Source organism: Acipenser ruthenus, chromosome 9 (genome assembly GCF_902713425.1).
Source record: "Acipenser ruthenus chromosome 9, fAciRut3.2 maternal haplotype, whole genome shotgun sequence".
NCBI classification, from domain to species: domain Eukaryota; kingdom Metazoa; phylum Chordata; class Actinopteri; order Acipenseriformes; family Acipenseridae; genus Acipenser; species Acipenser ruthenus.
In genome coordinates, this window is record NC_081197.1 from 112,527 (window position 1) to 225,000 (window position 112,474).

The 112,474-nt window shown below is 42.9% G+C and overlaps 5 protein-coding genes across 13 annotated transcripts; 2 read left to right on the forward strand and 3 right to left on the reverse strand.

Moving 5' to 3' along the window:
* Positions 1–7,384: 7,384 nt before the first annotated feature.
* Positions 7,385–13,410, forward strand: LOC117406119 (collagenase 3-like). Its single transcript, XM_059030586.1, has 10 exons — positions 7,385–7,520; positions 8,056–8,294; positions 9,475–9,623; positions 10,268–10,393; positions 10,585–10,740; positions 11,462–11,582; positions 11,746–11,879; positions 12,153–12,312; positions 12,398–12,501; positions 12,876–13,410. Exons 1-10 carry the CDS (start codon positions 7,413–7,415, stop codon positions 12,974–12,976), a joined length of 1,398 nt encoding a protein of 465 aa, XP_058886569.1. The 5' UTR covers positions 7,385–7,412; the 3' UTR covers positions 12,977–13,410.
* A 12,760-nt stretch (positions 13,411–26,170) lies between these two features.
* Positions 26,171–47,212, reverse strand: LOC117405699 (alkaline ceramidase 3). Of its 2 annotated transcripts, XM_059030587.1 has the most exons (11): positions 47,047–47,212; positions 43,544–43,654; positions 41,012–41,064; positions 36,050–36,102; positions 35,853–35,934; positions 35,070–35,105; positions 30,466–30,524; positions 30,158–30,259; positions 28,643–28,747; positions 27,849–27,894; positions 26,171–27,291 (listed from the first exon to the last, which is right to left on the reverse strand). In XM_059030587.1, the coding sequence occupies exons 1-11, from the start codon at positions 47,147–47,149 to the stop codon at positions 27,238–27,240; spliced, it is 804 nt and encodes a 267-aa protein (XP_058886570.1). In that variant the 5' UTR covers positions 47,150–47,212; the 3' UTR covers positions 26,171–27,237. The 2 variants fall into 2 exon arrangements, with proteins under 2 accessions (XP_058886570.1, XP_058886571.1); XM_059030588.1 differs by lacking the exon at positions 41,012–41,064 and having other exon boundaries at positions 47,047–47,178.
* Positions 47,213–56,610: 9,398 nt separating this feature from the next.
* On the reverse strand, positions 56,611–66,918 carry LOC117972911 (tsukushi-like). 2 transcript variants are annotated; one of them, XM_034923327.2, is made up of 2 exons: positions 66,098–66,918; positions 56,611–59,637 (listed from the first exon to the last, which is right to left on the reverse strand). In XM_034923327.2, exon 2 carries the CDS (start codon positions 59,630–59,632, stop codon positions 58,589–58,591), a length of 1,044 nt encoding a protein of 347 aa, XP_034779218.2. In that variant the 5' UTR covers positions 59,633–59,637; positions 66,098–66,918; the 3' UTR covers positions 56,611–58,588. The 2 variants fall into 2 exon arrangements, with proteins under 2 accessions (XP_034779218.2, XP_058886572.1); XM_059030589.1 differs by lacking the exon at positions 66,098–66,918 and adding an exon at positions 65,468–65,604.
* Positions 66,919–71,571: 4,653 nt separating this feature from the next.
* On the forward strand, positions 71,572–97,981 carry LOC117973032 (retinal guanylyl cyclase 2-like). 4 transcript variants are annotated; one of them, XM_059030592.1, is made up of 21 exons: positions 71,814–72,116; positions 73,307–73,533; positions 74,615–75,558; positions 80,204–80,505; positions 81,107–81,461; positions 81,872–81,956; positions 82,453–82,549; positions 83,385–83,519; positions 84,190–84,270; positions 85,336–85,512; positions 85,883–86,039; positions 86,761–86,910; positions 87,361–87,509; positions 88,548–88,711; positions 89,829–90,021; positions 90,803–90,977; positions 91,432–91,530; positions 92,529–92,623; positions 93,023–93,108; positions 94,407–94,497; positions 96,149–97,981. In XM_059030592.1, exons 3-20 carry the CDS (start codon positions 74,682–74,684, stop codon positions 94,477–94,479), a joined length of 3,450 nt encoding a protein of 1,149 aa, XP_058886575.1. In that variant the 5' UTR covers positions 71,814–72,116; positions 73,307–73,533; positions 74,615–74,681; the 3' UTR covers positions 94,480–94,497; positions 96,149–97,981. The 4 variants fall into 4 exon arrangements, with proteins under 4 accessions (XP_058886576.1, XP_058886574.1, XP_058886575.1 ...); XM_059030591.1 differs by lacking the exons at positions 71,814–72,116; positions 94,407–94,497 and adding an exon at positions 71,702–71,799; XM_059030590.1 differs by lacking the exon at positions 94,407–94,497 and having other exon boundaries at positions 71,815–72,116.
* Positions 97,982–100,287: 2,306 nt separating this feature from the next.
* On the reverse strand, positions 100,288–106,851 carry LOC117973047 (serpin H1-like). 4 transcript variants are annotated; one of them, XM_034923999.2, is made up of 6 exons: positions 106,703–106,851; positions 103,019–103,632; positions 102,617–102,715; positions 102,037–102,269; positions 101,245–101,581; positions 100,288–100,722 (listed from the first exon to the last, which is right to left on the reverse strand). In XM_034923999.2, the coding sequence occupies exons 2-5, from the start codon at positions 103,599–103,601 to the stop codon at positions 101,279–101,281; spliced, it is 1,218 nt and encodes a 405-aa protein (XP_034779890.2). In that variant the 5' UTR covers positions 103,602–103,632; positions 106,703–106,851; the 3' UTR covers positions 100,288–100,722; positions 101,245–101,278. The 4 variants fall into 4 exon arrangements, with proteins under 4 accessions (XP_034779890.2, XP_034779888.2, XP_034779887.2 ...); XM_034923997.2 differs by adding an exon at positions 105,532–105,575 and having other exon boundaries at positions 100,288–101,581; positions 106,703–106,840; XM_034923996.2 differs by having other exon boundaries at positions 100,288–101,581.
* Positions 106,852–112,474: the final 5,623 nt, after the last annotated feature.

Here is a 112,474-nt window from a genome sequence, read left to right on the forward strand (position 1 = left end):
GCAGAGCGCTGCACACGTTGCACGTTCATTATGATATTATCATAAGCAGAGCGCTGCACACGTTGCACGTTCATTATGATATTATCATAAGCAGAGCGCTGCACACGTTGCACGTTCATTATGATATTATTATAAGCAGAGCGCTGCACATGTTGCACGTTCATTATGATATTATCATAAGCAGAGCGCTGCACACGTTGCACATTCATTATGTTATTATCATAAGCAGAGCGCTGCACACGTTGCACGTTCATTATGATATTATCATAAGCAGAGCGCTGCACACGTTGCACATTCATTATGTTATTATCATAAGCAGAGCGCTGCACACGTTGCACGTTCATTATATTATTATAAGCAGAGCACTGACTTTAACATTCATACATGCATGCAAATAAGGAAAAATACACATTATTATTATTATTATTATTATTATTATTATAACTTATTTTGTTATCTCGATGTAAACTGACCTTAACCCTAAGCCTAACCCTAACCAAACCTAACCCCAACCAAACCTAACATAACCCCAACCAAACCTAACCATAACCAAACCTAACCTCAATCAAACCTAACCCTAACCCTAAACCTAACCCCAATCAAACCTAACCCCAACCCCAACCAAACCTAACCATAACCAAACCTAACCTCAATCAAACCTAACCCTAACCCCAACCAAACCTAACCCTAACCGTAAACCTAACCTCAATCAAACCTAACCCTAACCCCAACCAAACCTAACCCTAACCGTAAACCTAACCTTAACCAAAATATGGTATGAACCTGGTCAACCTGTGGGTCCTGCTAATGTAAACTAGCTGATTGAAATGAGTGTAAATATAGCGCTATTGAGACAGAGAGGAGTGAGTGTTACTATAGTGCTATTGAGAGAGGAGTGAGTGTTACTATAGTGCTATTGAGAGAGGAGTGAGTGTGTGTTACTATAGTGCTATTGAGAGAGGAGTGAGTGTTACTATAGCGCTATTGAGAGAGAGAGAGAGGAGTGAGTGTTACTATAGTGGTATTGAGAGAGGTGAGTGGTACTATAGCGCTATTGAGAGAGGAGTGAGTGAGTGTTACTTTAGTGCTATTGCTATAGTAGGGGCAGCAGTGTGGAGTAGTGGTTAGGACTCTTGACCGGAGAGTCGTGGGTTCAATCCCAAGTGGGGGACACTGCTGCTGTACCCTTGAGCAAGGTTCTTTACCTAGATTGCTCCAGTAAAAACCCAACTGTATAAATGGGTAATCGTATGTAAAAAATAATGTGATATCTGTATAATGTGAAATAAAGTATAATGTGATATCTTGTAACAATTGTAAGTCACCCTGGATAAGGGTGTCTGCTAAGAAATAAATAATAATAATAATAATATTGCTCTGATATGTCATGTGTATTCTGGGCACAGCCATGGCTCTATAAGAGTCTGTTTGGCTTCTACAGGTGAGCACAGAATTTACCTGGGAAATTAAAATATTTAAAAAAATAAATGTCTGAAGAAAGCAACATCTGGTATCTCTTCGGAATGAATTCTATAACAGCTTGAAGAAAACAGTTTAACTGTAAAATACATGCTGTAGTTTTTTCAAATAGGTGTTTAAGTAGAACATGGAGCAATTGTGTTTGTTTTTGTAATTGTGTTGCAGGAACTCTTCTCAGCTTGTGTCTCACGGTGAATTGTGCAATGCAGTTAACAGCTTGCACATCCAAACCCAGACTAAACTGCAACATATGTATTCAAGACTTCCTGTATAGTCTTTATTCTAATGATGCAACAGATGCTGCTGTTTTTAACCCATTGGCTGCTGTCTTTGGCCACTGTCTATACTGAAAACTACACTGCTCTTCTCACTGTGAAATTATATGTTATTATTCACCATTAACGATGCTGCACACGCACACTTTTAAGACATGAATGATTTTATTTGTATTTCAAAGTGTGTGGTAAGGAGATATGACACCGTAAATATAAGGTATTGCTAATATAGTGTGAGCACACTTCAACACAGCGGTGTTTGAGGTATATAATGTAATGGCATAATGTTTGAGCTATATAATGCAATGACTCATGTATGTTGGGATGCCGCAGAATGCACCACCCAGACATTCTGTGAACAATGGTATTGGTGGACCTGGTTACACGGTCACTGCATGTCACTGTCTGGTTCAGTGAAGAGGATACTGCATGACATATCACTGTCTGGCTCAGTGAAGAGGATACTGCATGACATGTCACTGTCTGGTTCAGTGAAGATGATACTGCATGACATATCACTGGTTCAGTGAAGATGATACTGCATGACATGTCACTGTCTGGTTCAGTGAAGAGGATACTGCATGACATATCACTGTCTGGTTCAGTCTCCTTTATGATCAGAGTGGAATGCTCTGGGATCTAAGGGGTTTGCAGTATAAGTATTGCCACTTGAGGAAGCATCACTGTCTGAATTCAGAAAGGAGAGACGACTACTTACACTAGTAAGAATAAAAGCATTAAAACTGACTGTTCAACAGAAATACTGCTCAGACAATGAGGCTGTGCATATGTATATTAACTGAAGATTAAGCCTTTTCTGTATTATATACAGCGTGGGGAACATATGACAAATATAAAAAAAGTCCCAGTCGATAACTTCCCTAAATTCTGCTGAATCAACATTATGTGATGAACTAATTTTAAATAAACATGTGTGCCTGCCATTGTAAACGCACCCTAACCCACTCCAATCTTCTTTTCTTGTTTCCCATCGTTTCCAATCCTATCATGACTCTGAAAGCAGGGAAGCATATACTAATGTATGTTGTGCGATTGCAACCTGGCTGCCTACATGACATTCATCACACATGGGTATTGTTCAGGATAGGTAGCTGCTTCCCGATTATCTACTCATCACTCCTCATCACTGTAACAAAAACATGATTTACTGCACACGTCGATTTCAATTTGTTAAACAAAAATCAGGGGCTGCTTGTTCAAATTTAGTGGAAGGTGACAATCAAATCATATAAAGTTATATAGCATTGCATGAAATAAAGCAAAATATTTAAATATGTGTAGCACCCTGGTTCTTACACAATGTATGCAGCAGGGACATGGTACAGGAGACACATTGCTAGGCAGTCTGGATTGACTGGGGGGCGTGCCCCGGGCAGACTGCGTGGAGCTGATCGGGAGGTCCGGATTGGCTGGGGGGGCGTGTCCCAGGCAGGCTGCGCTGAGTTGATTGGGAGGATTGGCTGGGGAGTGTGGCTGCGTGGAGATCAAAAGGCGTCTGCGCCACAGCTCGAGGCTACTGCACAGCCATAGCCATATAGACGGGCGCTAAGCGAAAGCTTGCTGTGTCTGATCATAAAGGAGGAGAGCGTCCACCCCATGGAGAGAACTGCTACACGAAACCCTTCCACTCCAAGATGGTGCTCGTGAAGGCATTGCCCAGCCGAGGCCGTCAGGAAGAGGCTGGAGTTACCAGGAGGATGCCGGGACTTCATTAAGTCAGTTTAGGGCAGGGGTCTCCAAACTTTTTACTATGAAGAGCTACTTCTGATTTCCAAAAAATCATTTGTGAGCCACTCCTCAAAGAACTCCAAGCTAAAAATAAAGAAAAATGTTATTCTTACCTAGATTTCAATGTGACACTTTATGTTGTCTACCAGCCCAGCAAAATCTGGCTTGTAATTAGAAAGCGCAACCCTGATGAAGCCATTCAGATGCTCGTCACTCAGGCGGGTTCTACATTTTGATTTGATAAAGTTCATGTCTGAAAAGGCAGAAGCATATAGATAAGAGGAACCAAATAAGGATGCCACTTTCATTGCTGCTGTGCAGAGATTTATGTGCTTGTCCTTGTCCACTAAAGTCCAGAAGTCAGACTGGGTATCTTGCTTTCAACTCAATATCATTTTGAAGATTAAGAATCTCCATTTCCAGTTCAACACAATCCAGATTAAACAATGACCCCACTTATTCAGAAATGTCACTTACATCCACACGAGAATACAACACAATACAGCAACAACAACGAACAGGGCTCTAAATGCATTACACATGAGAATGCAACACAATACAGCAACAATAACGAACAGGGCTCTAAATGCATTACACATGAGAATGCAACACAATACAGCAACGATAACGAACAGGGCTCTAAATGCATTACACATGAGAGTGCAACACAATACAGCAACGATAACGAACAGGGCTCTAAATGCATTACACATGAGAATGCAACACAATACAGCAACGATAACGAACAGGGCTCTAAATGCATTACACATGAGAGTGCAACACAATACAGCAACGATAACGAACAGGGCTCTAAATGCATCACACATGAGAGTGCAACACAATACAGCAACGATAACGAACAGGGCTCAAATGCATTACACATGAGAGTGCAACACAATACAGCAACGATAACGAACAGGGCTCTAAATGCATTACACATGTGAACAGAAGCTACAGGACAAGGGAGCACAACTCCAGTCCTCAAGGGAAAATCCACATCAGAGGTTATCAATTTAATAATGAACAGATAAATACCTGGACAGAGGTGTAACTGGGTCGATTGAGTAATTAAGGGTGTGTGTGTAACACAGCTCTGTGCTAGAATGGGCCTTGCTGTGCACCAGGGCTGTAGAAGTTACTGTACATGCTGGACTGTGTGAATCTGACAAAGCAGCTCTTTTACACTAAAGTATCCCACTGGATTGCATTCATTTGGGCTCTAGTGCTCTGTTAATGAATACAATAAAAAGCAAAGAGATGTTCATATTAGCATGCGGACATGCCTCATAACTGACTAACATTTTCTGGATGATGTGTGTCTGTGTGGAACAACAGGACTGGAATCATGTTTAATGGTTGATATAGTCACCAAATCAGCAGATACGGTGTCTCACAGCAAAGAAAGCTTGAGAAAATTAAAGGGGAACAACGTTAGTCATGCCAAAGTGCATAAAACATCTACAGAGGTGCTGGGTATCCAATCACAACCCAGTGCATGCTGTAAAACATCTACAGAGGTGCTGGGTATCCAATCACACATTATCAGTCCACGTTGATCCTGCATTATCAGCGTGCGTAGATCCTGCATTATCAGCCTACGTTGATCCTGCATTATCAGTGTGCGTTGATCCCACATTATCAGCCCACGTTGATCCTGCATTATCAGTGTGCATTGATCCCACATTATCAGTCCACGTTGATCCTGCATTATCAGCGTGCATGTATCCTGCATTATCTGCATGTGTTTATCCTGCATTATCAGTGTGTGTTGATCCCCCATTATCAGCCTACGTTGATCCTGCATTATCAGTGTGCATTGATCCCACATTATCAGCCCACGTTGATCCTGCATTATCAGTGTGCATTGATCCCACATTATCAGTCCACGTTGATCCTGCATTATCAGCGTGCATGTATCCTGCATTATCTGCATGTGTTTATCCTGCATTATCAGTGTGTGTTGATCCCCCATTATCAGCCTACGTTGATCCTGCATTATCAGTGTGTGTTGATCCCACATTATCAGCCCAGATTGATCCTGCTTTATCAGTGTGTGTTGATCCCACATTATCAGACCACGTTGATCCCACATTATCAGCGTGCATTGATCCTGCATTATCTGCATGTGTTGATCCTGCATTATCAGCGAGCGTTGATCCCCCATTATCAGCCCTCGTTGATCCTGTATTATCAGTGTGCGTTGATCCCCCATTATCAGCCCTCGTTGATCCTGTATTATCAGTGTGCGTTGATCCCACATTATCAGCCCACGTTGATCCTGCATTATCAGTGTGCGTTGATCCTGCATTATCAGCATGCGTTGATCCTGCATTATCTGCATGTGTTGATCCTGCATTATCAGCGAGCGTTGATCCCCCATTATCAGCCCTCATTGATCCTGTATTATCAGTGTGCGTTGATCCCACATTATCAGCCCACGTTGATCCTGCATTATCAGTGTGCGTTGATCCCACATTATCAGCCCACGTTGATCCTGCATTATCAGTGTCTGTTGATCCTGCATTATCAGCATGCATTGATCCTGCATTATCTGCATGTGTTGATCCTGCATTATCAGTGTGCGTTGATCCCACATTATCAGCCCATGTTGATCCTGCATTATCAGTGTGTGTTGATCCTGCATTATCAGCGTGCATTGATCCTGCATTATCTGCATGTGTTGATCCTGCATTATCAGCGTGCGTTGATCCCCCATTATCAGCCCTCGTTGATCCTGCATTATCAGCCCCCGTTGATCCCACATTATCAGCCCACGTTGATCCTGCATTATCAGTGTGCGTTGATACTGCATTATCAGCGTGCGTTGATCCTGCATTATCAGCGTGCGTTGATCCTGCATTATCAGCGTGTGTTGATCCCCCATTATCAGCGTGCATTGATCCTGCATTATCAGCGTGTGTTGATCCTGCATTATCAGCATGCGTTGATCCTGCATTATCAGCGTGCGTTGATCCTGCATTATCAGCATGCGTTGATCCCCCATTATTGTGCTTGTTGTGTATTACAGCAAATGAGTCCCTGTTTCCATTCTCAGGCTTAGGGAATCACCTACTATTTTAAATGTCATAAAAAGTGGTGCAAATGACACAGTGGATTTTAAGGTTACTTGTGATTCATGCAATATAGTTGGAGTGGATTTCAGTTTATTCTATGAGAGGTGGTTTGCTGGCTTCTTTTTATCCCCCTGGGCAGCATATATTTAGCAACACTATCGTGCATCAAGTGTCCGTTTGTACTGAAAAGCACAAGAAAGCTATTCAGTTTTTCCCATAGAGCCAGTACTAAAGCCAGGTTTCCTATCCTATTTCACATACAGTGCTACAGAAACAACTGTAGTTGAGCATCGTGCTACTATTTGATATGAAAGACACAGTGTTGCCATAACCCACTGTCTAGAATGGCATCAAAATGCTTCTGAAAACTGCATTTCTCCACTTCAAATCTACGTTACGATTTCTTCTTCCTGTTGTAGCATGTTCCTAAAAACTGCATAAATGACAGAAAATGTTGCCGTAGTGGAATCTGTAAGAAGTGTGTTTGTAGACATCTGCGCAGAGTGAATGCATGAAGTCATTCTGTGTATCAAGTTGCTTGTGTTTCTGAAAGGACACTTCAAAGTCTGAAAATCTCCCCATGGCTCATTCTCGACCACCTTCTTCCGAACCCACATAGAGAGGCCCTGTAACCCCCACACACTGTGCAGCAGACAGCCCCGTAAGCAGTTCTGCACTGCACTGGAGCAGGAAGTGGCATGGGGGGGTGAATCATGGGGATTGGGGGGTTGGGATGAAGGTGAATCATGTGGATCACTTGACAGCACTATAAAAAGCTCTTCCACAATGTACCTTACAGAAGTCAGTCTGGGCGTTGCTTAATTACTGAGGCAAGATGAGGTACAGTGGGCTTGTGGTTCTACTCAACATTGCATATTCTTATGCGTTCCCATTGTCCGCAGAGGACAGTGAAAAAGATGAAGACAACTGGCATTTTGCAGAGGTAGGTCCAACAGCTTGAACCTGTCTATTGCACAATCTCTCATTGACTTGATAGAATAAGTATTTCACTGAAATGTAATTCTCCATTTATTAAAGTTGAGTTACATCTTAATACTCAGCCAATAAATATTCAAAGGGGAAAAGTAACCATTTGAAAATGATAATATATAAGTCTTTGTCAGAACAGAATTTGCATTCAGATGTTACTCCTGTGAATGCTATAAAATCTATTGCAATTCTTATGAATTAGCAGCCATTATTTTAAAGGGTTAGTAAAAATAAAAAGAATATGACAAATAGTTCAATTTGACTGCCTTACATAGCTGTACTAAAAGGATGGCCAATGTTATAACATACAGTGTGTGTATTTTTCTCCACGATTAATATGATTTCTCTCTTGTATTTAACATATTCATAGGCTAAGCTTATAGGACACGGAGGCAGGTATCAGGCGAAACACATGTCAACGTATTTTCTACCCGACTCAGCATTTAGTGTTTGAAGTTGTTCATTGAATTGATATATTTTGTTCCCAGAAATATCTGAGGAAATTCTATGGCCTGGCCCCTGGACTTCAGGGACCACGGAAGTCCACTAGCCCCATGTCGCTGGTAATTAAAGAGATGCAGTCCTTCTTTGGCCTGGAAGTAACTGGGAATTTGGACCCTGCCACTCTAGAGATGATGCACGTGCCAAGGTGTGGCGTTCCTGATGTTGGAGAATATAATCTCTTCCCCAGGAATCTCAAATGGAAAACAACTAACGTGACATTCAGGTAAGTAACTGCAAATTCTCATATAATTACAAGAGTGTCTTGCTAAGAGGACATGTCATGTCAGTGCAGGCTCCCCAATGATTCTCACATCCCATCTATTCAAGCCATTAGGTGTGTGTTTCCAGTGTCTTGGGGAAATGCTTTGAATGCATGTGCGTGTGCTTTTTGTTCCCCCATTATTATGAAGTTACAAATCCTTTTTCTGTCCACCTAGTCCAAACATCCAAACAAGAAAACAATCACATTTCTATGCTGCTTCAAAAGCTCGGGCACAAAAATCATTTGAACTGAATGTTGTTGTTGAGAAGCAGCATTTTAAAATCCAGATTTACCAGCATTTACCTTGAAACCTCAAGCAGTGAGACATGAGCAGTGTGGAGTAGTGGTTAGGGGCTCTGGACTCTTGACTGGAGGGTTGTGGGTTCAATCCCCGGTGGGGACACTGCTGCTGTACCCTTGAGCAAGGTAGTTTACCTAGATTGCTCCAATAAAAAACCCAACTGTATAAATGGGTAATTGTATGTAAAAACTAATGTGGTATCTTGTAACAATTGTAAGTTGCCCTGGATAAGGGCGTCAGCTAAGAAATAAATAATAATAATGAGTCATGCTAACAGCAATGTGCTCCCTTATTTGAAGATTGTGAATTTACGTGATACCTCGCAAAGTGGGATATGATTCATGCTAACAGCAAGGTACTCCCTTATTTGAGGATTGTGAATTTACATGATACCTCGTACAGTGGTATATGATGCAAGGTACTCCCTTATTTTGAGGATTGTGAATTTACATGATACCTCGCACAGTGGGATATGATGCAAGGTACTCCCTTATTTTGAGGATTGTGAATTTACATGATACCTCGCACAGTGGGATATGATGCAAGGTACTCCCTTATTTTGAGGATTGTGAATTTACATGATACCTCGCACAGTGGGATATGATGCAAGGTACTCCCTTATTTTGAGGATTGTGAATTTACATGATACCTCGCACAGTGGGATATGATGCAAGGTCCTCCCTTATTTTGAGGATTGTGAATTTACATGATACCTCGCACAGTGGGATATGATTCATGCTAACAGCAATGTACCCCCTTATTTGAGGATTGTGAATTGACATGATACCTCGCACAGTGGGATATGATTCATGCTAACAGCAATGTACCCCCTTATTTGAGGATTGTGAATTACACCCCGGATGTGAAAGCCTCCGAGGTTGACCGAGCGATCCACAATGCCCTCAGAGTCTGGAGTGACGTGACGCCGCTGGTCTTCAGAAAGCTACACGAGGGCACTGCTGACATCATGATCGCCTTCGGGTCAAAAGGTCCTGTAATAAAACAACGGCAGTCACTGTAGTTGGTGCCGGCAGTTTATTTTATTATTACTATATTGCACTGGTACACAAGTGTAAAGTATAACATTCTCAGTGTATGAGTTCAGTTTGTGTCTCATCAGTTTCCAGTAGGGTCCAAAAGCACACCACCCACAGGCTTGCCACATATATTATGATTCAGTAAATGATATCCTGGTATTCAAACATTCGTATCCAGCAACAACAGTTTCAACAGTGTTTCAGACAGCTTGATTCTTTTTACTAGACAACAGCGAAGACATACTCCACTTTTTCAAAGGCAATATATAATATACCTGGGTTAAATTGGATAACACCTGTTGTCAGAATGAGGTGAATTGCTGTGAAATATACAATAATACTAGAACGCCCATCAATGTGTTTCCTTAGGAGTATCAGTGCAGGGCTTTCACCTGGGAATGCAGTGCATGCGCTCATGCATTAACTGACTTCATTTGCCAGCTGATTCCCAAGCTCTCATCACGTGTAGGAAAGCATAAGGTGTTCAGACCTTTTACTGCATTGTCTCACATGGCTGTGGAGTGGTGCACACTGTGATCCAATGCTCTTGTTATATTGTATGTGAATTTGAATCACTTGACCCATTGCCTTTGTAGAGCACGGAGACTTCAATCCATTTGATGGGCCCAATGGTCTGCTGGCCCATGCCTACCCACCTGGCAATGGACTTGGGGGGGACACGCACTTTGATGAAGATGAGACTTGGTCAACGGACTCCAGTGGTACCATATATATATATATATATATATATATATATATATATATATATATATATATATATATATATATATATATATATTGTGTTTTACAGATATACAGTTGTTTAGACAAAGTAACAGAACTTGACGCATCCACATACTTGAAGCATCCACAATGTGTATTAATGTGTATAAAATGAGGATGTGTTCTTTAGGTTACAACCTATTCATTGTTGCTGCTCATGAATTTGGCCATGCTTTGGGTCTCTCCCACTCCGAGGATCCCGGATCCCTGATGTACCCAGTGTACTCGTTCAGCAAAGGATTCCCCCTTTCAGAAGACGATGTCCATGGAATTCAGTCACTTTATGGTACCTTCACATTTCTGAGAGCATTTCTTAAGACTCCTAAATGACCTGCAATGGGTGCAGTATAAGAATTAGCTGTGAGCTCTGTAGATGGCATAGTACAGGGGTGGCCAAACCTGGTCCTGGAGAGCCACAACCCAGCAGGCTGTATAGGTAACCCTTAATCATTGGAACAACTACATTTTGACTAGTTAAGCAGTATTGTTTTCAATTTAAGCAGTCATTTGTTCAATGAAGTAATTTAGAGATCATTTGGAACAAAAACCTGAACTCCCTGCAGCTCTCCTGCACCAGAGCTGACCTCTCCTGATTTAAATGAACAATTTAACTTGCTAAATTGATCAACAACTTCCATTCTTCAGAAATTGATGATTTAAGGGTTACCTATAAAAGCTGCTGTGACTCCCCAGGAGCAGTGTCGGCCGCCCCTGGCATAGTAGATGATGAAGTTAAGGCTTGTATCTGACTTCCATACAGCATGGGCTTCATTTAACATAGGCATCATTGTATAAGCAGCTTAGCACTGCTTGATTCAGCAATATTTTGCCTTTTTGAGTTCTAAAGAACAGTGCATCACTGGCTGATTCAATTAAAGCAGGCTAATATATAGAAGCAAGCCCTAAGCAAATCATTTAATTGTGTGCTATATACACTCAAGGATTGTGCTTCATATTCTTGTTTCTGCTTAGAAATGGTTGCTTACCCCAGTCCATCTTACCCTCAGGTCCGAACCCAAATCCACCTAAAGTTAAACCGCATCCTGAAGCGCCAAAGAAGTGTGACCCACTCCTGTCTTTTGATGCCGTGACAAAACTCAGAGGAGAAACGATTATCTTCAAGGACAGGTAACGTTTGAGAAAGTAAACCTCTAATTGTACTGCCCCCCATTGAATTGAGCAATCCCAGTCTTCAGGAGAAGACGAACGCCCTTTGGGTTGCCTCTGTTGAAACTGATTGCTGTGCTGGTAAGCGAGACTAACCCAGTCCTGTTGGTTTGTTGTGTGTCAGGTTTTACTGGCGCCTGCACCCTCAGATGGTGGATGTGGAACAGTCGCTGATTAAAATGACCTGGCCGGTTCTCCCAAACAAAGTGGACGCTGCATATGAGTCTGCAGAAAAGGACCTTGTTTTTATTTTCAATGGTCAGTATTGCACTGTCTGTTGTTTTTATTTTCATTGGTCAGTACTGCACTGTCTGTTGTTTTTATTTTCAATGGTCAGTATTGCACTGTCTGTTGTTTTTATTTTCAATGGTCAGTATTGCACTGCCTGTTGTTTTTATTTTCATTGGTCAGTATTGCACTGTCTGTTGTTTTTAATTTCAGTGGTCAGTATTGTGCTGCCTGTTGTTTTTATTTTCAATGGTCAAATGATTTGGACCCTGATGATGCTGATCTGACTTTTACTTGTGACAGGAATCAGGATGTGGGCTCTGAACGGATATAACCTGGTGGAAGGGTACCCCAAATACATTCACAAGCTGGGTCTTCCTAAAACTGTTCGGAGGATCGATGCCGCTGTGCAGATCACAGGCACTGGAAAGACCCTGCTGTTTACAGACGAGGACTACTGGAGGTGAGGCAGCCTTTTAACGAAACAGCAGCTGTAAGACGCTTACAGCATGAACACACAAATCAAACAAACACATTCTATTTTCTAGTTACGATGAGTACAGTGGAACAATGGACAAAGGCTACCCCAGATCTATTGAAGATGATTTTCCAGGTGTTGGAGAAGAAATAGAAGCTGCTTTCTATGAATATGGTTTGTATTATTAATTGTCATTCAGCTTTTACAGCTCTCCTGCACCGCAGCACTTAGCAAATTGGGTTTTGCCATTATTAACATTGCCAGATAATTTTGCTATGCAACGATGACTTCTGTCTCCCATAAGTGAAGTTGAGCTGCGTGTTTATTAGAATATGAATGCTTTATGAATGCCATGAATGCCATCTGGCCGAAACGTTGCTCTGTTTTTAACTTTGTTCTTTTTAAATAATAAATAATAAAGAATGGAAATGTGATCTGCTATCTGTTATTATTTTGGTGTTGCACCTCTACTTGTATCAGTTTGTTTCCTTAACCCTAAAGAAGTGTGCAGTCTGAAGCTTTGAAGCCTTTCCTCTTTTTTTCCACAGGTCACCTTTACCTCTATCGGGGATCCATACAGTTTCAATACAGCTACACGTCCAAGCGAGTGGTTGGGATTTTAAGAGCAAACTCTTTGCTTAACTGTTAAATTATTAGAATTCAGAGAACAGACTTGTTTTGTTAACCATTTTTATATTTTGCATTAAGGTGTTTTTGTTTAGCTAAATTCTTAAAGTTTCATAATTGTCATTCTAATTTATTATTATTTTTTTTTCAAAATGAAAAATTACCCAAATAAAGTTCAACCAAATCAGAAAAAGCACACATATGTGATTTAGGGAGCTGTAAGCAGTCTGGGGTTGTTCTTTTTCTCATGAGTTGTTTTCCTTGTTAATAAGGACTATGGAGAGAACCTAGAGCCCCTCCCACCCCTACCTGGGGATTACTTCCTTATAATGGGGGCTCATATAAAGACAATGCACTGGATGATTACACCAGAGCAACATCAATCAACCTTTATTTTTATCTTACTTTAATACACTTTTGTAAAGAAAATATGAGTTATTTTAAGTGAATAAAATGCCTGCAGGTTTGTCATTGTGTTCTTTTCATTCTTAACCCAGACACCAAGCCTTCAGTGTGTCAGTGTTTATTGTGCTCTAATAACATGATGACTCAGCACCAGAGGGTTCAGTGTGTCAGTGTTTAATGTGCTCTAATAACATGACGACTCAGCACCGGGAGCGGTTTTCCAGCAGTCGTATCCAGTTATTACTCACTGTGATCTCAGGACCAAAGCAAACAGGCTGCACTGCGTCAGATCAGTTTATAGCAACAGAGATTACATTTCAACATGCAGTCTATAGCAACTGAGATTACATTTCAACATGTAGAATAACTATCATTTAAACATGCTTCAGACCTTCATATGTCTGCAATACCCTCCATTTTCATAACATTGTGTTTGAAAAACATTGTCATGATATACGTATGTAAAAGGTTACATTTTTTTTTTTTACAAAATATCATGAAACACACTGTGGAGTAAAAGCTTGAGATCCTCTTGATGGAATCCCAGTGCATTGCTCAAACACACTAAAGCCTGAGATCCTCTTGATGGAATCCCAGTGCATTGCTCAAACACACTAAAGCTTGAGATCCTCTTGATGGAATCCCAGTGCATTGCTCAAACACACTAAAGCCTGAGATCCTCTTGATGGAATCCCAGTGCATTGCTCAAACACACTAAAGCCTGAGATCCTCTTGATGGAATCCCAGTGCATTGCTCAAACACACTAAAGCTTGAGATCCTCTTGATGGAATCCCAGTGCATTGCTCAAACACACTAAAGCTTGAGATCCTCTTGATGGAATCCCAGTGCATTGCTCAAACACACTAAAGCTTGAGATCCTCTTGATGGAGCCCCAGTGCATTGCTCAAACACACTTGCCATGCCGTGTCCTCTAATGATTAGAAACCTCACAGCTTGTCTCAGCCAATCAGCTTCAGGGCATGTATGCTTGTAACAGCATTAATATGTAATGCACCGTGTCATTATGTGTTTATTGTTGTGTTGTGTGGTTTTGGCTGAGCACTTTGATTGAAATACAACTAAGAAACATGCTGTCTCCTCAATACTGTGTAATGAAAAGCAACATACCGTCCTCACTGGGTCTGAAGAGGTGCCAGTAAAGCAGCACATGGTTCCCATTGCTTTCCACAGATTGAATTTGGAGCAAGCTAGACACGTGGTTGGACTCAGATACTGCTGCTGGTCACCCTTTTTAATGGGAGAATGTTAAGGGCTTGTTAATGTAGCAGCGTTTTAGTTGTATTTTTTGGAGGGGGGTGCAAAATTGCATTCTAATGGTTACTGTACATTTCAGCAATGATGGACTAATTCCAGTGTGAGTTCTATTTCATAATATTTAGAATAGATGGATAAACAGAAACAAGGATGCTTCTGACAACCGCCTACTTTATCCAAACCTCTGTAAACACTCATGCACAGTCAGTATGTCTGTAAGCAGTAATGGAAAAGCACAGGCGCCTCATTATAGTGGTATTGGATTGTGTGATATTGATGCTGTGCTATTTACTCAACTACGGGAAACATTGTGTTATTTTTGTTCTTTCTATATATATATATATATATATATATATATATATATATATATATATATATATATATATATATATGTGTGTGTGTGTGTGTGTGTGTGTGTGTGTGTGTGTGTAAATCAGCAAGGACCCATCTCTTGACATTTTTATTATATAAAAAAAACTGTCTGCAGTGTGTTACACAGCATTAAGAAGACAGACAGCAGCAGCTCATTCAGGGACACTGATTTCAGCAGTTCAGCTCCTGTCTGCAGTGTGTTACACAGCATTAAGATGACAGACAGCAGCAGCTCATTCAGGGACACTGATTTCAGCAGTTCAGCTCCTGTCTGCAGTGTGTTACACAGCATTAAGATGACAGACAGCAGCAGCTCATTCAGGGACACTGATTTCAGCAGTTCAGCTCCTGTCTGCAGTGTGTTACACAGCATTAAGATGACAGACAGCAGCAGCTCATTCAGGGACACTGATTTCAGCAGTTCAGCTCCTGTCTGCAGTGTGTTACACAGCATTAAGATGACAGACAGCAGCAGCTCATTCAGGGACACTGATCTCAGCAGTTCAGCTCCTGTCTGCAGTGTGTTACACAGCATTAAGATGACAGACAGCAGCAGCTCATTCAGGGACACTGATCTCAGCAGTTCAGCTCCTGTCTGCAGTGTGTTACACAGCATTAAGATGACAGACAGCAGCAGCTCATTCAGGGACACTGATCTCAGCAGTTCAGCACCTGTCTGCAGTGTGTTACAGAGCATTAAGATGACAGACAGCAGCAGCTCATTCAGAGACACTGATTTCAGCAGTTCAGCTCCTGTCTGCAGTGTGTTACACAGCATTAAGATGACAGACAGCAGCAGCTCATTCAGAGACACTGATTTCAGCAGTTCAGCTCCTGTCTGCAGTGTGTTACACAGCATTAAGATGACAGACAGCAGCAGCTCATTCAGGGACACTGATTTCAGCAGTTCAGCTCCTGTCTGCAGTGTGTTACAGAGCATTAAGATGACAGACAGCAGCAGCTCATTCAGGGACACTGATTTCAGCAGTTCAGCTCCTGTCTGCAGTGTGTTACACAGCATTAAGATGACAGACAGCAGCAGCTCATTCAGGGACACTGATTTCAGCAGTTCAGCTCCTGTCTGCAGTGTGTTACAGAGCATTAAGATGACAGACAGCAGCAGCTCATTCAGGGACACTGATTTCAGCAGTTCAGCTCCTGTCTGCAGTGTGTTACACAGCATTAAGATGACAGACAGCAGCAGCTCATTCAGGGACACTGATTTCAGCAGTTCAGCTCCTGTCTGCAGTGTGTTACAGAGCATTAAGATGACAGACAGCAGCAGCTCATTCAGGGACACTGATTTCAGCAGTTCAGCTCCTGTCTGCAGTGTGTTACAGAGCATTAAGATGACAGACAGGAGGCACACTGACTGAGTGCTTAATAGCCTCTTATTAAATGTAGAGTGACTGGAATTTCCCTCAAGGGCACAGCAATAAAAACAGTTCTGCTTTCATGCTGTCAGATGATACTGAGCTATTTACTCATCACATCACATTGGTGTAGATTCCCCAAACTTGTTAAAATGCTCCATGTAAGGTTACTGAACCACCAGCAACACTCACACAAAGTTTGTCTTAATGTATTACTCTGTTTCATCAAAATGGATCATATACCATTCTGAACTGAAAACTCAGTACTTACAGAGTATTCTAAATAGCAATTTTACAAACAGCATTTTGTCAATATTCACCCAAGTGAGTTATTGAGAAACAATCCCCTGTAGTTTACCATGTTAGTGAGGGTTTTATCTGTCTAAAGTATTCAGAGAGCAACAAACTCCATTTATTATACAGTATTCAGAGAAAAACAACTCCATTTATTATACAGTATTCAGAGAACAAACTCCATTTATTATACAGTATTCAGAGAACAAACTCCATTTATTATACAGTATTCAGAGAACAACAAACTCCATTTATTATACAGTATTCAGAGAAAAACAACTCCATTTATTATACAGTATTCAGAGAAAAACAACTCCATTTATTATACAGTATTCAGAGAACAAACTCCATTTATTATACAGCATTCAGAGAACAACAAACTCCATTTATTATATAGTATTCAGAGAACAACAAACTCAATTTATTATACAGCATTCAGAGAACAACAAACTCCATTTATTATATAGTATTCAGAGAACAACAAACTCCATTTATTCTACATGGAAGATGGAAGATGTATTCTTAGCCCGATGACAGTTTAATATAAGGTTGAATAGTTTGAGGAACCCTAATGAAATCGCTGTACAGAGTGCTAATATCCCTTGTGGTTTGGGGTGTGTGTGTGCGTGGGCTGCTGTTGCCACTCCTCCTTGAACGTCTGCAGCAATATGAACCATTCTGGGAGCCTGGGGAAGTAAGGGGAGCTGTCTGGCACTGAGAGAACACATTATTTGTCATTAAAAATGTCTGTCCTAGGCATTTGTTACCTGTGGAAAATCCCATGCTTTAGTCAACATCCTTTGCTAAGTCTGTAAGCAGTCAGATGAGCCAGCAGTTTGTCAACCTGTGCTGCATCTGTGCTGAATCTACAGTAAACAGTGAGCTTAGTAAAGCTGCTGAGCTGTGATTCCAATAACCTGCCACCCCAGTCATACAAAACAAACAATGCAGGACCCCCAGCACGTGGGACAGGAGCCTCTCATCTGTGTCCCTGTCACATTGCTGAAGTCACCATGAGAATCTCCTTTTCTCTTCATTCAAATCCAATATATATTAGTCTCCATGGAAATTTCCTAAAATCTGCAATGAGAAAATTCTGCGGCAATGACTTTTTAATGAAAAGTGTTAATGAGTACAAATAAATAAGAAAAATAAAGACACAGTTAGTTAATATTTTTTTATTATTAAATCACATTATTAAAATCTGAAAAAAAAACAGAACATGTTTTTGCAAGAAATTGAAAATTCTGTGAGAGAGAGCAAATTCTGCGATTTTTTCTGTGATCGCGGAATCCTGGAGCGACTGTGATGGTTTTCCTGAACAACTATTGGGGAAGCAAAACGAGAAACAAATAAAAAACATGGGGGTCAAATGTAATGATCTAAATAGTGGTGAATCTTAATTTCACCAGCAAACAGTGTATAAACCTGATTTTTTGTGGATCTCATTTAAATGTATTTTTTAGCTCATGTTTCTAATTTTCTTTCTCCATTAGTGGTTTATAAGCCTCATGTCTGAAGGCTTAGTGAGTAGGGCCCTATAAATACAGAATACAACAAAATGCACCTACGATAATTAACCTGTATACATGTTATCAATTACTGATATTCTACAGTAGACAAGCTTGAAGTCTCTGATCGGCTATCTGCCTAATATTCCTCAAATTAGCACATGCTGATCAAGAGTGCTGTTTATTCTATTTCCAGGGCTTGCTATGTAATGAACTTGCTAATACAGCCTACAGGTTTAGACTGGGCTTGTAATATGAACCCTGTAAGCATTTGATTAGATAGTGGGAGGGATTGCATGATTACTGTGCTACTCACCACCCTCGAGAGACAAGCTTTCGTCATTCAGCTTTTGTAATATTCACAGAGGAACGACCAAAACAGATCTATATCGGGATAGACAGCCAGGCTGTAGTGTGTATTTACAGCACAATCATCGGCATGACTCAAGCAGGTTAGTGTTTGTTCCTCCTCTCCCACCTGCACACTGTTGGTTTGTGATAAGCCGCTGGAGAACAATGCCTCCTCTGTGTTGGACATGGCTGACCAGGTGCGGCAGCGCGTATTGTTGGTAAAGATGGGCTTTGCTGTTTCATTCGATAATATTAAAATAATCTGTTGTTTCTGAGCAGCTTGTCTTAAGTGTAGCTGGGCAGAGACAGACAGAAAGCACACAGCAGTCGGTCAGGTCTATCACCCGTCTGGCTGGACTTCCAGTGAATCAAAAAGACACGGGAAGCCTCCTGGGTGCTGAAGTTATTAACAACACAGGAACACAAGAAAGGTTACAGATGAGAGGAGGCCATTCCGCCCATCTTGCTCGTTTGGTTGTTAGTAGCTTATTGATCCCAGAATCTCATCAAGCAGCTTCTTGAAGGATCCCAGGGTGTCAGCTTCAACATTACTGGGGAGTTGGTTCCATACCCCCACAATTCTCTGTGTAAAAAAGTGCCTCCTATTTTCTGTTCTGAATGCCCCTTTACCTAATCTCCATTTGTGACCCCTGGTCCTTGTTTCTTTTTTCAGGTCAAAAAAGTCCCCTGGATTTTGAATGCTTGAATCAGATCACCGCGTAGTCTTCTTTGTTCAAGACTTGAATAGATTCAGTTCTTTTAGCCTGTCTGCATACAACATGCCTTTTAAACCCAGGATAATTCTGGTTGCTCTTCTTTGCACTCTTTCTAAAGCAGCAATATCCTTTTTGTAACGAGGTGACCAGAACTGAACACAATATTCTAGGTGAGGTCTTACTAATGCATTGTAAAGTTTTAACATTACTTCCCTTGATTTAAATTCAACACTTCTCACAATATATCCGAGCATCTTGTTGGCCTTTTTTATAGCTTCCCCACATTGTCTAGATGAAGACATTTCTGAGTCAACATAAACTCCTATGTCTTTTTCATAGATCCCTTCTTCAATTTCAGTATCTCCCATATGATATTTATAATGCACATTTTTATTGCCTGCGTGCAATACTTTACACTTTTCTCTATTAAATGTCATTTGCCATGTGTCTGCCCAGTTCTGAATGTTGTCTAGATCATTTTAAATGAACTTTGCTGCTGCAACAGTTTGCCACTCCTCCTATTTTTGTGTTGTCTGCAAATTTAACAAGTTTGCTTACCATACCAGAATCTGTTCTGAATGCCCCTTTATCTAATCTCTATTTGTGACCCCTGGTCCTTGTTTCTTTTTTCAGGTCAAAAAAGCCTCCTGGGTCGACATTGTCAATACCGTTTAGAATTCTGAATGCTTTACTAAAGTTCTGGACTTTTTTTAGATTCTATATGAAGGATTACATTGTTTAAATAATTACATAATAACAACATGAAATGGTTACATTTGAAAGTTGATAGCTGTGTTTTTCGTCCAATGTATAGGCTTTTGTGTTGTGTACCCGGATATACCTGCTCATTATTGCATTAAGTTGCGAGACTATTGAGAGTTTTCACAACGTTTCAATGAAACCCCAGTGTCACCTCAAAACAAAACACCTCACTTCAGAAATATATAAATGGTATTTGGTAATACAGAATTAATAATTTATGTGATAAGGCTTTCTGCGACAGAGCTTTTGCGCCAGCTGTTTTCCCTTTAAGATGATTAAAAGTGGTTTCTGAATCTTTTTTAAACTGTATTCCCTGTTGTCCAGTGTCAAAAATATACTCTCCCAGTATATTTTGAGGAAGCCAATATCCTCTCTACTGAGAACCACTTTTCCAGGAATTCCTAAAGCAGATGCTTTTTTACATGTTGCTCACGGAAAAAACGCAATATGAGATGAGTCTTTTTTTCCAGTTCTTGCAACTAATAAGCTGCAGCTTGTAGTTCTCAGTGATAATGCTTAGCGCAAGTCTGTGCACAAAGAAGAATGTTAAGTGCAATGTTCTGCATAGTTGTGGGGACATTATCTTCAAGTCTGCTGTTGCTTCCCTGACCTACTTTGGAATTTCCATTTCCATTTATAATTTCCAGTACTTCACAAAGGGACAGAGTGGCAAGAATAATCCAGAAGGCAAAGAGTGAGCTTGTGAAACAGGGGAGAGGCTGGGCATCAACCGGCGACCCCACCTTCACCGCTGTACAGAACAGCCTCACTCATCTGCTTTCCCAGAGGTCTCCCCTGGTAAAGGCATGGTTTATTTAGATTTCCAGAAAACTTTTGACAAAGTCCTGCATAAAAGATTAATTCTCAAACTGAACGCAGTAAGGATTCAAGGAAGTGCATACATAAGGATTTGGGCGTGGTTAACATGTATAAAACAAAAAGTACTGAGGAGAAACCTCAAATTGGAGCGACGTAACCAGTGGTGTACCACAGGGATCAATATTAGGTCCTCTGCTATTCTTAATCTACATTATTATTTTGTTTATTTAGCAGATGCCTTTATCCAAGGCAACTTACCTGAAGAGTCACTTACAACTACGTCTCACCCGAAAGACAGAGCACAAAGAGGTTAAACGACTTGCTCAGGGTCACATAATGAGTCAGTGGCTGAGGTGGGATTTGAACCGGGAACCTCCTGGTTACAAGCCCTTTTCTTTAACCACTGGACCACACAGCATCCTTAATTTAGATTCTGGTATGGTAAGAAAACTTGTTAAATTTGCAGACAACACAAAAATAGGAGGAGTGGCAAACTGTTGCAGCAGCAAAGGTCATTTAAAATGATCTAGACAACATTCAGAACTGGGCAGACACATGGCAAATTACATTTAATAGAGAAAAGTGTAAAGTATTGCACGCAGGCAATAAAAATGTGCATTATAAATATCATATGGGAGATACTGAAATTGAAGAAGGGATCTATGAAAAAGACATAGGAGTTTATGTTGACTCAGAAATGTCTTCATCTAGACAATGTGGGGAAGCTATAAAAAAGGCCAACAAGATGCTCGGATATATTGTGAGAAGTGTTGAATTTAAATCAAGAGAAGTAATGTTAAAACTTTACAATGCATTAGTAAGACCTCACCTAGAATATTGTGTTCAGTTCTGGTCACCTCGTTACAAAAAGGATATTGCTGCTCTAGAAAGAGTGCAAAGAAGAGCAATCAGAATTATCCTGGGTTTAAAAGGCATGTTGTATGCAGACAGGCTAAAAGAACTGAATCTATTCAAGTCTTGAACAAAGAAGACTATGCGGTGATCTGATTCAAGCATTCAAAATCCAGGGGACTTTTTTGACCTGAAAAAAGAAACAAGGACCAGGGGTCACAAATGGAGATTAGGTAAAGGGGCATTCAGAACAGAAAATAGGAGGCACTTTTTTACACAGAGAATTGTGGGGGTATGGAACCAACTCCCCAGTAATGTTGAAGCTGACACCCTGGGATCCTTCAAGAAGCTGCTTGATGAGATTCTGGGATCAATAAGCTACTCCACTACTCCGCTCGCTCCACTGGCTCCCGATCACCGCTCGCATCCAGTTCAAGACTCTTGTACTAGCCTACAGATGCCTTGATCAGACTGCACCCAGCTACCTCCAGACCCTCATCTCTCCCTACACCCCCACTCGACCTCTCCGCTCCGCCTGCACTAGAAGACTGGCTCTACCTCCGCTACGCTCCCCTGCCTCCCGAGCCCGCTCCTTCTCCACCCTTGCTCCGCAGTGGTGGAACGACCTTCCTACAGATGTCAGGACTGCCCAGTCCCTGACCACATTCCGGCGCCTCCTTAAGACTCACCTCTTCAAACAGCACCTGTAGAACTCCTCTGTTGTATCCTGGGACACTATCACCCTTCATTTAAATATGCTTTATTTTGCTCTTATCTGCCCCCTATTTTACTGCATTTAATCCTGTACCTCAGAATATTGTAATCTCCCAAGTGTTTAATCTGTTGCATTTTGTACTTAATCATATCCTGATGTAACTATCACTACTTAATCATATCCTGATGTAACTTTCACTATTATCTGCTGTATTATTGAATTGTGGTTTGTCACACTTGAGAATTATTGTATTTCTTGTTCTTATTGTATGACTTATATTGTAACACTTGAATGTATTTGTATTTGCTTGCGATTGTAAGTCGCCCTGGATAAGGGCGTCTGCTAAGAAATAAATAATAATAATAATAATAATACTAACAACTAAACAAGCAAGATGGGCTGAATGGCCTCCTCTTGTTTGTAAACTTTCTTATGTTCTTAATTCTTCAATCAGAACCTCTTCAACCACAGTGTAGGGTTCTGAACCTCTTCAAACACAGTGTAGGGTTCTGAACCTATTCAAACACAGTGTAGGGTTCTGAACCTGTTCAAACACAATGTAGGGTTCTGAACCTCTTCAATCACAGTGTAACATTCTGAACCTCTTCAAACAGTGTAGGGTTCTGAACCTCTTCAATCACAGTGTAGGGTTCTGAACCTCTTCAATCACAGTGTAACATTCTGAACCTCTTCAAACACAGTGTAGGGTTCTGAACCTCTTCTATCACGGTGTAGGGTTCTGAACCTGTTCAAACACAGTGTAGGGTTCTGAACCTATTCAAACACAGTGTAGGGTTCTGAACCTCTTCAATCACAGTGTAACATTCTGAACCTCTTCAAACACAGTGTAGGGTTCTGAACCTCTTCAATCACAGTGTAACATTCTGAACCTCTTCAAACAGAGTGTAGGGTTCTGAACCTGTTCAAACACAGTGTAGGGTTCTGAACCTATTCAAACACAATGTAGGGTTCTGAACCTCTTCAAACACAGTGTAGGGTTCTGAACCTCTTCAATCACAGTGTAGGATTCTGAACAAGAGTCTGTATAAGAATCTGGTGAATGAAGTGCCCTGAGATAAGCCTTCAGTGCAGCTCCTGCTCATGTGACAGGACAGTGAATATGTTTCTGTTACGTTATATTCCTGGGAAGCGATGCAGCCACAGACCAGCCTACAGAAACATTTGGTTTTAAATACGACCACAATGACCAGCAGATTGTGATTCTCAGGAACAACGTGTGAATGTCATTGCCTCTTACAAGCATACGGTTTTGTGGTGTGTCCACACCCTTACAAAACTTTATCACAGTATTTCTGCACTGTTCCAGTGCTTTTTCCCACAGTTATACCATGCTTTCACTGTGCTTTATTTCACTTTGCTTTGCTTTTACTGTGAGAACTTGTTATAAGGGAAGTAACTGCACTTCATACAGTAGACAGAGGAGATTGACTGGCTAACATATAATAACACCTTTTAAAACACACTTAAATCTTTCTGTCTGGAAATCTCCATGGGGTATAAAGGTGCTGTAGATGTCTCTAGGGAGTGGGTATAACAGCGTTGTAGATGTCTCTAGGGACTGGGTATAACGGTGTTGTAGATGTCTCTAGGGAGTGGGTATAACGGTGTTGGAGATGTCTCTAGGGAGTGGGTATAACGGTGTTGTAGATGTCTCTAGGGACTGGGTATAACGGTGTTGTAGATGTCTCTAGGGACTGCGTATAACGGTGTTGTAGATGTCTCTAGGGACTGGGTATAACAGTGTTGTAGATGTCTCTAGGGACTGGGTATAACGGTGTTGTAGATGTCTCTAGGGAGTGGGTATAACGGTGTTGTAGATGTCTCTAGGGCGTGGGTATAACAGTGTTGGAGATGTCTCTAGGGAGTGGGTATAACGGTGTTGTAGATGTCTCTAGGGACTGGGTATAAAGGTGTTGTAGATGTCTCTAGGGACTGGGTATAACGGTGTTGTAGATGTCTCCAGGGAGTGGGTATAACGGTGTTGGAGATGTCTCCAGGGAGTGGGTATAACAGTGTTGTAGATGTCTAGGGACTGGGTATAAAGATGTTGTAGATGTCCCTAAGGTAATGTTGCCCTCTGGTGGACAAAGCCAAAGCATTGTGTGAGTTTCAATTAACTCCCTTTTATCAAATTCAAACCTCGATGACGAAAGGCTGTCAGTTTAAGTGTCGACCCCTGTGGCTGACATTCTCTCGGAGAACGTCACATTCAGACACTGAGCTTTTGTATGTCACGCCATGGATTAGTGATGCTAAAGTTATGCAAAGATCCTAAACACTGGAACTTGTTCAGGGACAGGCCTACCCTAGTATCTCATACCATCGCAATATATACAACAGGCGTACAGTTCAGTAACTCTTACAGGGGCACAGAGAATAGGGTCAGTTACAATGCACATACTTCTAATGAAGACTAATCCTTCCCATCGTTTTATCAGAAATTAGCTTCATAAAAAATGTGATTTGAATCGGTTTCAAAGTGTTTCCTTCTTATTCTGGTTGTGTTCCTCTTCCCTGTCTGTGTCGGGGGGCTGCGGTGACGGTGCTGCTCCATCCGGCTGCGAAGAGAGGCCCCAGTCAGACAGCCAGGGCAGAGCTGGAGTCCCAGTCCTGGAGTACGCTCCTCAAAAACAACATCACAATACAGCTGTGTGTTATTTTCAACAGGAGCCTTGCTAATCAGGGTCTACTGGTTACTGTACATATAAATAGATAGTCAGATTATTGGAGAGTCTGTGTTTAACATTTAATGTGCAAGATCTGACCTCAGAATACAGGCATCCGGCATCAGATAACGGAGCCCAGTCTCCGTTTAGGAAGTTACCCATCAAGCAAGCTCATTACTTACTGTATTCTTTACAAAGCAGCTCTTTGTCCAGAGAACCACACAACAGAGCAGATGGAAGAAGCCAATGTTATCAAAGAGGAACAGCAATGTTTTCTTTGTGTTTTCTTTGGGGTACGTTATCCTTGTGAATTGCATTAACCAGTCCAGACCAGGCTTTCCCAGTCCTCCCTCAGAAGTCATGGATGATGGTTCAAATGGGGGGGGGGGGGGGGGTCTGTCCAGCCTCTCCGGGGTCCCAGTCAATCTCAATATGTTTTCAGGATTCCACCGCTGGTCCACATTTGGGATTTCCATTTCAGCGTCTGTTAAAGTGCTGTTATCAGGAATCGGGGGCTCATTTACCAAGTGACCCCCCAATAGAAGAAGGCTGTAGATCGCCATTAAACTATTCAGGACTACAGTTTGCATCTTCTTAGTTTCACAGTCGAGCAGAACACAGCACTAACAATACTGTGCTTGCGGTTTACTGAGCAGAGTTCTAAATGACCCAACAGTAGCAAGGAGCAGAAGATTGTGAGTTGCGAGATGACATCACAATGAGCCGATGCCATCACCATGTCAAAGTTTAAACAGTCATTAAATGGTAGCCCTAGCAGCACTGTACTGTTGTCATTGTGATGTCATAAAGCAATACATCTTTTTTTTTTTTTTTATAAACAGCTAAAGTTCCTGGGATTTCATTGGTTTACCTTTAAGGGGTATCGCTGTAGATTATGAAATTCATGCCAGTGTCTTCCAGTAAGCACAAAAAATGGGGTTCTTATGTTTCTTTTTATGTATTTTTTAAACTATCACCTGTGGGAACAATCAACCATTTAAAAAAACTGTTCTGGTAATAAAAGAAAGAAAGAAAATTTGATAAGACAAAAAAACAACAAAAAAATAAAAACAACAACTGCAATCGTTTTATAACCTTTATAGTGCCCCTCAAGTTATATCTACATAATACAAATACAACAGAATGTTAGTACATACTAAATTGGTCACATAATATACAGGCTACAAGAGTCTTACACACGTGTGACATCACATATAAAGAGGCTACACTGTTCCTGTTAATCTGGAATTGATTTCAGCACATCCACCTGGTGTTAATGCTCCAACATTGGAGAGAAAAAATAAAAAATAAAGGTGGTGTCAAGATGTGTACGACCTTCACGTCAGACAGCATTAATAAATCTCAGGGGATGCTGGTAACCTACAGCAACCAAGATTTTACTCCCTCTCCAACACTGTTGAGTAATGTAAACGGTTTCAAATACTTGTACTCATACTGCAGGTTCTTAGTCTTGCACTCATACTGCAGGTTCTTAGTCTTGCACTCATACTGCAGGTTCTTAGTCTTGCACTCATACTGCAGGTTCTTAATCTTGCACTCATACTGCAGGTTCTTAGTCTTGTACTCATACTGCAGGTTCTTAGTCTTGCACTCATACTGCAGGTTCTTAGTCTTGTACTCATACTGCAGGTTCTTAGTCTTGCACTCATACTGCAGGTTCACACCACATCTTCCAGTTTAATGCTATTAATCTACAAGCTGCCAAGTTAGTCTTTGACCCTCATCATAATTGCATGTAATGGGCATCTCTTACATGTGTGTAGATTATACAAAATCACACAGAAAACAATGGTAACCCCCAATGATCTGCAAACACCACTGCAAAAAAATAAATAAGTTGTTTTGTGACCAGCACAAATTGATTGTTCCCCCTGTAAAAATTATATTTATTTCATAAAAAAAAAAAACACCACACACCACCAAATGATCTGTCTACACGATTACACCTTCAGCCATATAATAAAAATGCACCTTCCCTTATTCCCTTACACATGGAAATGGAAGCGGCCCCGCTCCGAGATGGGATCCAGGTATCCATGCAGTTTGATCTCTGTGCAACATGAATGCTTCATGTCACAGGGCCAGGAGGGAGCTGCTGTCGAGAGGAGTCTCCACCACACTGCGCTTCCTCAGTGGTTCTTCAGAGGCTCCACACAGATCACTGGCCACATCCCACAGATGAACTGCTCAATAAAGCACATGCACAATGCTCTATGAGGAGCTGTATGAACTGCTCAATAAAGCACATGCACAATGCTCTATGAGGAGCTGTATGAACTGCGCTATAAAGCACATGCACAATGCTCTATGAGGAGCTGTATGAACTGCTCTATAAAGCACATAGACAATGCTCTTTGGGAGGAGCTGCAGTGTGTGGAAGCTACAGACACGGTGCCAATGTAATCCCCCCAGTCCAGTCTCAGAGCCTTGCTCCAACCAATCCCTTCATTCTTTTATTGACCCAGCAGAAGATCCATTCAATAATGAAGAGCCTGGTTGGAAGAGTCTTGAAATGCAACAGAAGAAACAAGGCTGCGTCTCCCTGTCTGAAAACCCAAATCAACAGCCAGGTCTGTTGCAATCCAGATCCTTCATTACTAAATTACATCAATTAAGCACTTGATCATTTAGTCATGCCTGTCAAGCTATATGTGTGATAGGGGTAGGGCTGACACAGTAATGAAGTGAACAGTCGCTATGTCTCGCTAGGATGTGTGAATTCTTAGCAAACGATACTTACCTTTACTTTCGGTCTGTGATTGAGGTAAAGCGATCTCGTATGCAGGCTGTGGGAATGCATTCAAAAGTTCATGAGACACTTCCATACTATGCAAGGAAGAGCAAGTTTTATGGTTGCAGTATTTACATCATGTCAGGACTTACCATTGCTACCACATACAAGCAGAATGTGATGCATTCGATAGATTTTTAATCTTTACTGGAGCTGAGGAAAAGTAATTGTACACCCAAGTAAAACTGAGCCAACAGTAATGCCACTGTCAACCTCTCAGTGTCTGGACAAACCTCCAGCTAACTCTGAGTGTGTCTTAAAGCTGTGCGTCTCTATCAGTGTTATTATCAGCGTGTCACAGCTGTGCTTCTCTATCAGTGTTATTACCAGCGTGTCACAGTTGTGCTTCTCTATCAGTGTTATCAGCGTGTCACAGCTGTGCTGCGCTTCAGTTTTGTTGTTGAAACAAAAGCAGCAGCAGTGAGGATAAGGGTGGATTCTATCGAGTGTGTCGTGCATTTAAGTGCAGCACCATGATGTCCAGAAAGCACCCGAAAGGGGCAGTGAAAATATTAAGGGAACTACATACCCCAGAGTGCAGAGTGCTCTGCAAAACGTTTACTGGACAGTGTTAATGTAAACAAAATCAGCATGGTATTTGTTTATCCATGTATTGGTCTTGGTTCTATGGATTACAAGCCATATGCAATACTGCTGAATGCAGGGAAGTAACAATACTGATGCATGGTGCTGTGCAGAGGTAAACAGCGTGGCAACGCTGAGGTAAGGTCCCATTGTATTACCTGAACAGGATGTGTAGGTAGGAGCCGAGGCCCGTCAGAATGTGCCACCAGGCATGAAACTGAGTGACAGCACCGAGAACAGGAGGCATCTTCTGCCTGGCATCCCTGGAAAGGAAGAAACTCTGTGTGAATTGAAAAACTACAGTATTAACAAGGGCACAATAGCCTGCAGTACTAACTGTGACCACAAGAGGGAGCCCAGCGCTCGATAAAGAAACTTTAATGAATTTGTATTTAAAAAAAAAAAAATAATAATAATAATTTTTTTTAAAACCCCACATGTAAGTGGACTATAATCACAAGCAACCTGTAATGTCTATAGGAGGCTATGACAAGTTTGGAGATTAAATCAAATTGAAAGCAGTTATTGTGTGCCACACACACACACACACGGACAGAAGTGAATAGGGCCTGCATTTTAAAAGGACCCTAAAAATACTAGTTAACAAAAACAAATTGGAAAAAAATGCGTTTCATACCACAAACTGACACACACATTTCACTGACCTTGACCAAAAGATTCCCAGAATACTGCGGTGTACCAAATGAGAAGCCAATGTATCATCCCTCCCCTCAATGTATCGTGTATCCTCCCTCCCCTCAATGTATTGTGTATCCTCCCTCCCTCCCTCCCCTCAATGTATCGTGTATCCTCCCTCCCTCCCCTCAATGTATCGTGTATCCTCCCTCCTTCCCCTCAATGTATCGTGTATCCTCCCTCCCTCCCCTCAATGTATTGTGTATCCTCCCTCCCTCCCTCCCCTCAATGTATCGTGTATCCTCCCTCCCTCCCCTCAATGTATCGTGTATCCTCCCTCCTTCCCCTCAATGTATCGTGTATCCTCTCCTTCCCCTCAATGTATCGTGTATCCTCCCTCCCTCCCCTCAATGTATCGTGTATCCTCTCCTTCCCCTCAATGTATCGTGTATCCTCCCTCCCTCCCCTCAATGTATCGTGTATCCTCCCTCCCTCCCCTCAATGTATCGTGTATCCTCTCCTTCCCCTCAATGTATCGTGTATCCTCCCTCCCTCCCCTCAATGTATCGTGTATCCTCCCTTCCTCCCCTCAATGTATCGTGTATCCTCTCCTTCCCCTCAATGTATCGTGTATCCTCCCTTCCTCCCCTCAATGTATTGTGTATCCTCCCTTCCTCCCCTCAATGTATCGTGTATCCTCCCTCCCTCCCCTCAATGTATTGTGTATCCTCCCTCCCCTCAATGTATCGTGTATCCTCCCTCCCCTCAATGTATCGTGTATCCTCCCTCCCCTCAATGTATCGTGTATCCTCCCTCCCTCCCCTCAATGTATCGTGTATCCTCCCTCCCTCCCCTCAATGTATCGTGTATCCTCCCTCCCCTCAATGTATCGTGTATCCTCCCTTCCTCCCCTCAATGTATCGTGTATCCTCCCTCCCTCCCTTCAATGTATCGTGTATCCTCCCTCCCTCCCCTCAATGTATCGTGTATCCTCCCTCCCTCCCTCCTCTCAATGTATCGTGTATCCTCCCTCTTACCTCAGTGTATCACAGAAAATGTTGTCTCCATTCCACAGTAAGAATCCCATCAGAAATACACTGAGTGATGTATATGCAAGGGATCTTAGCCATGGGTACACACTAAATAAAAAGGGATACAATTCACATGAAATCATGCAATCAAAATCTGCATGCCGGTCCTAGGTTTACATTTCAATAATAATAATAATAATAATAATATGAAAACAATCTCCAAAGTCTCTATTCCTTTTGAATAGTTTCATGTGGTTTAAATGTTGTGTAGTTCACATTATACAAGATGGACAGGGTTAGGGCATGAGACTTACCATGTCACTATAAATACAGATCTCAAAACTAAAACTGCAACCAGTATTCCATACATAACCTGAAATAAAATGAAAATGAATTGAGAAAGTCTGATTATTGAAATCGGCATTTATAACACGAACAAAGGCTTTATCCAAAATGTTTGTCCATTTGAACAAACTTAGAAGGACATGCAAATGAAAGCCATGCTCACGCACACACACACGAATTGAGGACAGACTACATGCCTTCATAGTGAAGGGATGCTCGTTCCCTGCTTTTTTCTGTAGCCCTGCACTCGAACAAGCCTCATGAGCCTGGCATCAACACAGGAACACAAACTGGATCCGGCACATCTGAAGACACCCTCAGCAGGGGGGGCACGCGCACACACACACACACACACACACAAACACAGGTTTGTTTTGTCAACTAGTCAAGTTCTATCCGACTCCTCTAAAACACAAAAAAAGAGACACACCCAGCTGTGGGCCGAGTCCTTTCCCAAGAGTTCAGAAACTGGGCGGCGGTTTCTTTAAACGAGCTTCACAGTAAATATTTCTCTACCCTGCCAACAGTCTCTGTTTCTGTCAGCCTTCTTGTGGCTGTCTGGCTGGTAATAACTCATAAAGGAGTTGCTAGCATGGAGTGTGTTGCTGTGTAATTGCAAAGGGTTTGGTGCAGCACACATCCCTCAGTTCTAGAGTGGGTTTCCCAAAGGGACAGGTCAGGGTGCATCACGCAGTCAAGCGATTGTAATCATCAGCACCACAGATCCGGGCTAAGAGCCCTGCGCTCCACTCTCACTCATTCACAGGAAAAACCAAGCCCATTTCACAGAGCGCTTTGTAAGGGTCGTCTTCTTCACAATAGAACAGTCTGATCCCGGCTCAGAGCCCAGCACTCCACTCACAGGAAAAACCAAACCCATTTCACGGAGCGCTTTGTAAGGGTCGTCTTCTTCACAATAGAACAGTCTGATCCCGGCTCAGAGCCCAGCACTCCACTCACGGGAAAAACCAAACCCATTTCACGGAGCACTTTGTAAGGGTCGTCTTCTTCACAATAGAACAGTCTGATCCCGGCTCAGAGCCCAGCACTCCACTCACAGTAAAATGGGTTTGGTTTTTCCTGTGAGTGGAGTGCTGGGCTCTGAGCCGGGATCAGACTGTTCTATTGTGAAGAAGACAACCCTTACAAAGCGCTCCGTGAAATGGGTTTGGTTTTTCCCGAGCGCTTTAAGGGTTGTCTTCTTCATAATAGAACAGTCTGCACGCAATCGTCAATACTAACAAAGTCTTTATTGTGCAAACAGCAGAGGAACAAATAGTTTTGAATCTGAAACGAAGGCCGTCTCCCCAGGTCTCATTTGGGGTTAATTTAAGCTGCAGCCGGTCTCAGCAGATGTGTTTGTCTGAGCACAAAGTCACTGCAACACACACAATTATAATACATATAGATGTATGTATGTATGCCAGCTTCACAACCACATTTCAAGCCTACGTGCAGAAAGTCACGTAACAGTTACAACCAAAACCATAAAAAAAAGTTCTATCTCAGCTCTCAAAAAGAAACCCATTTGAATTGCTTCACTCTTTACTAACTGAGAGTCATATAATTCGACCAGCCCTCCACCTCCTTTTACACACAACCCACTTTCATGACCTGTGATGCATTCCAGGGCATGTGCTGAATGCATGCCAATTAGAACTGGCTGTATGCAAGCCTTGTCTGAGAGTTTAATAAACTTCATTCAAAGCTTACAACTTTTAACCCTTACTATTCTCATAGAAAACCTTTACTCGTATCTATGCTCATTCCATGCGTACGGTACCAGTGGGTTCTGCTAGAGAAGTTCATTTCAATACAAAGGAAAGTTTGTATTATTTTCATTTGCACATGGCTCTGAAATGAAGCACTCAGAGAGGACAGGAGAAATCCTCTTCATTCTGCTAAACCAGGCATGTGTATGTAGATTATTTTATGTAAAACATACATTCTGAGGCAACAGTAGAAATCAAGCAGTATCCATACACTGCGGTATTACCAAGTAATAAATTAGATGTCACTTTATATAACTCCTTTTGCTCCAACTAACAGAACAGGAGAACACAGCTGTTTGAAACACACTAAATGTGTCTCATTGTGTTTAGTTTCTTGCTGGAATCTGTGCCAGAGAAGTCTGGTGACCTCACAGCCCTCTCGGCAGCCTGGTGACCTCGCAGCCCTCCTGGCAGCCTGGTGACCTCACAGCCCTCTCGGCAGCCTGGTGACCTCACAGCCCTCTCGGCAGTCTGGTGACCTCACAGCCCTCTCGGCAGTCTGGTGACCTCACAGCCCTCTCGGCAGTCTGGTGACCTCACAGCCCTCTCGGCAGTCTGGTGACCTCACAGCCCTCTCGGCAGTCTGGTGACCTCACAGCCCTCTCGGCAGTCTGGTGACCTCACAGCCCTCCCGGCAGCCTGGTGACCTCACAGACCTCCCGGCAGCCTGGTGACCTCACAGACCTCCCGGCAGCCTGGTGACCTCACAGCCCTCCCGGCAGCCTGGTGACCTCACAGACCTCTCGGCAGCCTGGTGACCTCACAGCCCTCTCGGCAGCCTGGCGACCTCACTGACCTCCTGGCAGCCTGGTGACCTCACAGACCTCTCGGCTACATAGAGACTCCTCAGAGTTAACCTGAGCAAGGCGATTGCTTCCTACGGCAAGTAAATACTGCGTCACAGACAAGAGGTCCTCCACGAAGCCTCCTGATAGAAAGCAGATGTGAGCAGAGGGCTTCACAAGGGCATTCTGACCCAGGGGAAGGGAAACGGTTCTCCTAGAAAGTGTACATACAATCTAGCCTGCCGCTCCTAAATGAGACACTGGCATTTGCAGATCACATCTCAATAGTTCACAGCTGTTAAAGCTGGAGCCTGTTCTACCCAGCTGGAGTGGATTAACACAAGGGGAAGCTGCAGAGGCTCCCTACCCTCCAGGCACTGGGAAAGAAAGGAGAATAAAGAATTTCAAATTTTAACACACACAGAGACACACCACGCAGAGACACACACACCAAACACACAGAGACACATGCACAGAGACACACCGCGCACACAGAGACACAAGCACTGCCAAGTTCAAACAGACAGGAATACAAGCAGTACCCAAGGGAACAATAAAACCTTTTACTGATAAAATGTACGGTACAAACACAGCAAGGGCTGGTGAACTGTAAGACGTGTTGCACTATTGTGCTAGAACAGACTGACAATGTTGAAGGATGGCACAGCAGAGTTGGTTTGACTTGCCGATCCCTGCTTCTCTTTATGGCTGTACAGAACACTGGCACAGCTGGACTGCTTCAATACTTCACCCTTGCCTTCTTTAAGGATTTACTAAACATTACATTTTTTGGCTAGTTGGAGGTGATGATGCAATACAAACTACAAAACAAAACCACACTGTGCTTTTGTATGGTTAACAGACACTGTGAATGTGCACTTAGAAAGCCACACACATCTTTTAATGTTTTACTGTGTTGCAAAACGTTTGCAATAAGTTATATCACAGACATATTTGTGTTCAACAAAGACTTCATTGTTTGACAGCGAATCTGAGGTTTTGGCAAAACTGTTTTTGGCAGTGTTTTGTAACCCCTATAACCCTGATCCTACCATCAGTGCCAACTGATAGATTTGGCATTAAGTATTTTCAGAGATGCAGGTACACTAAACATTCTGAAAAATAAAGCACTTCAAAAAACAATCTCTGGTATTTGTTTTGTTGTGCTGATGTGACAATTGGAAAATAATAACCTCTAGAATCACTTAACTAAAGAGTACCGGCTTTCCCTGGCACCAAGTATAAAACCATTGGGAGCACATTGGTTTAGTTATTGGTATTGTGAAACTCCTAACGACCACACCACAGAGTAACACTACAGAGGAGTGCTGCTACACTCGTCTGCATGGTTTCAATACTGCATGTCAAAATGAAAGAGCCGGTAAATAGAAACAATACTGCCAGCATATTCATCAACAGCTGAAATGTGTTTTTCTTCCTTTCCATTAGTTTTGGAAAAGGCGTGCACCTCGCTAATGAGCAGAAAACAGTGATACGATGAAGAAGTACTGCTCACTGTCAAAGACCCCTCAAAAGAAGAGGGGGTTCTAGGTATCCTCGGGTACCCCATTGGATATATTCTGTGGTTGGGACGGGAGGCACCCTGTTTCAAGGTCTCCTGCAAGTTTACTGGTATAAACACCTTCTGCTTCTGAACCAAAAGAACACCAACCTGCTTTCTATTGTTAATGGCCCTGGTTTGTAACCTTTTGCAAAGATGAACACCAAACAGAATCCCTCACACTGTAACCACAGACACAAGCCGTTTCCTCCAGAGTTATGATTAAAAGTAAAAACAAACTAACACAGTGAAGTTGCAACACTAACAGTTTGTCGCTCTTGTTCACCATGCTGGCGTTTCCCACCAGGGGCGATGTATTGACTCCTCACTAAAGGCAATACAAATTATTACTTTTAATGCAACAGTATTAGTATCTGCCATTTGCTGTTGAATTCATAAACTAATAAGTTGTAAAAGTTACATACAATACAACTAGCAACTTGAAAAATACTTACCTGGTGGAATATTGGCTCCTTCCACTGTAAATAAACCTGCAATACATAAATAAATAACATAAATGATAATAACTATTGAATGAATGCAATACTACCAGGCACACGGAGGCACAGTACAGGGGCTCCTTAAACTGCCTCGGAACCCTGCTAGTGTGTGGAGCTCGAGGTGGGACACGGTGCAGTCTGCTCTACCGCACTCAGACTAGCTCAATATCTCGGGGTGGGACATACTGCAGTCTGCTCTACTGCACTCAGACTAGCTCAATATCTTGGTATTACTGATTAGAGAACGGTCTGCTCTTTAAATACATGCACGTGGTTTTAATGAGCAAGCCGTCTACATGACCAATAGTCCCCCCTAAAAAAGGGATCCGGTTTCTAGGAAAGAATGTGCCATTTACTCCATGTACAGTACATACAAATATCACAGCAAGGAGAGGCCAGTCGTTAGGAATACAAGCAGTCTGCTCTACTGCACTCAGACTAGCTCAATATCTCAGGGTGGGACACGGTGCAGTCTGCTCTACTGCACTCAGACTAGCTCAATATCTCGGGGTGGGACACGGTGCAGTCTGCTCTACTGCACTCAGACTAGCTAAGTATCTCGGGGTGAGACACACTGCAGTCTGCTCTACTGCACTCAGACTAGCTCAATATCTTGGTATTACTGATTAGAGAACGGTCTGCTCTTTAAATACATGCACGTGGTTTTAAGGGCCAGTCGTTAGGAATACAAGCAAGCTGGATTCCCACCTCAGTAACACCATTTCAAAAAGCACTTACTGTAGTCACCGAAACACTGAAGGCTAGCAATATAAAAATCAGAAAATAATTCAGCCCGGCTTTCTGCTTGGAACACTCATACCTGCAGAACAATGGGAAAATGTATTCATCATTTTGTACATGTAGTCACCTGGATTAAAAACGACAGAAAATGCTTAAATCATTAGAGCTCAACACACTCTACTGTAAATACTTACAGGCAGTACACAAACACACAGCAGCTGTAGATCATTGGCAATTCATCTAGCAACTAGAAAAAGAAGAAACAAAAGACAAGGAGTGTTTGGACAACATTATTCCAATACTGCGCGGGGAGGGGCGGGGAGGGGCCGGGAGAGCCGCCCCGCATTACAGCAGACACATTCCTCTCAAGTACAACATAAACCCTGGACCCCATTAAATAAGAAAACATGTTCTGTAGGAGAAGTTGCTTTTTTCAACTTCAAGTTAAACTAATGCATTACATATGAAATACGAAGCTGAAAACATTTTTACTTTTGAATATATTTCAAAAAGCACAGATTATTTGTAGCTCCTAAATCAACAGGATTAAATAAAATGGCTAAATAAGATTGTTTTCTATTACAAAAATAAAAAAAATTGAAGCATTAAAATAACTGTGGTTCATTTGTGAATCAAATGGCATTCTATAATTCAGGTCATCATAACAATATACTATTTCAAAGCAAAGTTGATGGGAGTAACCAATGGAAATGGCAGATGCAGGACATCACAGGGGGAAATTAGTGAGATCCGATTCCATGAGATTCTTAAGGTTTGCTTTGAAGATTCCAGTCAAGCCTGCTGAAGCAATTTTACATCAAACTCATACTGCTGTGATGAGACACACTGTACAGCTGCTCAGTGTTCACACTGTATTTCAACTCAACCTTTGCTTGAAATAACAATCACGTGGAATTTTAATCTATTTATTTTTGTAGTAATGCTAAAAGAATAAAAATATTTCTTCAAAAGACTTGTCAAAACTTTTTGCAAATGTTTTACAGTATTACTACAAACATGCACCAAGCCTACAAAGAAATCCACAAAGGCAAATGCTAAGCCTTAGATAGACAACATTTTATTTGATTTAATGAGTCATGCGTCAGCCAATGCGAATAACTCCACGGTATAATGTGATTTATAAATAAGCATGAATGCAACGTGTTTACAGTCCTCAGAAAAAACAACAAGCTCACAAACCCTTAATGAGAACCCCTGGAACGTCACGACCGTACTGTTCATTAACATTCACTGGAACACCGAAGCAGACCGGGGCTAAAACTCTCAACACCCACACTCTGCAGCCTGCTCTCTGTGGAGGCTTGAACACAGATCAACACCCACACTCTGCTCTCTGTGGAGGCTTGAACACAGATCAACACCCACACTCTGCTCTCTGTGGAGGCTTGAACACAAAACACCCACAGCCTGCTCTCTGTGGAGGCTTGAACACCAATCAATACCCACAGCCTGCTCTCTGAGGAGGCTTGAACACAGATCAACACCCACAGCCTGCTCTCTGTGGAGGCTTGAACACAGATCAACACCCACACTCTGCTCTCTGTGGAGGCTTGAACACAGATCAACACCCACACTCTGCTCTCTGTGGAGGCTTGAACACAAAACACCCACAGCCTGCTCTCTGTGGAGGCTTGAACACCAATCAATACCCACAGCCTGCTCTCTGAGGAGGCTTGAACACAGATAAACACCCACACTCTGCTCTCTGAGGAGGCTTGAACACAGATCAACACCCACACTCTGCTCTCTGTGGAGGCTTGAACACAAATCAACACCCACACTCTGCTCTCTGAGGAGGCTTGAACACAAAACACCCACACTCTGCTCTCTGAGGAGGCTTGAACACAGATCAACACCCACACTCTGCTCTCTGTGGAGGCTTGAACACAGATCAACACCCACACTCTGCTCTCTGTGGAGGCTTGAACACAGATCAACACCCACACTCTGCTCTCTGTGGAGGCTTGAACACAAAACACCCACACTCTGCTCTCTGAGGAGGCTTGAACACAAAACACCCACAGCCTGCTCTCTGTGGAGGCTTGAACACAAAACACCCACAGCCTGCTCTCTGTGGAGGCTTGAACACAGATCAACACCCACACTCTGCTCTCTGTGGAGGCTTGAACACAGATCAACACCCACACTCTGCTCTCTGTGGAGGCTTGAACACAGATCAACACCCACACTCTGCTCTCTGTGGAGGCTTGAACACAAATCAACACCCACACTCTGCTCTCTGTGGAGGCTTGAACACAAAACACCCACACTCTGCTCTCTGAGGAGGCTTGAACACAAAACACCCACAGCCTGCTCTCTGTGGAGGCTTGAACACAGATCAACACCCACACTCTGCTCTCTGTGGAGGCTTGAACACAGATCAACACCCACACTCTGCTCTCTGTGGAGGCTTGAACACAGATCAACACCCACACTCTGCTCTCTGTGGAGGCTTGAACACAAAACACCCACACTCTGCTCTCTGTGGAGGCTTGAACACAGATCAACACCCACAGCCTGCTCTCTGTGGAGGCTTGAACACAGATCAACACCCACAGCCTGCTTTCTGAGGAGGCTTGAACACAAAACACCCACAGCCTGCTCTCTGTGGAGGCTTGAACACAGATCAACACCCACAGCCTGCTCTCTGTGGAGGCTTGAACACAGATCAACACCCACAGCCTGCTCTCTGTGGAGGCTTGAACAGAAAACACCCACAGCCTGCTCTCTGTGGAGGCTTGAACACAGATCAACACCCACACTCTGCTCTCTGAGGAGGCTTGAACACAAAACACCCACAGCCTGCTCTCTGTGGAGGCTTGAACACCAATCAATACCCACACTCTGCTCTCTGAGGAGGCTTGAACACAAATCAACACCCACACTCTGCTCTCTGAGGAGGCTTGAACACAAAACACCCACAGCCTGCTCTCTGTGGAGGCTTGAACACCAATCAATACCCACACTCTGCTCTCTGAGGAGGCTTGAACACAAATCAACACCCACACTCTGCTCTCTGAGGAGGCTTGAACACAAAACACCCACAGCCTGCTCTCTGAGGAGGCTTGAACACAGATCAACACCCACACTCTGCTCTCTGTGGAGGCTTGAACACAAATCAACACCCACACTCTGCTCTCTGAGGAGGCTTGAACACAAAACACCCACAGCCTGCTCTCTGAGGAGGCTTGAACACAGATCAACACCCACACTCTGCTCTCTGTGGAGGCTTGAACACAGATCAACACCCACACTCTGCTCTCTGTGGAGGCTTGAACACAGATCAACACCCACAGCCTGCTCTCTGTGGAGGCTTGAACAGAAATCAACACCCACAGCCTGCTCTCTGTGGAGGCTTGAACACAAATCAACACCCACACTCTGCTCTCTGAGGAGGCTTGAACACCAATCAATACCCACAGCCTGCTCTCTGTGGAGGCTTGAACAGCAATAACTGTCTACGGTGGGTTTTACCAAAATGATTTCCAAGAATAATGTTTGACATGAGCAGGTTATTAGCCATCCGGTTCCAGTTCCTTTATACAAGTAACAACCTGCTTTCGGGTCACATAAAACCAAATCTGGAAGATTTGTTTAAAATATTTACAGGTTTGTACAACATTGATGAACTATTTGATTACAAAATGATGACCGTGGTTAGAATGTTCATCGTGTCGTATGTTCTTATGTAATGAGAATTCTAAAAGGGATAAGCAGGATGCACACACCCTTGAAAGCACAAAACAGCCACATCATAATGTGGGTAAAAAAAACTCCAAGAGTCCTCGTACTCATAGTCATGTATTTGACCAACACAGCCAGCAAGACTCCTCCCAAGACAAGACTGCAAGCCAGGACGTGGCTTGTTACAGTTACAGATGAGAATCAATACAAAACTTGGCTGCCAAGAAGCAAGCACGTAGATACATTTCAAACTCAAATTCAGGTGATGCAGTTCTGGAAGATCATGAAAAAGTAGCATGCCACATGAGCCGCAACATCGAACTGTGTAACACTGAACTGTGTAACACTGCATGAACAAACAGTATAACCCTAACCCTAACCCTAACCCTAACCCTAACCCACACAGGTACCCCTCAATTCTGATGCTCTCCACACGATACCTTGTGCTACAGAATGTCTCTGCCATGTTCATCACAATAGGAGAAATGGTTTTCTAGATACACGTACAAATCTAAGTGTGCCATAAGCTCATTAGTACTGTATGTGGAAGAAGGATGCAGATACTGACTGCGTTTGTGAAGTGAGAAAGAACAAGTGAAAAAGCACCTAAAGGGCAACGTGGACAAAGCACAGGTTACTGTCAGAGTTACACAGGAGGCTGTGTGGTCCAGTGGTTAAAGGGGCTTGTAACCAGGAGGTCCCCAGTTCAAATCCCACCTCAGCCACTGACTCATTGTGTGACCCTGAGCAAGTCACTTAACCTCCTTGTGCTCCGTCTTTCGGGTGACACGTAATTGTAAGTGACTTTGCAGCTGATGCATAGTTCACACCCTAGTCTCTGTAAGTCGCCTTGGATAAAGGCGTCTGCTAAATAAATAAATAAATAATAATAATTTATAAGAGTACAAAAGCAGAGGAATGCAAATGAAGAGACAAATGTAAGAGTGAGCGAGTTACACAAACCAGGAAGAAATGAGTGTGAAAAAAATATGCAAGTTTATTTAAAGAACTGAGACTGGGAAGACAAGTGGGACTACAGTTTTGCAGCAACGTGTATGTGTGTGTGCGTGCATGCATGCCATACACATAGCATAGCAGTCAAGTAATCTTAAAACTACGTTTCCCTCTGCATCATGAAACCAGACTAACATGAGATTTCAAAGCTCAGCAGCCCGCATTTACACTGGGGGCCACTGGGAGCGCTGCACTGGCCTCTGCTTTCCCGCAGGGTTCAGGATCAGCAGGGGCCGGGGCTAGAAAATCAGCTTGCACCATTAAACCACTCGACAGGGTGCGAAGAATGCAATGCTAGGTCTGTACAGGCAAATACACATGATAAAAATGAGCATATTTCACCATCAGACTGAAGACCTAAAGCTGTCCCTTGGACATGGCAGAATTGCAGTGGATTAACAAGCAGACGGACAGGCTCACTGTGGAGAGCCCCTTACCTGCATCTCATACTGCAGGGTCATGTGAAAGCACCAGGACCCGATGCCAACCGCTGAAAAAAAAAAAAAAAAAAAAAAAAAGAAATTGTCTGTTACCTGTCACTGGACATACAATTAGATACATTACACAAAGGCTTGCCAAAACACAAGCCATGCAAAACAACTGTAGCCTTTAAAAGCATTAGCTCCTTTGCAGCACCCAACTTAATTTGTGCTTCATGGTTTCTTTTTTTTTTTTTTTATTAAATTTAGTGACCAATTATTATTTTATTTATTTCCCCCCCCCCTCAATTTGAAGTGTCCAATTAAGTTTTTTCTCCCCACACAGCACTGCTTCTTATCCACTCTGAAGAGGTGTCTGGCCAGTAGGGTTCGCTGTTGCACGATGAGGAGAATGAGTCCCCATCCCCCACCCCGAGAGCATCAGAGCCGATGACACGCCCCCCTCGGGGTCCCCAGCAAAGTTTGTCCTCTTTGCACAGCCTGGACGTGAACCGGGCTGTCCAAGCTGTGCGACTCATCCTGCGCTCCCCGCTGAAGCTTCATTGTTTATGAGACATTAGCAGTAGTTAAAGAGGCAGCGGGTTTGCAAACACAGATCAGCGTCCCTTAAAGGGGATGCCTAAATACAAGTGTAACACAGGTTGGCTGGCGTCAGATTCCTCTGCAGTATTTCTGATTCTCTCAGTAATATTGGCCTCCCTGTTGGCCTTGCTGTGTTGACTGTAGTGTACACTGAATGAGAGCAATCTTCACTAAAGCAGTTTAAAATCACACTGCTGGCCGCGTGCGAGACAGGGATCACTGACACCTGGTAGTGCTGCGGACTGGTCTAGTTACATCATGACCGCTGCACAAACAAGCGCTCAGAGACTGAAAAAGGGAAGTGAAAACAGGAACAATGTGAACACACATCTCCACAGTGTGAGTGTATAACACAGCTTCCGATCTCCCATTGACAGATCAGCACAGTCATTTACAGCAGAGCACAGCTCTCGCTTTTCACAAAGTTAAGAATAATATCAAATAAAAAGTAGTTTTTAAAAAGACACAAACCAATAGCAGCTTATCTTTTTATGCTCACTTTTTAAATAACATTTCTGATATACTGATACATGAATTCAGACATTTTCCAAACAGTCATGTTTTAAATATGACTGTGCACAGCTACTGTACCCCTCCAGTAACACTTAAGATGGGTGTGTACAAATCCTAATGCTTCATCCCTCCAGCCAGGACACACCCTGCACTTGGCAAAGCTCCTCGATATGACCAGAGTGCATCTTGGGGTTCTGTTTCACACAGGTGGTGCTGCCAGGATCTTAATCTTAGTCATATATTCCAGCACTTGGTTTGTATGTTTTTAATTAAATTTCCTTACTGACAGAAAACCGTTTCAAGCAATTGCGCAATGCATATCTACTGTAACATCTACAGGACTTTATTGCACAATAAAAAAAAAAATCAATTTCCATTCTCATTTATGACATGAGTTGTACAGTTTCCAATTAAATGAAGTCTGAAGAAACAGTGCCTGGTTTGGAGTGCAGGGCACTTGAGATAAACCAAATTAAATAAACAGACTGACAGACTGGCCTTTACAAACAAACCTGCATTGAACAGCGTCTCCTGTCATGGGAACACTAGCAGAAAACCAACACTGGAGACACAAGACCATCACAAGAGGGTCCTGGTGGACACAGTCCAGCCTGAATCCCTGAAACCAACACTGGACAAGACACAGTCCAGCCTGAATCCCTGAAACCAACACTGGACCAGCCTGAGTGACGTCAGAGCAAGAATCCTACAACATGGAAGCAGGAGCAGGGGTGTGCCGGTGAAGACAGAATGAAAGCATGACAGTGCAGCCATAGTGCAAATCGGGGGCCCCAACTCGCTGGAACCAGAATCACAATACAACTGTATGAAGACTGAGTTCAGAAGCTGCTGCTGCTTTAGTAGTGTTGCTTTAAGGGTTATCCAGAGAGGTCTGTGTGTGCAGTACTGTATGTTCGAATTACATGCTGTTATTAAGAATACTCTTTGGCAAGATGGTTAGAATTAGCATTCTGAATGCTGCAGGTGTCAGGGAAGTCTCAGAGAATCCACAGTAAGCAATGCCTTATGAAACGTTCAGGTGTAAATAAGAGCTGAGAGAACTTTTAATTATCCGTGTAATTAACTGACGCATGTAATAAACCAAGGCTTACCTAGAAACTGTAAGCATGCTTGAGCTTCGGGTTCCAATACACACGTATCTAAACTTTGAATCTGCTGCACTGTAGGAAGGACGAGTAAAATATTGTTTTGTTCAAGTGAAGAGGTAGTGATATTGGTGTGCTTTAAAACAAAGGTGAGGATCAAGCAGTTAGCTGGAAGAGGTGTGCTTCACAGTTCACATAGTTCACATAGTTCACATGACTGCACATCAAGTTTGCAAGGTCAGTTCATACTGTACCGGAACTAAGAGCAGCTTCTGTGAGAGTTCATAAACTGTACAGTAGTGCAAGGAGAGGAGAGAGAGGTTCTTACCTGCCAGTCCCACATACGCAAAGACGTAGCGGGTTTCAAGGCCGTCTCGGAGAGTCTGGATGGCACCATAGATTGGAGGTAGAATCAGAATCAGGTTACTCACAGTATTCCCTGGAGGACAAACAGCAGCATGTGTTAGTTCAAGCCAATAGCAAAACAAGCTGGTTATTCATTAAACTAACAAGACCAGAATTGTAACGCTGTGTTACTGTAGTTATGAGATCTACTGTAGAGATTCCATATTGAGTCACTGGGGTCTTTATAAAGTGTTTAGGTCTGTAAAAGACGTTGCATGAACTGAATAAGATCAAGTCTACTTCAGCAGTTTAGTTTCACTGTGGATGCATTTGCACTGAATTAATAGAAGTACTCAGTGCAGAAAACAATACTGTAAATTATTTTTAATTTATACTGAATTGCCTGGATTTGTAATGCATTACACCCACGTTGTATTATTTGTTAGTAGAAAGTGCAAGAGTTATTAAAGTAGTTCTGTTTATGGTCTAAACACTGATGTTTTTTCACTGTATATTATATATAAAAGTTTACCACAGTACTTCAGGATTTAACAGTTTATGCTGGGTTGCCTTGGGTTTTTTATATGCTTTACCAAAGCTCGCTTTTCTTTACAATACCTGCCTATTCTTTGTTACACTTTGCAATGCTTTTACTATGGGAAACTTTGATAAGGGTTGTATAGCTCACTTGTAACACCCCTAAAGACAATGTAAAGCATAATGAGGTCTGCAATACAGCAGCTTTGCACGTTTTAGTGCTTCAGCGTTGAGATTAGCAAAGCAGCACTCCTTTCCTGAATAACACCCTGAAGTTAGAACTTGATCATAAACTAATCGATTGTATTTGACATGGTTGTGTAGAAACTCCCCTGAACTGAATCGATTGTATTTGACGCTGTTCTGTAGAAACTCCCCTGAACTGAATCGATTGTATTTGACGCTGTTCTGTAGAAACTCCCCTGAACTGAATCGATTGTATTTGACGCTGTTCTGTAGAAACTCCCCTGAACTGAATCGATTGTATTTGACGCTGTTCTGTAGAAACTCCCCTGAACTGAATCGATTGTATTTGACGCTGTTCTGTAGAAACTCCCCTGAACTGAATCGATTGCATTTGACGCTGTTCTGTAGAAACTCCCCTGAACTGAATCGATTGCATTTGACGCTGTTCTGTAGAAACTCCCCTGAACTGAATCGATTGCATTTGACGCTGTTCTGTAGAAACTCCCCTGAACTGAATCGATTGCATTTGACGCTGTTCTGTAGAAACTCCCCTGAACTGAATCGATTGCATTTGACGCTGTTCTGTAGAAACTCCCCTGAACTGAATCGATTGCATTTGACGCTGTTCTGTAGAAACTCCCCTGAACTGAATCGATTGCATTTGACGCTGTTCTGTAGAAACTCCCCTGAACTGAATCGATTGTATTTGACGCTGTTCTGTAGAAACTCCCCTGAACTGAATCGATTGTATTTGACGCGGTTCTGTAGAAACTCCCCTGAACTGAATCGATTGTATTTGACGCGGTTCTGTAGAAACTCCCCTGAACTGAATCGATTGTATTTGACGCGGTTCTGTAGAAACTCCCCTGAACTGAATCGATTGTATTTGACGCTGTTCTGTAGAAACTCCCCTGAACTGAATCGATTGTATTTGACGCGGTTCTGTAGAAACTCCCCTGAACTGAATCGATTGTATTTGACGCTGTTCCGTAGAAACTCCCCTGAACTGAATCGATTGTATTTGACGCTGTTCCGTAGAAACTCCCCTGAACTGAATCGATTGTATTTGACGCTGTTCTGTAGAAACTCCCCTGAACGGAGCTCATGAGCAGCAGGCCCTCTTGTGTGGTGAGGAAAAGGAACCCTTTCAACCCCCTCAGAAATAAAGCGGTTATTAGGGTTACATCATTCTCTTTAAATAGGAAACACAAGAAATCCAATAACGAGCCTTAAAAAGCCTTTATAAAACACTGGAACATTTCAACCAAATACTACAGCATACAGGCTGCTGGTCAAACAACAAAACACTTGCACAGCAGCCTCTATTGTACATTTGCTGGTGCTGAAAAATACAGACTGTCGATTGAAACAAACTGCAGCTGATTCATGAAAAATACAGACTGCCGATTGAAACAAAAACTGCAGAGTAGGCAACTTCTTTCTGATTCAGGCATTCCATCTGTAGTGAAGCCTTGCCTCGATCCTTTGTTGTCAAAAGAAGACAGACTCCTCCATTGATTAATACCTAGTAGAGGGTAATAAGGGGCTGTATATTTTAATTACACTGCACACACACACACACACTATCAGTGACTTGCTGTGCTGAAATGACCCCGCCATTGCTTTAAGCAGTAACTTGTTTTTATCAGCTTCCACGCTTCAGTGCAGTTTCCAGGGAACTGGATTAAATGAATCTGCATGCCATGAGACATGTCATTGTTTTCATTATGGTTTACCAATACACTGTAAAATCCTTCTCTGGAACAAACATGCCCAGAAGGGTAAAGTCAAATCTAACTCCTCTCCATCTTCAGGCTGGTTTAATCTGATAGTGCAGTCCAATCAAACAGAAATACAAATGCAGTTTTTAGATAAATATTTAAACCTAGCACAGTCTAACCCCACATGTGTGCCTGTTTTTAATCATCAGCACCCACCACACATTCATGTAAAAAATGTCTTCTTTTTCTTGCAAAACGGTTTGCTGAATACCCTCGAGCCAGTGATGACTGTAGAGGCGTGCACACGGTTCTGCTCGTGACGTAACACACAGGTCACGGCTACGTTTTGGAAATTTAGATTTTTAAATGAAAGACAACGGACTGAACCTCACTCACCACTTGCAAACTTTACAAATCAGTCTGATATAATGCAACACCCACATCAAATTGCGCTACTACTGCACTTCAAAAACAAACTACAAAAAAAAACGCTACTACCCCTTTAACTGGAGTTGCGCGAGGAAGTCAGAAGTGCTGTGACACCTGTGCAAGTCCTGCATGTAACCTTTCTTTAGCCTGATCCAAAACAAGCAGCCATTTCACAACATGCACCAAACGCTACAGTGTGTTACATGGTTTCCCATTGTGTATATGAACAGAACTCATGTATATTAATGCCAACAAGGGTGCAGGACGGAGCACTCTGATCACAACGAGCTCCTGAACAAGAATGCGGACATTGTTTTGGGCGCAAGACATCTGCATGCACTGCACCTGGTCTCCGCTTCGCAGCGATATCATTTTAATTACAAGACAGCTGTATTAAAAACAATAACGTAATCCAATTCCAGGCTATAGGTGAACGCCACATGCACGTTGCAACCAGCCAGTCATTAACGTTTAAAAAGTTAATAATCGGTGGAGTGCTGCCGTTTGTTTCTGAACAGGCAGGCCTCGGTCAGTGAAAATCCGTGATATTTATTGCTGTTATCCCCGTGAACGCAATGGCTTTGTGGGGGTTCGCTTTCCCCCGTTTACTCACAGAATTCTGCGATGTAGAAGGAGACGCTGTAGTTCTCCTCACACCAGTCCAGGGTGGAGGTAGGCCGGCCCCAGTAACCGGGCCTGTCTGCTGCAGGAGCCATGATGGAAGAAAACAGAAAAGAGAGACAGGCAGCAGGAGCCGGGGGAGGGTGTGGGAGTCACCATGGAAACGGAGTGTTATTGCTAATGAAGCACGGCAACTGGCTCGACCTGTGAGTGCGCAGGTGAGAATGCACAGCGATTAACACTTTGTTTAATAGGGTTACGATGTTTCTGAACTTGAATCATTTGCATATGTAGATATTTCTGCAATATTTGTTGTGCTAAAGTGCCTAATAAGTAAGACAGTTACCAGAGCCGTAAAACCTTTTAAATCTACTAACAATGGAGTCAAGTTTCAATATAAATCGGCAAGCTTTGTTCAAAGTAAAGTTTTTATATCGCTTAAGAAGTTAAAACATGTATTCTGGTAGGTTACGCTGTATCAGGTATACACAGCACTCGAACAAACCTTTATTGTGGCTTTTTGCTTCCTTCAGGGATATTTATTTATTTCCCAATAATAATAATAATAATAATAATAATAATAATAATAATAATAATAATATTACTAAAATCACAAAAGAGTCAATGGAATCCCAGATGGCTGCGGCTCGGTAATGACACAGTGGGACAACAGCTGTGTGACATGATGAGAGAGCAGACAGGTTCAATACCCCCCTGCTTCTGCGCCTCGGTCTAATCATTCCTCCAAATGAGGAGCGAGCAGACAGGTCCAAAATCCCCCTGCTTCTGCACCTCGGTCTAATCATTCCTCCAAATGAGGAGCGAGCAGACAGGTCCAAAATCCCCCTGCTTCTGCACCTCGGTCTAATCATTCCTCCAAATGATGAGAGAGCAGACAGGTCCAATACCCCCCTGCTTCTGCACCTCGGTCTAATCATTCCTCCAAATGATGAGAGAACAGACAGGTCCAAAATCCCCCTGCTTCTGCACCTCGGTCTAATCATTCCTCCAAATGGAAATACGCAAACAGCACAGGTCGAGATTCCTTTTAGCGACCAAAAAAGGGGAGACCTTTATGTGCTGATTACGTCTATCTGTCTATCACACTACACTGTGAACATGATAACTGCATTGAGTTTGCACCTGTCTATCACACTACACTGTGATCATGATAACTGCATTGAGTTTGCACCTGTCTATCACACTACACTGTGATCATGATAACTGCATTGAGTTTGCACCTGTCTATCACACTACACTGTGATCATGATAACTGCATTGAGTTTGCACCTGTCTATCACACTACACTGTGATCATGATAACTGCATTGAGTTTGCACCTGTCTATCACACTACACTGTGATCATGATAACTGCATTGAGTTTGCACCTGTCTATCACACTACACTGTGATCATGATAACTGCATTGAGTTTGCACTTGTCTATCACACTACACTGTGATCATGATAACTGCATTGAGTTTGCACCTGTCTATCACACTACACTGTGATCATGATAACTGCATTGAGTTTGCACCTGTCTATCACACTACACTGTGATCATGATAACTGCATTGAGTTTGCACTTGTCTATCACACTACACTGTGATCATGATAACTGCATTGAGTTTGCACCTGTCTATCACACTACACTGTGATCATGATAACTGCATTGAGTTTGCACCTGTCTATCACACTACACTGTGATCATGATAACTGCATTGAGTTTGCACCTGTCTATCACACTACACTGTGATCATGATAACTGCATTGAGTTTGCACCTGTCTATCACACTACACTGTGATCATGATAACTGCATTGAGTTTGCACCTGTCTATCACACTACACTGTGATCATGATAACTGCATTGAGTTTGCACCTGTCTATCACACTACACTGTGATCATGATAACTGCATTGAGTTTGCACCTGTCTATCACACTACACTGTGATCATGATAACTGCATTGAGTTTGCACCTGTCTATCACACTACACGGTGATCATGATAACTGCATTGAGTTTGCACCTGTCTATCACACTACACTGTGATCATGATAACTGCATTGAGTTTGCACCTGTCTATCACACTACACGGTGATCATGATAACTGCATTGAGTTTGCACCTGTCTATCACACTACACTGTGATCATGATAACTGCATTGAGTTTGCACCTGTCTATCACACTACACTGTGATCATGATAACTGCATTGAGTTTGCACCTGTCTATCACACTACACTGTGATCATGATAACTGCATTGAGTTTGCACCTGTCTATCACACTACACTGTGATCATGATAACTGCATTGAGTTTGCACCTGTCTATCACACTACACTGTGATCATGATAACTGCATTGAGTTTGCACCTGTCTATCACACTACACTGTGATCATGATAACTGCATTGAGTTTGCACCTGTCTATCACACTACACTGTGATCATGATAACTGCATTGAGTTTGCACCTGTCTATCACACTACACTGTGATCATGATAACTGCATTGAGTTTGCACCTGTCTATCACACTACACTGTGATCATGATAACTGCATTGAGTTTGCACCTGTCTATCACACTACACTGTGATCATGATAACTGCATTGAGTTTGCACCTGTCTATCACACTACACTGTGATCATGATAACTGCATTGAGTTTGCACCTGTCTATCACACTACACTGTGATCATGATAACTGCATTAATCATACACTCTTAAGCCCCTTTCATACTGGCGCTCCTACCTGGGTCCCGACCCGGGTTCTGGCTGCAAGAGTCACAATTATGCATAGTGTGAAACCACGTACCTGGGTCGAACCCGGGTCAACCCGGATTGGCAGCGACCCACCTCAGGATGCGGGTCGACACGATTTGACCCGGGTCGAGCGAGACAAAATGCGTGATGGTCGTTCGCAAGCAGACGAAGTAACAAACAGCCACGCCTGCATGAAGGTTTCACTTCCGCAAGGAACGTTTCTGTTTATTCTGTTTATCCCTATTTCTGCTGATTAAGACTCTCCATGAGCTAGATTGCAGCAGGGGTGAAAAACATTTGCTCTAATCAACATTTTGGGCAGACTATTGCTGTTGAAAGCCTGACCGGATGAAAGGGTGGTCATGTGAACATTGCTGCTTAGGGCATTGTGTGCTTGTTTCTGTCGCAGTGTGAAAGCACGTCGCCGACCCGCATGACAGCGGGTCATGACCCGAGGAGGGCATGCCCGTGTGAAAGGGGCTTTAGACTCCTATAGACATTTCAGATTGCAAGTGTATATCTGTTACCTTTCAGATACTGTGTGATTGTGACATCCTTACGAGGACCTCTGTATGGGCACGCACTGGTATGAAGAGAGCAGGTCCACTAACATTAGCGTTCCTTCCTAACAAGATCCCCTTTTTATTTGACTCGAGCCGGCGTTCTGTAGCTCTCCTATTTAAAGGAGTGTTAACCAGGGCTTTGAAAACACTTTGATGTTAGCACAATTTTCAACATTTTATTGTGTCAAGATTTTTATTCTTGTTTTATAAAATCTAATATACCGTGTTTACTCGAATTCAAGTTGCATCCCCAAATATGGACACCAACCCCCCCAAAAAACCCTGAATGCAAGTCACATTAAACTCTTAATTAAAAAAATACCAGAATTAACGGTTACATTACTTTTAAATTTCTAGGTGCCAGCAGGGAACACTGTATCACTGTACATTAAAGCATCAGAGTACGTCATCTACTATATTACAAATGCAAATGAGAAAAGATAATATGTACAGAGTACAGAACAGTACTTTCAAATGCAAATGAGAAAAGATAATATGTACAGAGTACAGTCCAGTACTTTCAAATGCAAATGAGAAAAGATAATATGTACAGAGTACAGTCCAGTACTTTCAGTATTGAACGACAGTCGTTGCAGTTGATGGCAGCTGGGAAAGGGTAAATTACCTTGAACTTTATTTCAGTCTGCTTTGTTGTCCTTGTTTGTTTAATTTGGCTTCAAGCAAAATTAGTGCAAGACAGCAATGTGTAGTTCATTTAGGTTTGAGTCAGGACTTTGGAGTTTACACTAGTGGGGTTCCCGTAGTTAAACCAGGCACAGACCATAATAACAGTGAGTAAGTCAGAGAATCAGAGAGTGATGGAGAATCCGTCATTAAGCAGTACATACCTTAGTGTTCCTGTTTCCTGTGCTCCTCCAGATAGAGAAAGAAAGATATATAAATAAATGATTGTTCATTTTGAAACCGGACCTGCGTTGATCATTTCAACAAGTACTATATTGGTAATATTATAGTATTGCATACCCTTTCGATTGCGTCTCCATCTTCTGACACATCTCAGGTGACTCAGTTTCTCTTTTCTTCAGCAAACAAAACTACTTTTCTTTTAAAAGCTGCATTAACAAATGTTCATGAAGTCCGCTGGTGCTGTAGCGAGAGTGAAATCTGTAGGGGGCAGTACTGTGTACAGCTGGTCTTGTTCAAGCGCACCAAAATAATTGACATGCGCAAATGTAAATTGGTACCCTAACTAAAAACCTCGAATCCAAGTCGCTCCCCCAAATTTGAACTTTTATTTTGGCCACAAAAGTGCGACTTCAATGCTAGTATATATATATATATATATATATATATATATATATATATATATATATATATATATATATATATATATATATATACTTGCTAGAACCGAAGTAATTGTATTTTATCTTGCTCTTAATTGTATTAATACTTGTACTGTGATGCTTGAAATGTATTTTTGTTTACAACTGTAAGTCGCCCTGGATAAGGGCGTCTGCTAAGAAATAAATAATAATAATATATATATATATAGAATGTGTGTATGTAATTGTTTCTTCCTGGTATCTAATCACTTCCTGTGCTGTAGGCGCACAGGAAGTGGTTTTATACCAGGAAGCAGTACCAACTTCTATTGCATGGCCTTTGAAATATGTGAATATTTGAAAATTGACGTGCAAAATACACCACATTAAGAGTCAATGTGATTTAGGTTTTCTGAGACCCATGTAAGCGGCTGCATGGTTTGTATTCATTAATCACACATGTTATACAGTAACCCTGTAACATACAAGCATGTGAGCCATTCATTAATCACACATGTTATACAGTAACCCTGTAACATACGAGCATGTGAGCCATTCATTAATCACACATGTTATACAGTAACCCTGTAACATACGAGCATGTGAGCCACTCATTAATCACACATGTTATACAGTAACCCTGTAACATACGAGCATGTGAGCCATTCATTAATCACACATGTTATACAGTAATCCTGTAACATACGAGCATGTGAGCCATTCATTAATCACACATGTTATACAGTAATCCTGTAACATACGAGCATGTGAGCCATTCATTAATCACACATGTTATACAGTAACCCTGTAACATACGAGCATGTGAGCCATTCATTAATCACACATGTTATACAGTAACCCTGTAACATACGAGCATGTGAGCCATTCATTAATCACACATGTTATACAGTAACCCTGTAACATACGAGCATGTGAGCCATTCATTAATCACACATGTTATACAGTAACCCTGTAACATACGAGCATGTGAGCCATTCATTAATCACACATGTTATACAGTAACCCTGTAACATACGAGCATGTGAGCCATTCATTAATCACACATGTTATACAGTAATCCTGTAACATACGAGCATGTGAGCCATTCATTAATCACACATGTTATACAGTAACCCTGTAACATAAGATTATGGAGAGGCTAAATAACAGGAGGCGGATTATGTGCTGCCCTAAATCAGCATTATCTTCCCACACTGCTAGCAAAACGTCAGTCATTCTTTACCTCAAAATCCCCAGACTGAGGGTGCAGCACAGACTGTCTATTCCACATGTGAAACTAGCAAAGGTGCAGTGGCCCACACGGTTTTGGAGTAGTGGTTAGGGCTCTGGACTCTTGACCGGAGGGTAGTAGGTTCAATCCCAGGTGGAGGACACTGCTGCTGTACCCTTGAGCAAGGTACTTTACCTAGATTGCTCCAGTAAAAACCCAACTGTATAAATGGGTAATTTTATGTAAAAATAATGTGATATCTTGTAACAATTGTAAGCTGTCCTGGATAAGGGTGTCTAAGAAATAAATAATATAATATATATATATATATATATATGTATTTACATAGTTACATAGGTTATTGCCTCATAAGCCCATGTTCAGAATATTAGCTTTACAGGTGTTTCTTATAAAATGTTATCAGTATACAAAAAAGGGGAAGCGTGTGTGCCTGCAGCTAAAACTATCCTGAGTGATGTAAACAAACTGGCACGTCAACAACACCTGGTTTGTGATGAAGCAGAGGGCACGGAAGGCTAAACTATGGAAGAATATTCACCCGCAGTCATATTTCAGTGTAAAATGTAACATGATTTTGGAAAGCTGCAGCTTTAAACATCTATACCCTGGAACATGAAGTATTTCACAGCAGTCATTAGTCACAATAATAGATCAGTTTATGACAAGTCTTATGATACCAAACCTGTTTGTCCAGCTAAGCCTGTGCCTAGAATAAAACTGAACTGCATTCTGTATGACGTCATTTTAAACCTCTCCCTGAATACTGCCACAGGCGTGGTGTGAAGATGGATTAACATCCCTGTCACAGATACCTCTCCCTGAATACTGCCACAGGCGTGGTGCGAAGATGGATTAACATCCCTGTCACAGAAACCTCTCCACTGCCCACATCGATGATACAGATATTTTCATATACCCATTGCACTTCATGTGTGCAAACTGTTGTATTAGAAGAGTCGCTCCCCTTGCATGATGCCCCGGGGGGATGCTTTGGTTATGATCGCAGGTTTACCCCGGGTTTAGCAGACTTGAATCCTATCTGGCAGCTCTGACCTGAGAATGTGGCTGGACATGGTGGACGCATTCATCCCAGAGCGTCATCCACACAGAAGGGACCCCTTTGATAAAATATATAAATATAAATATAAAAATATAGCAAATCCATGATTAACCCTGTTTACAAATTCACCCCTTTCACTGTTATGATCGCCCAGAATCTTGATGTAAATGAACCGGTAAAAACATAACGCAATGGGATGCAGGGACAGAGTTTTTATTTTTTAACCAATTTGACGGGACACGTATTTCAGCCGAGCTAATAGATTTACACCTAAATGTAAGTTAAAGATGTCTAATCTAAATAGAGATCTGTAATATATAACAGAACAAGCAAGCAGCTCTGTGTCATTCCTCCACCATCAAATTGAATGCGAGTGACGTCTGTGTCTGCAAAGATCAAGAGCTGTTTCAGTTTTGTACGCGCACAGCTTATGCAAGGCATGTATCTCAGGGTCAGGGGGTTTAGTGGCTTTGGGGTTGCGTGCACCTTCATGTCAGGTGGAAGACATGTTTTTGGGCAGCACTTTGAAAATGATAACACTGAATAGACATCCTATTTATAAAACACTCTCATAATACTTTCAGGTCATACCTGTTAAAGGTTATATAAACACAAGAGTACTTTGAAATGCCTCGAGTAATCACTTAATGAGAAATAGAGCCATTATGAGTTACCGAACTTGAAAAGCACACAGCTGGTATTTAGGCATCACCCCCGGGGATGCTGTGTTCCTATTTACACAAACTCCCAATTCTGCTCATTCTTCTCTTTGAAATTGAAAGGCATGTTCACTTGAACTCTAAATTTAAAAAATCACTCATCAATCTTGAAACTGCATTTCTTCTTTCAGTGCTAAGGGAGGACCTACCAAATCATTCAGTGGCACATGGTACAAGAAAGAGTTTGTTGCGTATTGAAAGCAATGATTGAAAGGTTTTTCTTTGTACAAAATTACATAAGTATTTCTGAACACCAGTCGCCCCCGACCCCTAACAGTCCAGGTTTTGGAACTTGTTAGTGTAACATGTGCCCTGGACTACAGTGCCAACTAGAACAAAGGGAACTGAAACAACACATGCACTGTTCAGGGAGTGGAGCCCAACATATCACCACCAGGAAACAATTAGGAGAAGAAGAAACTCAAACTCAGATCTAAAGGATGGCGTTTGTTAGCTTCCAGGCACATTCAGTGCAGCTCGAAAGGAATACAGTTCATTCCTGTTACAGTTAATAGCTGTAATTCAAAGAGAGTTTTATAATACCACTTGCTGTTACTGCAAGCTGCTTCCTATTCAGAATCACCCAAGTGTCAACGCTGGCTAGAGAACACTTCTGGCTATGAGTCTAGAACAGGAGTGTCCAGTCAGGGACCTGGAGGGTCATCCCACTCCAGGGTTCACAGGTCAAATGAGATCATTAACTACTGCAGGGTCTGGATGGAGGGTTCATTGGTTCAATTAAACCATTTAGAACAGGGTTGGAACAAAGACCAGGAGTGGAAGAGCCAGCTGGGGCCACCCCTGCTCCTGATTCTACTCTAGAGAAGACTCGAGATAAAAAGACAGCCCTCAGCAGCACACTATTTCTCATTGACTGAAGGAATCTAGACATGAATGAATTAAGAAACATTAAAAAAAAAACACGACGAGAATGAGGGAGCCCTGCAGCAGAGTCTCTCTAAACACCAGCGAATAAAAATGCAGCAGGAAAAAGTATTTGGGGAAGATAATGGTTCATTATGGAAACAAAATGCTTGTACAGCATTCTGAATGTTATTTTGATTTTGGCTCTTTAAAAGTTAAAAGATAAAAAGCAAGAGACAGGATATAAACATGGCATGACTACAGTAAGGGTGTTGTGTAGACCAGATAACATTGAGCAAATCAGAACCAAAGAAATAAATCAGAACTTCATGTAATTAAGCAGTACTTCATTTTATTACACACAACGGTTACATCATTTTTTGTAAATGTTAGTTACTTTGCTCAAAACAATAGTATTACAGTCATGAAGCAGATTGTCATCGTCGCAACATGTAATTTAACTAGTGATTCAAATTGGTGCTGTTGTATAAATATGTATTATGATAGAATGAGATCATACAAAAGTCTAAGAAAAACAAAAAAGGACATTGTCATTTTCTGCCTGCAGAAAAGCGATGGGTAAAAGGAGGTGCTGCACACATGCTCTAGCTGTGCCAGCACCCCGGGCAGGAATGTGGGGTACTGTTTGAAAAGCGATGGGTAAAAGGAGGTGCTGCACACATGCTCTAGCTGTGCCAGCACCCCGGGCAGGAATGTGGGGTACTGTTTGAAAAGCGATGGGTAAAAGGAGGTGCTACACACATGCTCTAGCTGTGCCAGCACCCCGGGCAGGAATGTGGGGTACTGTTTGAAAAGCGATGGGTAAAAGGAGGTGCTACACACATGCTCTAGCTGTGCCAGCACCCCGGGCAGGAATGTGGGGTACTGTTTGAAAAGCGATGGGTAAAAGGAGGTGCTGCACAAATGCTCTAGCTGTGCCAGCACCCCGGGCAGGAATGTGGGGTACTGTTTGAAAAGCGATGTGTTAAAGGAGGTGCTGCACACATGCTCTAGCTGTGCCAGCACCCCGGGCAGGAATGTGGGGTACTGTTTGAAAAGCGATGGGTAAAAGGAGGTGCTACACACATGCTCTAGCTGTGCCAGCACCCCGGGCAGGAATGTGGGGTACTGTTTGAAAAGCGATGGGTAAAAGGAGGTGCTGCACAAATGCTCTAGCTGTGCCAGCACCCCGGGCAGGAATGTGGGGTACTGTTTGAAAAGCGATGTGTTAAAGGAGGTGCTGCACACATGCTCTAGCTGTGCCAGCACCCCGGGCAGGAATGTGGGGTACTGTTTGAAAAGCGATGGATAAAAGGAGGTGCTGCACACATGCTCTAGCTGTGCCAGCACCCCGGGCAGGACCGCTTGATCTCCTGTAATGATGTTGTATACTGTAGGTACCGTTTAAACACTTAAGAGGAAGACGTCTGTATCTGAAACAGTGAAATCAAGGCTGTGTTAATTAGGACAGGCACCAAGGGGTTTGGCTTCGAACAAAAACAAAAAAAAGAAGAAAACAAACACACAGCCTGGGAAAACAGGTCAGGCAGGCTGTCAGTCAATCTCTCTGAGCCTCTTTCTGTTGAAACCAAACGTTTTTCTGCTTTCATTTTAATGACATCTTGGCTTTCATCTTATGAGAAATGATAATGTTCCGACGAATGGAGCGGTGTGATGTGATTGCATTGTTCGAATGGCAACGTGGCCACATCCTGTAACTGCATTAATGAGTGGCCAGAGTGAGCACTTGTGTGTCACAGCTAGTGTCTCAAGTTAGCTCTGATACTTTTTTGTAATTCCAGCTTCAACCCACTTGGATATGTATACTTCTTTATTTCAGTTCACAGTGATGGTGTTCACATTCTCATCATTGAAAAATGAAGGTAAGGTATCAGAAGCATTACTTGTAAACACCGTGTGTCACACATACATATATACCCTTTAGAAACATTCCACATCTGCCCATCCATGTATTTCTGTTCAAAGTGAGGTATGTATATTTGGTAATAAAAGCACCCCACCCCCAAAGCAGCAGCACATTGCAGTCAGTGCCTAACCCATGAAGGCACTTGTGTTTCTACAGGGACCCTGATTATTCAACTGCACTGGGGCGCTGCCTCACACAGATCCCGTCACCACATGTTCTGTGCTTAATGAGACCGGGCTGACTCGTGTGTAGTGTTGAATGATTTGAGAGATATTAGAAAACCAATGGAGTTCAGAGGATTAGCTCACATACTGGCGTAGTCTTGAGTGCAGAGCGCTGCCCAGAGTGAAAAGGGTTACATGCAGCTCAATCAGGTCACTCACATTTTGTTCCACACTTTGAATGCCTCCTATGGCTGATCAGGAGCGGATCTAGACTGTGTAGAGAAGCAGCATCTGTAGCATTTCAGTTGGAGCCACGCTGAGACTGATCTTAATGCATGACTGTGCACGGCTGAGACTGATCTTAATGCCTGACTGTGCACAGCTGAGACTGATCTTAATGCCTGACTGTGCATGGCTGAGACTGATCTTAATGCATGACTGTAGATGGCTGAGACTGATCTTAATGCCTGACTGTGGACAGCTGAGACTGATCTTAATGCCTGACTGTGCACGGCTGAGACTGATCTTAATGCATGACTGTGGATGGCTGAGACTGATCTTAATGCATGACTGTGGATGGCTGAGACTGATCTTAATGCATGACTGTGCACGGCTGAGACTGATCTTAATGCATGACTGTGGACGGCTGTCCTCCCGTTCCTATAAACCAGTAACATGAAATGCTCCCGGGTTCTAGGAAATGATACTTTATTGCATTCGTTTCACTCGTGGATTTATGGAGCATATTTTTTAAAAAAAAGTGCAAAATTATTTCCTAAATTACAAAAAGATACAAAATTATGGAACACAGTAATTCTCAAGTTTTAGCAGGAATATGTTGTTCTTTTGGAATGAACACAAAGACAGGCTGATAATGGTATTGAAGGCACAATGCAGGCTTCTCCAGCCCAGGGTATTCCCGATGTAGTGTCTAGTCTAATCCAGCTCACAGGAGTGTGGCTGCAGGATCGCATGTTAATGTGTCTCCACTCTTCACTCGTCCTGTATGCGGGTGGAACTGCCCCTGTTTCCTGCTCTTCCAGCAATGCAGGTTTGGTCCCAGAGTGATGCTTCTGATGCTCGGTAAATAATTCAGCAATTTACTTGGCAAGGCAGTTACCCCTGAATTGGACAAGTTGAGCTCCTGTAAGGAAAGCAGCCCGCTGAATACCTCTGGCTTGAGATCCTTTAGCTTTGGGCAGTTTGATAAATCAAGGACCTGTAGATTCTGTAGCCCTTTGAAGCTGTTGGGCTGGATTGAGGTCAGTGCTGGAAGACTGCTGAGGGACAGATGGGTCAGCTCAGTCATCCCCACAAAGGCATTCTCCTGTATGTGGGGGATTGGGTTCCCGTCCAGATTCAGGGATCTCACAGGGACGCTCTGGAGCAGCGGCACGGCTGTCAGTCTGTTCCCAGCCAGGCTCAGGCTCTGGATGTTAGGAGAGCTGCTGTGGGGGTTTCTGGAGACGGCTGTCAGCACGTTGTTGGAGAGGTCTAGGTGGATCGGCTTCCCGTGACCTTTGGATGTAAAGATATCCAGCCTGAATTCCTGCAGCCTGTTGTTGCTGAGGTCCACTTCAGTGAGCGGCAGGCCAGAGAAGCACCCATCCGAAAGCACTTCCAAACAGTTGCTGCTTAAATCCAGGGACTCCAGGTAGCGCAGTTTGGAAAAGGTCTTGCTGTGGACCCTGGTTAGCTTGTTGTTGCTCAGGTCAAGGCTAACCAAAGTGGTGTAACCAGGTCCTGTCAGCATGGAGTCTGTGAGGGTCTCCATGTGGTTGGATGACAGATCTAAATAGGAGGTGTCTAAAGGGATAGGAATGGGGGTGATATGGGGTCCCACTCTACTGCAGTCTACTTTTGTCAGACTGAAGCTGTCGAAGAGCCCGAAGCTCTCCACCTCGCAGCGGCATCCTGGGTGGCAGCTCTCTGTGGAGGCGACATGCAGGGTGAAGATCAGCAAACAGCAGAGCCACAGCTGAGAATCCATTCCTCCTGAAAGAAACAAACACACAGGTACTTTTACTGCATTCAAATCAATTACCACTTAGCTCAGCCGTCAATATTCCAGCTTAAAGTCGCCGCTTTGCATAAAAGCATCTGCTAAATGACTCATTAATGAATCCCATCATTTTGCTATGTAAATGATCTCCATATACATCAACACTAAGGGTTTCTTTGGTCACTCCTGGTTCTCTTCTAGTACTATTATTGTAACCTGTATTGATTCTGTTTATGACATGTACTGTGTGTGGGTTGTGCTTCTCCTTTGAGAGAGTCAGAACATGCTCTCGTTGGTCTCATTGAACGCAATGAATTGCAAGTGTTTTAAGGGCTGACTCAGCGAGGTGTTTACTGCACTTTCTTTTCACCTCTAGAGGTTTTTAGTGTTTGACACGTGAATGTCGAGACATGATTACACTGGCACTACAAAGTAAAGCCCCAATAATACCAATAGGAAAGTCTTTCCAGCTGTGAAGTCTCCCTCGTGTCTGGTCGGTTGTTTAAAGGACACTGTGGGGTTCAGGAGTGTACAGGTTGCTGTCTGTCCATTCAGAGGAGCTTGAAATTTAGATCAGGAGGTGACTAAATGAAATCCTTTTTGCAGGGCACCCAAACAGCAAGTATTTCAGAGAGTCTCACACCCCAGAAAGTATTTCAGAGAGTCTCACACCCCAGAAAGTACTTCAGAGAGTCTCACACCCCAGAAAGTATTTCAGAGAGTCTCACACCCCAGAAAGTATTTCAGAGAGTCTCACACCCCAGAAAGTACTTCAGAGAGTCTCACACCCCAGAAAGTACTTCAGAGAGTCTCACACCCCAGAAAGTACTTCAGATAGTCTCACACCCCAGAAAGTACTTCCGAGAGTCTCACCTGAAGTACTTTCTGGGGTCTCACACCCCGGATAAAGGTCTGTAACCTCTTTCTAGAAAAGGAAAGTTAAAAAACAATAATGGTCTCCAAAAAAAAAATTCAATACAGGGGAACAATACATTTCGACAAGAACCTTCCCCAATCTTAAACATAATAATAATAATAATAATAATAATAATAATAATAATAATTTCACCCTGCTGGAGCTGCCAAACTGTGGCCCTTTGATATTCAATGCCATAGAACAGTGTCAGGCCTCGCCCTGAAGGCGTGTCCTTGAAGAACGACCTCCTGCTCAGCACTTCATTACCTTTTGGCCCAGAAAGGAACCCATCTGAACAGTTTGTCGCATTTTAAACCCTCCCCCGACAGCAGTACAAAAAGGAACCCACCTGAACAGTGTGTCACATTTGAAACACTCCCCAGACAGTAGTATCAAATCTGGCAATAGTTAGCAATCCTGAGTTCAATTTCAACCTTAAATCAAGTTTAACAAAATGATATATAATCTTCTAGAGGAATATGCCATTTTGATGTCACTACTGCAGTATTATGCCTTTTTTTCGAATGGCTCAGGATGCAAATAAGATAACAACTATGTTCAAAGTTCAGTGTACCCCAATTCATTCAACACATTTCACTAAGTTTTCTTTCACTTCAGTTTGTCAAACAGGTTCAGTGTTTTATAAATGAAATCCACAGGGCAGGCAATGCAACTTGATTAAATGAAACTTATCAGCTGCTCAATTTTGATACATCTTCAGAGGGAACAAGGAACGCCCCATGTGAGAATGCAGGTCCATTAGCCAATCCTGTAAGCGGCGATTGTGTGGAGGCACAGCTCGGGAAAAAGTGAAACACACACCCCTGCACCTTTGATCTTTACAGTAATAAGCATCTAGTAAAGCTGGAGCAACCGCCAGTGGCTTCAAAGCAGTAAGTGTAAAGCCCTATGTGTACTTTCACTGGTCAAAGTGTGACTGCGCGGGAGAGCAGCAGGCAATACTGATGCATCTGTACTGTAGGTGTGTGTGTGTGTGTGTGTGATTGCATGTGGTTGTGTGTGTGCGATTGCATGTGGTTGTGTGTGATTGCATGTGGTTGTGTGTGTGATTGCATGTGGTTGTGTGTGTGCGATTGCATGTGGTTGTGTGTGATTGCATGTGGTTGTGTGTGCGATTGCATGTGGTTGTGTGTGTGCGATTGCATGTGGTTGTGTGTGTGTGTGATTGTGTGATTGCATGTGGTTGTGTGTGTGTGTATGTCTGTGTGTGGTTGCATGTGGTTGTGTGTGTGTGTTTGCATGTGGTTGTGTGTGTGTGTGATTGTGTGATTGCATGTGGTTGTGTGTGTATGTGTGTGTGTGTGGTTGCATGTGGTTGTGTGTGTGTGATTGCATGTGGTTGTGTGTGTGTTTGCATGTGGTTATGTATGTGTGTGTGTGTGATTGCATGTGTGTGTGTGTGTGATTGCATGTGGTTGTGTGTGTGTGTGACTGCATGTGGTTGTATGTGTGTGTGATTGCGTGATTGCATGTGGTTGTGTGTGTATGTGTGTGTGTGGTTGCATGTGGTTGTGTGTGTGATTGCATGTGGTTATGTATGTGTGTGTGTGTGTGATTGCATGTGGTTGTGTGTGTGTGTGTGTGTGACTGCATGTGGTTGTGTGTGTGTGTGTGATTGCATGTGGTTGTGTGTGTGTGATTGCATGTGGTTGTGGTTGTGTGTGTGATTGCATGTAGTTGTGTGGATGTGTGTGTGTGTGTGTGATTGCATGTGGTTGTGTGATTGCATGTGGTTGTGTGTGGTTGTGTGTGTGTGTGATTGCATGTGGTTGTGTGCGTGTGTGTGATTGCATGTGGTTGTGTGTGTGTGTGTGTGATTGCATGTGGTTGTGTGTGTGTGATTGCATGTAGTTGTGTGTGTGTGTGTGATTGCATGTGGTTGTGTGCTCACATTTAGACAAACACTGTGAGCTCAGCGCACGTATTCACCTTTACACTAAAGAGAAAGGTACTGTGTGTCCAAAGCAAGGGTTACTGTTGCAGCGGTTCAGTACACAAGGCTTACTGGGCAAGGTGCTGGGCAATACAGGAGAGATGCTTCTCTGTACAGCACAACACCACACACAGTCGCCACCAGGGACCAGCTCCGTCGTTCAAGCTGGGTGTTCAACGCTCCTCTCGGGACCAGTTCTCATTTCTTTCTGACCATATTTGTTTTCCCTTCTTCTTAAAGTCATATTCTTAAGTTACAGAGCAAATAAAGGAACACAATGTTCTTTTAAAAATCACTAACACAGTAAAGGGGTTCATCTGCATCAGTGCAAGGCAGGGGTTATAGGTCCAACATGTACCTGCCTGGAACCTGACCCCAGTGATGCATTCGTCAGGGATACCAGTCCCCTGGGGGGCTTCCTAATCAGACAGGTTCTTGTAAAGAGCGTCCGATCTCATGGGTGGGGCTGGCCCTCAACTGGCATGTCGAGGTTCACCACATTTTTCAAACTTCCAGGTGGGAAATGGATCCGATCGACCACATTCATTATAGACACATCAGGCAACAAACCCAGGATAGCTGTGCAAACACTGTAATGTGGCACAGATCTCACTGAACATCATTCTCAATGTAAGACATTAAGAGTCAGCTCTGCACCCCTGAGGTCCAGCCTAGGCAGCCGGGGGGGGGGGGGGGGGCTTCTTTGCACTGGCTTTGTTAAAAGGCAGGACTTGAACTGTTTATGAACACGTAGCAGCTGAGTCTCTTTGAAGCAATGGAATGCTGCAAAACATCTGGGGCCGGTTGTACTAACGAGATCAAAAAACAGGATCGGATCCGGGCTCACTGGAGCCGGATCATGAAAAGGCATTGTACTAAGCGGATCAGGATCAAGCTCCACTGATCCGAAATCTTGATCCGATCCTGGAGCTGCGCAGCCGTAACTAGAGAAACTGACCAATGAGAAGCGAATATGCGTGGCGCAGAGATTGGAGGATCTGAATGTCAGAAAATGAAGTGCATTTAATTTAAATGACATAAATCAGGAGCAACTACTGTACATGTATAATTTAAAACTCCAGCGATTGTATAAAAACAGATTGAGTATATTAATACCGGTATCTGGTTTTGTTTTGTTTTTTAACTTCTAAAATGTTTTAATAAATGTTAGTGTAATCACGGCCGTGTGTATTTTCTGACGGACACACAGATATTTTACAGCGGTATAGCCTCCATACACACAAACATGTAGCTGCAGCATCGGTTCAGGGTAAATTATCAACACATTTTAAGCAAATGTAATCAAGTGCTGACAGACAGCTGCAACTGGAAAATGTCACGGACAGGGAGAGATTGAGGCTGTGAAACGGTAAGCTTAAGTTTAAGAAAATTTAAGAAAAAAGGAATTGGGGGGGATGATATTCATTAAAAAAAACTACAACGTTTAATCTAATTACTGATTTAATTGTAATCGATACCATGAGAACGCCAGTATGACTTTGTCAACACAGAAAACGTAGAAATAATATTTATGAAACCTCATTACGCAGTCAGGTCTATTCTGTTCTGTAGCTATACGGCGAAAACAGAAATGTCAGATATAGCTAAACACAACTAAACTAGTATTGTACAAAGTTTTTTTTTTCTAATTGATATTAATACAGCGCTGTTGCAGCTACTTTTAAATGCATTGTTGCTTAATGTTTTCTAAAACGTTAAATCATCTCTGTTTCAATCTATCAATCTTTCTTACTGCTTGACCTCAGAATTCAGGACTCAGTTTTGTAAACATCCGAATGAATAATTTGCGGTGTGTGCGTTTGCATTGTTTTATTTTAATGTTGGGATTACTGTTCTCTCTATTGGTTTGTTCTGGGGGGGGGGGGGTGTTATGTTAGTTTGTCTGTTGGGATTACTGTTCTCTCTATTGGTTTGTTCTGGGGGGGGGGTTATGTTAGTTTGTCTGTTGGGATTACTGTTCTCTCTATTGGTTTGTTCTGGGGGGGGGGGTTATGTTAGTTTGTCTGTTGGGATTACTGTTCTCTCTATTGGTTTGTTCTGGGGGGAGGTGTTATGTTAGTTTGTCTGTTGGGATTACTGTTCTCTCTCTTGGTTTGTTCTGGGTGAGTCCTGTTAGTTTGCCTGTGTGTGTCTATAATCATTAACTTTTAGAAACTCTGAAAGACACATTCTAAAATCAATGCCATTTTGTTCTTCAAAAAGCACTGACAGTTTTTTATGCTTTTTAGATGCTTTACCATACCTCCTGTGAAATGCAACAGGTCAAAATCATTTCTGACCTGCGGCAACAACAGCTGTGAGCCCCTGAAGAGGTCCACAGTGAATCTGCCACCGTTCTGTTGCCAGCAGTAATGAAGAGCTGCTGTCCCCTGAGACTGTGCAGGACTCCTGGATGGGGCAGAGTAGTTCAGTGTAATGGATCCATACCCCAGTGCAGGGTTACTGCAATTATAACAGACTAGAGCGAAATCCATTTGGTACAAACGCAGAAAGACACAATTCTGCCATGGACTCAATCCAATCACCTAATCTTATCACCTAGATTGCCAGCCTCAAAGCAGGGCTGGATAAACTGGGGCGGTGCTGGGGAATAAAGACAAACTGTATAACAGCGACAATGTACAGGTAGACCTCGTGCGTGTTTTCACTTTATATGAACGACGCGCCACGCATTAGCACAGTTTGCAGGATGTCTCGGGCCGCTGTCAAGTCTTGTCAATGGATTTGGCGAGAGGGGGGTTCACGCCCCACCCCAGCAAATTGACGTTTTCATTAATCTTCCTATCGTGAGCAGTCATATATGTTGACTTGACCTTGACAAAATGTATGCAGAGAGAGAGAGAGAGAGGATCCCATTCCAGTTCGGGTATACAAGTGGCAGAAATATTAACATTTTTCAACTAAAAAATATAAGTTTTTATAATAAACAAACCGTGTGCGTAGCCCTGTCCGCAGCGCTCCTCAGAGGTCTCGCTGGAGCCGCGCTCAGCGTGCTGCTGAAGTACAATGTAACACTGCGCTGACAAATCAAACACTGCCCACTGTGTCGGCATCGGCCGCGGCGCAGGAGGACGAGAAGGAAGGCTGTGCTTCTTCCGATCAAATTACTTCTGTAACCGTGGCAATACACACTGGAGCCTGGAAACCACCAGCCCCGACTCCCCTCATGCTGGTTTCACAACCGCACAGCTCCAATGAACACAAAGTATATTTAAAATAAATTAAAACACACAAGTCTGATTGACCACAACAGTGCAATTCCAACACCGACAAGAACTACTAGCCTAGTTAAAAAAAAAAATACTTTCTATTTTAGAGATCGTGCAAAAAAAAATACAATATAATTACACTTAATGAAGAACTGTTCAAATAAAAATACGTTTGTGCTTCACTAAGATTTAAAAATGAAAACTAATCCTCCATTGATGTACTGATTCAAGACTGCTTATGTAAACTCTGTCTGACGAAGTAAACTTTCTTGTCGAGCTACACAACTTTCTGACACCTCCCCAACTGTTTCTATAAATAATGTCTATTGTTTTCCGTTATGTTTTAACCTTACCTTGGTTGCTGAATGAAAAGACCCCGAACTCTGAAGCTTGAGTCTGATGGGTAGCGATGAGACGTTTCTGTTTTGTCCTGGAAAGCCTTGCATTCGTGCACTGAATGGTCCGCTCGCTGTGATCTCTGTTGTCTCACATTTTGCGGAGGAGTTTCGTGCTTACAATACTTCAGCGAGCACGCCCCTGTCTTGATTTACGCAAACTGCAGTCCCATCCCAAACTCACGAAGCAGGAACACACCTTGTGTTCGTAGGTTTGGATTCAATATGCAAACTTTTAATTCAATCTACAGTATAGAGAAGGTAACTAAAAATGAACTCAACAGCCCATACAGACACACGCGCTCTGGCAGCGAGCCCTTAAGCTGGGGACCGTGAACAAACACTTCATGCGTGAAATAAACGAAAAATACATATTCTAGACTTCTTGGAATCTCAATACTCCCGGCGCTGTATACAGTGTATGTTTCAAACACCACAATACCTGCAAGTACATCCACCCACATACAGGTTGTACATTCACACACAGTATTGTTTTATTTTAAAGAATTCCGCACAGTACGGTGTTCGCTTCAGTACTCCAGGAGGATTAAGAAGTGGCCACCTTATCATGTGATGGATCCATTTGTTTAATTATTTTAAACGATTTAAAACTAATAAGAGGCGAGTCGTGATGAAGATCCCGTGTAAAGACTATAATGCACGGGGCAACTTTCATGATCTTGTTTTCTGACATATGAAGTCGCCAGTTGATCGCCCATTATTATCCAAGTTTCTCAAACCACAGTTCCTCATGTGATGTTACTGCTGGCATGGAGCGAAGTTGCTGAACAATGCCCCCTGCCAACTCCTCGTTGATTTAATAAGCAGGCAGCAACAGTCGCTCTGCCCTCTAGTGGTACTCATTTGAAGTACAGTCGTCGAGTTTTTATTTTTTCATGTTTTATGATTGTTTTTCCTTTTGAAGAGGCTTTCCAAATATCGTGAGTGACACGGAAGTCTTTTCTACTTCATTTAGTGAATGAATCCAGCTCTATGGTACGGTGATCACACCTCCCTGATAACTTACGTCTGAGGCCCAGTTACACGGGTTCCCCTTTGAGAAATGGACTATGAAGCTTTGCAGGACGAATTCCATGGATGAGATATTGGGTTTAAAAGGTAAAAAGCCCTGAAACCTATTTTAACACGTGTTGATATGTCAAGGTACAATGTAACAGACCACTTGATGCATTTTGTAATACAGCATTATCACAACATGCAAGAGTCCGGGCTTCATAAGGCTCAGTACAACAGAGAAACACACAGTGATACCTTCAGCTCATTGCCAGACCTTTAACCCATTATTATACAATTGATAGCATTGCTATCATGGAAAAACTACCAATTTCGTTTTTAAAAAAAGTGATTTGAATGCAGTAGATAAATGAATGAAATATAACAGAAGATTACTGGTCTGTTACTTGGCACCCAGCATGTATATGAAATCCCAGACAAAGTCAAATAGATTCATTTAGAAGTGTGGCCAACAAGAAAACGTTATCTCTGACAGCAGCATGAAAAGCCTGTCCGATAACACAAGCTCTCCTGGGTGTGATGCCAGTCTCTTTATCCCTTGCACATGGACACAAGCTCTCCTGGGTGTGATGCCAGTCTCTTTATCCCTTGCACATGGACACAAGCTCTCCTGGGTGTGATGTCAGTCTCTTTGAACCCTTGCACATGGACACAAGCTCCCCTGGGTATGATGTCAGTCTCTTTATCCCTTGCACTTGGACACAAGCTCTTTGAGTCCAGGCCCTTGTTCCAACCATGTCTTTAATTCTGGATGGTAGGAGTATGGATAATTCGACATGATCCCTAAAAGTTGCTGGACAGTCTGCTCCACCTCCTCTCCTGTCATTGCCCAGCGGAGGGAGACAGAAGCACAGTGTGACTGTAATGCAGGGTGACCACAGCTGACAGGGACACTAACTGGTTCAGCTCTGAGGGACTGCAGAGCACATTAGCATTGGCATCAGCTCTTTCTTTACTTTGCTTTATTCTGAACTGTCTTGTTTTGCAGCAGTTCCCTTGCTCTCTGTTTGTATTGCAGTGTGTTTTTGTTTGAAGCAGTTCCCTTGCTCTCTGTTCGTATTGCAGTGTGTTTTTGTTTGAAGCAGTTCCCTTGCTCTCTATTCGTATTGCAGTGTGTTTTTGTTTGAAGCAGTTCCCTTGCTCTCTGTTCGTATTGCAGTGTGTTTTTGTTTGAAGCAGTTCCCTTGCTCTCTGTTCGTATTGCAGTGTGTTTTTGTTTTGAAGCAGTTCCCTACCCCATTAGTTAGAACTGTAGTGTATTTTTTTTCGGAGCGCGGCGCTGTGATGTCAAATGGTCCAGGATGCTCACTGTCAGACCCACAGAGCCCCAGTGCTGTAGATTACACGCGTGGGGAAGGTGACTGCATATTGGCCTATATAAGGTCTAAAGGGTTATTTACTACCTTCAATTATTTAAATGCTTTAAATGCCAACATTTGTGTTGTTTCTTGTTTTCATCCTGGTCTGGGTCACAGGAGAAGTTACTGAGCTCCTTTCACTGTGTGTTAGAACTCTTCAAAGTGATGGTAGATCAGGAATGGGTCGGAGCATTGTGCTCCCTCTAGTGGTGAATCTCGGAATTAGGGCTCAGGAATGGGTCTGAGCATTGTGCTCCCTCTAGTGGTGAATCTCGGAATTAGGCTTTTCAACACTGATGATTTCTCACATTGCCAGAACTGATTATTTTTTAAACGCATTTATTGAATAAAATGTATCCTCAACAGCATAACATTTTTTGTAGCGTATATTAGTTAGGCCAGGGGTGCTCAATCCTGGTCCTGGAGGGCCGATGCCCTCCTGGTTTATGTTCAAACTGTACACTAAATTGATTAATTGGACCAATTAAGCTTCTAGTAAGGGCTTGATTGGTCTAATTAAGTAATTTAGGGCACAGTTGCAACAAAAGCCAGGAGGGACATCGGCCCTCCAGGAGCAGGATTGGGCACCCCTGAGTTAGGCAGTTTATAATATTTGTTGTAATAAAATCTTTAAAAGAATGTAATTTCCAAAACCCCCACAAGAGGGCAATAATGAATTACATGCCAGTAACTCTCATTAAAAAATAACCATCAAATACTGTCGCTGTACTGCAATCCAGCTAGGTTTACCAAAATGCTGTGCAGCATAACACTACCAATATCTGATTTAATCTATACAGTAATGAGCTTTTATATAAAAAGGATTAAGGCTCATCAAGCAGAAGTTTGTTGGATAGGTCATTTAACCCCACCAGTGCCTGTGTGACAGACAGACAGACAGACAGACAGACAGACAGACAGACACCCAGACAGACAGGCTGGTACTCAGCTTCATTACATATCTATAGATAGATAGATAGATAGATAGATAGATAGATAGATAGATAGATAAATAGATGCCCACAGTAAAGAACAGGCTTGTTTGTAAAGTCACTAGTTCTGAAATGAAGCTGATTGTCTCATTATGATCATATGAAACGCAATGCATCCTGACACTAGAAGGCTGAAATGGAATGTGGGTCTCCCTCCGAGTGAATCTGCTCCTTTATAGCGTTAACAGGGCTGGTCGCTTGTGAGACAGAGGAGGGTGTATTCAAAGTGCCCCTGGCACTCCTTTGTGGTATTGAGTGGAAGTGTTCAGGGGCTCTGGACAGACTGGCTTTATTACAGCTTCAGACTGCATCAAGGAGCTGTGTTTGCTGCCCTTTATTTTAGTGGCTGTTTATATTGCTGCCTCAGAGACTTTGGAAGCTGCTGCTGTGATCTGCTGACAGCACAGAAGTTCTCATTGCCTATTTGTGGAAATAGGACAGAGGTTTGGAGGTGTAATAGCTCCAAGTGTCTTATCAGCTTAAGGGATAGAGGTCAGGGGAGATTTGCCATCACTTTCACACACAGAGTCAGACAAGCTTGAGCTATAAGGTGTAGCCTGAAGGTTCTAATATACATTTTCTTCATTTTCACGGCACCCCTCATCATTGCAGTCACACATTTCATTTCCACAAAGATGTTAGAGTCACAGGGACATTCTCCTGCATTCTAGGAGCTGTTTAGGGTACTGTGTATTGTTCCTGCTTTGCTGAAGCTGCAGGCCAGGTGATGTATTTATTCAGAAAAGGGACCAACATGGCTTTTATTTCACACCAAAAATAATAAATAATCATTGGTTTTGTTATCAGCTTCATATTACTGTTGGAACAACAACCAATTGGGGGAAACGTATAAAGAAACCTCAATTTCACGAGACCATGAACCACAGAACTGGAGCCCAATACACAATGTGCTTCATTTCATTTACCTGTGCAATAACCTGGAATATCAAGGTCTGAGTGGAACTCCACAGGACTGGAGATCAATACACAATGTGCTTCATTTCATTTACCTGTGCAATAACCTGGAATATCAAGGTCTGAGTCGAACTCCACAGGACTGGAGATCAATACACAATGTGCTTCATTTCATTTACCTGTGCAATAACCTGGAATATCACGGTCTGTGTCAAACTCCACAGCTATGCAAGATGCAAAACCACGTGGAATAAAAACGACACTACTGGGGAGAGGGGGGGAGGCTCCGTGCAGTCACAGCTTTTACTCCAGTCTTTAATGAACTGCACTCGCAAATTAAAGAAATCTTACTTCAGGGTCGTTCTAGAAGTTTACCACAGTAACTGCACAGAGATTCGGTTTTCCCCATGCATTTACATGTATTTACTATGCTTTATAGTATAACACAGTCATTTTTTACAATGGTCAATGCTGTTTCTTTTTTGTTTGTTTGTTTGTTTTAACAAAAAGAAAATTATTAACAGTAATACACTCTACGAATATAGTGCCAGTATTAAATTATTCACAGTAATACACTCTACGACTATAGTGCCAGTATTAATGTCATTCGTTTACCGTATGCGTTTATGATTCTAGCAGCTAGCCTTTGTCTACGTAAGTCAGTTTTTAAGCAAAGGGATTTAAAGGAAGCCCTTATTGAACACTCATATTGAACAAACAACATAATTAACGCATGAAAATGTTTGCAATCACAAAGGGACTGCCAAGGAGGGAGTTCTTTGTTTACTTTAATTATACCCACGAGGCCTATGTGCTAATTTAATTAAACTGCAGCTCAGGTTATCTTCTTTTAAACAAGCGACTGCAATTACTCGCACCCAGAAGCATTCAGACACCACGTTGTTTATTCAAAGAGAATCCTTGACTCTTTAAGGCCGTGACGAGCTTCCTCGAAGCTCCTGATCAATTGCTCGCTGCGCTCTGGCACAGGTGCGGACGGAGGGTAATTACCTTATATACACACCTGTACAAAATATTAAACCGTTTAAGATTTTTCATAAAACCCTTTACTGTGATTTCATCGTTCGTGCATTACTGAATCCCAATCATGGCCAAAAGCCTTTACGAGAAACAAGTTCCACAACTCACTTCCAATTAAAAAAAAACATATTATTTGTACAAATACAATTAACACGACTCCTTCAAGCACGATTTGCTGGCTCGGATTAATTAGCAATACAGTCAAGAAAACGAATGGCGCAGCTTAGAATAAAGATCTTAAGGCTGGGTCTTAAACTGACTGAACACAAGCAAAGCAGGGATCTACAGACACATGTTAAATCAATACAGAAACGAGTAGGTGGGTAAAAGAGAGCAGTCAGTGATTGTTTTTTTTTCAAGCAGGTTTCTGGTCTAGGTCACGTTTTCCAAGTCGGGTCCCCGGTTGACTCTCGATAGTAATTTGTTTTTCCAGTCTCAAGGCAGAGCTCCAATCCTCTTACAATGTACCTGATCAGAAATGGATTACATCTTCATCTAACTCCTATGGTTACACTGCCGGTGACTTACAAGGGCGTACTGGGGAAAAAAATACATATACAACTGACCCGTTTCTAATAACCGAACGCGTGAAATCTAATGATCTGCTACGCAAATGAGGATACCTTGACTTCAGAAGTTTGTATTAATGTATTTATTTCAGATTGGCTGGATGTTGTTTTTTTAAATGATGTAAATTTTGCAGTCATGTATCAGATGTGCCTACAGGTATTGGTGCTGCGCTTGTGTAAATGGTGAGTTTGGGTAAGGCGGCTCTCTCTCTCCAGGGTGCTGCGCTTGTGTAAATGGCGAGTTTGGGTAAGGCGGCTCTCTCTCTCCAGGGTGCTGCGCTTGTGTAAATGGTGAGTTTGGGTAAGGCGGCTCTCTCTCCAGGGTGCTGCGCTTGTGTAAATGGTGAGTTTGTGTAAGGCGGCTCTCTCTCTCCAGGGTGCTGCGCTTGTGTAAATGGTGAGTTTGGGTAAGGCGGCGCTCTCTCTCCAGGGTGCTGCGCTTGTGTAAATGGTGAGTTTGGGTAAGGCGGCTCTCTCTCCAGGGTGCTGCGCTTGTGTAAATGGCGAGTTTGGGTAAGGCGGCTCTCTCTCTCCAGGGTGCTGCGCTTGTGTAAATGGTGAGTTTGGGTAAGGCGGCTCTCTCTCCAGGGTGCTGCGCTTGTGTAAATGGTGAGTTTGTGTAAGGCGGCTCTCTCTCTCCAGGGTGCTGCGCTTGTGTAAATGGTGAGTTTGGGTAAGGCGGCGCTCTCTCTCCAGGGTGCTGCGCTTGTGTAAATGGTGAGTTTGGGTAAGGTGACTCTCTCTCTCCAGGGTACTGCGCTTGTGTAAATGGTGAGTTGGGGTAAGGTGCTCTCTCTCCAGGGTGCCGCGCTTGTGTAAATGGTGAGTTTGGGTAAGGTGCTCTCTCTCCAGGGTGCTGCGCTTGTGTAAATGGTGAGTTTGGGTAAGGCGACTCTCTCTCTCCAGGGTACTGCGCTTGTGTAAATGGTGAGTTGGGGTAAGGTGCTCTCTCTCCAGGGTGCCGCGCTTGTGTAAATGGTGAGTTGGGGTAAGGTGCTCTCTCTCCAGGGTGCCGCGCTTGTGTAAATGGTGAGTTTGGGTAAGGCGGCTCTCTCTCTCCAGGGTGCTGCGCTTGTTCTCTTCTTGCGTACTGGAGGTTTTTTTTATAACGCCTGCTGAGAGAACCAGAAAGGGGTTGTGAAATAATGAGCTGGTGTCCCATGACAATAAAACACTACGCTTCAATCAGACTTTGGATGCAAGTTTACAATCTTTCTTTTCTTCGTTTTTTCTTTTCTTTTTTTGTTTATGGTGCAGACCGCGATGTTATTATATGGTCTGCACTGGTGAGATTAATGCATTCCCATTGAGTTGCGCGTGGAAGCAGAGTCCCGTACCTGGGATTTACAAAAAGCGAACGAAAAGAAGAGAAACACCCCGGAGAATTACGACTCTAGAAGCCGAGGAGACGCATCATGAAGAAGGAATGACCTCCGTTTTAACACTTTTACATTTTAAAGCGGCGTGTTTCTAACCCCGAAATGGTGAGTGTTGTTGTTGTTGTTGGTGTGTGTGTGTGTGTGTGTCTGTGTGTGTCTATATATATATATATATATATATATATATATATATATATATATATATATATATATATATACACACAGTATATATAATGTACAGTTCTTTGTTCATTTAGCCTTTTTCAGGTAAAACGTCAATGTTATTTTAATTTCCAAAATCATAATTTATCTCGTCAGTCCCCGAATTTGTTCGGAGACAATTATATTGTAACATTGATTGCATCAAACAAATATGTAATATTCGTACATAGTCTAAACATGTCCAAATAGAAAACCACACTCTAACAGCGGTCAATACTAAAAGAGGCTGAATGTATTGCAATACTTTCTTATATTCAACACAATAACACGATGTGGCTTGTTGTTGTTTATTCTTGTAGGCTGTAAAAAGTACTGTAATGATATAATACTATATTAAACTGCCATTAACACATTGCCTAACTAATATTAAATCATAGCTTTCAATGTATGATGCACGTGTTTCTTACTGTATATTTAAGATCAGGTCAATCATAGCTTTCAATGTATGATGCACGTGTTTCTTACTGTATATTTAAGATCAGGTCAATCATAGGTTTCAATGTATGATACACATGTTTCTTGCTGTATATTTACAATAAGGTTGACACTAACAAGGGGTCACTTTGCTGGCCTTGCATATCTGTGAAGTAACACAAGGATTAGTTCAGTTTAGCCAGACATCCACTGAGGATTACACAAGAATATCCATACCTGCCTCTCAGCCATTACACAATATCAGCTATTATACCCAATGCGCCCTAAATTACAAAACTAGAGACTGTTCAAAACCAGGCCCCGCAATAAAGTACTGAGAGTGTTTTCGCCTGTGGTATTTAATGAAACAAACGTAGAATGAAACAAATATGTAAATATATTAAATACGCAAAGCTAATTACTCAAACAAACCTCACATATTTTCATATTATTTTACAAAAACCTGAATTCTGAAGTTGCATGGCTAAATAATATATTGCTATTCTAGAAAGAGCTACTTTATTTCACTATGTATTTCTGTTGTCCATAGAGATGTGTGAAGTTGCTCCTGAAGGATTGATATCATTTACAGCCTAGCTCTGGACACCTATAGGAGGATGGGTAATATTCCAAAACACACCTACAGGACGATGGGTAATATTCCAAAACACACCTACAGGACGATGGGTAATATTCCAAAACACACCTACAGGACGATGGGTAATATTCCAAAACACACCTACAGGACGATGGGTAATATTCCAAAACCCTTCAGAGCCTTCCTGTTGGAGTTATCTAACCATCCACGGTGGCGCCACCCACAGTTAAAAGGCTTGTATAGAAAGCTGCCCTTGTATACGTCAATACTGTGGTTCCTGTTGGGGGTGTTGACCTTCCCCTGCAATGTCCAGTGTTTAATCTTTAAAGTAGGGGTCCTGGGACCCTGGGACTGTGACCCATTATTTTCCAAAGCCCTTCCCAACATTGCAGCTCAACTAGCAGTGGACCGGGCCAACAACGACGTGTCACTGGATTTAGGCTACAAGTTAGACTTCGTGGTGCTCCGAGAAGACTGCGAAACATCCACCGCACTGTCTGGATTTGTGGGCTATGAACACTCCGCCTCTGCTATCCTCGGCCCTCTGAACCCAGGCTACTGTGATGCCGCTACACTTCTGAGCAAGAACTGGGACAAGGCCATTTTCTCTTGGGCTTGTATCAACTACGAACTGGATACAGTGAAGAGCTTCCCTACCTTCTCTAGGACTTTGCCCTCGCCTACACGCGTGCTGTTCAGCCTCATGAAGCACTTCAGCTTGGCGAACGTGGGCATCGTTTCTTCCAGTGAGGATGTGTGGGTGGACACCGCTAGCAGGGTGGCCGATTCCCTCAGGAACATGGGTCTGCCTGTTGGCATCGTCATTTCCTTGGGTTATGGACCCGCAGGGATAGAGCAGACTCTTCAACAAATTAAAAGCGCGGGTCAGCTGAAGAGTGAGTATGGCTCTTTAGGTTTTATAAATATAATAACACAACACAGCACAAAGGAGTGGCAACCAAAAGCTTTAACATGCGTTTTCTTACCTCTTATTAGCATTAGAACCAGACTAGTAAGTTCCATTTTTCCCATTTGAAGGGCTTTGTTTTTAGTTAAATACACACAGCTCCAGATTAAACATTGCTGCTGCTTGCTAGTACCTAATCACTTCAAGTTAGTGGTCTCGAGGCAATCAGATACAACACAGGCCTGCAAGCAAGAGGGAAGCCAGTAAGATGAAGAACTCCACGTGTAATGGTTTATATTCAAATGTATGCACTCCTACAAAGATCAACCAAATGACTTGAAATGCAAAGTGAAGGATCCCATTGTGTTTCCATGGGATCTGGTATTAGTGAAGGATCCCATTGTGTTTCCATGGGATCTGGTATTAGTGAAGGATTCCATTGTGTTTCCTCTGATGGCACCCCGTTTAAACCATGGGATCTGGTATTAGTGAAGGATCCCATTGTGTTTCCATGGGGTCTGGTATTAGTGAAGGATCCCATTGTGTTTCCATGGGATCTGGTATTAGTGAAGGATCCCATTGTGTTTCCATGGGGTCTGGTATTAGTGAAGGATCCCATTGTGTTTCCATGGGATTTGGTATTACTCCAGGTAAAATAAATCTTTGTGTGCAAGTCTTGCTTTCAGGTAGTCTTGCACTTCCTTGGTCATTTCACAATGTATATATTTTGCTGAGGAGAGATTATTGTTTATTGATCCCAAGTTCAATAGGATCATTGTCTTGCAAGGGATGTATAACTTCAAAGTGTTTCATGTTCTGAATCTTCCTTTTAAGGCTTATTTATAATAATAATGTGTTTTTAATATTAACAGAGAGTGTGTTGAAATGACTCTCAGTTTGTCATTTTTAAAAAAAAAATTCTCCTGCAGTGCTTATTGTTGCTTTCCAACTTCATATGTTATAAAATACACCTTTAATAACAAAGCACTGCCGAATGGCTTGTGCTCTTTGGAATTGTTAATCACAGATTGAAAAGGTCTGGAATCTTCTGAAACACGGCATGCGTCAGGTTTTCTTTCCAAGTGTCATTTTTACATCCATAAGCATATTAAATGAAGTAGAGTTGATATATCTTTTTGATGTATCTTTTTAAAATTGAGTACTATGAAGTTGGAGAAAGGTGCCGAGGTGTGATGTTTCTTTTTATAGCCGTTCATAATAATGTACTTCCTTTAATTCAGGGAGGTTACATTTCCAGACATCTTGTTTATTTTAAATGGAGCTTCCCATTACAAAAGCATACAGAGGACTTTAGAACTACATTTTTATCTTCTTCTATGTGTACAGCTTACTCGTGTTGATCTTCTTTGTGTACAGCTTACTCGTGTTGATCTTCTATGTGTACAGCTTACTTGTGTTGATCTTCTATGTGTACAGCTTACTCGTGTTGATCTTCTATGTGTACAGCTTACTCGTGTTGATCTTCTATGTGTACAGTTTACTCATTTTGTTTGCTTTTAACTTTATGCTTTCCTGCTATACTCTTTTAAAATATAATACAGATGCATTCTTTTGCCTCTTGTCGGTGAGTCTGCTTCGTTACTTTACCTCTGCCAGAAGAGCTAGTCTCCTGCTCTACCGGCTGGCCTGGAAGAGCAGGAGAGAAGGTGGCTTCAATTCAGTGAAGGAATGCACCTTACTATAGAATACACCCTCTATAGTATAGAGCAGAATGCTGCCCATTGCATCAGAACTATTTGTTCATCTGTGTCCCTTATTGCAAAGTTCTAATTCCTTTCAATATGTAATCTACACTATTCCTTATCAATATGTAATCTACACTATTCCTTATCAATATGTAATCTACACTATTCCTTATCAATATGTAATCTACACTATTCCTTATCAATATGTAATCTACACTATTCCTTATCAATATGTAATCTACACTATTCCTTATCAATATGGAATCATCAACACTATTTCTTTTTAAACCCCACCCCCTGTTATTTATGTGGCCCTGAAAGTATATTTTCATCTTCTGTGTCGGTTTAACGAAAGGCATGAATCTGAAGATTGTTCTAGAAGTGTATGTGTCGTGTGCACGGTGTCTCATTCTGTATGGTTCCCTGGATAATTGTTCTAGAAGTGTATGTGTTGTGTGCACGGTGTCTTATACTGTATGGTTCCCTGGATAATTGTTCTAGAAGTGTATGTGTCATGTGCACGGTGTCTCATTCTGTATGGTTCCCTGGATAATTGTTCTAGAAGCATATGTGTCGTGTGCATGGTGTCTCATTCTGTATGGTTCCCTGGATAATTGTTCTAGAAGTGTATGTGTTGTGTGCACAGTGTCTTATACTGTATGGTTCCCTGGATAATTGTTCTAGAAGTGTATGTGTCATGTGCACGGTGTCTCATTCTGTATGGTTCCCTGGATAATTGTTCTAGAAGTGTGTGTGTCGTGTGCATGGTGTCTCATTCTGTATGGTTCCCTGGATAATTGTTCTAGAAGTGTGTGTGTCGTGTGCACAGTGTCTCATTCTGTATGGTTCCCTGGATAATTGTTCTAGAAGTGTATGTGTCATGTGCACGGTGTCTCATTCTGTATGGTTCCCTGGATAATTGTTCTAGAAGCATATGTGTCATGTGCATGGTGTCTCATTCTGTATGGTTCCCTGGATAATTGTTCTAGAAGTGTGTGTGTCGTGTGCACAGTGTCTCATTCTGTATGGTTCCCTGGATAATTGTTCTAGAAGTGTGTGTGTCGTGTGCACAGTGTCTCATTCTGTATGGTTCCCTGGATAATTGTTCTAGAAGTGTGTGTGTCGTGTGCACAGTGTTTCATTCTGTATGGTTCCCTGGATAATTGTTCCAGAAGTGTGTGTGTTGTGTGGACGGTGTCTCATACTGTATGGTTCCCTGGATAATTGTTCTAGAAGCGTATGTGTCGTGTGCACGGTGTCGCATTCTGTATGGTTCCCTGGATAATTGTTCTAGAAGCGTATGTGTCATGTGCACGGTGTCTCATACTGTATGGTTCCCTGGATAATTGTTCTAGAAGTGTATGTGTCGTGTGCACGGTGTCTCATACTGTATGGTTCCCTGGATTCTTCTTCAGGAGCGGCTATGGTAGCTGTATCTGAAATCCATGACCGATGATAATAGATACGAGGCAGCACTCCTGAAACAATAAGAGGGAGCCCTGAAACACCTGCCACTGACGGAGCCCAATGGTTCTGTACACAACATCCACACACCCTGCTTTGTTTGATGGTTTTCATTGATCGAATGCTTTTCAGACCTTATCCCCAGACTCTGCTCCTGCAAGCACGTGTTTTTTGTTGGTTATAACAGCTGCTGGCAAACTGCCTAACAACAAAAAGCTGTAAAAAGCACACTTGTCAGCTGTTTTGTAGAAGTGCCAGAAGTCCTAATTAAGGACATACTTGTTGGAAGCTGTACACCATTTATATGAGAGCAGGAGCGGTGCGGTTCTTGTGTAGCTGGTGTTTAGTTGCGTAATGTTAACTGTCAAACAGAAAGGTAATGAATGCATTGCACACTGCAATGAATGAAGCTATCAATCAATTAAAATGGCCACAGTGGCAGTATCAGGCTTGGTTGCAGTGTGTGTTTATGTTATTATTCACATGTGTTCAGTTCTATGCCCTGTAGAAGCTCCGAGGTCGTGCCCAGGGCCCTGCTTGGTTGCAATGTGTGTTTATGTTATTATTCACATGTGTTCAGTTCTATGCCCTGTAGAAGCTCCGAGATCGTGCCCAGGGCCCTGCTTGGTTGCAATGTGTGTTTATGTCATTATTCACATGTGTTCAGTTCTATGCCCTGTAGAAGCTCCGAGGTCGTGCCCAGGGCCCTGCTTGGTTGCAGTGTGTGTTTATGTCATTATTCACATGTGTTCAGTTCTATGCCCTGTAGAAGCTCTGAGGTCGTGCCCAGGGCCCTGCTTGGTTGCAGTGTGTGTTTATGTCATTATTCACATGTGTTCAGTTCTATGCCCTGTAGAAGCTCCGAGGTCGTGCCCAGGGCCCTGCTTGGTTGCAGTGTGTGTTTATGTCATTATTCACATGTGTTCAGTTCTATGCCCTGTAGAAGCTCCGAGGTCGTGCCCAGGGCCCTGCTTGGTTGCAGTGTGTGTTTATGTCATTATTCACATGTGTTCAGTTCTATGCCCTGTAGAAGCTCCGAGGTCGTGCCCAGGGCCCTGCTTGGTTGCAGTGTGTGTTTATGTCATTATTCACATGTGTTCAGTTCTATGCCCTGTAGAAGCTCCGAGGTCGTGCCCAGGGCCCTGCTTGGTTGCAGTGTGTGTTTATGTCATTATTCACATGTGTTCAGTTCTATGCCCTGTAGAAGCTCCGAGGTTGTGCCCAGGGCCCTGCTTGGTTGCAGTGTGTGTTTATATCACTATTCACATGTGTTCAGTTCTATGCCCTGTAGAAGCTCCGAGGTCGTGCCCAGGGCCCTGCTTGGTTGCAGTGTGTGTTTATGTCATTATTCACATGTGTTCAGTTCTATGCCCTGTAGAAGCTCCGAGGTCGTGCCCAGGGCCCTGCTTGGTTGCAGTGTGTGTTTATGTCACTATTCACTGTGGTTTGTTTTGTGTGTTTCAGTCATTATCATGTGCATGCACTCTGTACTGATTGGAGGTGAGGAGCAGGCTGCCTTCCTGGTGAAAGCCAGTGAAATGGGGTTGACAGACGGGAGATACATCTTTCTACCGTATGACACTTTGCTCTACAGTCTCCCATACAAAAGCAACTCCTTCTTCATGTTGGGCAACAACAGCCAGCTCCGAGAAGCGTACGACTCGGTATTGACAATCACAGTGGAGTCCGGGGAGAGCTCATTTTACGAAGCCTTCGACAAGGCGAAACAGCAGGGGGAGATAAAGACACTGCTGCAACCGGAACAGGTAGCGTGGCTTTTTCTTAACCCTTTATCTTGTGTCTCTGTGTGACAAGAACCATGTACACGACTTGGACAAATTGGCCCATTTCATGTGTGTGGCCATATTAGCATAAACTCCCGGGGTATATAATGTTTTTATCTTTCACACTTCAAACACATGCTCCAGCAACTTCCACACTTCCAGAATCATCTACACACAATGCACTTCATCCCAAACCTTTAATACCTACCTTCATTTCACTATCAGATTGCAAATGCATTGCTCTTCATTACCACACTGAGATGATTGAAACACACATTCTGTATACAGCAGATCCACTGAGATGATTGAAACGCACATTCTCTATACAGCAGATCCACTGAGATGATTGAAATACACATTCTCTATACAGCAGATCCACTGAGATGATTGAAACGCACATTCTCTATACAGCACACACATTCGTAAATTAACCATACTGTTTATAAATTAACCATACTGTTTATAAATTAACCATACTGTTTGTAAATTAACCATACTGTTTGTAAATTAACCATACTGTTTGTAAGTTAACCATGCCGGTGTTAAGGGCTCACAGTGAACATGTGGATTTCCATTTCTTCAGGTCTCACCCCTGTTTGGCACAATCTACAATGGCATTTATCTCATGGCCAAAGCCATGGACAACGCCAGGAAGTTTGGTGTCTGGGTCACCGGAACTTCCTTGCCCAAATACATCAGGAATGTGACATTTAACGGGTTCAACCAGAGGATTGGGACCAACGGCAAGGGGGACGGCGTTACCAACTACGTCATCCTGGACTCAAACGGGCAAAGCAGCCAGCTATACAGCACCTACGTGATAGACATGTCCTCGGAACTGCTGGGCTTCATGGGCAGATCCATTCACTTCCCTGGGGGGGCCCCGCCCCCCGCTGATTCCACTTGCTGGTTTGATCCATATTCCATCTGCAACGGAGGTAACATGTCTCTTGTATCTGTATTTATTTCTGCATTTTCCTTCACTCTTTGGTTCCCAAATTATGAACAATCTTAGATAGAATCATTTAAAAATGATTGCTCAGGAATCAAAGGGTTAATAAGGGGAAGTACAGGACCCCCTTGTAAATGATATGCAAAGCTCAAGGGTTCTACCCTGATTACCCCTTCCTCTCCACTTCATCATCACCCTTCATCACAGATTCACTAGAATAATGTAATATGAAATATATACATACTGTATCACACAACCGTGACCCCGCCCCCGATCCTGACCCCGCCCCTGACCCGGACCCCGCCCCCGCCCCACCTCTGACACCGCCCCTGATCCTGCACATGCACTGCAGCAGATATAAAGCCTCTCTTTAAACTGTTGCTTTTTATCTTCCAGGTGTGGAGCTGACCTTTGTGATTCTGGTGTTTGCCCTCATCTTCACTTTGTGTCTGGGAGGTGTGGGGTTACATCTTCTCATAAGGTCAATATCACTTTTAATACTGATGTCTTCCTAATCAGAGGAAGAATGGAACTGGGTTTGTAGAAATGGCATAAGCATGCTTTTAATATTTTAAATCCCAACACACAGGTTCAATTTACAGGTGTTTCTGCACCGGCAGCTATTCCAGTAGCAGACTTTCTGAATGGCTGCACACATACCTTTTAATTCTGTGTGTACACCCACTGCCACAGTGGCAGCCCTGATACGCTGGGTAACTGCACCCCACACACCCCCTAACCCACCCAATATGAATCTCACCACGAATGCCCTGGGTATTCAAACCCTCTCTTCATTGAAATGGTTCAGTTCTGTGTGGCTCCTCCTTGCTGTTTTGCAGACCCTCTCTTCATTGAAATGGCTCAGTTCTGTGTGGCTCCTCCTTGCTGTTTTGCAGACCCTCTCTTCATTGAAATGGCTCAGTTCTGTGTGGCTCTTCCTTGCTATTTTGTGTAACATGTAACCTGTCCTCTTACAGGCGACACCTCCAGCAGAACCAGCTTGTGAAAGGACCCAATAAAATGGTGCTGTGCCTGGAGGATCTGACCTTCATCAGCCCTCAAATGAGCAAAAGAGTACGTCTGCAGCAACAGGGTTTTAAGCATTCCGCAGGCTTCTTCCAGCTCCATAACTGCAATCAAATAAACCCCCTCCTTATTCGTTGCATTGAGGCACTGCGGAATGTGCATTTCAGACATGCTCGAAGCATCATGAGAGCTGAACCCACCGGAGAGGCTGTGGATGGGATCAGCAAGGGCAGCGGATCTGCTTTAAATCACAACGCATCATTCTGGTGACTCTGTATATAACTTTCAGGCTGAACCGTTTGTCACCCTGCAGATTAACAAAACTATTTAAAGACAGTCTTAAAGATTTTATTCATAAAAAAACCCACAATTTAATGCTTTGTGAATACGGCTCATCGGGCTGCACAAAGCAGCACTCTAGATATTAATGCTTTGTGAATACGGCTCATCGGGCTGCACAAAGCAACACTCTAGATATTAATGCTTTGTGAATACGGCTCATCGGGCTGCACAAAGCAGCACTCTAGATATTAATGCTTTGTGAATACGGCTCATCGGGCTGCACAAAGCAGCACTCTAGATATTAATGCTTTGTGAATACGGCTCATCAGGCTGCACAAAGCAGCACTCTAGATATCAATGCTTGTGAATACGGCTCATCGGGCTGCACAAAGCAGCACTCTAGATATCAATGCTTTGTGAATACGGCTCATCGGGCTGCACAAAGCAGCACTCTAGATATCAATGCTTTGTGAATACGGCTCATCGGGCTGCACAAAGCAGCACTCTAGATATTAATGCTTTGTGAATACGGCTCATCGGGCTGCACAAAGCAGCACTCTAGATAGCATCAAGTCTGTAACCTTTTCATTTCTCTTTTTAGAAGCTGACACTCAATGGAGTGAGCGAATCAAAAAGCACCAATGAAGGGAGGAGTGTGAAATCCACAGCGCAATCTCAATCGATGAAGAGCATCATCGACGCAACACAAGACACGTCCAATATAGCGGTTTATGAGGTACATAGACACAGCCTCAGAGCCTGATGCTGGTGCATTACACACTGCCTGGATCTTTACACACAGCCTGGTGCTTAAAGTAATCCTTCAGTAAAGAAATGTGGCACCCATGAAATGTTTCAGTGGACCAGCTATTCTGGAGTGTATATGTGCACATTTTGATTATAATTACGGTGTATTTACATAGTAGTTACTTTGTAAATACAGTTGTACTTACGCATCATTACAATGTTATTATGCATAGTTACAATGCACATAATGTGTAAATCTTTTTGCATGACATATGCAAGTACACAATTGTGTCAGAAAAGGGTTAGGCGTTAGGAGGGTTAGAGTTAGGAGTAGGTTTAGAGTTAGCTTAGGGTAAGGTTAGGTTAGGGTTAGGGTTATATCATGCAATAAGTGTAATATATATATATATATATATATATATATATATATATATATATATATATATATATATATATATATAAATAAATTAGGATTTTAACAGAAGTGATACTGTTTTTGTAATAGACATTTCTTGGATAAGCAGATTAACTATCTTGCTCTATATATGCTTATATATTAATGCTCTAGTTGAAACTATATGCTGGGGTATTGGGATCACTGGCTGCAATCACCACACTGCTGCTTCACTGCAATAACTGTGCTGTTCCTGTAACGACAGGGGGACTGGGTTTGGCTGAAGAAGTTTGAAGACGGAGCTTTCAGAGAAATCAGAGCGAGCACGACCAGCATTCTCAGAAAAGTATGTGCATTGCATAGGGGTGGTTTGAAGCAATGGGGCTTTGTTTTGAAGCAAACTGCAAAGACAAAGGCACATTCTCAGAGAGGAATACAAGTATTGTATGTGTAAAAAAAAAAAAAAGTGCGTATGTAGGAACGGTTCTTTTATTGCCCTGAATAGATTTTTACCCGGAAATGAATACTGTTTTAAAATGGAGAACATTGCCTCTTAGGAAATGTATTTTTCTTCTTCTTGGTTTACAGATTGACACGCACATGCACACGCACACACACACTGACACACACACGCACACGCACACACGCACACACGCACACGCACACACACGCACACACACACACAGACACGCATGTGCACATGCACACACACACACACACACACACACACACCACACATACACACACACACACACTGACACACACACACGCACACGCACGCACACGCACACACCCATGCATGCACATGCACACACACGCACACGCACATGCACACGCACACACACACACACACACTGACACACACACACACACATACACACACACACACATACACACACACACACATACACACACACACACACACATACACATACACACACACACACACATACACACACTGACACACACACACATACACACACACTGACACACACACACACACACAGGCTCACACAGGCACACACACACAGGCTCACACACACACACACACAGGCACACACACGCACACAGACGCACACACACGCACACACAGAGGCTCACAAAGGCACACCCACTCAAGAGCAACTATAATCAGCAACTTAAACATGATTTATTTGTATTTATGTATTTGTGTTTTCAGCTTGCTCCTGTGTTACTGTGTTTATAACTGTGTGTTCATTCATGCTTGTTGTTCAGCTTGCTCCTGTATTACTGTGTTTATAACTGTGTGTTCATTCATGCTTGTTGTTCAGCTTGCCCCTGTATTGCTGTGTTTATAGCTGTGTGTTCATTCATGCTTGCTTCTTCACACCGAGGTTTCCCCTCACAGTCTCTTGCTTGTGTTTTCTCCTCCTCCTCCTGCCCTGGCTAGATGAAGGATTTGCGCAATGAGAATGTGAACCCGTTCCTGGGGTTCTTCTCAGACAGCGGTGTGAATGCTGTTGTGACAGAGCATTGCTCTCGGGGAAGCCTGCAGGATCTGCTCAGAAACGACGATGTGAAACTCGACTGGATGTTCAAGTCCTCTCTGCTGCTGGATCTTATCAAGGTAAAGGCTGCTGTTACAGTAATAATAATAATTTCATAAAGCCTACCTGCTGTGTAGGTCTCACCTGTGCAGTTTGGGAAGACGTATTGCACTGGGTTAAACACATCTCTCAGTTTGCATGCATTGCTTTCAGAGTGTATGTTACACTTGCACTTCCTAATTCAGTACTGCAGACTGAGAGCTTTCTTTAGCCAGGTGTGGCCCCGAGTATAATAAAAAACAGTTTTCTGTAACATGTTCTTCTTTCCTAGCGACCTTCCCAGTGAATGCAAGTGCATCAGAGGTAACATTGTCTAGAATGAAACCTCACCCCCTGACATTGCAGCACAGGCTTGAACAGACGCATTACATTCCAGTCCTGTCTCTCCAGGGCATGAAGTATCTGCACCACAGAGACTTCCCTCACGGCCGCCTCAAGTCTCGGAACTGTGTGGTGGATGGGCGCTTCGTGCTGAAAATCACTGACTACGGGTTCAATGAGCTGCTTGAGGCTCAGAAAGCTCCGTACGAACCAGGTCCACCGGAAGGTAGCTATGAAGAGACACAGAGGATCATGTACATTATTTAAGCACAATTTGGTAACACTTTACATTGTGTCTCTAATTACTGAGTGCTTACATAGTAGTTACTTAGTAAATACATGTGTACTTACGCACAATTACAGTGTTATTATGCATAGTTACAATGTACCTAACCCTAACCCTTTTCTTATAACTGTGTACTTACATAAATCGTGTAAAAAGATTCCCACATTAAGTGCATTGTAACTGTGTGTAATAACATTGTAAGTGTGTGCAAGTACACATGCATTTACTATGGAACTGCTGTGTGAATACGCAGTAATAAGAGCCTGATAAATCAGGGCACATCGTAAAGGGTTTTTTGTATGTGTCTATGTGGCCCCCTGAAAGCAGGCATTGACTCCCCAGCGGCTCGTCTGGTGAAAGCTCCCCCTCATGGAGTGTAGGGTGAGGCATGCTGCAGGGAGCTGGCAGCATGCACTCCTGTTGGTTAGGGAGGAACATTGGCTGCAGATACTTTGTCTGATACAGCACCCCCTACTGGTCAGGATGGTAGCACGACAGCTTGGTGGTTTTTAAACTTCGTCACATTTTGTTTGTTTGCTTGTTTTTTGTTCATATTGTTAAATGTATCCCCTGATTCAGTCTTTGGATAGCATGTCTAGTTTTCTATATGAATGTCACATGACTGCACTCGGAATAAACGCCCCCTCCTGATTGCTTCCAGAGCTCTTTTGGACAGCCCCAGAGTTCCTCAGAGACGTGGAGATCTCCCGGAAGGGGACCTACAAGGGAGATGTTTACAGTTTTGCTATTATACTACAGGAAGTTGTCGTCCGCGGGTCACCCTACTGCATGCTGGGACTCAGCCCTGAAGGTAGTTGATCCTGCTGACGTTAGAGACAACGATTCAGATGCAGACACTGATTCGGTGCAGATAACTCTTGTCCCGTGTAATCAGGAAATGCTGATCCCCACCCCCTCTGCTCCCAGAGCTGCTGTATTTGTCCCAGATATGTGTAAGAAGATTAGTTATAGGCATCTGCTGAAAGATAAGTCACAGGTTTGGTTTTGTTCAGAGAATGGGGATTAAGATTAGGTTTCATTTGCACACATGACATTATTCAGGTACTGATTACTGGTACTTTTTTATTATTGTATTTATTAAAGTTACTGCACTATCCTCTTCTTCTTCATGTTATTATTATGTGTGGCTCAGAGGACTAGCGGTTCCCCAACTGAAAACTCACACGCATGAATATGGACCTGCTGCTGTAGGCTGATGAAAACAAATGATTGAAATGATCAGTAATTCTTTCTGTTACAGAGATCATAAGAAAGGTAAAGAAGCCTCCCCCAATGTGCAGGCCAACTGTGGCCCCGGACCAGGCCCCTCTGGAGTGCATTCAGATGATGAAACAGTGTTGGAGTGAGCAGCCAGACAGGAGGCCTGCTTTCGATGACATTTTTGACCAAGTGAGAACTTTGAGAGCATTATTCTCAAATCTCCTTCTCCTTCTCTTTCTTCTCCTTCCTCTCCTTCTTCTTCTCCTTCTCTTTCTTCTCCTTCTCCCTCTCCTTCTTCACCCTCTTCTTCTCATTCTCCTTCTCTTCTCCTTCTTTTCCTTCTCCCTCTCCTTCTTTACCCTCTTCTTCTCATTCTCCTTCTCTTCTCCTTCTTTTCCTTCTCCCTCTCCTTCTTTACCCTCTTCTTCTCATTCTTCTCTTCTCCTTCTTTTCCTTCTCCCTCTCCTTCTTCACCCTCTTCTTCTCAGTCTCCTTCTCTTCTCCTTCTTTTCCTTCTCCCTCTCCTTCTTTACCCTCTTCTTCTCATTCTCCTTCTCTTCTCCTTCTTTTCCTTCTCCCTCTCCTTCTTTACCCTCTTCTTCTCATTCTCCTTCTCTTCTCCTTCTTTTCCTTCTCCCTCTCCTTCTTCACCCTCTTCTTCTCATTCTCCTTCTCTTCTCCTTCTTTTCCTTCTCCCTCTCCTTCTTCACCCTCTTCTTCTCATTCTCCTTCTTCTTCTCCCTCTTCCCCTTCTTCTCTTTCTCTTTCTTCTCCTTCTCTTCTCCTTCTTCTTCTCCCTCTTCTCCTTCTTCTCTTCTCTTCTCCTTCTCCCTCTCCTTCTTCACCCTTTTCTTCTCAGTCGCCTTCTCTTCTCCTTCTTCTCCCTCTTCCCCTTCTTCTCTTCCTCTTTCTTCTCCTTCTCTTCTCCTTCTTCTCCTCTTTCTCTTTCTTCTCCTTTTCCCTCTCCTTCTTCACCCTCTTCTTCACCTCATTCTCCTCTTCTTCTTCTTCTTCTTCTTCTTCTTCTTCTTCTTCTTCTTCTTCTTCTTTTAATGTGGAAGAACTGAAAGTGTGATTGCCAAAGAAGCAAGTACTTGAAAAGCCCCACTTTTTGAAACTGAGACCATCGTGTTTGCTCTGACTAATGAGTGTAATTGGATGCTTATAAATGTTAATTATAATGTGCATAATAACACAAGAAGTTGCCTTTTTTCTTTCCCTCTCTAGTTTAAAACTATTAACAAAGGCAAAAAGACCAATATCATCGACTCAATGCTCAGGATGCTTGAGCAATACTCCAGTAATCTGGAGGATTTAATCAGAGAGAGGACAGAGGAGCTGGAGGTGGAGAAACAGAGGACAGAAAAGCTGCTGGCAGAGATGCTGCCTCCGTAAGTATCACACAGTGTTACAGCGGGACCATACTGAACACACAGCACCCAATCACACAGTGATACAGCGGGACCATACTGAACACACAGCACCCAATCATACAGTGATACAGTGGGACCATACTGAACACACAGCACCCAATCACACAGTGATACAGCGGGACCATACTGAACACACAGCACCCAATCATACAGTGATACAGTGGGACCATACTGAACACACAGCACCCAATCACACAGTGATGTAGTGGGACCATACTGAACACACAGCACCCAATCACACAGTGATGCAGTGGGACCATACTGAACACACAGCACCCAATCACACAGTGATGCAGTGGGACCATACTGAACACACAGCACCCAATCACACAGTGATGTAGTGGGACCATACTGAACACACAGCACCCAATCATACAGTGATGCAGTGGGACCATACTGAACACACAGCACCCAATCACACAGTGATGCAGTGGGACCATACTGAACACACAGCACCCAATCACACAGTGATGCAGTGGGACCATACTGAACACACAGCACCCAATCGTATAGTGATACAGTGGGACCATACTGAACACACAGCACCCAATCACACAGTGATGCAGTGGGGGCATGACCATACTGAACACACAGCACCCAATCACACAGTGATACAGTGGGACCATACTGAACACACAGCACCCAATCACACAGTGATGCAGTGGGACCATACTGAACACACAGCACCCAATCACACAGTGATGCAGTGGGACCATACTGAACACACAGCACCCAATCACACAGTGATGCAGTGGGACCATACTGAACACACAGCACCCAATCACACAGTGATGTAGTGGGACCATACTGAACACACAGCACCCAATCACACAGTGATGTAGTGGGACCATACTGAACACACAGCACCCAATCACACAGTGATGTAGTGGGACCATACTGAACACACAGCACCCAATCATACAGTGATGCAGTGGGACCATACTGAACACACAGCACCCAATCATACAGTGATTCATTTTAAGCAACGCCGTTCAAACTTTATGGTTTTCCTGAATAAATCAATAAAACCCGAAGACTGATACACGTTTCCGTTGTGTGCTGTGTCTCGTTGCAGCTCTGTGGCGGAGGCTCTTAAAACTGGCGGGACAGTGGAGCCCGAGTACTTTGATGAGGTCACCATCTATTTCAGTGACATCGTCGGATTCACCACCATCTCAGCCCTAAGCGAGCCAATCGAGGTGGTCAACCTCTTGAATGACCTCTACACACTCTTTGATGCTGTTTTAGCCAACCATGATGTTTACAAGGTGAGAGAAAGGAGGTGAAAAGAGATGCACATTTCCAACAGCGAGCAGCCACGCCAGCATTGAAGCTCATGGCTTGGAAACACTGGCCCAGTATACAACGCTTTCATTTTCCAGGGTAAAGTGAACACAAATTATGTTGTTCTGGGACCCCAGTGGCTCCCCTAGTAAAAAGAGGGCCGTGCGGAGTGCAGTTTGAATTCCAAAAGATCCATCTGGCTACGAGCCCGCAGGGAGTGTTGCATTGGCATTTGCGCTCCTGCAGCGTTAAGCCAAGAGGAACACAAAGCCACTTTGTGGCTTGGCTTGGAACTTGGTTTCAGGAGACTAGGTTTCAGGCCACAGCATGGCACACCAGGGGAGACTTGGGGTTTCAAGCCCCTGTTCTTGAAAAAGTGGCTTTGTGTTCCCTCAGTTTTAGGGATCAAAGTTAGCTGGTGATAGATCACCCCATTGCTCACTCAGATACAGCCATTCCTGAAGGCTTTGATGTGTATAAACTCCTACCAGCAACATCAGCACATTGCAGTTAATAAAAAAGCCTTCAGAAAGGTTAATTCCAGCCCCCTCTGCCATTGAAATGCAGGGCTGATTCTGAAACAGCAAACATCTTTCCAAATGAGGCTGATTCTGAAACAGCAAACATCTTTCCAAATGAGGCTGATTCTGAAACAGCAAACGTCTTTAGAAATGAGACCTCATTGGAGCCGTGCTTTCAGAGATATTGTGGTATTCATGAAGTGCCAGAGGCTCGGGCCGCTCTTTCTTGACTTGCCTTCACCAGGTAGAAACGATTGGCGATGCCTACATGGTGGCTTCGGGACTCCCGAAAAGGAACGGGAACAAGCATGCTGCAGAGGTAGCCAACATGTCTCTGGATATCCTGAGCTCTGTGGGAACCTTTAAAATAAGACATATGCCTGACGTCCCCATGAGGATACGAATAGGATTACATTCAGGTGAGGAAACACCGGCCGACAGTCATTCCTGAGAAAACAACACAATCCAAGAGCTGTTTTCATATGGTTGTATTGTCCAATCTACAATGCAAGGGAGTAAGAAAAAAACATTGAGTTATTCATTAGGGTTAGAGTTAGGGTTAGGGTTAGGGTATGAGATAGGGTTAGGGTTAGGGTTATAAATATATACCAGTAATATCAAGAATCATTAGAAGAATTCAAATCTGAAGAAATCTGCAGCAGTAGCACAAACTAGTTTGTGATGTGTCATGTTATGCAATCCATTATTTTTATATGCCTCTGAACAGCCAGCTAGTGAGTGGATGAATACTATAATTGCACTGCTATATTTAAAGATACGGTTTTCAAACAAAGGGAGAGTGCTTTTCTAATGTTCTCCTCGCTTAGATAACCCTATTTGTTGTTCTCTTCCCTCCCTTGACATCTGCACCAGGCTCCTGTGTAGCGGGAGTGGTCGGCCTCACAATGCCTCGGTACTGTCTGTTTGGAGACACGATCAACACAGCATCCCGCATGGAGTCCACCAGCCTGCGTATGTAATCTCCTCCTCCACCCCTCCTCCAAGCCTGCGTATGTAATCCCCTCCTCCACCCTGAATCCTGAATCCCGCTGCAGCAGCAATAGGGATTAGGTGTTCATTTTGTTAACAATAATGCTGTTTTAACTATTTGTGTGTTTGCTTTCAATACAAAAACTAATTAATTAATTTTTTTTTTTTTTAACAATTTATATGTAATTGCATGTGGTTGCTAAAAGCTTACAAAAATAATATTTAAAGAATTACGTGTAGCAATCAAAGCAAAATCTCACAGGATTCTTGTTACTTTTCCTGCACATTGTCAATAGCTAAAATTTACTAATTTATTAATGAAATGACCTGTTTGTTGCTCGTTCTGAAATGACGTGTTTGTTGCTCGTTCTGAAATGACGTGTTTGTTGCTCGTTCTGAAATGACGTGTTTGTTGCTCGTTCTGAAATGACGTGTTTGTTGCACGTTCTGAAATGACGTGTTTGTTGCTCGTTCTGAAATGACGTGTTTGTTGCTCGTTCTGAAATGACGTGTTTGTTGCTCGTTCTGAAATGACGTGTTTGTTGCTCGTTCTGAAATGACGTGTTTGTTGCTCGTTCTGAAATGACGTGTTTGTTGCTCGTTCTGAAATGACGTGTTTGTTGCTCGTTCTGAAATGACGTGTTTGTTGCTCGTTCTGAAATGACGTGTTTGTTGCTCGTTCTGAAATGACGTGTTTGTTGCTCGTTCTGAAATGACGTGTTTGTTGCTCGTTCTGAAATGAAGTGTTTGTTGCTCGTTCTGAAATGACGTGTTTGTTGCTCGTTCTGAAATGACGTGTTTGTTGCTCGTTCTGAAATGACGTGTTCGTTGCTCGTTCTGAAATGACGTGTTTGTTGCTCGTTCTGAAATGACCTGTTTGTTGCTCATTCTGAAATGACGTGTTTGTTGCTCGTTCTGAAATGACGTGTTTGTTGCTCATTCTGAAATGTTTTTTTTCATTATTATTATTTTATTTCCAGCTTATAGAATCCATGTCAATCAAAGCACTGTGAAAATCCTCCGTTCACTCAATGAAGGCTACCTGATAGACGTCAGGGGGAAAACAGAATTAAAGGTACGGTACGCAAAATCATTTTCCACACTGTATGTACTGTCTGCCTTGCCACTTTATTTGGACCTGTCTCCCCGCTGGATCAAGATTCACTGTGGCATGACGTGGCGTGGCGTGGTGTGGAGTGGCATGGTGTGGAGTGGCAAGGCTGTAGTTTACTCCATGTACCCTGATGGCAATGGCTGCTTTCAAGCTGATAATGCAATCCTCCAACGGGAGTGGATTGAGGAGCAAGACATCCACCAGGAGTGGACTGGAGCTCCCAATACAGATCAAATCAGCAGGCAGACAGTGAGAGTCTCTTCCACCAGGAGTGGACTGGAGCTCCCAATACAGATCAAATCAGCAGGCAGACAGTGAGAGTCTCTTCCTGACAATGTGTTTTTCTTTCTGTTATTTTAGGGAAAGGGCATTGAAGAAACATACTGGCTTGTGGGTAAAAAAGACTTTCAGAAACCTTTACCGAGCCCCCCAGATATCAAGCCAGGGTAAGGATGATGGGTTCTGTTATGTATTCAGTATGTGTGATTCAGATATCAAGCCAGGGTAAGGATGATGGGTTCTGTTATGTATTCAGTCTGTGTGATTCAGATATCAAGCCAGGGTAAGGATGATGGGTTCTGTTATGTATTCAGTCTGTGTGATTCAGATATCAAGCCAGGGTAAGGATGATGGGTTCTGTTATGTATTCAGTCTGTGTGATTCAGATATCAAGCCAGGGTAAGGATGATGGGTTCTGTTATGTATTCAGTCTGTGTGATTCAGATATCAAGCCAGGGTAAGGATGATGGGTTCTGTTATGTATTCAGTCTGTGTGATTCAGATATCAAGCCAGGGTAAGGATGATGGGTTCTGTTATGTATTCAGTCTGTGTGATTCAGATATCAAGCCAGGGTAAGGATGATGGGTTCTGTTATGTTTTCAGTCTGTGTGATTCAGATATCAAGCCAGGGTAAGGATGATGGGTTCTGTTATGTATTCAGTCTGTGTGATTCAGATATCAAGCCAGGGTAAGGATGATGGGTTCTGTTATGTATTCAGTCTGTGTGATTCGGATCATTAGCAGTTCTACACTGTTTTAATGTTCAGCATCCCAGTAATGATCCCAGTTTATCTTTAAATACACATGTGGTAACGTGCAGGTCACATTATTAATACAGCGCTCCCTCATTATTTCATGATTGGATAATCCACTCGTTCCATGAAGTCATGTGTACAGTGCACTGCCCTTCACTGTACTGTATCAGGGCTCTTCACTAATGCACTCTTTTGTGTATTTTGTGCTTGTTTGATGTGTAGTCAGACACAGAAATCTAGCTGGAGCACTGCATCAGATTACAGTGACACACATGTATAATTTTCTTTCACAAGTTTCAGAATCTCAGAATTATCTTACTTGCTGTTTTCATTTTATGTTGGTTCTGTTCATTTGGGTAAAGAACAAACAAAACCCACAGGACAGTACAGTAAGCATTGCATTATTATTTCTTGATATGGGTTTGGTTTTGGCATGCCAGCAGTGTACAGTAAGCATTGCATTATTATTATTTCTTGATATGGGTTTGGTTTTGGCATGCCAGCAGTGTACAGTAAGCATTGCATTATTATTTCTTGATATGGGTTTGGTTTTGGCATGCCAGCAGTAACAATTTGATGGACCTCAGGAACATTTCTTGTAGTTACAAACCAATGGGACGAAGCTTGCTGCATTGTGGCACCTGGTCTTTGGCTTGGCACTCTTTTAATATATTGTCTTGGGGGATGTATCATTTGTAATACACTACAGGGACAATAACCATGGCCTGCAACCCGAAGAAATTGAGGCGTTCAGAAGAATGAAAACTGAGAAAACTCCTTGATTAAACTGAGCAGAGGAGGTAGCCCTGTGCATGGTCTCGTTGTGCCAGTTGATGTGGTCATGTCTTGTGCACGTTGGTTGATGTGGTCATGTCTGGTGTGCATGTTGGTTGATGTTGTCATGTCTGGTGTGCATGTTGGTTGATGTGGTCATGTCTGGTGTGCACGTTGGTTGATGTGGTCATATCTTGTGCACGTTGGTTGATGTGGCCATGTCTGGTGTGCATGTTGGTTGATGTGGTCATGTCTTGTGCACGTTGGTTGATGTGGTCATGTCTGGTGTGCACGTTGGTTGATGTGGTCATGTCTGGTGTGCACGTTGGTTGATGTGGTCATGTCTGGTGTGCACGTTGGTTGATGTGGTCATGTCTGGTGTGCATGTTGGTTGATGTGGTCATGTCTTGTGCATGTTGGTTGATGTGGTCATTTCTGGTGTGCATGTTGGTCGATGTGGTCATGTCTGGTGTGCACGTTGGTTGATGTGGTCATGTCTGGTGTGCACGTTGGTTGATGTGGTCATGTCTGGTGTGCACGTTGGTTGATGTGGTCATGTCTGGTGTGCACGTTGGTTGATGTGGTCATGTCTGGTGTGCATGTTGGTTGATGTGGTCATGTCTTGTGCACGTTGGTTGATGTGGTCATGTCTGGTGTGCACGTTGGTTGATGTGGTCATGTTTGGTGTGCATGTTGGTTGATGTGGTCATGTCTTGTGCATGTTGGTTGATGTGGTCATGTCTGGTGTGCACGTTGGTTGATGTGGTCATGTCTGGTGTGCACGTTGGTTGATGTGGTCATGTCTGGTGTGCACGTTGGTTGATGTGGTCATGTCTGGTGTGCATGTTGGTTGATGTGGTCATGTCTTGTGCATGTTGGTTGATGTGGTCATTTCTGGTGTGCATGTTGGTCGATGTGGTCATGTCTGGTGTGCACGTTGGTTGATGTGGTCATGTCTGGTGTGCACGTTGGTTGATGTGGTCATGTCTGGTGTGCACGTTGGTTGATGTGGTCATGTCTGGTGTGCACGTTGGTTGATGTGGTCATGTCTGGTGTGCACGTTGGTTGATGTGGTCATATCTTGTGCACGTTGGTTGATGTGGTCATATCTTGTGCACGTTGGTTGATGTGGTCATGTCTTGTGCACGTTGGTTGATGTGGTCATGTCTTGTGCACGTTGGTTCATGTGGTCATGTATGGTGTGCATGTTGGTTGATGTTGGTGTTGAAGAAGAGATTGAGAGGGTCAAACCTTCCATTCAGGGCCATGTGAATAAGAAGGAGAGATTGAGAGGGTCAAACCTTCCATTCAGGGCCATGTGAATAAGAAGAGATTGAGAGGGTCAAACCTTCCATTCAGGGCCATGTGATAAGAAGGAGAGATTGAGAGGGTCAAACCTTCCATTCAGGGCCATGTGAATAAGAAGGAGAGATTGAGAGGGTCAAATGCAGCAAAGGAGTTTTGCCAAATGAAAATGAAACACTGGACCTGGTCTGTCAGTCATTCTTTATCTGCATGAAGGCTTTTGGTGTTGAACATATTACTATACAACAAAACATATTGGAGAATGTTCCCCGCTCCCCGCCTCCTGTCCTCTGTCCCCCGCCTCCTGTCCCCCGACCCCTGTCCCCTGTCCCAGATTGGCTGATCTGATTCACGTTTGTCTGTTTGTTTCAGGGATAACTGGCAGGACATGATAACTGAAGAAATCAAATCCCTGTTCAGAAAGGCCAACAGGAAAGTGGATAAAGCTAAAATCTGAGGGGAGGATCCATGGTGTAGCAATGTGTGACAGGAGGGCGAGCGTGTGCGGAACAGCTGCCCTCACAGACAGTATTCTTACAGAGAGGCCTCTTTATTCTTTAATAGGATTGCCCGGATCCTGTTTAATCCAGTCCTTCCCAGCACAGCAAAATCGAGGCTGGTAATGAAAGTAAAGGGTATTTGTAGGGAAGGGAGTTCCGGACGCTCTTCAAATTTCAAAAGGAATTGAAATTCTCCACCACGATTACGCAATAATGCAACTTCATTATCTGGCCACCAAGTGGCGCTACGTGAAAATGCTTTCTAGAGTCAAATGCAGTTTACGTTATTGTGTGTTTGGGTTGTTTTTTCCATTCGTTTGCATAGGTTTGCTGCACATGGCTGACAGGAGCTTTTCTATGTCATGGTGCTGTGCTGACCTGCCACTAAAACCTGCAGCTGTGCATTTTGAAGCATTTAAAGGGGAAGTCTGTGTTTGCACTTGTAAGCGGTTCATGCTCTTTATTTCAATGAAAGCAGGTGAGCTGCCATAGCCCTTTTAAACAATTCGATATTTCAAATATTCAATACAAAAACTCTGCTGACAGCAGCCAGACTTAACCCTTTCTTATTTTTTTCACCAAATCAATCTTTTTTTAAAAAAAAATCATGATATTTTTGCTACGGTTCGATAAATAGATAAACCAGGCTGAAGTTAAAGGGTATCAAGCTAACAGATCTCATAGGATGCTATTGTATTCATATCAAGCTAACAGATCTCATAGGATGCTATTGTATTCATATCAAGCTAACAGATCTCATAGGATGCTATTGTATTCATATCTCTAGATTAAGTATATCAAGCTAATAGATCTCATAGGGTGCTATTGTATGAGTTTGTATATCTCCTGTATATATTGTTTGCTTGTGTTTCTCCAGGGCACCTTCAGAAAGAAGATGCCATTTCTCAGGGTGAATTTTCCACACGAGTGTATTTATAATTGAGCAATGCTATCTTTTGCTTGTTAATATATCTTAACCCTATTTATGAATGCTGGAGTGTCTGTCTCCAGGAAGACACTTCAATGATACGTCGCATCTCTGGGGTCCACTTCAGTTCACTTCATTTCATTGATCATACAATTGTTAAATTGCAATAATGTGTACCGGTAACAATGAAGAAGGTAGACAGGTAGAAGGCAGCTGAATGCATTGGAATGTGAGTTATAAAACCCGAACTGGCCCTGCTGTTCCAGTGGAGCTGGAGCTACTGTACATGGTCCTCCCTGTCTGCACAGCACTCATAAAACACCAAAAGAAATATTACAACATAACTTATTAAACAGCTACATGTGCAACCACTGCATTCATAACTAGCTTAAGTATGGTCTTCCTAGCCTGGTATACAAAACCAGCAGGATAGAGCATTTGTTCAGGACGATTGGAGGAACAATAGATAGATTAGTCGGGAGCCTCCTTCTGGTTAAGGGCCGCCTGTCTGCCTCGCTGACACTTGCCTGTACAGAATATAGAGAAACGTGAAAGTCGCTGCAACGCTATGAGAAGTTCTACAGTAGCTGCTGTCCTGTATATTGCACAGAATGTATTTATGTAGTGAAATAGGGGAAGTAGTGACCGATTTTTAGGGTTATTATATTTTAGAGCATACAGAATATTTTTACATGTAACATTTATATGGTGTATTTTCCTAGATATTTATGTATAATTAACTTTAAATGTAAATAAACAACCTTTGATCCTTTTCAAGACTTGCATTTCTTTGTCTTTCTCATTGCTGTATGCGGTGGTGCTGTGCAAGTGTATGTTCTATTCGCTGGCTTCTTTACTGTCTGTACAGGTTAGTATTGCGACAAAAGCAACTCGATCTGTAGCTTCACAACAGATCACCAATGAAGAGCGGCGTGTTCGTGATGCTCCAGCTGCATTGTGCATTCAAGCGGTCCAATTAGGAGGAATCGTATCGCATTACAAGTAGGGTTGCTTGCCAATTATCCGGGTATTGACAGGAAAGGTCTACTTATTTATCAGCATACTTAGGATTTACCAACAAAGATGAAACTTTACAGACCAGTCTTAATTATTATTGTTTTGTCTGCAAGAGATGACAAGACTCGGCACCAGAGGTTCAAGGCTGTTTACTTCCTGTATGGAATTGAACTTCCAGCCCTGCTTAGAGTGGGACTCGCTCCCAGCTGTAGAGGATTGCAGTGCTGCACGTCATTCAATATGACTGTGCATCTCCTTGCATGCAGAATGCACGGAATGTGATCAAATCCTGAAGCACCCGGTTTGGATATGACAGAGGAAGAAAGGGGGGGAGACCCAGTCAAATCTACTACACTCAGGGTCAAAACCGCGTGAAGGAAGACATCGCTTGGCTCACGAACGGTGTCTCAGCATTGCAGAGAATAAAAATGGTTCTAGTTTTTATTTTTTTAAGATTAGGAACATTGCTTTCCATTTTCTGCTTATAAAAGCATTTCCATTTATACCTGCAGTAGTCAATACTCATCTGCAGTTCCTCTCTCTCACCAAGAGATGGCACTGCAACTCTGCTCTCTTGGAGTGGAAACCATCCCATAAAGCACAGAGAGGTCTGGTAAAGCATAGGGAAGCATTGTAAAGCACAGAGAGGTCTGGTAAAGCATAGGGAAGCATTGTAAAACACAGAGAGGTGTGGTAAAGCATAGGGAAGCATTGTAAAGCACAGAGAGGTCTGGTAAAGCATAGGGAAGCATTGTAAAGCACAGAGAGGTCTGGTAAAGCATAGGGAAGCATTGTAAAGCACAGAGAGGTCTGGTAAAGCATAGGGAAGCATTGTAAAGCACAGAGAGGTCTGGTAAAGCATAGGGAAGCATTGTAAAGCACAGAGAGGTCTGGTAAAGCATAGGGAAGCATTGTAAAGCACAGAGAGGTCTGGTAAAGCATAGGGAAGCATTGTAAAGCACAGAGAGGTATGGTAAAGCATAGGGAAGCATTGTAAAGCACAGAGCGGTCTGGTAAAGCATAGGGAAGCATTGTAAAGCACAGAGAGGTATGGTAAAGCATAGGGAAGCATTGTAAAGCACAGAGAGGTATGGTAAAACACAGGGAAGCATTGTAAAGCACAGAGAGGTATGGTAAAGCACAGGGAAGCATTATAAAGCACAGAGAAGTATGGTAAAGCATATGTGACAGGGAAGAGGCCCTGCACATTCAAATATATGTCAAGGAGTGTTTATAAGAGATACTTGAAGGGTAGGACCCTGGAGAAGGAAGTGCCACTGTCAGCCATTTTTGTAGTTTTTATGAGGAAACCATACTGCTTGTAGGCTGATTGAAATTCAAACAGCTACATGTGCACAGCCCTTCATACTCAGAGGTAACTGACTAAACAGGGCTCCCTATATAAGAGGTTGGGTTTCATTAGTAAGGAGACAGGTAAGGAGAGTCTAATTCAAGGCATGTGAATATCCTTGCACAGCGTCATCACAATGGAATGACTGCTTCCACAGAGAGGTTTCATTAGTAAGGAGACATGTTTGGCTCTTTTCAGTTTCTAATTCAATGCATGTGAATATCCTCATCATGGGATGAGCGCTTCTCTAGAGAAAGCCGCCTGTGTAATGCAGCATGATGTTCTCTCCGGAGAGGCGTGACGTACACACTGTGGAATAGTGAGGCTGCTGTGGGTCATTGTGGAAATCTCCTGCCAGCTTTCCAGTGCAGGCTGGAATGTTTCAGCTCAAGTCAGCCGTGTTATAAGATGTTATCAGCTTGTATGCCTGTCTTTACAAGCAGTCTGTGCAGACACATCAGAACAAACTATCGACAGAGAAATGCCATTCTTCATCCCTAGACAGACACGGCTCCGCATTGCTAGTTCTGATCATGTCTAAATGATAATGTTTAAGCAATATGTGTGTAACACTTGATTATCGGAATCAGTAAAGGAAACTTGTGAAATGTTGTTTAAGTCCTTGCTGTGTGCATTCCTTCACACAGAGAAATACAGAAATAAAGCCTGTAGTTTCCTTACACGGGATGTTTGAAGAATTAATAGACAAACAAAGTTTAATTTCATTATTTTTATTGAAAAAAAAAAAGTATACCAGTCAGAGAGTATCAGATCAGTCCAAACAGTTTGTGGCAACATGCATGCCCTAACAGAAGACAAGGAAGCAACTGGTGAAGAAAGAACAAAGAAGAAACGTCTAAGTGAATGTGGGAGCGATTGCCTCCTATCCAGAGGCCGCTGGTGCTCAGGACCAGTCTTCAGTGCAGAGCTGTGGTAATTACAGCACCCAAAGTATCCAAAATATCCAAGTGAAACAATCACAGCATACTTCATATAAGCAGACCCCTGCCTTCAGTAATACAGAGTGTGAAAAACAACCCCATCCAGACGCTTCTATTCAATGAAATCAAACTTTATGGAGCCCCCTTTGCTGTACTTTATAATTGCTATGGCATTGCCTTAAATTTGATTTAATCCAGGTCTTGATTATCTGAAATGTTAAATAAAAAAAAATCATAAGAATTCAAGCAGGCAAATATCTGAATCAGTGGAGTCCTATCATAATACCACCACAACACAAATAATTCAGAAAGAGCTCTTCAGAGATGACTAATAAAACTACCAGTGCAAGTGAGCCTGCTTAATGCGCTCCTTTCTGTTCCAACATAACAACGAAATAAACTATAGGAGAAGTTTTTTTATGTTAGTGAATGGCAGTCGCATTGAGGGCCTGCCCTGTTTAGATCGATTGCACAGACCCTCCTGTGAGGAGCACTGAAGACACAAACGGATGGTCTGCTTGACTTGGATTTCTTCAGAATTGACATTTGAGTGTTTTCAGTTGTTTTCTATAAAAGACACGTATTCATTTGTATAAAAATGGTCAATGTAGGTCCACCAGCTACAAATCCAGAGTTTGTTTTTGAAATTATTTTTGGAATGGTTATATGAGGTAAGAAACATGTTGCATTTTCACCCAGCAAAACCAGCATGACCAAACTTTCATACTTACTTAAAAAATAAAGCCACCTATCTCGTCTCAACAACTACAATTCATCTCTCATTTTCTCCCCTTTAGGTCTCACAAGCCTGCCTATGAACAGAATGGAGTTGCTTTCATTGTCCTTTACGAGGAAGATGAAGGGATGGTCTGCGTAGAAGAGTCTGGGGTTCTTCATCTTCTCAGACCCAAAGATACTGGTGTCAAATGGGTTTCCGTCTGTGTCCCACTCCAGGGCTGAGGCGTGGAAGACGTTGGACACGTACAGACCCTTCTTCCCAGAGACCTTGGACAGGTCTGCCTTGCTTTTGTCCAGTGCCTCAGTCAGCCCCAGCTCCCCGAGGTGTTTCTGTGGGAATGAAGGAAGGAAGTCCAGGGGGTTAGAACTGGGATTGCAAGAGCACAGCAGCAGTTCTGCACCATAGATAATGAAAAAAAAAACTGTGAAATTCTATCATCCCAATCCTGTTCCACTTTCAAGGATGAATCACCCTTCTACACTCAAGGGCATGTTACTATTTAACTTTATTTGACAGTACCAGTAACTTGTTTCACAGTCCCAAAGGGGCTGCTGTGTAAGAACCTGCACAGAAAACTACAGCAATCCTGATTCCTATTGGCAAGACTTTGAGTGTTCATTATATTCATCATGTTAGATGCATTCGTATACAGGGAGCAAAATATGAATGCCCAATCATTGAAGAGAGATGTGTCTGGATATCAGAAGCCAGCACCTCTGGGGACTGTTGAGCTTCAATGCATTTAAACTCAGAAGCAGGTGAAGGAAACCCAGCTGTGATGTACCTGCAGTTTGTGGCTCACTTCCATGCCGACTTTGGGCAGAGACAGTGCGATGGCCGTCTCCTCCAGCTTGCTGATCCAGGTGTCCAGCTGCTTTCTGCTCAGAAGCTTCTCCAGCCTCTCCAGGGGCTCCACATGGAAGGGCATGATTAAGATCATGCTGGACTTCTTGTGGGCCAGCGGCATATTGAGCACATAGAGCTTGTTTTCCTTATCCTCGTGGAAGCGATAAAAACCTACAAGGAAAGATCAAGCGGTGCCTTTAGTGTAAAGTGTAAAGGTTAAAACAGACTGCTGAAGATTCTCATTCTCTTTGTTCTTGTGCTTCACAAATGATTTACCAAGCTCTGCAACAAGTTAGTGGGACAGACCAGAGGACTGCAAGTGTCCTGCATGTGTGTGCTGTAAGAGAGGAGACCCGAGGCCAAAGCAAAGCAATGAACCCCCATTGGGGTCATTCTAGATCTTTATACTGATACCATTATCTACCATTCCAGATTGTTATACTGCTATCATTATCTATCATTCTAGATCTATTTACTGCTTGTGACAAAAACTGCTTGGCCTTGCCAGCGACCCCCACCTGTGCGATGCATCATGGGAACAGAAACGGTAAAGGAGCGTGACACCAGGAAGACACGGTTGTCCACCATCTGATGATGAAACTTCTCATCCCAGTGAGCTGGTGAAAAAAGACAAACAGCGGAAAAATAGAAATAAGTCACGAGGAAAAAAGACAAAGGGGAAGTCTCATGGTAGGGGGAGACAGACAACATCGTTATATTAAATTAACAGCATCCATGAAAAAACCCTGATTCACAGCAGGATCTAACTGCTTGTGAAGATGTCTGTCTCACAGCAGGATCTAACTGCTTGTGAAGATGTCTGTCTCACAGCAGGATCTAACTGCTTGTGAAGATGTCTGTCTCACAGCAGGATCTAACTGCTTGTGAAGATGTTCGAAGCTGCTCAGGGGTTTGCTCACGTTTGAAGAACATGGCGTTTGCAATGATGGCTCCGTCAGTCTCCTCCACATCCTTGGTGATCTCCGGCAGCTTCCCGTCCGTGGTGTGAGCAGCCCACTCGTTCAGGGCCTTCACGGCGCCCTGCTTGTCTCTCATGTTGATCTTGGCGTGCTCGCAGTTGTAGTGCTTCTTGCTGCTCTGAACGAAGGCGTCTGTGAAGGTGACCGCGCTCGGCCCGTAGAGCCGGCTCCCGATCTTCCACGTCACATTGCGGGCGCTGGAGTTACTCACCTCGCTCAGGAGCTCTGAGAGCCCGGCGTGGAGCTGCTCATCGCTCACCTTGTCTACGTGGAGCACCTTCTTGACCTGCGCCGCAGTGGAGGACTGGCCCCCGAGGTGCAGCAGCCCGAGGGAGGAGGAGACCACCACGGGGGAGATCAGGAGGTTGTCCAGATCCTTCTCCTTGGCCATGCTGTGGTAGAGGTCGAAGGCCAGCCTCGCACTGCTGTCTGCCAGCGTGCTGGCATGGGGGCTCAGCTTCTTCTGCTCCACTGTTGCCACTGCAACCAGGAGGCTGAAGGCTACAAGCTTGGTCAGCCACATGCTTTCAATGATAGTAGACAACAGTGCAATCCTGAGAATCAAACAGACAAAAACAAAATGTTTACAGGTGACATGGTTTTAATAAGAAGAGCTGCATGAAACTAGAACAGTGGTTGTTGACAGCCTGCTTCCAGCATGTTTGGAAAGTAATGCTGTGCAGCTCTGAGCAAAGGGTTTACATCACCTCGAATTACAGGAGTGAGACCATTCAAAAACACAACTACATCATTTCCATCTTCTATTTAACATCATGGCAAAGAAACTACTAAATGGTATTGCAAAAGTATACTGGAAACCAGAATAGTAGCACAGTATTTCATGTTAGATTTCAAAATGTCACATTGTTCAATATGTCAGTTTTTTGTTAAATATATGGGAAACTACAAAGTGGTGTGTAATTCAATAGGTTAACATAACATTACTCAGCAGGTTTCATTCGCTTTTATGAAGCAAAATTAGTTCATTCTATAGGGAGATACAAAACCTTCGGCTATAGCTGTAAGTGACCTGACTGAGGGTTTACTAACCAGACTGCTGGTGTTCAGCTGCTTCATCCTCTAGGACTTGACCTGACTGAGGGTTTACTAACCAGACTGCTGGTGTTCAGCTGCTTCATCCTCTAGGACTTGACCTGACTGAGGGTTTACTAACCAGACTGCTGGTGTTCAGCTGCTTCATCCTCTAGGACTTGACCTGACTGAGGGTTTACTAACCAGACTGCTGGTGTTCAGCTGCTTCATCCTCTAGGACTTGACCTGACTGAGGGTTTACTAACCAGACTGCTGGTGTTCAGCTGCTTCATCCTCTAGGACTTGACCTGCCTGAGGGTTTACTAACCAGACTGCTGGTGTTCAGCTGCTTCATCCTCTAGGACTTGACCTGACTGAGGGTTTACTAACCAGACTGCTGGTGTTCAGCTGCTTCATCCTCTAGGACTTGTTAAACTCATTTGACTTTTATAGAACACCATACAGCACTCGCTGTTTTTTTGCTATGAAATATGACATTCAGATTTTTGTTGCATTAAAGATCATTCATCAGTTTAGGATCAATGCTTAATCTCTGCAGGACGATTAAATCAAACGATCTGCCCAGTAACACCGCAATTACTTACTTTACTTAAAAGCTGCAATTAAAAAGAAAAAAACAAGCAAATTAAAAGTTTCCCATACTGCATGTGGCCCATCTATACATTTAAAAGCGTGGCTGATTTCCAGGAGGCAGCACGGCTTTACCAGCCATGTCAGCAGCTGGCTGAAGCTGTGTGACGCGTCTCGTCTGCCACGTCTTTGATTGAACAGCCGGCTTTAAAACATGCTTTATTCAAACGAGTAACATTAAAGCAATCTGAATTGCACTTTACCTTCAAAAACACAGCGATTCTGTCCTAGTGGCGATCCAGCAAAGACCGATGTGCAGAATAACCTCTTCTAATTCCACAATGTTTCTTACTTGCATTGTGGCTGAAGGCACTAAGTAACAGCGAACCCTTTATACTTCTGTGGGGCGTAGCTTCTAATGCTGGAATATACTGTACAAGTCTGATCTAGACTACAAGCCTGCGGTTCTGCTGCACTGCACATTTGGAATGCGTCTGTAAAGAAAGACTCCGTAAATCAGACCAGCCCAGAGCTGAAGTGCTGTACCCAGACAGGGCAGTGGTGTTGCTGGAATGGCTAGAGGAAACTCCCTTTGCATTATCTAAATATCGCTACACCCTAAGGCAAAGGATTTCCACTCTGGTGCATACCAGCTCATTAAACTAGTGGAGCTGAGAATGGTAGCCTAGGGCAAAGCAGCGGTATAGTAAAACTCCAGCGAATGAAGCTGTTTATTGAGCAGTGAGCCGTGGAATGCCTTGTGCGTCCACAGGCTCATTCTGAAAGTAAAGCACATGTTTCATGGTTTAACTTTTTGTTTTGGGGGATACCTTGAAAGATTTTCATAGTGCTGTCAACGTTTGCCCTTTTCATTCTGAAAGACAAGAGATGTACAGTAATCCCCAGCAGCAGTAGTGAGTCTGTAATGCTGTTAAAAGTATTCAAGTATCAAGACTCTCCGACACAATACTCTCCCATACAACAGGCATGCTTTCCCACAGTCCAGACCTCATTATTATCAATTACATTCCTACATGTTCCACACTGATCGGAACAGACCATCGTTGGCATCAAACACAGATAATATTACCCTTTCTGGGTCTTGGTATTGTTTTATATTACCTGGTTTGCAATAATTGAATATATTTAAAGATAAATTAACATCTCTATCTAGATTTAAAAAAACAAAATTAAAATTGCTTCAAGTAGCCCCACCCTTTTCTGATGTAATTTAATGAGCGTCAGAATTCTAATTCCTAATCTGGTAATGCAGGCCTGATCCAATCACTGAAGGGAACTGGGTCACTTCTGACCAATCAGCATTGACAGAGTGGAAGCAGTTCTGCTTGTTGCCCTGCTCCAACAAAAACACATTGCATGTAGTGCTACTTTTGACCTTGTGTACATTTTGTGTAGAAGTGAATGTGAATAAAATAGTGACAGGAGAATTTGCAAACGCCCCATTGAAATTATGATTTATTTATTTATTTATTTATTGTGGATTGCAAAAGTTTTTTGTTTGTTTGTTTTACTAAATATGTAAGTGTAGCTTTGCTAACAAAGTAGAACATGACCCAGTTATAGGAATAGGATCCATGTATTTGTAATCATGAAATGTTTCATATAAAGGTTTATTAAAATGTGGTATTCCTTATGAAGCCAGCACTAGCAGAGCGAGCTGCACTGCACAGCGCTGCAAGCAGAGAATGCTGGCACAGTCTGAAGCCAGGATGCAGATGTAGAGCAGGGATCTTAACTGAAGACGAGGAGCAGCTTTGCATTCTTTTCCTTAACATTGCTGTCGTATTTAAACAACCCCAATCTCAGGAAAAAGATTCAGCACAGAAAATGGGTTTTCCAACTCCTCTAACAGTTGCTAAAATGACCTCTTGGCTTTTAAAACCGTACATTAACATTTTATTAAATTAATAACTGCATGCAGCAAACAAACTAAGAAATAAAACTAAAAAGAATAATCTTCTCCTTGTAAGGCTTCCTTACCTCACTCGACTCGAAGCTGCTGCTGTTTCTGCTGATGAGCCGCAGTCCTTTCCTCTCAAATCTCTCTCCTTCTCTCTTGATCGTTTCCAACAAAGAGGCCTATATACCCAGCAAAGGAAAATTCTGGAACTTGGGCAAGAATATTTAAATGAGAAACTTCAAACTATTCACAAAGCATGTCTAAGACCTCCCACATGATCCGTCTGGACTTGTCTTTCACAGGGTCCTACTGCCTCCCATAGCACAGTCAAGGGATATGGGGGCGCATCTACTAAACTGTACCCCAGGGCAAAGTTTCATTGACTTCTGTGTGAAAACAAAAACTAGCACTACTCAGAGTTGTTATGTTCACCTTCTGAAACAACTGCATGTTTTTTAGGTGTTTTATTTCAAAACAGGATCTTACACTTTGTAAACAAGGCCCAGCATGTTTGTTACTGCTGTTCATTCAGCAGCCTCACTGTCTGTGTTACTCCAGTGGACTCCATTCTGTATATAGAGATGCTGAAGATGCTGTTCATTCAGCAGCCTCACTGTCTGTGTTACTCCAGCGGACTCCATTCTGTATATAGAGATGCTGAAGATGCTGTTCATTCAGCAGCCTCACTGTCTGTGTTACTCCAGCGGACTCCATTCTGTATATAGAGATGCTGAAGATGCTGTTCATTCAGCAGCCTCACTGTCTGTGTTACTCCAGCGGACTCCATTCTGTATATAGAGATGCTGAAGATGCTGTTCATTCAGCAGCCTCATTGTCTGTGTTACTCCAGTGGACTCCATTCTGTATATAGAGATGCTGAAGATGCTGCATAGGCAATGGTAATACCCTATAACTGTATATAGCACAGTAGAATATACTATCTGCTCTTAGCCCTGCATTATTAGTACAGTAAACTGTGGTAGCAAGTGTTGTTTAGGGAAAATAGAGTCGCTGGGATTAGAACAATGCACAGCTAAACTGAGTTTGTTAATGTCAATGTGTGTAGGAGCTGTATAGAATAATGTAAATTCTCTTTTTATCAATGAAAATGTGTGTGTGTATGCTGTGTGTGCATGCGTGTGTGTGTACTGTATGTGTGTACATGTGCATGTGTGTGCGCGTGCGCTGTGTGTGTATGTGTGTGAGTGTACTGTATGTGTGTGCGTGTCTGTGTGTGTGGGTGTGTATGTGTGTGTGTGCGCTGTGTGTGTACATGTGCATGTGTGTGTGTGCGCTGTGTGTGTACATGTACGTGTGTGTGCTGTGTGCGTGTGTACATGTGTGTATGTGTGCTGTGTGCGTGTGTGTACATGTGCGTGTGCGTGTGTGTACATGTGTGTGTGTACATGTGCATGTGTGTGTGTACATGTGCGTGTGTGTGTGTACATGTGCATGTGTGTGTGTACATGTGTGTGTGCGTGTGTGTACATGTGCATGTGTGTGTGTGTTTACATGTGTGTGTGTGTGTGTGCGTGTGCGTGTGGGTTTTTTTGGTTTAATTTCTGTTACTTTAACAGATACTGAAGTAAAAAGAAAATGAACAGCCAAAATACTAGAGAACTTTTTAAAAGCACTGAACATTCTGTTTAAAAACATGGTTTAATTAAGTTATAGGTTAAAGATGTATGAATGAGTCCCTTTCTTTCACAGTTTAGGGGTTATTAACGTTCTCATGAAGCACAGCCACATATAAAATGTTTAGACCAGCTGTTTCCCAGTTCAGAAAGTTCAGCACACTTTCTTTACTTGTGGAAGTTTCTCTAGTTCCCCTCCCCCAAGAAATGCCACGTAGTCGCCTAGCTGCAAATGCAGCCGGCTGGGCGGAGGAACTATATCTGTCTAATTACACCCTGTCAGATTCTCTTATACAGCAGAGTAGCAGTGCATTTAAACAATGTGCTACAACATGGAATCACCCACTGATCCTGCTTGTTAAACCACAGGTGAGAGAGACCACTGGGTGTGCTGGCTTATACATCTTTTAAAAACAAACAGATCTTTTATCAATAAAGAGGCAGGCTTGTTTGCATGAGCAGTTATACTTTGATCATGAGCACAGCTCCGAATCTATAAGGGCAGTGCGTGACTCAACACATGTGCTGCACACAAGGTCCTGTGGCTCCTGTGCTTCTGCAGCCAGGGACCCTCAAATAAGTAACAGTTTGATCTGTAGGCTGGTTTGCATATCTGACCTGTGAGTAGTCAGGGTTCCACACGCTGGATTGTCTTCTGCCTCTCATGACTGGGGCTGGGCTGTCCCCTCTGCACAACACAGTGCAAGGGACTGGGCTGTCCCCTCTGCACAACACAGTTCCCATGGAGTTCAGTGTCACAGGCAGGAGCTGTGCAGTCACCCGATGCATGGGCAGGCTTCAGGACAGTATCTGCACAGGCTGGCCCAGGTTTAAAGAGCCATTTGAAGATAGTCTGCAGGCTGTTCTGTTTCCATGCTGCTGCAACATGTTTAATCAGACAGTGTTATGTCTTCTCTATGAAGAAGGTGGGAGGTATTTGTTTTTTGTCTGCCTTCTCCTCTCCCCTCCTGTCCTCTCCTCTCCTGCCCTGTCTAATGCTGTCTTGGTCCTGATATCCATGCACGTGTGTGTGTTGAGGGCTGGAGTGATCCCTATTGATTGTGGGGGTGATCGGCCTGGAGGAAAGAGCAGGACTCTGTTACATGAGGGTCCTAAAGGAGCCCCAAGTGGTAGAGGTCAGGACCAGACATGTAGCTTTTAAGAAACAAACAGGGTTACAATCATCATCTTACCAGGGTGTGCATCCCTATATACATGATAGAAACCTCAGCACTCTGCTGTTCTATATTCTACAGTGTTCTATATTCTACAGCATTGTATATTCTACAGTGTTCTATATTCTACAGCTGTTTTGTATTCTACAGCTGTTCTATATTCTACAGCTGTTCTATATTCTACAGCATTCAATATTCTACAGCTGTTCTATATTGTACAGCTGTGCTATACTTCATGTTAAGTAACTATAGACCCTGTGTGCCACACTCCTCCTCAGGAGTTTCTTTGACTGCTTGTGTATTAATATTATTATTCAGCAGTTGCTATTGATAATGTCTGTTACTGTGCAGAATACCCACTACATGTTTGAAAAGTTGTGTCGGCTTAACGTGCTTCTGTTCCAGTGTCTGCTGTGCTTCCTGTCCCTGTTGCTGTGAAGCAACCTTTGACACAGTTACAAGAGCCCACGCAAGCTGCTTCACCCTCCATAGAGATCCCATCGCCCCAGCACAGCCAAGTACTCTGTATGCAGCGCAGCCCCATCGTATGCTATAGTTTGTACTCTTTGTCTTTGGCTGTAAACAGTGTCCAGGAAAGAGTATCAAAGCCACCCACCTGACATACTCTGATCCTGGGCAAGCCTCTTCAAACCCTGGGCTTTCTGCCCTTCGATTAGAGATGAGAGCACACGAAATGAAGCCAACTGGAAGTACTACTAGTTCCTGACAGTTCTGCTAATTCAGCGGTCCCTCTTATCCCAGCACAGCACCTTCACCTACAGATCTTTCACACTGCATTTGGGTTGAATCTTTTTATTTTGCAGGATAAGATGATGAAAGTGTTGCACTTGAGTGAATCCTTAGTACCCTGAATCTCATATCGCATGCTGTTGTGTTCTTTGGTGCCTGAGATTCAGTTACAGGACCTGAGCTTGATATGATGTAACATTTCAGTGACATTGCAGAGACTCTGCAGCTCAGCTCTGCAGTGAGGCTCGCTCACTCCTGTGTTTAATAGTCTCTTTTCAGTTTCTTATCCAGATCTTACATACAGTATGATGTAACTTTTCTGTGAAGCTCGCCCACTCCTGTGTTTAATAGCTCTTGGCACAGATGTCCTTTAATAGACTGGCCTCTTGTGGAGATATGGCAGAACTGCACCTTGGCACAGATTTACTTTAATAGACTGGCCTCTTGTGGAGATATGGCAGAACTGCACCTTGGCATATATTTCCTTTAATAAATTGCCCTCTTGTGGAGATATGGCAGAACTGCACCTTGGCACAGATTTACTGTAATAGACTGGGCTCTTGTGGAGATATGGCAGAACTGCACCCTGGGACAGATTTACTGTTCCGATCGAGTTGAAAGTTTGCAACGTACTATTCACAGATATTTACCTCATTAGATGTCACTAACTTTATTTTAAAAAAGTCTGTTTTAACTGTTGTAATTTTTTTTTTTAATTCGTAGTATTGTTTATTAGCATTGATACCGTCTAGGCAATAAAAGATACAGTGAAATGAGGTTCACAAAAAAGCAGGTACATTTATTTGGCAGCAGTTTTAAGATCCGCTGCTGTTTAGATCATAAATACAGACCCTTATATTAAACTGCAGGGTTTTCACTAAAATGGAGCAATCCATACGACGTGGCAAAAAAAGCCTACTAGAGTACAGCACTGGGCTGACCTCTTGTGGAGAATGGTAGAACTACACCTTGGCACAGATCTCAAGCACAGGGTCCAGACAAACTACTGCAATAAACACCCACCCAAGCACAGGGTCCAGACAAACTACTGCAATAAACACCCACCCAAGCACAGGGTCCAGACAAACTACTGCAATAAACCATGAGATTCATAAAAATTATAAGAAAAACTTATAAGAGAAATGAGGTCAAGTTGACAAACATTGAAATTCCAGTGGGCTGTGTTACCCTCGGGACACTGATTCTGTAGCAGTGGGATCTGTTCCTGGTATTACTGGGAGTTTCTCTGACAGACCTGCTGCTTCACTGCGCCTCAGAGCACGATGCCTGCGCTACCCAGGAGAGTCCATTTCTATACCCGCTGTTTCCTTTATTTTCACACAGTTTTATTGTAATTAGTTTTTTTTTATTACAGTTGGGATTTTATTAATTTTTCAGATACTGAACATTCTGCAGTTCAGAATCAAATTATTTTTTTTGTGTTGTTGGACTACCCTATGATGAGTCATGAACCCAGCAGCTGTAAGCTGGGATCAGTCGTGACTTGTGGAGGAATCAGATTGCCAACAAAAGCAAGCATTGAATGTTGAAGTTGAGGAAACCTGTCCCTCTGCCAGCATGTGTTCTGCCAGAGCTGAATCAGGTCAAAGGCTCCCATAACACTGGTGAGATGAGCCTGGAAGTGCTGCCAAAGGATCATGTTCTTACAGAGGTCCAGGTACCCACTACTCAAAACTGCTAGGTTCTGTTGAGCACATTGCAAAGGATCAAGTCCTTACAGAGGTCCAGGTACCCTCTACTCAAAACTGCTGGGGTTCTGCTGAGCGCATTGCAAAGGATCAAGTCCTTACAGAGGTCCAGGTACCCTCTACTCAAAACTGCTGGGGTTCTGCTGAGTGCATTGCAAAGGATCATGTTCTTACAGAGGTCCAGGTACCCTCTACTCAAAACTGCTGGGGTTCTGCTGACTGCATTGCAAAGGATCAAGTCCTTACAGAGGTCCAGGTACCCTCTACTCAAAACTGCTGGGGTTCTGCTGACTGCATTGCAAAGGATCAAGTCCTTACAGAGGTCCAGGTACCCTCTACTCAAAACTGCTGGAGTTATGCTGAGCGCAATGCAAAGACCAACAGCATGCTTGCTTATATAGTCAGATGTGTAGAGTACAAATCAGAGGAGGTTCTAGTGAGACCATGGTGTCCTTGAGGAGCTGTACCCCAGGGGTCAGAAAAATTGCTATTTAGCCCGATGGGGTCCTCAGGGACTTGGTCAGTGAAGCAGGAGCACTCGGAGGCAGGGAGAGTCATTGTTTGAATCAGGGCAGAGGCGGGGT

Coding starts and splice junctions, on each gene's coding strand:
- LOC117406119 (XM_059030586.1), top strand. CDS start 7,413: ATGAGGTACAGTGGGCTTGTGGTTCTACTCAACATTGCATATTCTTAT. Junction 12,313..12,397: donor ACAGACGAGGACTACTGGAG/GTGAGGCAGCCT, acceptor TCTATTTTCTAG/TTACGATGAGTACAGTGGAA. Junction 12,502..12,875: donor AGCTGCTTTCTATGAATATG/GTTTGTATTATT, acceptor TTTTTTCCACAG/GTCACCTTTACCTCTATCGG.
- LOC117405699 (XM_059030587.1), bottom strand. CDS start 47,149: ATGGCTCCTGCAGCAGACAGGCCCGGTTACTGGGGCCGGCCTACCTCC. Junction 36,103..41,011: donor CCCTGCAGTATGAGATGCAG/GTAAGGGGCTCT, acceptor TTCTTTTTCTAG/TTGCTAGATGAATTGCCAAT. Junction 35,935..36,049: donor TGTGTGTTTGTGTACTGCCT/GTAAGTATTTAC, acceptor ATTGTTCTGCAG/GTATGAGTGTTCCAAGCAGA.
- LOC117972911 (XM_059030589.1), bottom strand. CDS start 65,588: ATGCCGACACAGTGGGCAGTGTTTGATTTGTCAGCGCAGTGTTACATT. Junction 59,638..65,467: donor CGGACAGGGCTACGCACACG/GTTTGTTTATTA, acceptor TGTTTCTTTCAG/GAGGAATGGATTCTCAGCTG.
- LOC117973032 (XM_059030591.1), top strand. CDS start 74,682: ATGGGTAATATTCCAAAACACACCTACAGGACGATGGGTAATATTCCA. Junction 83,520..84,189: donor CCAATATAGCGGTTTATGAG/GTACATAGACAC, acceptor CTGTAACGACAG/GGGGACTGGGTTTGGCTGAA. Junction 90,022..90,802: donor CCAACCATGATGTTTACAAG/GTGAGAGAAAGG, acceptor TGCCTTCACCAG/GTAGAAACGATTGGCGATGC.
- LOC117973047 (XM_034923999.2), bottom strand. CDS start 103,601: ATGTGGCTGACCAAGCTTGTAGCCTTCAGCCTCCTGGTTGCAGTGGCA. Junction 102,270..102,616: donor TCCCATGATGCATCGCACAG/GTGGGGGTCGCT, acceptor CTTTCCTTGTAG/GTTTTTATCGCTTCCACGAG. Junction 101,582..102,036: donor AAGTGAGCCACAAACTGCAG/GTACATCACAGC, acceptor TCATTCCCACAG/AAACACCTCGGGGAGCTGGG.